The sequence below is a fragment of the Carcharodon carcharias genome (genome assembly GCF_017639515.1).
Source record: "Carcharodon carcharias isolate sCarCar2 chromosome 36 unlocalized genomic scaffold, sCarCar2.pri SUPER_36_unloc_1, whole genome shotgun sequence".
Lineage (NCBI taxonomy): Eukaryota > Metazoa > Chordata > Chondrichthyes > Lamniformes > Lamnidae > Carcharodon > Carcharodon carcharias.
Window position 1 is genome coordinate 805,179 of NW_024470726.1, and position 125,885 is coordinate 931,063.

Genomic DNA, 125,885 nt, shown 5'->3' on the forward strand with positions numbered 1-125,885 from the left:
AACCTCCTCCAGCCCCTACACCCCTCCCTATCTATGTAACCTCCTCCAACCCCTACACCCCTGCCTATCTCTGTAACCTCTTCCAGCCCCTACACCCCTCCCTATCTCTGTAACCTTCTCCAGCCCCTACACCCCTCCCTATCTCTGTAACCTCCTCCAGCCCCTACACCCCTCCCTATCTCTGTAACCTCTGCCAGCCCCTACACCCCTCCTTATCTCTGTAACCTCCTCCAGCCCCTACACCCCTCCCTATCTCTGTAACCTCCTCCAGCCCCTACACCCCTCCCTATCTCTGTAACCTCCTCCAGCCCCTACACCCCTCTCTATCTCTGTAACCTCCTCCAGCCCCTACACCCCTCCCTATCTTCATAACCTCCTCCAGCCCCTACACCCCTCCCTATCTCTGTAACCTCCTCCAGCCCCTACACCTCTCCCTATCTCTGTGACTTCCTCTAGCCCCTACACCCCTCCCTATCTCTGTAACCTCCTCCAGCCCCTACACCTCTCCCTATCTCTGTGACTTCCTCTAGCCCCTACACCCCTCCCTATCTCTGTAACCTCCTCCAGCCCCTACACCCCTCCCTAAGTCTGTGACCTCCTCCAGCCCTTACACCCCTCCCTATCTCTGTGACCTCCTCCAGCCCCTACACCCCTCCCTATCTCTGTCACCTCCTCCAGCACCTACACCCCTCCCTATCTCTGTAACCTCCTCCAGCCCCTACACCCCTCCCTATCTCTGTAACCTCCTCCAGCCCCTACACCCCTCCCTATCTCTGTAACCTCCTCCAGCCCCTACAACCCACCGAGATCTCTGCGTTCCTCCAATTCCGGCCTCTTGCCCATCCCCCGATTCCCATCGCTCCACCATTGGCGGCCGTGCCTTCAGCTGCCTGGGGCCCTGAGCTCTGGAATTCCCTCCCTAAACCTCTTCACCGCTCCCTCTCTCTCCTCCTTTAAGACACCCCTTAAAACTAATTTCTTTGACCAACCTTTTGCTCACATGTCACAGTGCTCAGTGTCAAATTTTGCCTGAATTAGGCTCCTGTGAAGCACTTTGAGACGTTTTGCTATCCTGAGGCGCTATATAAATACAGTTTACAGCTGTAGTTGATAAGCATATAGAGAGGATATAGATTCAAATTTAAGCCCATCTAATCCTCCAGACCTAGTTTGGGAGAAGCACTGACTGCTTCCTTATGGAGCCCCTCCACTGGGAATCTGTGCTCCTACCCTTAAAATTCCTCCCACGGTTGAATTGCCCCACCAGGTTTGACTGATCTGGTTTAACTTCTCCTGCCTGAGTTTCTCCCCACCCTCATCAGCTCTGGCTATTCGCCTGTGGAGGGCATCGCAGAACCCCCAAATCTTGTGATTTCCCAGGAATTTATTTTCCTTGGGTGTGCAGCACTTAAACCTGGCCCCCCCCGCCACACCCCGCAGCTGATTTCCAACCCTGCCACTGTCTCCTCCAAAGTATTATACCATCTCTGCTGGCATGACATCAACCTAGCTCGACATGGGCGCCAAAGGCTGCAACTCCACGCATGGCCGACGGAGCTGCCAGCTCCCACTTGCAGGGGTTCATGCCCTCATCCACCCGGCCGGCAGTTGTGTTTTAATCTGAGTCGTGGCGGGATGTTCAACTGCAAAGGGCGTCATGGACCCGATCCTGTCGAGCGCCCAACAGAGGCAGACTTAGCTGTTCCATGGCAGTCTCTCTCTCTCCCTCTGCCGGTGCCCTGTGGAACCCACAGGTGCCAGAGCCTCCAGGAGCTGTCGGGAGAGGGAGACCAGACTCTCACTGGGGTTCCCGGGCTCCGTAGCAACCTTTGTGGAGGGTTGAAGAACATTGTGAACGTGTTAGTCAGGAGGTGGGAGCAGCTGTCTCCCTCAATGAGAAGGAAAGTGCAAAAAGACAAGTGGAAGAGTGGCATGAAATTAAATAATTCTCAAAAGCATTACAGAAATATCTTTATCTGCAGTACTTTCATATCATAAATATTATATAGTATGATTACTGCACAAATCTGTTTGATAAAGGGTCCTTCAATCAAAAACATTTGGGGGCAACTGAAATAAAGACAGAGAGGGAGGAAGACAGAGAGAGTGGGGAAAAGAGACTGGGTAGACGAGAGGGTGAGGGGAGAGACTGATGAGAGTGGGGAGGCGGAAACTGGGGAGAGAGAGAGACACGGGGAGAAAGTCTGGGGGAGAGAGAGACTGAGGGGGAGAGAGAGACTGGGGGAGAGAGAGACTGAGGGAGAGAGAGACTGGGGGAGAGAGAGACTGAGGGAGAGAGACTGGGGGAGAGAGAGAGACTGAGGGGGAGAGAGACTGGGGAAGAGAGAGAGACATGGGGAGAAAGTCTGGGGGAGAGAGAGAGACTGGGGGAGAGAGACTGAGGGGGAGAGAGAGAGAGACAGGGGGAGAGAGAGAGACTGGGGAAGAGAGAAAGTCTGGGGGAGAGAGAGAGACTGGGGAAGAGAGAGAGACTGGGGAAGAGAGAGAGACTGGGGAAGAGAGGGAGAGACTGGGGAAGAGAGAGAGACTGAGGTGAGAAAGTCTAGAGATTGGGGGCGAGGGAGAGACTTGTGGAGAGAGAGAGACTGAGGAAGAGAGATGAGGGAGAGACACAGGGGAGAGATGAGGGAGAGACACAGGGGAGAGAATGGGGGAAGAGAGACTGGGGTGAGAAAGTATAGAGGAGAGAGATTGAGGGTGAGAGAGACTGAGGGGGAGAGAGAGACTGAGGGGGAGAGAGAGACTGAGGGGGAGAGACTGAGGTGAGAAAGTCCAGAGGAGACTGGGGTGAGAGAGAGACTTGTGGAGAGAGAGAGACTGGGGAAGAGAGATGAGGGAGAGACACAGGGGAGAGAATGGGGGGCGGGCGGGGGGGGTGGCTAGAGAGACTGGGGTGATAAATCCTAGAGGAGAGAGATTGGGGGTGAGAGAGACTGGGGGAGACCGGCGGGGAGAGAGACTGGGGGAGAGACAGACTTGGGGAGATAGAGACACTGGGGGAGAGACAGACTGGCAGGGAGAGAGACTGGGGGAGAGAGAGAGACTGGGGTAGAAAGAGACAGAGAAAGAGACGATTGGGAAGAGAGAGAGAGATGGGAGACAAAATGTTGAGAGAGAGATAGAGAGAGAGGCAGAGAAAAACAGAATAGAGAGGGAGAGAAACAATATGGAGCTAAGAAAGACAGTGAAACTGAGAGAAAGAGATTGAGGAAGAGGGGGAGTGATAAAGAGAGAGGAAGACACACAAAAAGTATCAAGTGAAAGAGGCAGAGAGAAAGAGATGGTGCAACTGGAAGGCAGAGCCAGGGAGGAAGGATAAAGTGAGAGGGAAGTGTAACAGGGAAAAACAAACCAAGAGAGAATGACAGACTAGAGATAACAAAGCAAAGTTGAGAGAGGGTGTCACAGAGACAAGAGACCTAGAGCGGGAAAGAGAGACCCAGAGGCAGAAACGATTACAAGGACAGACAAGGAGAGAGAAAAAGGCACTGGGAGGGAGAAAAATAAAACCACTTGGAAAAGAGTCATGAGGGAGGGAAGATGAAAGGGCATTTCAGATGGAATCCTTTTGTGAGGAGGATTCTGCGGAACGATTAACTCGGCTGACTTGGTGGGTGACCTCTACGCCGTCCTCAATCGCAGGAGCTGCCATCGCCAAAATAATGGATGAATTATGTTCTTGGCTGCGTGTGGGTGAATCAGAGGCCACTGGGAGAGACAGGCGCTGCCACCAACAATTACTCCTGGACTGTCAAGAAAGCGTTACACGGTTAAAAATTACATTAAAAAAAATAAGAGCCTTGCAAGCACCCCTGGAGTTCTGGCAGCGGTGCCGAAGAGTGTGTGTGTGTGTGTGTGTGTGTGTGCACGCAAGAAAATAACTGACATATACAATCTGACAGCAATGGGAGCTCCTTCCATTCCCTACGTTCCCACCTGCCTCTAGACGTCCCGTGAGCCTAGAGAGGGGAGGGGTAGTGCCAGGGCTTGCTGTACACGAGGGCAAGTCCTGGGAGGTGCCGGGGATGGGGAACCAGGGGCGCTGGGGCTGAACTGCGAAGCCCGCCTCAGTTGAGCAGCCGCACTGTCAGCAGTCGGGTGAAGTGGGGCAGTAGCTCTGGGGAGGTGAACTGGATGCCGGAGGTCCTCCTTGGCACCGGACTGGCAAGGATAGGGGCTGTTGAGAGCATTAATGGGGCGGGGGAGAGGGGGGAGCGATGCACACCCTAGTTGAAAAGCACTGCCACCGGAGCTCGGGCAAGGGACGGCCGAATGCGCGGCTGGAAAGGAGGGGTTGGTGGTTGGGGTCTCCTTGGCGCCGGAGTGGGGCGCACCGTCCAGTTCCGGGACATGCAGCGATGGAAGCCGCAAGGCGATCAGCCAGGAGGCCCTCGCTTCGGATGGGCGCTGGGGAGGGACGCGAGAGGTCAGGGAGCCTTTTAGGGGAAAGCCTAAGGCGAATGACGGCCGACAGAAACAAGAGGGCAGTGAAGGATCCACGATGATGCTGGTCAACAGTTCACAAAGGCAGAGCCGGCATTCACTGGTCCAGAGGCTGCATTCCTCAACGCTGAGCGCGGTTAATTACTCCCTTTCCCACCCCGACAGACAAGCCTCAGCCTCATCGGCGTGACATCTTTAAGAGACTGTCTGGCACTCCACTGTTTCCATGGCTACTAATGTATCGCCAGAACGCAGCACACAAGGGACAAAGCCTTAAAAAAAAACTACCAGCGCTGGGAAAACAAAGAACTTAAGCCCAAATCCAGCAAGATTGCTGCCTCTTTAAACAAGCAATTTTATTTACGATGGGAGGGGGGAGGCGGGTTGGTTAAATGGTACTTTGATCCCCTTTGCTAAACCACAGACTCCATAGCATTCATCTCCAGTACACAGTGAAAGCAGAGGATCCTAGGTATTACCAAGTAGGGGTGCAGAGAATGATCAGATCCGAGGGGTGTTTGTCAGTATTTACAAGGGGGGGGTCTCCGGGGAGTGTGTCAGTATTTACAGGGGGTCCCCGGGGAGCGTGTCAGTATTTACAGGGGGTCCCCGGGGTGCGTGTCAGTATTTACAGGGTGTCCCGGGGGAGTGTGTCAGTATTTATAGGGGGTCTCCGGGGAGTGCTTCAGTATTTAAAGGGGGTCCCCGGGGAGTGTGTCAGTATTTACAGGGGGTCCCTGGGGAGTGTGCCAGTATTTACAGAGGGTCACTGGGGAGTGTGTCAGTATTTACAGGGGGACCCCGGGGAGTGTGTCAGTATTTACAGGGGGGTCCCCGGGGAGTGTGTCTGTATTTACAGGGTGTCCCGGGGGAGTGTGTCAGTATTTACAGGGGGGTCCCCGGGGAGTGTGTCTGTATTTACAGGGGGGTCCCCGGGGAGTGTGTCAGTAATTACAGGGTGTCCCGGGGGAGTGTGTCAGTATTTACAGGGGGTCGCCATGGTGTGTGTCAGCAGTTACAGGGGGGTCCCCGGGGAGTGTGTCAGTATTTACAGGGGGTCCCCGGCGAGTGTGTCAGTATTTACAGGGGATCCCCGGGGAGTGTGTCAGTATTTACAGGGGGTCCCAGGGGAGTGTGTCAGTATTTACAGGGGATCCCCGGGGAGTGTGTCAGTATTTACAGGGGGTCCCAGGGGAGTGTGTCAGTATTTACAGGGGATCCCCGGGGAGTGTGTCAGTAATTACAGGGGGGTCCCCGGGGAGTGTGCCAGTATTTACAGGGGGTCACTGGGGAGTGTGTCAGTATTTACAGGGGGACCCCGGGGAGTGTGTCAATATTTACGGGGGGGTCCCCGGAGAGTGTGTCAGTATTTACGGGGGGGGGGTCCCCGGGGAGTGTGTCAGTATTTACAGGGGGTCCCCAGGGAGTGTGTCAGTATTTACAGGGTGTCCGTTGGGTGTGTGGGACCTCCCATTTGATCTCTTGCTGGATGTTACAGAAAGCATACAGCCCAAACACAGGCCATTTGGCCTCTCCAGTCCATGCTGGTATTTGTGCTCCACACTAGCTTCCTCCCACCCCCCCCGTCTCATCTCACCCCAGCCACGTATTCTTTTCTCCTGCATGTGTTTATCCAGCTTCCCCCTCCTGCAATCCATCTCTGCAATTCACCTTGACCACTCCCCGTGGGAGCGAGTCCCACATTCTCCCCACTCCCCGTGGGAGCGAGTCCCACATTCACCCCGTGGGAGCGAGTCCCACATTCTCCCCGCGTGAATGAGTCCCACATTCTCTCTGCTCCCCGCAGGAGCGAGTCCCACATTCTCCCCACTCCCCGTGGGAGTGAGTCCCACATTCTCTCCACTCCCCGTGGGAGCGAGTCCCACATTCTCCCCCACTCTCTGGGTAAAGACGTTTCTCCTGAATTCCCCATCGGGTTTATCAGGGACTGTCTCATATTGATGGGACCCCCCCCTAGTTCTGGTCTCCACCGACAAGTGGAAACATCTTCTCCCCGTCGACCCTATCGAAACCCCTCTCAGAATTTTAACGACCTCGATCAGGTCACACCGCCCCCCACCCCCCCAACTCCCGCAGCCTCCTCTTTCCGAGAGAAAAGAGCCTGGGGCCTGTTCCATCCTTTCCTTCTTGCTGGTAACTGTTCGGTTCCGGTATCGTCCTCCTGAATCTTTCTTTCTTTTTGCACCTTCCCCCAGTGACGCTGTGCGCTTTGTTATAGTTGGGAGACCAGGAGAGGGCATGACAAGAGGGGGGGCTGGACAGTAGAGTGTAAATAAGAGGCGCATATAGGCAGACCCTGAGGGGGGCCAATTCCACGAGAGTCCTTTATTACCAGAGGGAGGCCGCTCGGCCCATTACAGTCATTGTTTTGCAATCCCCCTGCTGTCACGACGACTGTGTCGCAAATATACCAGGTGGTGCCCAAGGCAGGCGGAGTGGTGGAGGTGGGTGGCCTCCCTGATGTGAACACACCGGGGAGGGGGGGCCTTAACCACCAGCCTGTCTTAAAATAGCACCGGAACCTGCCAGCGCTAACTGGAGACCCTCCCCCACCCCGACAGAGGGTTGCCAACGCCTGCCGGACGTATCCCTGGAGATCTAACCACCTGACACCCCAGCCTGGCCGTTGCTCACCCGGCAGGTCCCCCCCCCCCCCAACCCCCGGGCTCCCTGCAACCGATTGGATGATGCCGCCGCCAGTCGAAGTTTCCCTCCTTGGCGCCTTCGCTCCTGTCACATTTATCATCAAAGGGCAAGGGTCTCGCATGGCCCTCCAACCCACAGCTCCGAGGAGGAGGAATCGCTGGCCTGATTCCCGGGATGAAGGGGGGGGTGGGTTGGTCTCGTGAGTAGGTTAGGCCTGCGCTCGCTGTGTGGGGTGGGTGGTGGGGGGGTGGGTTTCGAAGGACGAGAGGCGATCCTAGCTGAGAGGACGTTCCCCCTCGTGAGTTGGGGGGGGTGGGGGAGCGATCTAGAACGAGGTGGGGAGGGGGCAGAGTTTCGAAATAAGGGGTCGCCCATTTAGGACGGAGGGGAGGAGGAGGAGGAGGAGGACGAGGAATTTCATCTCTCATTAGTCTGCGGAGTTCTCTTCCCCAGGGAGCAGCGGAGGCTGGGCCACTGAACATATTCAAAGCTGAGCGAGACCGACCTTTGACACACCGGGAGGTCAAGGGTTATCGGGGACGGACAGGGGAGTGGAGTTACGGCCACAATCGGATTGGCCGTGAATGGCGGAAGCAGGCTCGAGGGGCCAAATGGCCTCCTCCTCCTTATGTTCTTAAGGAAGTGAAAGGAGCCCATTATTATTTTTAAGAATCGTCTGGATTTTTTTCGTTGGGGATGGGTTGGGGGGCGGGGGGTGGAATAGAACAACCTCTCAACTCCTGGGCAATCCTCTTGAGAGTTGGCAACCCTTTTACCCACTTGCTAGAAAATTGATTTTCAAAAGCCCCACCACCCTTGATGACTCGGGTAGGCAGTCACGACACAACAAACACGTATCAAAACGAGGAAAGGAACACGAGGTGACAAGCAAACCCAGAGAGAGAATCTGTCATAGAGGTTGCACCCTCCTGATCGCACTGGCAAGCCTGCAAACAATTTTTCCCCTCAGAAATTATTCCAGCATATTCTCAGCCCCCTCCCCTCCCACCTCGTCAGAGGCACAGTGATGGTTCTTCGTGGAAAAGCAGTCTGCTCAGATCCAGAGTTGACAAGGCCGACATATTTGCAATGCCGATGAATTAAGTACACTTGAGGCAATTGTCTCTGTGTCCCCATTCAAAAAATGCACTCCCTGGACCTACAGTGGTTCACCTCCCACCCCCACCCCCCCCAACCCCCACCCGACACCCCACCCTGCCTTGTGTGTTGTTGGGAGGTCTGCTGCGATCTCAGGGGGTAGCACTCTCTCTCTCGTCCCCGGGTCAGATGTTGCAGGGTTGAGCCCCAGTCCAGAGAGTTGAGTACAAAATCCAGGCTGATGTCCCCAATGCCAGTAGTGAGGCACTGTTGGAGGGTCAGTACTGAGGGAGTGTGGCACTGTTGGAGCGTCAGTACTGAGGACACCGCACTGTCGGAGGGTCAGTGCTGAGGGAGTGCCGCACTGTCGGAGGGTCAGTGCTGAGGGAGTGCCACACTGTCGGAGGGTCAGTGCTGAGGGAGCGCCGCACTGTCAGAGGGTCAGTACTGAGGGAGCGCCGCACTGTCGGAGGGTCAGTACTGAGGGGGTGCCACATTGTCAGCAGGTCAGTACTGAGGGAGTGCTGCACTGTTGGAGGGTCAGTACTGAGGGAGTGTGGCACTGTCGGAGGGTCAGTACTGAGGGAATGCCACACTGTCAGAGGGTCAGTACTGAGAGAGTGCCGCACTGTCGGAGGGTCAGTACTGAGAGAATGCTGCACTGTCGGAGGGTCAGTATTGAGGGAGTGCCGCACTGTCGGAGGATCAGTACTGAGGGAGTGCCGCACTGTCGGAGGGTCAGTACTGAGGGAGCGCCGCACTGACAGAGGTCCTATCTTTTGGAGGTGACTTTAAACTGAGGCCCCATCTGCTCTCTCTCGGAAGGGCCATAAAAGATCCCACACAGCCACTGTTGGAAGAAGAGCAGTGGGGAGTTCTCCCCGGTGTCTAATATTCACACCTCAAGCAAGATCAATAAAAAAATAATTAGTGTTTGGTAGCACGGAGCTTGAGTATTGCTGAAAAAAACGAAACATTTTTGTCAAATCTTTGTGTCTTGCACTCATCAGGACAATTCGCAAGAGAAAACCGATGTCAGGAGTAACAACAATTTATACTGCATGAAAAGAGAGTTCTGATTAGTTGCCAAGCGGACTCTGATTGGTAGAGGTGTTGACATGGAAACGCACCAGTGTTTTTAGAGTCACAGAGTTATAGAGATCTAGAGCACGGAATAAGGCCCTTCGGCCCATCGAGTCTGCGCCAGTCAAACAAGTTCCTAACTATTCTAATCCCATTTTTTTTTAGCCTCATACGCCAAGGCATCGCAAGTGCACCTCCAAAACACTTCAATACTTTTCCGCAATAAAAGAAAAATCGCCCAATACCACGCGGCTGTTCATGGGATCTTGCTGTGTGTAAATCGGCTGCCACGTCTCCTACAGCAGCGACCGCGCTTCAGAAAAAAAAGTACTTCATTGGCCGTGAAGAGCCCTGAGATGTCCTGAGGCGGCGAAGGGCGCTTGAGAAATGCAGGTCCTTTGTTTTCTTTCCCTCTCCTGAGGTGGGGGGGGTGGTGGGGGAGGCTGGTAGGCCTCACTTCGAGGGCCCCTCTCCCTCGCCCTCCCCCCCGAAACCTCCCGGCCTCTCCCGCAGGTCCAGGAGCACGATCGCCTCGCAGGCCAGGAGGCGGGGCCAGGGGACGGGCGGGCTGCGAGCCTCCCACGTCGGGGCCTGCTCCCCGGGCCCGGTGGGGAGGCAGGGGGGGGCGCTGCTGCTCCTGGCCGGGCGCCAGGGGCGGGTGGTGGAAGACACCGAGCTGTCCTGCATGACCAGGGCCAAGCACCGCACCGCCGAGGTGCCGTCCACTCGGTAGAGCCGGCGGGTGCCCCCGGGTGACCCCTCTGGGGCCCCTCCTGCAGGCTCCGGCCCCTCCTCCTGGCCGCCCGCCGCCGCTGTGTCCACTCGCTCCTGCGTGCCGCCGTCGCTGGAGGATTGCCTTCGGGACGAGGGTGGGGAGACCGACTCCCACGAGGAACTGGTGCCCGAGGAGTTGGTCCGTGCGTGCTGAGGCAAGAGATAAAGGGCAATTAAATCCCGGCAATAACCGACCAGCACAAGGCAACATCTGAGTCACAATTGGGCATCAGTCCCGTGACCTTTTCTGCAATCATTTTATTCATGGGATGTGAGCGTCGCTGGGCAAGGTTGGCATTTCTTGCCCGTCCCTAATTGCCCCCTTGAACTGGGAGGGGGGGGGGTGGTGGGGGCAGTTTAAGAGTTGACCACATGGGCTGTAGGCCCGGAGTCACGTGTAGGCCAGACCGGGTAAGGAGGGCAGATTTCCCTTCCCTAAAGTTGGGGGGGGTGGGGGGGGAGATGGTGGTGGTTGGGGGGGCGCATTAGTGAACCAGATGGGGTTTTTTTAACCAGTGCATTTTCCCTAACAGCGCTGTGAGTGCGCCTACACCGCACGGGACTGCAGCGGTTAAAGAAGGCCCCCCCCCCCACCCCCCCACCTCGAGGGACAATTAGGGATGGGCAACAAAAGTGCTGGGTCTAGCCAGCCACGCCCACAACCCATGAACCAGTTTTTTCATACACGACAATCGACAGGAACGGTCACCATTCCATTCCAGATCTATTGACTGGATTTCACGTGCGCCGGCTACCGTGCTGGGATTGGAACCCCCGACCCCAGAACCTGAGCAAGGCGTGGGGCTGTGCGACGGGAGTCCAAAGCGCTCCACGCAAAGAGCCGGCAAGGGTGCGATGGGCCGGACAGCCCACCTCTAAGTTTCGGCTCTTTAAAATGGAATTGGAGAAGCTGGGGTTGTTCTCCTTAGAGCGGAGAAGGCTTCTGGGACCTCCTCAGCCCTCCTCCCAAGAGCAGACCTCGCCGCTTTGAGCGTTGGCGAGCTGTTCAATTGCGATGGCCTCGCGGTCAACCCAAATCCTGGTCCGAAGGCCCTGGGCGGCTCTTCCCCGTGAGGGTCAATCTCGAGCAGCAGGCCTGGTCGATTTTCCACCACCAAACAAGAGGGATACTGAGGCCCAACGCCTGAAATCTAGGCCAGTGGGGTGGGAGTGGGGGGGGGGGGCATCCCAGAGAGCGTGTTAAACGGATCTAGTAACTCGTGTGTCTCAGTCCTGACCCATTGGGGCCACCTACCTTCCTCGCGTTGCATTCAGTCCCTGTAGGCCCGGAGCCTTCAGCGTTCGGCGTTTCTATGGGAACGTGAGGAAACCAAACCTTTAGCATCATTTCCACTTTTAGGAGGGTGCCTAAATAACGCTCCCTGTTTGAAAAGGCGTGGATGGGGGTGGCGGGAGAGAGATAAAAAGCGTATGAATGACAAATATTTTGTATCGCATCACAGGCAGCCAATTTGGCCAGGACAGGCCCATCGAGGACAAGGCCCAGTCCTGCCGAAGGCAACACCACCAAGTTCTTTTGTACCACCACTGCTGGGATCAGCGAGTCCAGTGCAGAACGGCAACTGCAGCTAAGATCTCAGCTCAGCAACCACCCCCCCCCCCACCCCACCCACCACCCCCCCACCGTCCTCAAAGACCGACTATGGCTCCCAGTTCACCCCCAACTCCCGCCATGCTGCCTCAGATTTAAAAGTGGGCAGCACCCTCGTCTCCGAGGCTGAAGGTCGTGGGTTCGAGCCCCCGACTCCAGAGTGACGGGCATCCGAATCCAGGTCGGCACTCCCAGAGCAGCGCCGAGGCAGCCAGTTCGCGCACAGCAAGCTCCTGCCAACTGCAAAACGAGGTGGATGCCCAGCCCGTCTGGTGTTGGTTGAGGGATAAATATTGGCCAGGACACCGGGGTGAACTCCCCTCCCCACCACAACACACCCCCACCCCGCGCCGAGGTGCAACCCCTCCCACCCAACCCAACCCCCACCATTAGTGGGATTTTTAGTATGGAGAAACATCGAGCAGGTTGGGCCTAAACTCATTGGAGTTTAGAAGAATGAGGGGTGATATTATTGAAACATAAGATTCTAAGGGGGCTCGACAGGGCAGAGGCTGACAGGATGTTTCCCCTCGTGGGGGAATCTAGAACGAGGGGGGGGACGGCCACAGTTTAAAGATAAGGGGTCTCCCATCGAAGACGGAGATGAGGAGGAATTTCTTCTCTCAGAGGGTCGTCTGTGGAATTCTCTCCCCCAGAGAGCATTAGAGGCCGGGTCATTGAATATATTCAAGGCTGAATTAGACAGATTTTTGATCGGTAAGGGAGTCTGGGGTTATGGGGGGGGGGGAATGACAGAAACGTGGAGTTCAGGCCACAATCATGATCTTACTAAATTGGCGGAGCAGGCCCGAGGGGCTGAATGGCCTACTCCTGCTCTTATTTCTTATGCTCTCACGCCATATCTGAAAGCTGGCACCGACGACAGTGCAGCACTCCCTCAGTGCTGGCACCGGGGGTGAAAGGCCTGGTTAGCAGCCTAAGGCCGATTCCCTGTTAGCCAGACCCTGTCCGAGCCTGCTCAACACCTCCTCTGGCTCCAGCGCCGCTCCACACAAAACAAAAGTCGCGCCAATTGGCCAGGGCACCTACCCCATTGCCGGCTTCTGCAGGACTCCCACAATCCTCTGGATCCGGTCCATAGCAACGCTCTGCTGGAAACTGCTTAGGCCTGAAAAGGTCAAACAACCACTTCCTGAGCTCAAATCCCACCATCGCAACTTGAGAATTACAGAAGAATGTTCGCAGAAACAGGCCATTCGGCCCCTCTACTCCGTGCTGGTGTTTCTGCCCCACACCGGCCTCTTCTCAACCACCCCTCCTCATCTCTACCACATCAAACGTATTCTTCTTTCCTTTCTCCCTCCTGTGTATCCAGCCTTCCCCCTTAAATGCATCTATAGTTTGAATTCATCTTTAAGAAATTGTTTTGGGCAAGTGATGCCGGGGGGGGAGGGGTGTGGGGAAGAACCTTGTTCAATGGCCTGGAACTCGCTACCTACGAGGGCGGAGGAAGCGGGGACGATGGTTGATTTCGTAAAAGAAATTGGATGGGCAACACGAGGGAAATAAACTAGCAGGGCTACGGGGATAGAGCGGGGACAAATGGGACTGACTCTACAGGGAGCCAGCAGGGACCCGATGGGATGAATGGCCTCCTTCTGTGCAATAACAACCAAGACGCTTATGAAATACGGGAATTGAGTGAAAACCCCAACCTGCTCATTCAAGACCCTTTCAGGGGATGGAGCCTGTCGCCTTTTACAGGTCTGGGCCTGTAAGTGATTTCAGTTGACACAAGAACTAGGGGCACTCAGCCCCTTGAGCCTGCTCCGCCATTCAATAGGATCATGGCGGACCTCGGGCTTCAACTCCACTTCCCCGCCCGCTCCCCACACTCCTTAGCTCCCAAAGAGACCAAAGGTCACTCTATCCCAGCCTTAAATGGGTTCAGCCATGGAGCATCCACAACCCCAAACTCAACGCCGTTGACCCTTAACTGCCCTCTGAAGGGGCCCAGCAAGCCACTCAAGTTTGCGCCGACCAAAGCAACGGTGGCGGCTCACCAACGGGGAAGTGGCGGGCAGTAAATGCCAGCCTTGCCAGCAACTCCCAGATCCCTGGACTGAATTAAAAATTCCACGCAGGATGTTAACACGATCCAAGCCCATTGGTGGTGAAGTCGAAAGCAAGACACAGAGCTTTCCTTTGTTGAGAGAGTTTCTTGACTTATTCAGTCTCACAACTCTCTCCCCCACGCCCAGTGTCCCAGCTGTCCCCTATTTATACGCTCTTTTAAAGAACCCAAAAATAAACAAATTAACAGCCCCTTAAAGGGGCACTATGATGAAAGACAAAGCTTAAAGGACTCTTATATAATGAAATTAAAATGTTGCTTCCAGGGCTGATGAAACACTCCAGCCCCTTGTGGCACCCACTGGTCATGGATGATCCCAAGTGTATCAGTGGAACCCGTACACTCCCTCTCCAGGGACACCTGGGTGTAAACATAGGCACAGAAGAAGGGCAGAGAGTCGGGTCTAATGACCCCCTCCACAGACTGTTGCCTGGACCTGTTAACAGCCACCTTGGCCAGGCCCAGCAGCAGGCCCATGAGGAGGTCCTTCAATGTGCCTGCCACCCCCCCCCCTCGCCCCCTATTTATACGTGCTCAAAGTACTTAGTTAAACAATGCCCGTCACCTATGCATCTTAACAATATAATTAACATACTACTAACCCGGGAGAGTTGCTTTGATTCCCCGCTCCCTTCAGTTGGAGTCAGTAGCTCGGCAAATCTGGTGAGGGACTTGGAGAGGGGGGAGCGATCGTGAGCTTACACCCCACGCTCCGCGTGGAATGTATCCTTATGCCAAACCTCCCCCCCACCAGCACCTCAAAGACAAAACATTTAAATCTCATCCTTACCTCTGTTATACCGTCCAGTCTTCAGGCCGTTGAGGAGGACAGTCAGTGGTCTGATGAATACTTGGAGCTCTTTGCACTGGACATGCACCCCCCCACCCAAAAAAAAGGAAACAGAAGAAGTAAACAGTAGACACGGGATCAAATTTATCAAATGAGAGCAGGAGCAATAGGACTGACTGGATTGCTCTACAGAGAGACGGCATAGACTCAATGGGCCGAGTAGCCTCTTTGTGTGCTGTAACGACGCTTGACAGAAACAGGCCATTCGGCCCCTCTGCTCCGTGCTGGCGCTTCTGCTCCACACGAGCCTCCTCCCACCACCCACCCCATCCCCCCCGCCTTCTTCATCTCCCCCTCATCAACACATCCTTCTATCCCTTTCTCCCTCTTGTGTTTAACCAGCTTCCCCCCTTAAATACACCTTTCGTGCAATGCAACTTTTCTCTCGGCACAGATGCTACGTGACCCGGCTGAGTACGTCCAGCATTTTCTGCTTTTCGTTCCAGATTTCCAGCATCTGCATTTTGCAAAAAAAAAAATCTGTATTTCGCTTTAGCGGAACTACAGTTTCAGTCTGCTTCAATATAGGGGCTCAAGTGAATGCTCAATTACTGCCCACCATTTGCACACAATCAATATACAATTGACACCCACTTCCCAAAAACAAAGAACAACAGAAATGGAGGAAAAATGACAATAAAAAAAGTTTCCAAACCTTTTGTGCAAATAGGAGGTCCCCTCTGCTCTTGACGTGAGGCATCCTTTCACTCAGCGCAGTCCCATGCTGTCTGGACTCCTCCCATTCCCACCTCCTCTTTAGACCCCTGCTGATGAACCTCTTGGAGTGTTGACCAACAAGGTGCCCCCTGAGTGGGAGCTCCCAGTTCCTTCCCGGGTCAGCGCCAGCCGGCAAGGGGCTGCGTTGACTCACAGAGGCCGAGGCGAAGTAAATGTTCTCCAGGGGCTTCTTGAGGTGGGAGGCCGACATGGGATGGGGGATGAAGGCTTGAGGTCCGCTCAGGGACCCCTCACTGGCAAACACCGAGCCCATGCCAGTAAAGGTGGGCTGATCTCGCACAGGGAGCCCTGTTGGTCTGTCCAGGCATGGGCCGCTCTCTTTGATGTGTTTATCAGAGTCGCTGTCGGAAAGGAAAACGTCACAGTCCCTGTCCTCCTCGCTGCTGAACCCTTCAATGGACTCGCGAGAAGCTCTACTGCCAGTCAAATCCATTTGAAGACTTGAAATGGTTTCTGCAAAACCAAACCAGAAATCTCTAGAACCCAGGAGTTGCACACAACCCTTTCACGTTTTTTTTGTTTCAAAAAATCGACCAAGTGGCGGGAGAAAGATTTCAGAAACTCACTCCACAGCCCCACCTGATGGGCAGAGCCTGTAACTACATGTCACATGACTGTTTACTTACAAAATTTCCAATATAACTATTTACACATGCAGTTTTAGTGTTAAACCTTGTTTACTTTTTCTTTGGTTACTCGCGTGACTGTTTACATAGAAAACTTTCAGGGTAACTACTTACATAGGCAATTTTAGTGTTAAGTGTAGTCACCTTTTCTTTGGTTATTTGTGTGACTGTTTACATAGAAAATTTTCAGTATAACTATTTACATAGGCAGTTTTAGTGTTAAACATTGTCACTTTTTTTGGTTAAAAGCAAGAGTTGCACTTATATACTTTCTTTCGTGACTTCAGGATGTCACAACTACGTTTATGGCCAATAAGCTACTTCTCTGAAGTGTAGTTACTGTTGTAATGGAGAGGAACAAAGCCACCGCTTTTTGCACAGCAAGCTCCCACAAACAGCAAAGTTCTAGCACCCAGATGATCCGCTTTTTAAGTGGTGTTTGCCACATGCAGGGGAACATAACACAGCAGGCCATTCAGCCCTTTTAAGATATTCTATCCACCAGGGTGCAAGTAAAGAAAATATTGTCACGTGTGTGGTGGGGGGGGAGGCAAAAGTAGTGGTGGGGGGCGGCATCAATATAAGACAGTTACTAATAAATCCAATAGGGAAGTCAGAGGAAAAAAACATCTTTACTCAGGGCTGCTGACCCCATTGGCTGGCCAACTCAGGAGAGACAGGGGTTCGAATCTGGGACTCAGCTATTGACCAGGGTAAGCGGGCTGAGCAATTTTGAATTATAATGGGCTAACATCGGCCCCCACAAAATGCGAAAATCAGGTCTTAATCCGCTTATAATTTTTGAAAGGGATTCTGATAGCGTGGCTGCTATTTAAATGACAGTGGGCGGGGGCGGGGGCGGGGGCAGAGGGAGGGGACGGACTTTTCCGCCTCAAATTTGGTTTAGGGTAACCAGTGGGTTCGGGCTGGCGTTGATCAGACCCCCTTTCCTAGCCTCCTCCACTTGCGACAAGGGAAGGTTTCCCAATGAAACGAGTTAAGAGAAAGAGAGAGAGAGAGAATAGTGCCTTATTTTTGAAAAGAAAGAGGATCGGGAAGGCTTCTTGTGAGTGAATCCCTTTGTTAAGACTGAAGGTGGCAGACAAAAGAGATTGAGAAAGGCGGAGCTTGCTCTACAACCAGAGAGAGAGAGAGAGGGAGAGGGGGAACAATACTAAGTATCCGTCAAACAATGTTTCACAGGAGCGACGGGGAATGGGGGTGAAATCTGCATAGCCATAGAATAAAACTAGCTATCTTGACCCGATTAAGCGCTACCTCAATGCCTGGGAAAAAAAAACCTCAAAAGGGCATCCCAGGCGATTCTGCAGAACAATAGGAAGATCTGATGCCCTCCCTCCTCTCTGGTCCAAATTCTGTTGAAGCGACTGACCACAAAGCTGGTCAAAAGTGTTTTAATTACCACAACCCAAAATCTTAAAAGGGGCTGTTATTATTCATTTAAAAAAAAACAAAATCCCAATGCATAAGGAGAGAACAGTGAATTAAAATCCCAGAATTGCCCACAATAATAATCATTAAAAAATTAAAATTTCTCCCAAGACAAAATATCCAGGTTGCTCTTAAGAACACAAAAACGCCCGCAATATTGCTTTTAAAATCAATGAATCCGCAGGAATTTATCTTGTAAACTTCCAACAAAGAGATGGTGGTTTTGAAGACCAGTTTATTCAATAAAAAACACACATACACTCTACATACATACACACTGCACACATATACATTAGACACACATATATATATATACATACACACTACACACATAAATATACATACACTACACACCACACACATTCATATACATACACACCACACACCATACACACACATATGCATTCACACTACACACCACAGACACATATACACACTGCACACCACACACATACATATACATTCACACTACACACATACAAATACATACACACTACACACCACACACATACATATACATACACACTACACACCACACCCGTACATATATATATACATACACACTACACATACACATATATACATACACATACATATATACATACTACACACATACACATATATACATACATACTACACACACATACATGTATATACATACACACTACACACACATACCATGCACACACAAAGTGACTTGATTGTGGGATAAAGCTGGGTGTACAATGGAAAGTGTGTTTTATTTTTACCTGGTTGCAGTTGGTGTGTTTCTTTTCTTCCTGATCTTTCTCTCTGTCTGGTTGTCCCACGAATCTCTGTTTCTGGACCTATTGTCGGTATCTCTCTGTATCTGAAACTGGTCAATGTTGCAACACGTGTATCCCTGCATGTAGCAGTTTCAGGCGCCACACGTGTAAGCCCCCTGTGCCCTTGCCAGCCACCCTCTGATTGGCCCGCCGGCGGCCAGCCAATCAGACAGGCTGCTCGGAGGAGAGAAGACACGCCCACCCCCTCCCCCAAATCCTTTCCAGGGTTCCAGACGAGTGTTTTTTTTTGGAGGGGCTGTGGGTGGCATCAGATAAGAGGGGCTGAAAGGCCACAGGGCAGGCTGGAAGGGGCAGTTTATGCGTGTGCTGGGGGGAACAGACAGACTGAAGGATGTGGATGTTTTGCTCAGCGCTGGGAGATGTCACGGAATCTGCAGCCTTCGGTCAGAGAATGGAATTCAAGAAAGACCAGGACAAAACTAAAAGAGAGGGGGGATATGAAGGAGGGAGGGAGGGGGATATGAGAGGGGAATATGAAGGGGAGGGGGATTTGAGGGGTAAGAAGGATATGAGGGGGTGAGGATATGAGGGAGGGGGATATGAGGGAGGGGATGAGGGAAGGGGGACATGAGATAGATGGGGATATGAGGGAGGGGGATATGAGGGAGGGAGGGGGATATGTGGGTGCGGGCTGAGGGGAGGGGCATATGAAGGATATGTGGGGGATATAAGGAGGGAGATTTGGGGAGGGACATATGAGGGAAGGGGATATGAGGGCAGGGAGGGATATGAAGGGGGAGGGATATGAGAGGGATTGGGATTTGAGGGGGAGGGGTATATGAGGTGGGAGGAGGATATGAGAAGGAGGGGGATATGAGGGGCTGGGGTTATGAGGGAGGGAGGGGATGAGGGAAGGGGGAATGAGGGGGAGGGAATATGCGATAGATGGGGATATGAGGGAGGGGGATATGTGGGAGCAGGCTGAGAGGGGTATATGAAGGAAATGTGGGGGGTGGGGGATATAGGGAGGGAGATATGAGTGAAGGGGTAATGAGGGCAGGGAGGGATATGAAGGGGAGGGATATGAGAGGGAGTGGGATTTGAGGGGAAGGGGTATATGAGGTGGGAGGATATGAGAAGGAGGGGGATATGGAGGTGGAGGGGGATGTGTGGGGGAGGGGGATATATGAGGGGGAGAAGGATATGAGGAGAGGATATGAGGAGCATATAAGGGAGAGAGGGATATGAGGGATAGGGGATATGCGGGGGAGAGGAGGAATGCTGGGAAGGGCATTTGAGAGGAGGGGGAAATGCAGGCAAAGGTGATATGTGAAGGAGATATGAACGGGGAGAGCGATATGAGAGAGGGGGATATGAAGGTGAGTAGTTATGGGAGAGGGGGTAATGTAGGGGGAGTGGGTAATGTGGGAGGAGGGGATATATTGGGGAAGGGTATATGGGCTGAAGGGGGATATGGGGTGAGGGGAATATGAGGATGGAATACGAGGGGGGGATCAAGGGTAAAGGGATCCGGGGAAGGGGAGATTGGCAGGGGATCTGAGGGGTGGAGAGGGATCGGGGGGGGTGGAGGGGGATCAGGGGTGAAATTGGATTGGGGGGAGGAAAGGGATATGGTAGAGGGGAATATGGGGGAGGGGGATGGGATGGAGGGAAGGGCGATACAAGGGGAAGGGCGACACAGGAAGGGGATAAAGGGGGGAGGGAGATACGGTGGGATGAGAAATAGCAGGGGGGTTTGGGGGATAATGATACAGGGGAAGGGCGATGCGGGGAGGAAGATACAGGGAAGGGGAAAACTGGGATGCAGGGGATATGAAGGAAAGTGGATATGGGGAGGAATGGTGATATGGGGAGGTGATATGAGAGGAGGGGGTTATGAGGAGCGGAGAACATGGAGGGAGGGGTAACATGGGGGAGAGGAGATAATAGGAGGATATGGTGAGGGGGATATGGGGGAAGGGGATCTGGGGGGGAGGTGGTCATTGGGAGGGGTGAGAGATATGGGGAGGGTGGTTGGAGCTGCAGAGCTGGGGAGGGGGTCTCAGGGAAATTGGAGGGGAGGAGCGGGTAATGAGGAGAGTGCAGGAGGTATGGAGGGGAGATATTGCAAGGATGAGCGGGTGGGAGGTATGGAGCAGGGGACAGCAAAAGTGGGGGGGGGGGAGTGGGGACTGGAAAACCTGGGAGGGAGGTAGGCAGGTGGCAGGGAGGGGTGTGGAAGATTTGCGAAGTGGGGATACCGGGAACAGGGTGGGGGGCTAAGAAACATGACCACTATTTTGGAAACATGCTGGGATGGAGAGCAGACGATGGTTAGATGGCAGAAGCGACCCTCGCGTGAGAGGTGTAAAAGATGGGTACGATGTTGGGGTGAGGGGCTGTGTTGGAACCCCACTGATGGGGCAGGGGTCGTATTCTTGGTGCTTCCCCCTTGTGTCTGAGACAAGACTGCTCTGCACTCTTTCCACCGGCGAAGACAATTGCTGCCATTTCACCACCTCCAGCTCTCCTCCTACGAACGTTACAGGTGTCTGTCTCTGGCTCTCCGCCCTCACTTGGCCAGCCCTGCTCTGTTATGTTTCAAACTTGGCCGTAATGGCTTCCATTCTGAGGAAGGGTCTGAAATCGTCGCCTTGTGCCCTCTCCGTCGATGCTGCTTCACTGCTGGATCGTCCCCAGGGGGAAAGAATTCCCCTCCTCTCCCGTCATCAATCCCGAGGAATCCGTTGTGGCATGGGGGCGGGGGGGCATGAAGAGGTCTCCCAGCTGCCACAAAGCTGTACCCAAGTGGCCGATGGTTATGGGCAGGACTAGGCAGTGAGCAATCAATCAGCGTGCCTTTCGATCGAGGGGTGCCTTGCAGCTACAGGTCACCCCCTGACTCCTTAGTGGGTGTCAGTCGGTGGGTGGGGGAGGGGTCACGGTTGGGATCCTGCGATGCCACGTGTGGTGTCAAAAGGCCTGCCACCTGTCATTGTGAAGCCTCACATGGTGCCTGGTGATGCCTACGGAGCCACAGGACAAGACCCGCTCTCTCTCTCTCTCTCTCACACACGCACACAGACATACACATATACACAGACACACACACACACACACACGTACGCACTCAGACATACACACGTACACAGACACACATGCACACACATATACATGCATGTACACACACAGCACACATACTCACGTACACAGACACACGCACACACATACATACACACACGCATGCACACAGACACACGCACACAGACATGTACACGCACGCACACAGCCACAGACATACACATGCGCACACACACACGTACATGCCCGCACAGGCTCACAATTAATGATTGTCTCTTACTGAAGACACACAGTAATTTTAAAGGAAGCCTTTCGTTTCAAATATGTTTCTGTTGTGCCTTTCGCAGCCTCAGAATGCCCCAAGGCACTTTACAGCGAACAAAGTGCTCCTGAAGTATCATCCCTGCTGTAATGTAGGAAACGCGGCAGCCAATTTGTGCACAGCAAGCTCCCACGAGCAGCAATGTGATAACGCCCCTGATCACGTTTTAGCGATCTTGGCTGTGGGGTGCCTGACGCTAAGGAGAACTCCCTCCCCCTGCTCTTCCTTGGAACATTGGTCACGGGATCTTTTACATCCACCTGAGAGGGCAGACGCTGCGCATGAACCTCACATCCGGACGATGTTCTCTGCTACTGGAGGGTCAAAGGGACAGGGCAGTGGATAATAAAAAAACCCGCAATGCTTGTGTTACAGGGTTCAGATCCATGTGAAGGGATCGCCTGTTCAAATTCACTCCAGTCACTGGCGAGATAAGGCAGCTGTTTCTGGGTCATTCAGTTCAGCTCCCACATGGCCCTGAACCATGCAGCCGTTCCAACCAAGCTTCACGTGAGAGGCACGCCCCCTCCCCCAACCTCCATTCTGGCAGCAATCCAACACAGGAGCAGGGAGGGGAAATCTTATCAGCCGGAGCTCGTGCTTCTGTGTCAGAAGTTCATGGACTTGAGATCTTCTCTGGAGACTGGAGCACCTAATCCAGGCTGATGCTCCCAATGTCAGTACTGAGAGAGCGCTGCACTGTCTGGGGGGGTCATTGCTGAGGGAGTGCGGCACTGTTCTTAGGTCAGTACTGAGGGGAGTGCCACACAGTTGTTGGGTCAGTACTGAGAGAGCGCTGCACTGTCGGAGATCAGTGCTGAGGGAGTGCCACACTGTTGGAGGGTCAGTACTGAGAGGGCGCTGCACTGTTTGGGAGTCAGTGCTGTGGTAGTGCCACACTGTTGGAGAGTCAGTACTGAGGGAGTGCCGCACTGCTGGAGTCAGTACCGTGGGAGGGCTGCACTGCTGGAGAGTCAGTACTGAGGGAGTGCCGCACCGTCGGAGGGTCAGTAATGAGGGAGCACCCCACTGCTGGAGGGTCGGTATTGAGGGAGTGCTGGACTGTCGGAGGGTCAGTACCGAGGGAGCGCCACACTGTCGGAGGGTCAGTACTGAGGAAGTGCTGCACAGTTGGAGGGTCGGTACTGAGTGAGCAGCACACTGTCTGAGGGTCAGTGTTGCAGGATTGCCGCACTGTCGGAGGGGTCACTACTGAGGGGGGGCTGCACTTACGGAGGGTCAGTACTGAGAGGGGGGCCGCACTGTCGGAAGGTCAGTACTGAGAGGGGGGCTGCACTGTTGGAGGGTCAGTACTGAGAGAGCGTCGCACTGTCAGAGGGTTAGTTCTCCCGCCATGTCTCAGGGACAGTATTAATCCCCCATTGGACATCACTGAATATATTCCGTTTGCGGGATCTTGCTGTGTTCAAATTGGCTGCCGCGTTTCCCACACTGCAGCAGTGACCACACTTGGAAGGAATTATTTCATTGGCTGTGAAGTGCTTCGGAGCTTCCTGAGGTTGTCACAGAATCACATAACGTTATGGCGCAGGAGGGTGACATTCGGCCCATCATGTCTGCACCAGCTCTCCGAACGAGCATTACGACTTAGCGCCATTCTCCTGCCTTCTCCCCGTACCTATTGTGAAAGGCACTGGAGAAATGCAAGTCCTTTTTTTTTCTACACGGCCGCAGTTATGAAGCCTTCTCTGAAACTTCTTCACGTCAGAGTCTTGATGCTCAGCTGCCCTTATTTGCCTGTGGGTTGCAATAAGAACCAAGCTCACATTAGCTGTCCGCTACACTTTGCAGTGAGAGTCACAACGACACCTTGCACTTATATAGCCCCTACTGCGTGGTAAAAATGGCACTTCACAGGAATCGGATAACATTTCGCACGGAGCTGCATTTGCACACATAAGGACAGTGACCAAAGAGGTCGGTTTTAAGGAGTGTCTTAAAGGAGGAGAGAGAGAGAGATTTAGGGAGGGAATTCCCTTGACCCTGGGATTCCAGGCAGCTGAAGGCACTGGTGGAATGATGGAAAGCAGGAGCGTGCACGATGCTGGAATTAGAGGAACGCAGAGGGCTGTACAGAGATTTGAGATTGTTCAGAGATACACAGCTTTGGTATGTGGACAGCTCGTTTTTTTCTTTTATTTATTCAGAAGGTCAAACCTGCAGCACTGCCTGGCTAAAGGCCAGGCTGGCCCTGCTGCAGCTTGAGTCCACTGTGCCGAACTCACGGCGAAACGACACGTTGGCGAAGCCAGTGTTCGCTCGTCCCGCCCCTCTCGCGCCCCATCCAAACCACAAGGTCCGGCCGAACGCCGTTTCTCACTAGCAGCCCAGCCAGGGGTCCTGGTGGTTCTTCCTCATGAGGAAGGCCAGCTTCCTGGCCATCTCCATGTTGTAGATGCGCCGGCAGTTCTCATAATTCTCGCGGATGCGTTTCCTGCAGGGCTTCTCGTAGTAGCGCCTGCGCTTTGCCTCTTCAATGATCCCGTCTGCGGTGAGAATCCTAGTTGAGCAAAAGGAGTTAAGGGAAACAATTAGCCTTCCCACACTTGGCATTGAAACCGGGCTTCAACGTTCCAATTTTTCCACTTACCCCTACCCGCCCCGAGCCTCCAAAACTGAGTGGCTCTTCTCACCGCCCCCAGCTTTTCATCCTACTCCATGCCATCGGACGCATAATGCAGGCCGACATTTCCAGTGCCCGTACTGAGGGAGGGCTGTCCTGTCAGAGAGTCAATACTGAGGAAGCACCGCGCCGTTGGAGAGTCAGTACTGAGGGAGCGCCGCACTGTCGGAGGGTCAGTACTGAGGGAGTGCCGCACTGTCGGAGGGTCAGTACTGAGGGAGTGCCGCACTGTCGGAGGGTCAGTACTGAGGGAGTGCCGCACTGTCGGAGGGTCAGTACTGAGGGAGTGCCGCACTGTCGGAGGGTCAGTACTGAGGGAGTGCCGCACTGTCGGAGGGTCAGTACTGAGGGAGTGCCGCACTGTCGGAGGGTCAGTACTGAGGGAGTGCCGCACTGTCGGAGGGTCAGTACTGAGGGAGTGCCGCACTGTCGGAGGGTCAGTACTGAGGAAGCACTGCTCCGTCGGAGGGTCAGTACTGAGGGAGTGCCGCACTGTCGGAGGGTCAGTACTGAGGGAGTGCCGCACTGTCGGAGGGTCAGTACTGAGGAAGCACTGCTCCGTCGGAGGGTCAGTACTGAGGGAGCGCCGCACTGTCGGAGGGTCAGTACTGAGGGAGCGCCGCACTGTCGGAGGGTCAGTACTGAGGGAGAGCCGCACTGTCAGAGGGCCAGTACTGAGGGAGTGCCGCACTGTCGGAGGGTCAGCACTGAGGGAGAGCCGCACTGTCAGAGGGTCAGTACCGAGGGAGTGCCGCACTGTCGGAGGGTCAGTACTGAGGGAGCGCCGCACTGTCGGAGGGTCAGTACTGAGGGAGCGCCGCAATGTCGGAGGCTCAGTACTGAGGGAGCGCCGCACTGTCGGAGGGTCAGTACTGAGGGAGCGCCGCACTGTCGGAGGGTCAGTTCTGAGGGAGTGCCGCGCTGTCGGAGGGTCAGTACTGAGGAAGCACTGCTCCGTCGGAGGGTCAGTACTGAGGGAGCGCCGCACTGTCGGAGGGTCAGTACTGAGGGAGCGCCGCACTGTCGGAGGGTCAGTACTGAGGGAGAGCCGCACTGTCAGAGGGCCAGTACTGAGGGAGTGCCGCACTGTCGGAGGGTCAGCACTGAGGGAGAGCCGCACTGTCAGAGGGTCAGTACCGAGGGAGTGCCGCACTGTCGGAGGGTCAGTACTGAGGGAGCGCCGCACTGTCGGAGGGTCAGTACTGAGGGAGCGCCGCAATGTCGGAGGGTCAGTACTGAGGGAGCGCCGCACTGTCGGAGGGTCAGTACTGAGGGAGCGCCGCACTGTCGGAGGGTCAGTACTGAGGGGGCGCCGCACTGTCGGAGGGTCAGTACTGAGGGAGCGCCGCACTGTCGGAGGGTCAGTACTGAGGGAGCGCCGCACTGTCGGAGGGTCAGTACTGAGGGAGCGCCGCACTGTCGGAGGGTCAGTACTGAGGGAGCGCCGCACTGTCGGAGGGTCAGTACTGAGGGAGCGCCGCACTGTCGGAGGGTCAGTACTGAGGGAGCGCCGCACTGTCGGAGGGTCAGTACTGAGGGAGTGCTGCGCTGTCTGAGGTGCCATCTTTCGGGTGAGACATTAAACTGAGTCACTGGACGTCCTCTTCAGGTAGATAAAACACCTTGTGGCCGCTACTGAGATGGTGGTTGTCTGGGTGGGGTGGGGGAGGGGTGTGCATCTTCTCCCTGGTGTCTGCGCCAACATTCATTCCTCAACCAACATCACTAAAAAGACCACATGATCTGGGTCATGATCTCATTGTTGTTTATAGGAGCTTGTACACAAATTGGCTGCTGTGGTTCCTACATCACGACAGTGACTACACTTCAAAGAAAAGTGCTTCACTGGCTGCAAAGTGAGGTGTTGAATGATGAAACTATTTTCTCTATTGGGCAGGGGGCGGGGAGGAGTGTGGGATTAAAACTAGGGGATGCAGTTTAAAAATTAAGGGGTTTCTCATTTAAGAAGATGAGAAATGTTTTCTCTCTGAGGGTCATTAGCCTGTGGAATTCTCTTCCCCAGAGAGTGGGAGAAAATATACGAGAGAGAGAATGAGCTGATGAACTTGATAATAAAAGCTCAATGGGTGGGTGCACCACTAATTTAAGCGTCTCAGCTGAATTCTGGCCCCTTACAGTGTGGCACTCCCTCAATATGGCATTGGGGGTGTCAGCTAGGATTTTGCGGGAGCGCTGTGCAGACACCCCCCACCCAGAGGTGAGTGTGCTCGCCACTGAGACAACTGACATTCAAACGTCCCACTTGCTGATTGCTGTCGGTGTCTAACTGAGCCCTGGAGTGCTGCAACCCCAGTTCGGCAAGGGTGAGGGAAGTACAGTCAGTGCTCCTGCTGGAATCACAATCTGAGATGTTATCATTTGTGCACCGTACTTAAAGAGACAAACAGATCAAGGGAGGAAGGGGAAGGGGAGAGGAGGTGGTGGGGGGGAAGGGGAGAGGAGGTGGGGGGGAGGAAGGGGAGAGGAGGTGGGGGGGAGGAAGGGGAGCGGAGGTGGGGGGGGGAGAAGGGGAGCGGAGGTGGGGGGGGGAGAAGGGGAGCGGAGGTGGGGGGGGAGAAGGGGAGCGGAGGTGGGGGGGGGAGAAGGGGAGCGGAGGTGGGGGGGGGAGAAGGGGAGCGGAGGTGGGGGGGGGAGAAGGGGAGCGGAGGTGGGGGGGGAGAAGGGGAGCGGAGGTGGGGGGGGAGAAGGGGAGCGGAGGTGGGGGGGGGAGAAGGGGAGCGGAGGTGGGGGGGGGGAGAAGGGGAGCGGAGGTGGGGGGGGGAGAAGGGGAGCGGAGGTGGGGGGGAAGGGGAGCGGAGGTGGGGGGGAGAAGGTGAGCAGAGATGGGGGGAGAAGGGGAGCAGAGATGGGGGTAGAAGGGGAGCGGAGGTGGGGGGGAGGGGGGAGCGGATGTGGGGGGGAGAGGTGAGCGGAGGTGGGGGGGAAGGGGAGCGGAGGTTGGGGGGAGAAGGTGAGCAGAGATGGGGGGAGAAGGGGAGCGGAGGTAGGGGGTAGAAGGGGAGTGGAGGTGGGGGGGAGAGGTGAGCGGAGGTGGGGGGGAGAAGGGGAGCGGAGGTGGGGGGAGGGGGGAGCGGAGGTGGGGGGGAGAAGGGGAGCGGAGGTGGGGGGGAGAAGGGGAGCGGAGGTGGGGGGGAGAAGGGGAGCGGAGGTGGGGGGGGGAAGGGGAGCGGAGGTGGGGGGGGAGAAGGGGAGCGGAGGTGGGGGGGGGGAGGGGAGCGGAGGTGGGGGGGGGGAAGGGGAGCGGAGGTGGGGGGGAAGGGGAGCGGAGGTGGGGGGGAAAGGGGAGCGGAGGTGGGGGGAAAGGGAGCGGAGGTGGGGGGGAAAGGGGAGCGGAGGTGGGGGGGGAAAGGGGAGCGGAGGTGGGGGGGGGAGGGGAGCGGAGGTGGGGGGGAGAAGGGGAGCGGAGGTGGGGGGGAAAGGGGAGCGGAGGTGGGGGGGGAAAGGGGAGCGGAGGTGGGGGGGAAAGGGGAGCGGAGGTGGGGGGGGAAAGGGGAGCGGAGGTGGGGGGGAAAGGGGAGCGGAGGTGGGGGGGGAGGGGAGCGGAGGTGGGGGGGGGAAGGGGAGCGGAGGTGGGGGGGAGAAGGGGAGCGGAGGTGGGGGGGAGAAGGTGAGCAGAGATGGGGGGAGAAGTTGAGCAGAGATGGGGGGGAGAAGGGGAGCGGAGGTAGGGGGTAGAAGGGGAGTGGAGGTGGGGGGGAGAGGTGAGCGGAGGTGGGGGGGAGATGGTGAGCGGAGGTGGGGGGGGGAGAAGGTGAGCGGAGGTGGTGGGGGGGGGAGAAGGGGAGCGGAGGTGGTGGGGGGGAGAAGGTGAGCGGAGGTGGTGGGGGGGGAGAAGGTGAGCGGAGGTGGGGGGGGGGAGAAGGTGAGCGGAGGTGGGGGGGGGGGAGAAGGTGAGCGGAGGTGGGGGGGGGAGAAGGTGAGCGGAGGTGGGGGGGGGGAGAAGGTGAGCGGAGGTGGGGGGGGGAGAAGGTGAGCGGAAGTGGGGGGGGGAGAAGGTGAGCGGAGGTGGGGGGGGGGGAGAAGGTGAGCGGAGGTGGTGGGGGGGGAGAAGGTGAGCGGAGGTGGGGGGGGGAGAAGGGGAGCGGAGGTGGGGGGGGTGAAGGGGAGCGGAGGTGGGGGGGAGAAGGGGAGCGGAGGTGGGGGGGGGAAAGGTGAGCGGAGGTGGGGGGGGGGAGAAGGTGAGCGGAGGTGGGGGGGGGAGAAGGGGAGCGGAGGTAGGGGGGGGGAAGGGGGAGCGGAGGTGGGGGGGAGAAGGGGAGCGGAGGTGGGGGGGGAAGGGGAGCGGAGGTGGGGGGGAAGGGGAGCAGAGATGGGGGGAGAAGGGGAGCAGAGATGGGGGGGAGAAGGGGAGCGGAGGTGGGGGGGGGGAAGGGGAGCGGAGGTGGGGGGGAGAAGGGGAGCGGAGGTGGGGGGGAAGGGGAGCGGAGGTGGGGGGGAAGGGGAGCGGAGGTGGGGGGGGAAAGGGGAGCGGAGGTGGGGGGGGAGAAGGGGAGCGGAGGTGGGGGGGAAGGGGAGCGGAGGTGGGGGGGAGAAGGGGAGCGGAGGTGGGGGGGGAGAAGGGGAGAGGAGGTGGGGGGGGGAAAGGGGAGCGGAGGTGGGGGGGGAGAAGGTGAGCGGAGGTGGGGGGAGAAGGGGAGCGGAGGTGGGGGGGGAGAAGGGGAGCGGAGGTGGGGGGGAGAAGGGGAGCGGAGGTGGGGGGGGAGAAGGGGAGCGGAGGTGGGGGGGGGAAGGGGAGCGGAGGTGGGGGGGAAGGGGAGCGGAGGTGGGGGGGAGAAGGGGAGCGGAGGTGGGGGGAGAAGGGGAGCGGAGGTGGGGGGGAGAAGGGGAGCGGAGGTGGGGGGGGAAAGGGGAGCGGAGGTGGGGGGGAAGGGGAGCGGAGGTGGGGGGGGAAGGGGAGCGGAGGTGGGGGGGGAAGGGGAGCGGAGGTGGGGGGGGAAAGGGGAGCGGAGGTGGGGGGGAAAGGGGAGCGGAGGTGGGGGGGGGAGGGGAGCGGAGGTGGGGGGGGGAGGGGAGCGGAGGTGGGGGGGGGAAGGGGAGCGGAGGTGGGGGGAGGAAGGGGAGCGGAGGTGGGGGGGGAGGGGAGCGGAGGTGGGGGGGGAGGGGAGCGGAGGTCGGGGGGGGAAGGGGAGCGGAGGTGGGGGGGAAAGGGGAGCGGAGGTGGGGGGGGAGAAGGGGAGCGGAGGTGGGGGGGGGAGAAGGGGAGCGGAGGTGGGGGGGAAGGGGAGCGGAGGTGGGGGGAGAAGGTGAGCAGAGATGGGGGGAGAAGGTGAGCAGAGATGGGGGGGAGAAGGGGAGCGGAGGTGGGGGGGGTAGAAGGGGAGTGGAGGTGGGGGGGAGAGGTGAGCGGAGGTCGGGGGGAGAAGGGGAGTGGAGGTGGTGGGGGGGGGGGAGAAGGGGAGCGGAGGTAGAGGGGGGGGAAGGGGAGCGGAGGTGGGGGGGAGAAGGGGAGCGGAGGTGGGGGGGAAGGGGAGCGGAGGTGGGGGGGAAGGGGAGCAGAGATGGGGGGAGAAGGGAGCAGAGATGGGGGGGAGAAGGGGAGCGGAGGTAGGGGGGAGAAGGGGAGCGGAGGTGGGGGGAAGGGGAGCGGAGGTGGGGGGGGAAAGGGGAGCGGAGGTGGGGGGGGAGAAGGGGAGCGGAGGTGGGGGGGAGAAGGGGAGCGGAGGTGGGGGGGGGAGAAGGTGAGCGGAGGTGGGGGGGAGAAGGGGAGCGGAGGTGGGGGGGGAGAAGGGGAGAGGAGGTGGGGGGGGGGAAAGGGGAGCGGAGGTGGGGGGGGAGAAGGTGAGCGGAGGTGGGGGGAGAAGGGGAGCGGAGGTGGGGGGGGAGAAGGGGAGCGGAGGTGGGGGGGGGGGAAGGGGAGCGGAGGTGGGGGGGGCAGAAGGGGAGCGGAGGTGGTGGGGGGGGGGAGAAGGGGAGCGGAGGTGGGGGGGAAGGGGAGCGGAGGTGGGGGGGAGAAGGTGAGCAGAGATGGGGGGAGAAGGGGAGCGGAGGTAGGGGGTAGAAGGGGAGTGGAGGTGGGGGGGAGGGGGGAGCGGATGTGGGGGGGAGAGGTGAGCGGAGGTGGGGGGGAGAGAAGGGGAGCGGAGTGGGGGGAGGGGGGAGTGGAGGTGGGGGGGAGAAGGGGAGCGGAGGTGGGGGGGAGAAGGGGAGCGGAGGTGGGGGGAAGGGGAGAGGAGGTGGGGGGGAGAAGGGGAGCGGAGGTGGGGGGGGAAAGGGGAGCGGAGGTGGGGGGGGAAAGGGGAGCGGAGGTGGGGGGGAGAAGGGGAGCGGAGGTGGGGGGGAAAGGGGAGCGGAGGTGGGGGGGGGAGAAGGGTGAGCGGAGGTGGGGGGGGGGAAGGGGAGCAGAGGTGGGGGGGGGAAGGGGAGCGGAGGTGGGGGGGAAGGGGAGCGGAGGTGGGGGGGAAGGGGAGCGGAGGTGGGGGGGGAAGGGGAGCGGAGGTGGGGGGGAAGGGGAGCGGAGGTGGGGGGGAGGAAGGTGAGCAGAGATGGGGGGGAGAAGGGGAGCGGAGGTAGGGGGTAGAAGGGGAGTGGAGGTGGGGGGGAGAGGTGAGCGGAGGTGGGGGTGGGGAGAAGGGGAGCGGAGGTGGTGGGGGGGGGGAGAAGGGGAGCGGAGGTGGTGGGGGGGAGAAGGTGAGCGGAGGTGGGGGGGAGAGGTGAGCGGAGGTGGGGGGGGGGAGAAGGGGAGCGGAGGTGGTGGGGGTGGGGAGAAGGGGAGCGGAGGTGGTGGGGGGGAGAAGGTGAGCGGAGGTGGTGGGGGGAGAAGGTGAGCGGAGGTGGGGGGGGGAGAAGGTGAGCGGAGGTGGGGGGGGGAGAAGGTGAGCGGAGGTGGGGGGGGGGAGAAGGTGAGCGGAGGTGGTGGGGGGGGAGAAGGGGAGCGGAGGTGGGGGGGGGAGAAGGGGAGCGGAGGTGGGGGTGAAGGGGAGCGGAGGTGGGGGGGAGAAGGGGAGCAGAGATGGGGGGAGAAGGGGAGCAGAGATGGGGGGGAGAAGGGAGTGGAGGTGGGGGGTAGAAGGGGAGTGGAGGTGGGGGGGAGAAGGGGAGCGGAGGTGGGGGGGAAAGGGGAGCGGAGGTGGGGGGGAAAGGGGAGCGGAGGTGGGGGGGGAAAGGGGAGCGGAGGTGGGGGGGGAGGGGAGCGGAGGTGGGGGGGGGAGGGGAGCGGAGGTGGGGGGGGGAGGGGAGCGGAGGTGGGGGGGGAAGGGGAGCGGAGGTGGGGGGGGGAAGGGGAGCGGAGGTGGGGGGGAAGGGGAGCGGAGGTGGGGGGGAGAAGGGGAGCGGAGGTGGGGGGAGAAGGGGAGCGGAGGTGGGGGGGGGAGGGGAGCGGAGGTGGGGGGGGAGGGGAGCGGAGGTGGGGGGGAGAAGGGGAGCGGAGGTGGGGGGAGAAGGGGAGCGGAGGTGGGGGGGAGAAGGGGAGCGGAGGTGGGGGGGAAGGGGAGCGGAGGTGGGGGGGGAGAAGGGGAGCGGAGGTGGGGGGGGAGAAGGGGAGCGGAGGTGGGGGGGAAGGGGAGCGGAGGTGGGGGGGAGAAGGGGAGCGGAGGTGGGGGGGAGAAGGGGAGCGGAGGTGGGGGGGGAGAAGGGGAGCGGAGGTGGGGGGGGAGAAGGGGAGCGGAGGTGGGGGGGAAGGGGAGCGGAGGTGGGGGGGAGAAGGTGAGCAGAGATGGGGGGAGAAGGTGAGCAGAGATGGGGGGAGACGGGGAGCGGAGGTGGGGGGGGAGAAGGGGAGTGGAGGTGGGGGGGAGAAGGTGAGCAGAGATGGGGGGAGAAGGTGAGCAGAGATGGGGGGGAGAAGGGGAGCGGAGGTGGGGGGGGGAAGGGGAGCGGAGGTGGGGGGGGGAGAAGGGGAGCGGAGGTAGGGGGTAGAAGGGGAGTGGAGGTGGGGGGGAGAGGTGAGCGGAGGTGGGGGGGAGAAGGGGAGTGGAGGTGGTGGGGGGGGGGAGAAGGGGGAGCGGAGGTGGGGGGGGGGAGAAGGTGAGCGGAGGTGGGGGGGGGGAGAAGGTGAGCGGAGATGGGGGGGAGAAGGGGAGCGGAGGTGGGGGGGGAGAAGGTGAGCGGAGGTGGGGGGGGAGAAGGTGAGCGGAGGTGGGGGGGGGGAGAAGGTGAGCGGAGGTGGGGGGGGGAGAAGGTGAGCGGAGGTGGGGGGGGGGAGAAGGTGAGCGGAGGTGGGGGGGGGGAGAAGGGGAGCGGAGGTGGGGGGGGGAGAAGGGGAGCGGAGGTGGGGGGAGATGGTGAGCGGAGGTGGGGGGGGAGAAGGTGAGCGGAGGTGGGGGGGGGAGAAGGGGAGCGGTGGTGGGGGGAGATGGTGAGCGGAGGTGGGGGGGGAGATGGTGAGCGGAGGTGGGGGGGGAGAAGGTGAGCGGAGGTGGGGGGGAAGGGGAGCGGAGGTGGGGGGGAGAAGTGAGCAGAGATGGGGGGAGAAGTTGAGCAGAGATGGGGGGGAGAAGGGGAGCGGAGGTAGGGGGTAGAAGGGGAGTGGAGGTGGGGGGGAGAGGTGAGCGGAGGTGGGGGGGAGAAGGGGAGTGGAGGTGGTGGGGGGGGGAGAAGGGGAGCGGAGGTGGGGGGGGGAGAAGGTGAGCGGAGGTGGGGGGGGAGAAGGTGAGCGGAGGTGGGGGGGGGGGAGAAGGTGAGCGGAGGTGGGGGGGGGGAGAAGGTGAGCGGAGGTGGGGGGGGGGAGAAGGTGAGCGGAGGTGGGGGGGGGAGAAGGGGAGCGGAGGTGGGGGGAGATGGTGAGCGGAGGTGGGGGGGGGAGAAGGTGAGCGGAGGTGGGGGGGGGAGAAGGTGAGCGGAGGTGGGGGGAGATGGTGAGCGGAGGTGGGGGGGGAGATGGTGAGCGGAGGTGGGGGGGAGAAGGTGAGCGGAGGTGGGGGGGGGGAGAAGGTGAGCGGAGGTGGGGGGGGAGATGGTGAGCGGAGGTGGGGGGGGAGAAGGTGAGCGGAGGTGGGGGGGGGGGAGAAGGTGAGCGGAGGTGGGGGGGGGAGAAGGGGAGCGGAGGTGGGGGGGGAGGAAGGTGAGCGGAGGTGGTGGGGGGGGAGAAGGTGAGCGGAGGTGGGGGGGGGGGGAGAAGGGGAGCGGAGGTGGGGGGGGGAGAAGGGGAGCGGAGGTGGGGGGGGAGAAGGTGAGCGGAGGTGGTGGGGGGGGAGAAGGTGAGCGGAGGTGGTGGGGGGGGGAGATGGTGAGCGGAGGTGGGGGGTAGAAGGTGAGCGGAGGTGGGGGGTAGAAGGTGAGCGGAGGTGGGGGGGGGGGAAAGGTGAGCGGAGGTGGTGGGGGGGGAGAAGGTGAGCGGAGGTGGGGGGGTAGAAGGTGAGCGGAGGTGGGGGGGGGAAAGGTGAGCGGAGGTGGGGGGGGGAAAGGTGAGCGGAGGTGGGGGGGGGAAAGGTGAGCGGAGGTGGTGGGGGGGAGAAGGTGAGCGGAGGTGGGGGGGGGGAGAAGGTGAGCGGAGGTGGGGGGTAGAAGGTGAGCGGAGGTGGGGGGGGAAAGGTGAGCGGAGGTGGGGGGGGGAAAGGTGAGCGGAGGTGGTGGGGGGGAGAAGGTGAGCGGAGGTGGGGGGGGGGAGAAGGGGAGAGGAGGTGGGGGGTAGAAGGGGAGCGGAGGTGGTGGGGGGGAGAAGGTGAGCGGAGTGGGGGGGGGGAGAAGGTGAGCGGAGGTGGGGGGTAGAAGGTGAGCGGAGGTGGGGGGTAGAAGGTGAGCGGAGGTGGGGGGGGGAAAGGTGAGCGGAGGTGGTGGGGGGGAGAAGGTGAGCGGAGGTGGGGGGGGGAGAAGGTGAGCGGAGGTGGGGGGTAGAAGGTGAGCGGAGGGTGGGGGGTAGAAGGTGAGCGGAGGTGGGGGGGGGAAAGGTGAGCGGAGGTGGTGGGGGGGAGAAGGTGAGCGGAGGTGGGGGGGGGGGGGAGAAGGGGAGCGGACGGTGGGGGGGGGGAGAAGGTGAGCGGAGGTGGGGGGGGGGGAGAAGGGGAGCGGAGGTGGGGGGGAAGGGGAGCGGAGGTGGGGGGGAGAAGGTGAGCAGAGATGGGGGGAGAAGGTGAGCAGAGATGGGGGGGAGAAGGGGAGCGGAGGTAGGGGGTAGAAGGGGAGTGGAGGTGGGGGGGAGGGGTGAGCGGATGTGGGGGGGAGAGGTGAGCGGAGGTGGGGGGGAGAAGGGGAGTGGAGGTGGTGGGGGGGGGAGAAGGGGAGCGGAGGTGGGGGGGGGGAGAAGGGGAGCGGAGGTGGTGGGGGGGAGAAGGGGAGCGGAGGTGGGGGGTAGAAGGTGAGCGGAGGTGGGGGGGGGAAAGGTGAGCGGAGGTGGTGGGGGGGGGAGAAGGGGAGCGGAGGTGGTGGGGGGGGGAGAAGGGGAGCGGAGGTGGGGGGGGGGGAGAAGGGGAGCGGAGGTGGGGGGGGGGAGAAGGTGAGCGGAGGTGGGGGGGGGAGAAGGTGAGCGGAGGTGGGGGGTAGAAGGTGAGCGGAGGTGGGGGGGGGGAAAGGTGAGCGGAGGTGGTGGGGGGGGGAGAAGGGGAGCGGAGGTGGTGGGGGGGGGAGAAGGGGAGCGGAGGTGGGGGGGGGGGGGAGAAGGGGAGCGGAGGTGGGGGGGGGGGAGAAGGTGAGCGGAGGTGGTGGGGGGGGAGATGGTGAGCGGAGATGGGGGGTAGAAGGGGAGCGGAGGTGGTGGGGGGGGAGAAGGTGAGCGGAGGTGGGGGGGGGGAGAAGGTGAGCGGAGGTGGGGGGGGGAGAAGGTGAGCGGAGGTGGTGGGGGGGGAGAAGGGGAGCGGAGGTGGGGGGAGAGGGGGGGAGAAGGTGAGCGGAGGTGGGGGGGGGGAGAAGGTGAGCGGAGGTGGGGGGGGGAGAAGGTGAGCGGAGGTGGGGGGGGGAGAAGGTGAGCGGAGGTGGGGGGGGGGGAAGGGGAGCGGAGGTGGGGGGGGGAGAAGGTGAGCGGAGGTGGGGGGGGGAGAAGGGGAGCGGTGGTGGTGGGGGGGGGAGAAGGGGAGCGGTGGTGGGGGGGGGGGGAGAAGGGGAGCGGAGGTGGGGGGGGGAGAAGGTGAGCGGAGGTGGGGGGAGAGGGGGGGAATTCATGGGAGATGGGGGGAGGGGGGCATGGGGAGGGGTTAGGGGGGCATTGGGGGAGGGGCGGGGGAGGGGGTAGGGGGGAGATGAGGGGAAAGTGTGATGGGGATGGGGGGATCTTTGAGGGGTGGCCTGAGGCCTGCTCCGCGGCCCCTCCCCCCGCCCCGCCCCGCGCTCTCTCTCTCTCTCTCTCTCTCTCACCGGGTCAGGGTCCGGTAAGCCGCCTCCACGTCACCGCCCTGAACCATCACCGTCCGCGACACAAAGCGCGCGTGAGCCGCCATCGCCGTCGGAAGTGGCGTTGGTCGGGCGGAAGTGGGGAAGGGGGAGAGAGAGAGAGAGAGAGAGAGAGACGGACCTGGTGCATCGCCCCTTGGTCCCTCCCCGCGGCCTTGACAACCCCGAGCCGCTCACTAAGGTTCCGGCCGCGCTCGCCTCCTCCCCAAAGAGGCACAACTGAAGGTGGTTGCAGGATCATGGTGAAGTTTCTTGGACATTTTTGATCCTCGGATCCCTGGTTCCACCATACTTGCAGCAATGTGAGTTTTAAGGGTGAAATCAGTTGCTTTACACCGTGTGGCTGTGGTCCACTGGGATCAATGGAGGGTTTAATCTCATGATGGTAAAAGCTCCGCAAGCCCCTGACTCTCGCAGCGATTTATCGATCCCCACCCGCCTGCTGGAAATATGTCTGGATGTTTGGGTTAATGTAAGGTGGCTGCCGATACCCCCCCTGCACATGGGCACCAATCCAATCAGCTCACTCTGCTGTGTCCAGCCTGTCAGTGCCCACTGCACGTGTGTCAATGACGCACCATATTTATCTGCCAACCCCCACCTCCTCACCTCACACCCCTCCTCACAGCCCCATCCCCCACCTCCTCACCTCATACCCCTCCTCACAGCCCCATCCCCCACCTCCTCACCTCATACCCCTCCTCACAGCCCCATCCCCCACCTCCTCACTTCACACCCCTCCTCACAGCCCCATCCCCCACCTCCTCACCTCATACCCCTCCTCACAGCCCCATCCCCCACCTCCTCACCTCATACCCCTCCTCACAGCCCCATCCCCCACCTCCTCACCTCATACCCCTCCTCACAGCCCCATTCCCCACCTCCTCACCTCATACCCCTCCTCACAGCCCCATTCCCCACCTCCTCACCTCATACCCCTCCTCAAAGCCCCACCTCCTCACCTCATACCCCTCCTCAAAGCCCCACCTCCTCACCTCATACCCCTCCTCACAGCCCCATCCCCCACCTCCTCACCTCATACCCCTCCTCACAGCCACATCCCCCACCTCCTCACCTCATACCCCTCCTCACAGCCCCATCCCCCACTTCCTCACCTCATACCCCTCCTCATAGCCCCACCTCCTCACCTCATATCCCTCCTCACAGCCCCATCCCCCACCTCCTCACCTCATACCCCTCCTCACAGCCCCACCTCCTCACCTCATACCCCTCCTCAAAGCCCCATCTCCTCACCTCATAACCCTCCTCAAAGCCCCACCTCCTCACCTCATACCCCTCCTCACAGCCCCATCCCCCACCTCCTCACCTCATACCCCTCCTCACAGCCCCATCCCCCACCTGCTCACCTCATAACGGTCCTCACAGCCCCATCCCCCACCTCCTCACCTCATACCCCTCCTCATAGCCTCACCTCCTTATCTCATACCCCTCCTCACAGCCCCATTCCCCACCTCCTCACCTCATACCCCTCCTCACAGCCCCATCCCCCACCTCCTCACCTCATACCCATCCTCAAAGCCCCACCTCCTCACCTCATACCCCTCCTCATAGCCCCACCTCCTCACCTCATACCCCTCCTCAAAGCCCCACCTCCTCACCTCATACCCCTCCTCAAAGCCCCACCTCCTCACCTCATACCCCTCCTCACAGCCCCATCCCCCACCTCCTCACCTCATACCCCTCCTCACAGCCCCATCCCTCACCTCATACCCCTCCTCACAGCCCCATCCCCCACGTCCTCACCTCATACCCCTCCTCACAGCCCCATCCCCCACCTCCTCACCTCATACCCCTCCTCATAGCCCCACCTCCTTACCTCATACCCCTCCTCACAGCCCCATCCCCCACCTCCTCACCTCATACCCCTCCTCACAGCCCCATCCCCACCGCCTCATCTCATAGCCCTCCTCACAGACCCATCCCCCACCTCCTCACCTCATACCCCTCCTCACAGCCCCATCCCCCACCTCCTCACCTCATACCCCTCCTCACAGCCCCATCCCCCTCCTCCTCACCTCATAACCCTCCTCACCTCCACCCTCCTCCTCACAGCCCCATCCCCACCCCCTGCCTCTCCTCCTCACCTCATCCCCACTCCTCACCTCCTTCCTCCTCACAGCCTCATGCCTCTTCTCCTCACCTCATACCCCTGCTCACAGCCACATCCACCTCCTCCTCACTCTCATCACCCTCCTCTCACCTCCATACCCCTCGTTCTCACATCCACACCCCTTCCTCACCTCCATCCCTCTCCTCCTCACCCCCATCCGTCCTCCTCACCCCCATCCGTCCTCCTCACCCCCATCATTCCTCCTCACCCCCATCCATCCTCCTCAGCCCCATCTTCCTTGTCCTCACCTCCACCCCCTCATCCTCACCCTCATCCCGTCCTCACCTCCATTCCCCTCCTCCTCACCCTCACCCCTGCTCTTCATCTCCATGACCCTCACTGCAATCTCCCCTCCTCACCCCAATCCCCCTCCTTCTCCCACTCACCCCCATCCCACCTCCTCCCCCTCACCCCTATCCCACCTCCTTACCCCATCCCTCCTCCTCAACCCTATCCCCCTCTCAACCCCATCCCCCTCCTCTCCCCATCCCCTTCCTCTTCCCATCCCCTTCCTCTTCCCATCCCCCTCCTCTCCCCATCCTGCTCCTCACCCCCATCCCAACTCCTCACCCCCATTCCCCTCCTCCTCACATCCCACCCCCATCCTCCTCACCCTCGGGCCCTCCTCCTCACTCTCATCCCCCTCCTCACCCCCATCCCCCTCCTCTGTAAGCCCGCCTGCCTGACTCTCCCTTGCACCAAACTCACTGCCCAGTCACTGAGTCTGACTGGGACTCCGAGCCAAAAATCCGTCTCCCTCTCCTTGAGTGACAGGCACGCTGGACAATCCACTTCAATTGGGAATGAAAGGACATTGCCTAAAATGCAGCATGATGATATGAGCAGCACCATCTTTGGTCCTGGCCACTGCCCACTCTGTTGTTCACAATGACAGGCAACACACGCAGCCACCTAACAATAGGTAACCTGGACGCCACAGTCAAATATCCTATCAAACTCAATACCTGGGTTCACATGTAACTATAACTGAGCAGCCAGAGAACCATAGCCCTGCAAGAACCTAATAGAAGGAGGGGAAATTCGTTTTCCAAGTGTCAGTCGTGGCTCACTGCACCTCACTCTCGCGCCTCTCCCCACTCCAGAGACTTGAGCCCAAAATCCAGGCCAACACTCCCCAGTGCCACTGCTGAGGGAACACCACACTGGCAGAGGGTCAGTTCTGAGGGAGCTTTGCACTGTTGGAAGGTCAGTACTGAGGGAGTGCCACACTGTCGGAGGGTCAGTACTGAGGAAGTGCTGCACAGTTGGAGGGTCGGTACTGAGTGAGCAGCACACTGTCTGAGGGTCAGTGTTGCAGGATTGCCGCACTGTCGGAGGGGTCACTACTGAGGGGGGGCTGCACTTACGGAGGGTCAGTACTGAGAGGGGGGCCGCACTGTCGGAAGGTCAGTACTGAGAGGGGGGCTGCACTGTTGGAGGGTCAGTACTGAGAGAGCGTCGCACTGTCAGAGGGTTAGTTCTCCCGCCATGTCTCAGGGACAGTATTAATCCCCCATTGGACATCACTGAATATATTCCGTTTGCGGGATCTTGCTGTGTTCAAATTGGCTGCCGCGTTTCCCACACTACAGCAGTGACCACACTTGGAAGGAATTATTTCATTGGCTGTGAAGTGCTTCGGAGCTTCCTGAGGTTGTCACAGAATCACATAACGTTATGGCGCAGGAGGGTGACATTCGGCCCATCATGTCTGCACCAGCTCTCCGAACGAGCATTACGACTTAGCGCCATTCTCCTGCCTTCTCCCCGTACCTATTGTGAAAGGCACTGGAGAAATGCAAGTCCTTTTTTTTTCTACACGGCCGCAGTTATGAAGCCTTCTCTGAAACTTCTTCACGTCAGAGTCTTGATGCTCAGCTGCCCTTATTTGCCTGTGGGTTGCAATAAGAACCAAGCTCACATTAGCTGTCCGCTACACTTTGCAGTGAGAGTCACAACGACACCTTGCACTTATATAGCCCCTACTGCGTGGTAAAAATGGCACTTCACTGGAATCGGATAACATTTCGCACGGAGCTGCATTTGCACACATAAGGACAGTGACCAAAGAGGTCGGTTTTAAGGAGTGTCTTAAAGGAGGAGAGAGAGAGAGATTTAGGGAGGGAATTCCCTTGACCCTGGGATTCCAGGCAGCTGAAGGCACTGGTGGAATGATGGAAAGCAGGAGCGTGCACGATGCTGGAATTAGAGGAACGCAGAGGGCTGTACAAAGATTTGAGATTGTTCAGAGATACACAGCTTTGGTATGTGGACAGCTCGTTTTTTTCTTTTATTTATTCAGAAGGTCAAACCTGCAGCACTGCCTGGCTAAAGGCCAGGCTGGCCCTGCTGCAGCTTGAGTCCACTGTGCCGAACTCACGGCGAAACGACACGTTGGCGAAGCCAGTGTTCGCTCGTCCCGCCCCTCTCGCGCCCCATCCAAACCACAAGGTCCGGCCGAACGCCGTTTCTCACTAGCAGCCCAGCCAGGGGTCCTGGTGGTTCTTCCTCATGAGGAAGGCCAGCTTCCTGGCCATCTCCATGTTGTAGATGCGCCGGCAGTTCTCATAATTCTCGCGGATGCGTTTCCTGCAGGGCTTCTCGTAGTAGCGCCTGCGCTTTGCCTCTTCAATGATCCCGTCTGCGGTGAGAATCCTAGTTGAGCAAAAGGAGTTAAGGGAAACAATTAGCCTTCCCACACTTGGCATTGAAACCGGGCTTCAACGTTCCAATTTTTCCACTTACCCCTACCCGCCCCGAGCCTCCAAAACTGAGTGGCTCCTCTCACCGCCCCCAGCTTTTCATCCTACTCCATGCCATCGGACGCATAATGCAGGCCGACATTTTCCAGTACTGAGGGAGGGCTGTCCTGTCAGAGAGTCAATACTGAGGAAGCACCGCGCCGTTGGAGAGTCAGTACTGAGGGAGCGCCGCACTGTCGGAGGGTCAGTACTGAGGGAGTGCCGCACTGTCGGAGGGTCAGTACTGAGGGAGTGCCGCACTGTCGGAGGGTCAGTACTGAGGGAGTGCCGCACTGTCGGAGGGTCAGTACTGAGGGAGTGCCGCACTGTCAGAGGGTCAGTACTGAGGGAGTGCCGCACTGTCGGAGGGTCAGTACTGAGGGAGTGCCGCACTGTCGGAGGGTCAGTACTGAGGGAGTGCCGCACTGTCGGAGCGTCAGTACTGAGGGAGTGCCGCACTGTCGGAGGGTCAGTACTGAGGAAGCACTGCTCCGTCGGAGGGTCAGTACTGAGGGAGTGCCGCACTGTCGGAGGGTCAGTACTGAGGGAGTGCCGCACTGTCGGAGGGTCAGTACTGAGGAAGCACTGCTCCGTCGGAGGGTCAGTACTGAGGGAGCGCCGCACTGTCGGAGGGTCAGTACTGAGGGAGCGCCGCACTGTCGGAGGGTCAGTACTGAGGGAGAGCCGCACTGTCAGAGGGCCAGTACTGAGGGAGTGCCGCACTGTCGGAGGGTCAGCACTGAGGGAGAGCCGCACTGTCAGAGGGTCAGTACCGAGGGAGTGCCGCACTGTCGGAGGGTCAGTACTGAGGGAGCGCCGCACTGTCGGAGGGTCTGTACTGAGGGAGCGCCGCAATGTCTGAGGGTCAGTACTGAGGGAGCGCCATACTGTCTGAGGGTCAAAACTGAGGGAGCGCCGCACTGTCGGAGGGTCAGTTCTGAGGGAGTGCAGCACTGTCGGAGGGTCAGTACTGAGGAAGCACTGCTCCGTCGGAGGGTCAGTACTGAGGGAGCGCCGCACTGTCGGAGGGTCAGTACTGAGGGAGCGCCGCACTATCGGAGGGTCAGTACTGAGGGAGAGCCGCACTGTCAGAGGGCCAGTACTGAGGGAGTGCCGCACTGTCGGAGGGTCAGCACTGAGGGAGAGCCGCACTGTCAGAGGGTCAGTACCGAGGGAGTGCCGCACTGTCGGAGGGTCAGTACTGAGGGAGCGCCGCACTGTCGGAGGGTCAGTACTGAGGGAGCGCCGCAATGTCGGAGGGTCAGTACTGAGGGAGCGCCGCACTGTCGGAGGGTCAGTACTGAGGGAGCGCCGCACTGTCGGAGGGTCAGTACTGAGGGGGCGCCGCACTGTCGGAGGGTCAGTACTGAGGGAGCGCCGCACTGTCGGAGGGTCAGTACTGAGGGAGCGCCGCACTGTTGGAGGGTCAGTACTGAGGGAGCGCCGCACTGTCGGAGGGTCAGTACTGAGGGAGCGCCGCACTGTCGGAGGGTCAGTACTGAGGGAGCGTGGCACTGTCGGAGGGTCAGTACTGAGGGAGTGCTGCACTATCGGAGGGTCAGCGCTGAGTGAGTGCTGCGCTGTCTGAGGTGCCATCTTTCGGGTGAGACATTAAACTGAGTCACTGGACGTCCTCTTCAGGTAGATAAAACACCTTGTGGCCGCTACTGAGATGGTGGTTGTCTGGGTGGGGTGGGGGAGGGGTGTGCATCTTCTCCCTGGTGTCTGCGCCAACATTCATTCCTCAACCAACATCACTAAAAAGACCACATGATCTGGGTCATGATCTCATTGTTGTTTATAGGAGCTTGTACACAAATTGGCTGCTGTGGTTCCTACATCACGACAGTGACTACACTTCAAAGAAAAGTGCTTCACTGGCTGCAAAGTGAGGTGTTGAATGATGAAACTATTTTCTCTATTGGGCAGGGGGCGGGGAGGAGTGTGGGATTAAAACTAGGGGATGCAGTTTAAAAATTAAGGGGTTTCTCATTTAAGAAGATGAGAAATGTTTTCTCTCTGAGGGTCATTAGCCTGTGGAATTCTCTTCCCCAGAGAGTGGGAGAAAATATACGAGAGAGAGAATGAGCTGATGAACTTGATAATAAAAGCTCAATGGGTGGGTGCACCACTAATTTAAGCGTCTCAGCTGAATTCTGGCCCCTTACAGTGTGGCACTCCCTCAATATGGCATTGGGGGTGTCAGCTAGGATTTTGCGGGAGCGCTGTGCAGACACCCCCCACCCAGAGGTGAGTGTGCTCGCCACTGAGACAACTGACATTCAAACGTCCCACTTGCTGATTGCTGTCGGTGTCTAACTGAGCCCTGGAGTGCTGCAACCCCAGTTCGGCAAGGGTGAGGGAAGTACAGTCAGTGCTCCTGCTGGAATCACAATCTGAGATGTTATCATTTGTGCACCGTACTTAAAGAGACAAACAGATCAAGGGAGGAAGGGGAAGGGGAGTGGAGGTGGTGGGGGGGAAGGGGAGAGGAGGTGGGGGGGAGGAAGGGGAGCGGAGGTGGGGGGGGGAGAAGGGGAGCGGAGGTGGGAGGGGGAGAAGGGGAGCGGAGGTGGGGGGGGAGAAGGGGAGCGGAGGTGGGGGGGGAGAAGGGGAGCGGAGGTGGGGGGGGGAGAAGGGGAGCGGAGGTGGGGGGGGAGAAGGGGAGCGGAGGTTGGGGGGGGAGAAGGGGAGCGGAGGTGGGGGGGGGAGAAGGGGAGCGGAGGTGGGGGGGGAGAAGGGGAGCGGAGGTGGGGGGGGGGAGAAGGGGAGTGGAGGTGGGGGGGGGAGAAGGGGAGCGGAGGTGGGGGGGGGGAGAAGGGGAGCGGAGGTGGGGGGGGGAGAAGGGGAGCGGAGGTGGGGGGGAAGGGGAGCGGAGGTGTGGGGGAGAAGGTGAGCAGAGATGGTGGGAGAAGGGGAGCAGAGATGGGGGGAGAAGGGGAGCGGAGGTAGGGGGTAGAAGGGGAGTGGAGGTGGGGGGGAGGGGGGAGCGGATGTGGGGGGGAGAGGTGAGCGGAGGTGGGGGGGAGAAGGGGAGCGGAGGTGGGGGGAGAAGGGGAGCGGAGGTGGGGGGAGGGGGGAGCGGAGGTGGGGGGGAGAAGGGGAGCGGAGGTGGGGGGGGGAGAAGGGGAGCGGAGGTGGGGGGGAAGGGGAGCGGAGGTGGGGGGGAGAAGGTGAGCAGAGATGGGGGGGAGAAGGGGAGCGGAGGTAGGGGGTAGAAGGGGAGTGGAGGTGGGGGGGAGGGGGGAGCGGATGTGGGGGGGAGAGGTGAGCGGAGGTGGGGGGGAGAAGGGGAGCGGAGGTGGGGGGGAGGGGGGAGTGGAGGTGGGGGGGAGAAGGGGAGCGGAGGTGGGGGGGGAAGGGGAGCGGAGGTGGGGGGGGAAAGGGGAGCGGAGGTGGGGGGGAAAGGGGAGCGGAGGTGGGGGGGGGAGAAGGGGAGCGGAGGTGGGGGGGGAAAGGGGAGCAGAGGTGGGGGGGGAGGGGAGCGGAGGTGGGGGGGGGAGGGGAGCGGAGGTGGGGGGGGGAAGGGGAGCGGAGGTGGGGGGGAGAAGGGGAGCGGAGGTGGGGGGGAGAAGGTGAGCAGAGATGGGGGGAGAAGGGGAGCAGAGATGGGGGTAGAAGGGGAGTGGAGGTGGGGGGGAGGGGGGAGCGGATGTGGGGGGGAGAGGTGAGCGGAGGTGGGGGGGAGAAGGGGAGCGGAGGTGGGGGGAGGGGGGAGCGGAGGTGGGGGGGAGAAGGGGAGCGGAGGTGGGGGGGAGAAGGGGAGCGGAGGTGGGGGGGAGAAGGGGAGCGGAGGTGGGGGGGGAAAAGGGAGCGGAGGTGGGGGGGGAAAGGGGAGCGGAGGTGGGGGGGAGAAGGGGAGCGGAGGTGGGGGCGGGGAGGGGAGCGGAGGTGGGAAGGGGAGCGGAGGTGGGGGGGAAGGGGAGCGGAGGTGGGGGGGAAAGGGGAGCGGAGGTGGGGGGGAAAAGGGGAGCGGAGGTGGGGGGGGGAAAGGGGAGCGGAGGTGGGGGGGAAAGGGGAGCGGAGGTGGGGGGGGGGAGGGGAGCGGAGGTGGGGGGGGGAGGGGAGCGGAGGTGGGGGGGAGAAGGTGAGCAGAGATGGGGGGAGAAGTTGAGCAGAGATGGGGGGGAGAAGGGGAGCGGAGGTAGGGGGTAGAAGGGGAGTGGAGGTGGGGGGGAGAGGTGAGCGGAGGTGGGGGGGAGATGGTGAGCGGAGGTGGGGGGGGGAGAAGGTGAGCGGAGGTGGTGGGGGGGGGGGAGAAGGGGAGCGGAGGTGATGGGGGGGAGAAGGTGAGCGGAGGTGGTGGGGGGGAGAAGGGGAGCGGAGGTGGTGGGGGGGGGGAGAAGGGGAGCGGAGGTGGTGGGGGGGAGAAGGTGAGCGGAGGTGGTGGGGGGGGAGAAGGTGAGCGGAGGTGGGGGGGGGGAGAAGGTGAGCGGAGGTGGGGGGGGGGGGGGAGAAGGTGAGCGGAGGTGGGGGGGGGAGAAGGTGAGCGGAGGTGGGGGGGGGAGAAGGTGAGCGGAGGTGGGGGGGGGAGAAGGTGAGCGGAGGTGGGGGGGGGAGAAGGTGAGCGGAGGTGGGGGGGGGGAGAAGGTGAGCGGAGGTGGTGGGGGGGGAGAAGGTGAGCGGAGGTGGGGGGGGGAGAAGGGGAGCGGAGGTGGGGGGGAAGGGGAGCGGAGGTGGGGGGGAGAAGGGGAGCAGAGATGGGGGGAGAAGGGGAGCAGAGATGGGGGGGAGAAGGGGAGCGGAGGTGGGGGGGGGGAAGGGGAGCGGAGGTGGGGGGGGAGAAGGGGAGCGGAGGTGGGGGGGAAGGGGAGCGGAGGTGGGGGGGGGAAAGGGGAGCGGAGGTGGGGGGGAAAGGGGAGCGGAGGTGGGGGGGAGAAGGGGAGCGGAGGTGGGGGGGAGAAGGGGAGCGGAGGTGGGGGGGGGGAAGGGGAGCGGAGGTGGGGGGGAAAGGGGAGCGGAGGTGGGGGGGAGAAGGGGAGCGGAGGTGGGGGGGAGAAGGGGAGCGGAGGTGGGGGGGAGAAGGGGAGCGGAGGTGGGGGGGGAAAGGGGAGCGGAGGTGGGGGGGAAGGGGAGCGGAGGTGGGGGGGGAAGGGGAGCGGAGGTGGGGGGGGGAAGGGGAGCGGAGGTGGGGGGGAAAGGGGAGCGGAGGTGGGGGGGGGAGGGGAGCGGAGGTGGGGGGGGGAGGGAGCGGAGGTGGGGGGGGGAAGGGGAGCGGAGGTGGGGGGGAAGGGGAGCGGAGGTGGGGGGGGAGGGGAGCGGAGGTGGGGGGGGGAGGGGAGCGGAGGTGGGGGGGGGAAGGGGAGCGGAGGTGGGGGGGAAAGGGGAGCGGAGGTGGGGGGGGAGAAGGGGAGCGGAGGTGGGGGGGGGAGAAGGGGAGCGGAGGTGGGGGGGAAGGGGAGCGGAGGTGGGGGGGAGAAGGTGAGCAGAGATGGGGGGAGAAGGTGAGCAGAGATGGGGGGGAGAAGGGGAGCGGAGGTGGGGGGGGGAGAAGGGGAGCGGAGGTAGGGGGTAGAAGGGGAGTGGAGGTGGGGGGGAGAGGTGAGCGGAGGTCGGGGGGAGAAGGGGAGTGGAGGTGGTGGGGGGGGGGAGAAGGGGAGCGGAGGTGGGGGGGGGGAGAAGGTGAGCGGAGGTGGGGGGGGGGAGAAGGTGAGCGGAGGTGGGGGGGGGGAGAAGGTGAGCGGAGGTGGGGGGGGGGAGAAGGTGAGCGGAGGTGGGGGGGGGGAGAAGGTGAGCGGAGGTGGGGGGGGGGAGAAGGTGAGCGGAGGTGGGGGGGGGGGAGAAGGTGAGCGGAGGTGGGGGGGGGAGAAGGGGAGCGGAGGTGGGGGGGGGAGAAGGGGAGCGGTGGTGGGGGGAGATGGTGAGCGGAGGTGGGGGGGGAGAAGGTGAGCGGAGGTGGGGGGGGGAGAAGGGGAGCGGAGGTGGGGGGGGAGAAGGTGAGCGGAGGTGGGGGGGGGAGAGGTGAGCGGAGGTGGGGGGGGGGAGAAGGTGAGCGGAGGTGGTGGGGGGGGGAGATGGTGAGCGGAGATGGGGGGTAGAAGGGGAGCGGAGGTGGTGGGGGTGAGAAGGTGAGCGGAGGTGGGGGGGGGGGGAGAAGGTGAGCGGAGGTGGGGGGTAGAAGGTGAGCGGAGGTGGGGGGGGGAAAGGTGAGCGGAGGTGGTGGGGGGGGAGAAGGGGAGCGGAGGTGGTGGGGGGGGGAGAAGGGGAGCGGAGGTGGGGGGGGGGAGAAGGGGAGCGGAGGTGGGGGGGGGGAGAAGGTGAGCGGAGGTGGGGGGGGGAGAAGGTGAGCGGAGGTGGTGGGGGGGGGGAGAAGGTGAGCGGAGATGGGGGGGAGAAGGGGAGCGGAGGTGGGGGGGGGAGAAGGTGAGCGGAGGTGGGGGGGGAAAGGTGAGCGGAGGTGGGGGGGGAAAGGTGAGCGGAGGTGGTGGGGGGGGGAGATGGTGAGCGGAGATGGGGGGGAGAAGGGGAGCGGAGGTGGGGGGGGGAGAAGGTGAGCGGAGGTGGGGGGGGAAAGGTGAGCGGAGGTGGTGGGGGGGGGAGAAGGTGAGCGAAGGTGGGGGGAGATGGTGAGCGGAGGTGGGGGGGGGGAGAAGGGGAGCGGAGGTGGGGGGGGGAGAAGGGGAGCGGAGGTGGGGGGGGAAGGTGAGCGGAGGTGGGGGGGGGAGAAGGTGAGCGGAGGTGGGGGGGGGGAGAAGGGGAGCGGAGGTGGGGGGGGGAGAAGGGGAGCGGAGGTGGGGGGGGGAGAAGGTGAGCGGAGGTGGGGGGGGGGAGAAGGGGAGCGGAGGTGGGGGGGGGAGAAGGTGAGCGGAGGTGGGGGGGGGAGAAGGTGAGCGGAGGTGGGGGGGGGAGAAGGGGAGCGGAGGTGGGGGGGGGGAGAAGGGGAGCGGAGGTGGGGGGGGGAGAAGGTGAGCGGTGGTGGTGGGGGGGAGAAGGGGAGCGGAGGTGGGGGGGGGAGAAGGGGAGCGGAGGTGGGGGGGGGAGAAGGGGAGCGGTGGTGGTGGGGGGGAGGGGAGAAGGGGAGCGGAGGTGGGGGGGGGGAGAAGGTGAGCGGAGGTGGGGGGAGAGGGGGGGAATTCATGGGAGATGGGGGGAGGGGGGCATGGGGAGGGGTTGGGGGGCATTGGGGGAGGGGCGGGGGAGGGGGTAGGGGGGAGATGAGGGGAAAGTGTGATGGGGAGGGGGGGATCTTTGAGGGGTGGCCTGAGGCCTGCTCCGCGGCCCCTCCCCCCGCCCCGCCCCGCGCTCTCTCTCTCTCTCTCTCTCACCGGGTCAGGGTCCGGTAAGCCGCCTCCACGTCACCGCCCTGAACCATCACCGTCCGCGACACAAAGCGCGCGTGAGCCGCCATCGCCGTCGGAAGTGGCGTTGGTCGGGCGGAAGTGGGGAAGGGAGAGAGAGAGAGAGACGGACCTGGTGCATCGCCCCTTGGTCCCTCCCCGCGGCCTTGACAACCCCGAGCCGCTCACTAAGGTTCCGGCCGCGCTCGCCTCCTCCCCAAAGAGGCACAACTGAAGGTGGTTGCAGGATCATGGTGAAGTTTCTTGGACATTTTTGATCCTCGGATCCCTGGTTCCACCATACTTGCAGCAATGTGAGTTTTAAGGGTGAAATCAGTTGCTTTACACCGTGTGGCTGTGGTCCACTGGGATCAATGGAGGGTTTAATCTCATGATGGTAAAAGCTCCGCAAGCCCCTGACTCTCGCAGCGATTTATCGATCCCCACCCGCCTGCTGGAAATATGTCTGGATGTTTGGGTTAATGTAAGGTGGCTGCCGATACCCCCCCTGCACATGGGCACCAATCCAATCAGCTCACTCTGCTGTGTCCAGCCTGTCAGTGCCCACTGCACGTGTGTCAATGACGCACCATATTTATCTGCCAACCCCCACCTCCTCACCTCACACCCCTCCTCACAGCCCCATCCCCCACCTCCTCACCTCATACCCCTCCTCATAGCCCCACCTCCTTACCTCATACCCCTCCTCACAGCCCCATCCCCCACCTCCTCACCTCATACCCCTCCTCATAGCCCCACCTCCTTACCTCATACCCCTCCTCACAGCCCCATTCCCCACCTCCTCACCTCATACCCCTCCTCACAGCCCCATCCCCCACCTCCTCACCTCATACCCATCCTCAAAGCCCCACCTCCTCACCTCATACCCCTCCTCATAGCCTCACCTCATACCCCTCCTCAAAGCCCCACCTCCTCACCTCATACCCCTCCTCAAAGCCCCACCTCCTCACCTCATACCCCTCCTCACAGCCCCATCCCCCACCTCCTCACCTCATACCCCTCCTCACAGCCCCATCCCCCACCTCCTCACCTCATACCCCTCCTCACAGCCCCATCCCCCACCTCCTCACCTCATACCCCTCCTCACAGCCCCATCCCCCACCTCCTCACCTCATACCCTCCTCACAGCCCCATTCCCCACCTCCTCACCTCATTACCCCTCCTCACAGCCCCATTCCCCACCTCCTCACCTCATACCCCTCCTCAAAGCCCCACCTCCTCACCTCATACCCCTCCTCAAAGCCCCACCTCCTCACCTCATACCCCTCCTCACAGCCCCATCCCCCACCTCCTCACCTCATACCCCTCCTCACAGCCACATCCCCCACCTCCTCACCTCATACCCCTCCTCACAGCCCCATCCCCCACTTCCTCACCTCATACCCCTCCTCATAGCCCCACCTCCTCACCTCATATCCCTCCTCACAGCCCCATCCCCCACCTCCTCACCTCATACCCCTCCTCACAGCCCCACCTCCTCACCTCATACCCCTCCTCAAAGCCCCATCTCCTCACCTCATAACCCCTCCTCAAAGCCCCACCTCCTCACCTCATACCCCTCCTCACAGCCCCATCCCCCACCTCCTCACCTCATACCCCTCCTCACAGCCCCATCCCCCACCTCCTCACCTCATACCCCTCCTCATAGCCTCACCTCCTTATCTCATACCCCTCCTCACAGCCCCATTCCCCACCTCCTCACCTCATACCCCTCCTCACAGCCCCATCCCCCACCTCCTCACCTCATACCCATCCTCAAAGCCCCACCTCCTCACCTCATACCCCTCCTCATAGCCCCATCTCCTCACCTCATACCCCTCCTCAAAGCCCCACCTCCTCACCTCATACCCCTCCTCAAAGCCCCACCTCCTCACCTCATACCCCTCCTCACAGCCCCATCCCCCACCTCCTCACCTCATACCCCTCCTCACAGCCCCATCCCTCACCTCATACCCCTCCTCACAGCCCCATCCCCCACGTCCTCACCTCATACCCCTCCTCACAGCCCCATCCCCCACCTCCTCACCTCATACCCCTCCTCATAGCCCCACCTCCTTACCTCATACCCCTCCTCACAGCCCCATCCCCCACCTCCTCACCTCATACCCCTCCTCACAGCCCCATCCCCACCGCCTCATCTCATAGCCCTCCTCACAGACCCATCCCCCACCTCCTCACCTCATACCCCTCCTCACAGCCCCATCCCCCACCTCCTCACCTCATACCCCTCCTCACAGCCCCATCCCCACCGCCTCATCTCATAGCCCTCCTCACAGACCCATCCCCCACCTCCTCACCTCATACCCCTCCTCACAGCCCCATCCCCCACCTCCTCACCTCATACCCCTCCTCACAGCCCCATCCTCCTCCTCACCTCATACCCCTCCTCACAGCCCCATCCCCCACCTCCTCACCTCATACCCCTCCTCACAGCCCCATCCCCCACCTCCTCACCGCATACCCCTCTTCACAGCCCCATCCCCCACCTCCTCACCTCATAACCCCCTTACAGCCCCATCCCCCTCCTCACCTCATACCCCTCCTCAAAGCCCCACCTCCTTACCTCATACCCCTCCTCACAGCCCCATCCCCCACCTCCTCACCTCATACCCCTCCTCAGCCCCACCTCCTTACCTCATATCCCTCCTCACAGCCCCATCCCCACCTCCTCACCTCATACCCCTCCTCATAGCCACACATCCTCACCTCATACCCCTCCTCAAAGCCCCACCTCCTCACCTCATACCCCTCCTCAAAGCCCCACCTCCTCACCTCATACCCCTCCTCACAGCCCCATCCCTCACCTCATACCCCTCCTCACAGCCCCATCCCACACCTCCTCACCTCATACCCCTCCTCACAGCCCCATCCCCCACCTCCTCACCTCATACCCCTCCTCATAGCCCCACCTCCTTACCTCATACCCCTCCTCACAGCCCCATCCCCCACCTCCTCACCTCATACCCCTCCTCACAGCCCCATCCCCACCGCCTCATCTCATAGCCCTCCTCACAGACCCATCCCCCACCTCCTCATCTCATACCCCTCCTCACAGCCCCATCCCCCATCTCCTCACCTCATACCCCTCCTCACAGCCCCATCCCCCACCTCCTCACCTCATACCCCTCCTCATAGCCCCATCTCCTTACCTCATACCCCTCCTCACAGCCCCATCCCCCACCTCCTCACCTCATACCCCTCCTCACAGCCCCATCCCCACCGCCTCATCTCATAGCCCTCCTCACAGACCCATCCCCCACCTCCTCACCTCATACCCCTCCTCACAGCCCCATCCCCCACCTCCTCACCTCATACCCCTCCTCACAGCCCCATCCCCGCCGCCTCATCTCATAGCCCTCCTCACAGACCCATCCCCCACCCCCTCACCTCATACCCCTCCTCACAGCCCCATCCCCCACCTCCTCACTTCATACCCCTCCTCACAGCCCCATCCCCCACCTCCTCACCTCATACGCCTCCTCACAGCCCCATCCCGCACCTCCTCACCGCATACCCCTCTTCACAGCCCCATCCCCCACCTCCTCACCTCATAACCCCCTTACAGCCCCATCCCCCTCCTCACCTCATACCCCTCCTCAAAGCCCCACCTCCTCACCTCATACTCCTCCTCAGCCCCAACCCCCACCTCCTCACCTCATAACCCTCCTCACAGCCCCATCCCCCTCCTCCTCACCTCATACTGCTCCTCACAGCCCCAACTCCTCACCTCATACCCCTCCTCACAGCCCCATCCCCCTCCTCCTCACCTCATACCCCCTCCTTACAGCCCCATACCCCACCTCCTCACCTCATACCCCTCCTCACAGCATCCCCCTCCTCACCTCATACCTCTCCTCACAGCCGCATCCCCCTCCTCACCTCATACCCCTCCTCACAGCCGCATCCCCCTCCTCACCTCATACGCCTCCTCACAGCCTCATCCCCCACCTCATCTTATACCTCTCCTCACAGCCCCATCCCCCTCCTCCTCACCTCATACCCCTCCTCACAGCCCCATCCCCACCTCCTCACCTCACAGCCCTCCTCACAGCCCCATCCCCCACCTCCTCACCTCATACCCCTCCTCACAGCCCCATCCCCCTCCTCCTCACCTCATAAGCCTCCTCACAGCCCCATCCCCCTCCTCACCTCATACCACTCCTCACAGCCCCACCTCCTCACCTCATACCCCTCCTCACAGCCCCATCCTGCACCTCCTCACCTCATACCCCTCACAGCCCCAACCCCACCTCCTCACCTCATACCCCTCCTCCTCACCTCATAGCCCTCCTCACAGCCCCATCCCCCACCTCCTCACCTCATACCCCTCCTCACAGCCCCATCCCCCTCCTCCTCACCTCATAACCCTCCTCACCTCCACCCTCCTCCTCACAGCCCCATCCCCACCCCCTGCCTCTCCTCCTCACCTCATCCCCACTCCTCACCTCCTTCCTCCTCACAGCCTCATGCCTCTTCTCCTCACCTCATACCCCTGCTCACAGCCACATCCACCTCCTCCTCACTCTCATCACCCTCCTCTCACCTCCATACCCCTCGTTCTCACATCCACACCCCTTCCTCACCTCCATCCCTCTCCTCCTCACCCCCATCCGTCCTCCTCACCCCCATCCGTCCTCCTCACCCCCATCATTCCTCCTCACCCCCATCCATCCTCCTCAGCCCCATCTTCCTTGTCCTCACCTCCACCCCCTCATCCTCACCCTCATCCCGTCCTCACCTCCATTCCCCTCCTCCTCACCCTCACCCCTGCTCTTCATCTCCATGACCCTCACTGCAATCTCCCCTCCTCACCCCAATCCCCCTCCTTCTCCCACTCACCCCCATCCCACCTCCTCCCCCTCACCCCTATCCCACCTCCTTACCCCATCCCTCCTCCTCAACCCTATCCCCCTCTCAACCCCATCCCCCTCCTCTCCCCATCCCCTTCCTCTTCCCATCCCCTTCCTCTTCCCATCCCCCTCCTCTCCCCATCCTGCTCCTCACCCCCATCCCAACTCCTCACCCCCATTCCCCTCCTCCTCACATCCCACCCCCATCCTCCTCACCCTCGGGCCCTCCTCCTCACTCTCATCCCCCTCCTCACCCCCATCCCCCTCCTCTGTAAGCCCGCCTGCCTGACTCTCCCTTGCACCAAACTCACTGCCCAGTCACTGAGTCTGACTGGGACTCCGAGCCAAAAATCCGTCTCCCTCTCCTTGAGTGACAGGCACGCTGGACAATCCACTTCAATTGGGAATGAAAGGACATTGCCTAAAATGCAGCATGATGATATGAGCAGCACCATCTTTGGTCCTGGCCACTGCCCACTCTGTTGTTCACAATGACAGGCAACACACGCAGCCACCTAACAATAGGTAACCTGGACGCCACAGTCAAATATCCTATCAAACTCAATACCTGGGTTCACATGTAACTATAACTGAGCAGCCAGAGAACCATAGCCCTGCAAGAACCTAATAGAAGGAGGGGAAATTCGTTTTCCAAGTGTCAGTCGTGGCTCACTGCACCTCACTCTCGCGCCTCTCCCCACTCCAGAGACTTGAGCCCAAAATCCAGGCCAACACTCCCCAGTGCCACTGCTGAGGGAACACCACACTGGCAGAGGGTCAGTTCTGAGGGAGCTTTGCACTGTTGGAAGGTCAGTACTGAGGGAGTGCCACACTGTCGGAGGGTCAGTACTGAGGGAGTGCTGCACTGTCGGAGGGTCAGTACTGGGGGAGCGCTGCACTGTCGGAGGGTCAGTACTGAGGGAGTGCCATACCGTCGGAGGGTCAGTACTGAGGGAGTGCCACACTGTCGGAGGGTCAGTACTGAGGGAGTGCCACAACATCGGAGGATCAGTACTGAGGGAGTGCCGCACTGTCGGAGGGTCTGTAGGATGTCTTGAGGTCATGAAAAGTGATCTAGAAATGCACGTGTTCCTATTTATCCAAAGAAAGATCATTAAAAAGGCCAAATTAAAAACAAAAAAACTGCAGATGCTGGAAATCCAAAACAAAAACAGAATTACCTGGAAAAACTCAGCAGATCTGGCAGCTTCGGCGGAGAAGAAAAGAGTTGACGTTTCAAGTCCTCATGACCCTTCGACAGAATTTGAGTTCGAGTCCAAGAAAAGGCCAGTCAGTTTAACTTCGATGGTGGGAGAAACTTCTAGAAACAATAATTCAGGACAAAATTAATAGCTCCTCGGAAAATGTGGGCTAACTGAGGAAAGTTAGCGCAGATTGCTTAAGGGAAAATCACGTTTGACTAACCTGCTGGAGTTTCTTGAAGAGGTAATAGAAAGGGTTTTTTAATTCTTTCACAGGACGTGAGTGTCACTGGCTAGGCCAACATTTATATTGCCCATCCCTAATTGCCCCTTGTGAAAGTGATGGTGAGCCACCATCTTGAACCGCTGCAGTCCCTGTGGTGTAGGTGCACCGGCAGTGCTGTTGGGGAGGGAGTTCCAGGATTTTGACCCTGCGACAGTGAAGGAATGGCCAATATATTTCCAAGTCAGTATAGTGTGTGTCTTGGATGGGAACTGTACTGATGAGGGTAAGGCTGTTGATGTGGTGTATATGGACTTCCAAAAGGCATTTGATAAAGTGCCACACAAGAGACTTGTGAGCAAAGTTATAGCTCATGGAATGAAAAGGACTGTAGCAACATAGATACAGAATTGGCTGAGCAACAGGAAACAGAGTAGTAGCTGATGGATGTTTTTAGTTAATGGAAGTTTGTAGCGGAGTTCTCTAGGGATCATTGTTGGGACCCTTGCTTTTCCTGATATGTATTAATGACCTGGACCTCAATGTGCTGTTCAAAGTTTGCAGATGATGCAAAACTTGGAAATATTGTGAACTGTAAGGAGGATAGTGCAGAACTTCAAAGGGACATAGACAAGTTGGTGGAGTGGGCAGACAGGTGGTAGATGAAGTTCAATGCGGATAATGTGAGGTGGTTCATTTTGGTAGGAAGAACATGGAGAGACAGTTTAAAATGGGAGTTACAACTCTTAATGAGTGCAGGAGTGGAAGGACTTGGGTGTATATGTGCATAAATCATTGAAGGTGGCAGGACAGGTTGAGAGAGAGGTTAATACAGCATAAGTTACCTGGGCTTTATTAATAGGGGCACAGAGTACAAGAGCAAGGAGGTTATGTTGAACTTGTATAAGACACTAGTTTGGCCTCAGCTGGAGTATTGTGTCCCGTTCTGGAAGGATGTGAAGGCTTTGGGGAGAGTGCAGAAAAGATTCAAGAGACTGGTTCCAGGGATGAGGAACTTTAGTAATGAAAATAGATTGGAGAAGTTGAGACTGTTTATCTTGGAGAAAAGAAGGTTTAGAGGGGAATTGATAGTGGCGTTCAAAATCATGAGGGGTCTGGACAGAGTAAAGAGGAAGAAACTGTTCCCCTTGATGGTAGGATCGGGAATGAGAGGGCACAGATTTAGAGCGATTTGTGAAAGAAGCATAAACGACACGAGAAAAATCTTTTTCACGCGGCGAGTGGTTAGGATGTGGAATGCGCTACCTGAGACTGTTGCGGGGGGGGAGGCAGGTTCAATGGAAGCATTCCAAAGGGAATTAGACTGTTAGGTGAAAAGGATGAATGTGCAGGGTTACGGGGAGAAGGCAGGGGAATAGTACTTGGTGAGTTGCTCATTCGGAGAGCCAGTGCGGACACGATGGGCTGAATGGCCTCCTTCTGTGCCCTAGCAGTTCTGTGATTCTGAAAAAGATTTCTATCATTGGCTGAACCCGAATCGCATCCTTCATCCAAGTTCACCACCAGCGCCTGGATGAACAGGTTAACCCACAGTCTGGTGCTGTGTTTGACTTTTGCCCTGGCATCAGTCCGCGCCCACAGACTGCCCAGCACTCCCATTCATCCACCAACAAGGGCTCATACAGTCGCTGCAGACAGTGTGTGACTCACAGCCAGTCATTCATGGCCAGACAGACTCACATAAACCAATGGGACCGAGCCGCCACCCAAAGTTGAGGAACCAGTCAGACCAGACTCTTTACTTAAACAGCAGTGTGTGGCACCCAGTTTCGACTCCACCCTGCTCCTTCGCTCTCTGAGTGGTAATTCTTTGGGAGAAATGTCAGGAGCTGATGACAGAGTCATAATGTCACTGGGCTAGTAACCCAGAGGCCCAGGCTAATGCTCTGGGGGCACAGGTTCAAATCCCACCACAGCGGCTGGTGGAATCTAAATTCAATTAATCAAATCTGAAATTGAAAGCGAGTCTCAGTGATGGTGACAACCGTCATCGATTGTCATAAAACCCCCATCTGGTTCACTAATGCCCCTTTAGAGAAGGGAATCTGCCGCCCTTACCTGGTCTGGCCTACATGTGACTCCAGACCCACAGCCATGTAGCTGTTTCTTAACTGCCCCTCTGAAATGGTGCGGCAAACCACTCGGGTTCGAGTGGCAATTAGGGAGGGGCAACAAATGTTGGCCTTGCCAGCGATGCCCATATCCTGTGAAAGACTAAAGACAAAAAAAGGAGAGGGAGCTGCTGGCTGATGCTCCCCTCCCGAGGAGAGGGACCCCCATACGATGACTGCTTGGGGTCTGAATCCTGGGGACCATCATGGCCTGTCAGAGAGCATAGCAAAAACAGCCAGCGCATTTCGTTAAAGAGCTCAAGCTGGAAGTCTGGCATGAATGATTCCAAGTTAAAACAAAACATCTTCCCAAATATTATACAGCGTCAGTCCTCACACCCTCGATTCAGAAGGTCATTGGTTCAATTCCCACTCCAGACACTGGAGCACAAAAATCTATCTCACGCTCCCACTGTCGATTCTGACAGAGTGCAGCACTGTCGGAGGGTCAGTACTGAGGGAGTGCCGCACTGTTGGAGGGTCAGTACTGAGGGATCGCCACACTGTTGGAGGGTCAGTACTGAGGGAGTGCAGCACTGTTGGAGAGTCAGTACTGAGGGAGTGCCACACTGTTGGAGGGTCAGTACTGAGGGAGTGCAGCACTGTTGGAGGGTCAGTACTGAGGGAGTGCAGCACTGTCGGAGGGTCAGTACTGAGGGAGCGCTACACTGTCGGAGGGTCAGTACTGAGGGAGTGCTGCACTGTCGGAGGGTCAGTATTGAGGGAGTGCTGCACTGTCAGAGGGTCAGTACTGAGGGAGTGCTGCACTGTCAGAGGGTCAGTACTGAGGGAGTGCTGCACTGTCAGAGGGTCAGTACTGAGGGAGTGCTGCACTGTCAGAGGGTCAGTACTGAGGGAGTGCTGCACTGTCAGAGGGTCAGTACTGAGGGAGTGCTGCACTGTCAGAGGGTCAGTACTGAGGGAGTGCTGCACTGTTGGAGAGTCAGTATTGAGGGAGTGCTGCACTGTTGGAAGGTCAGTGCTGAGGGAGTGCCGCACTGTCAGAGGGTCAGTACTGAGGGAGTGCCGCACTGTCAGAGGGTCAGTACTGAGGGAGTGCTGCACTGTCAGAGGGTCAGTACTGAGGGAGTGCTGCACTGTTGGAGAGTCAGTATTGAGGGAGTGCTGCACTGTTGGAAGGTCAGTGCTGAGGGAGCTCTACACTGTTATGGGTGCCCTCTTTTGAATGAGATGTTAAACTGAGGCCCCATTAGCCCTCCAAATGAGTTAAAAGATCCCACGGCGACAATTAAAAACAGAGCAGTAGGGCAGTTCTCCCCAGAGTCCTCAGTCAACATTTATCCCTCAACCAACATCACTAGAAAACAGATGGTCAGGGTCATTATAAGATTGCTGTTTGTGGGAGCTTGCTGTGTGCAAATTGGCTGCCACGTTTCCTACATTACAACAGTAATTGCACGACAAGAAAAGGTACCTCATTGGCTATGAGGTGCTTTGGGACGTGCTGAGGTGGTGAGAGGCGCTAGAGAAATGCAATTCTTCCTTTCGTTAAGTTTGTCCACCCTCCCCAGGTTCCATGTTTAAGGTTGTGACAGGGGTGATGGTTGTTGGCTTCATCCTGGGAGGGGTGGGGGCAAGCCCTAAAATGATTCACTCGACAACATAGGAGAATTGATCAGCCCTCAGACTGACTGGCTATCACCAAATTGTTGTAAAGATAGGACATGTTGTCAAAATTTTCAATCTTACACTCATCAGGACAAACAGAAGAATGCCAAATTTCATACGGTCACAACAATTTATACTACAGGAGAAAAGGGTGCTGATTGGTTGGCAAGTCAACTCTGATTGGCAGAAGCGTTGCCATGGAGAAAGCAACAGGGAAACTATAGGCTCCCCAAGCTCCCTGGTAATAAGAAAAAGCCACAAGTCTTTATCATATTCCTTTTGTATGTGGAGGTTGAATCCCTTGGTATGAATGTATGTCACTCCAAGCAAGTGTAAATGAGCCAAGTTACAAGTTTGACTGATTATCTTAGATTGGTTGTTAGTGTAGCCACTGAAGGAGGTATTAGGGAATAAAAATTCGGTCAAAGAGGTCAGTTGTGAGGGGTATCTAATAGGAGGAGGGAGAGAGAGAGAGACAGAGGGGTTTAGGGAGGGAATTCCACAGGTCAGGGCCCCAGGCAGCTGAAGGCACAGCCATCAATGGTGGAGCGATGGGAATTGCGGGGTGGTCAAGAGGCCGGAATTGGAGGAGTGCAGAGATCTTGAAGGTTTGTTGTGGCTAGAGGAGGTTACAGAGATAGGGAGGGTTGTAGGGGCTGGAGGAGGTTACAAAGATAGGGAGGGGTGTAGGGGCCAGAGGAGGTTACAGAGATAGAGAGAGGGGTAGCGGCTGTAGGAGGTTAGAGAGATAAGGAGGGGTGTAGGATCTGGAGGAGGTTACATAGATAGGGAGGTGTGTAGGGGCTGGAGGAGGTTACAAAGATAGGGAAGGGTGCAGGGGCTGGAAAAGGTTACAGGGATAAGGAGGGGTGTAGGTTCTGGAGGAGGTTACAGAGATAAGGAGGGGTGTAGGGTCTGGAGGAGGTTACAGAGATAGGGAGGGGTGTAGGGTCTGGAGGAGGTTACAGAGATAGGGAGGGGTGTAGGGGCTGGAGGAGGTTACAGAGATAGGGAGGGGTGTCAGGGCAGGAGCTGAAGGTGGTTACAAGATAGAGAGGGGTGTAGGGGCTGGAGGAGGTTACAGAGATAGCGAGGGGTGCAGGAGCTGGAAGTGGTTACAGAGATAGGGTGGAGTGTCAGGGCTGGAGGTGGTTACAGAGATAGGGAGGGGTATAGGGGGTGGAGGAGGTTGCAGAGATAGGGAGGGGTCTAGGGGCTGGAGGAGGTTACAGAGATAGGGAGGGGTGCAGGAGCTGAAGGTTGTTACAAGATAGGGAGGGGTATAGAGGCTGGAGGAGGTTACAGAGATAGGGAAGCGTGTAGGGGCTGGAAGAGGTTACAGGGATAAGGAGGGGTGTAGGTTCTGGAGGAGGTTACAGAGATAGGGAGGGGTGTAGGGGCTGGAGGAGGTTACAGAGATAGGGAGGTGTGTAGGGTCTAGAGAAGGTTACAGAGATAGGGAGGGGTGTAGGGTCTGGAGGAGGTTACAGAGATAGGGAGGGGTGTAGGGGCTGAAAGTGGTTACAAGTTGGGGAGGGGTGTAGGTTCTGGAGGAGGTTGCAGAGATAGAGAGGGGTGTAGGGGCTGGAGGAGGTTACAGAGATAGGGAGGGGTGTAGGGTCTGGAGGAGGTTACAGAGATAGGGAGGGGTGTAGGGGCTGGAGGAGGTTACAGAGATAGGGAGGGGTGTCAGGGCTGGAGGTGGTTACAGAGATCGGGAGGGGTGTAGGGGCTGGAGGAGGTTACAGAGATAGGGAGGGGTGTAGAGGCTGGAGGTGGTTACAGAGATAGGGAGGGGTGTAGGGGCTGGAGGAGGTAACATAGATAGGGAGGGATGTAGGGGCTGGAGGAGGTTACAGAGTTAGGGAGGGGTGTCAGGGCTGGAGGAGGTTACAAGATGGAGAAGGGTGTAGGAGCTGGAGGTGGTTACAGAGATAGGGAGTGTTGTAGGGGCTGGAGGAGGTTACAAAGATACGGAGGGGTGTAGGGGCTGGAGGAGTTTACAGAGATAGGGAGGGGTGTAGGGACTGGAGGAGGTTACAGAGATAGGGAAGGGTGTAGGGGCTGGAGGTGGTTACAGAGATAGGGAGGGGTGTAAGTGCTGGAGGAGGTTACAGCGATAGGGAGGTTTGTAGTGGCTGGAGAAGGTACAGAAACATGGAGCGGTGTAGGGGATGGTAGAGGTTACAGAGATAGGGAGGGGTGTAGGGGCTGGAGGAGGTTACAGAGATAGGGAGATCTGTAGTGGCTGGAGAAGGTTACAGAGACATGGAGCGGTGTAGGGGATGGTAGAGGTTACAGAGATAGGGAGGGGTGTAGGGGCTGGAGGAGGTTACAGAGATAGGGAGGGGTTGTGGGGGCTGGAAGAGGTTACAGAGTTAGGGAAGAGAGTATGGGCTAGAGGAGGTTACAGCGATAGGGAGGGATGTAGGGGCTGGAGGTGGTTACAGAGTTAGGGAGGAGTGTCAGGGCTGAAGGTGGTTACAGAGATAGGGAGGGGTGTAGGGGCTGGAGGAGGTTACAGAGATAGGGAGGAGGTTACAGACGTAGGGAGGGGGGTAGGTGCTGGGGGAGGTTTCAGAGATAGGGAGGGTTGTAGGGGCTGGAGGAGGTTACAGCGATAGGGAGGGGTGTAGGGGCTGGAGGAGGTTACAGAGTTAGGGAGGGGTGTCGGGGCTGGAAGAGGTTACAGAGATAGGGAGGAGAGTAGGGGCTAGAGGAGGTTACAGCGATAGGGAGGGGAGTAGGGGTTGGAGGAGGTTACAGAGATAGGGAGGGGTGTAAGGGCTGGAGGAGGTTACAGCGATAGGGAGGGTTGTAGGGGCTGGAGAAGGTTACAGAGACAGGGAGCGGTGTAGGTGATGGAGGAGGTTACAGAGATAGGGAGGGGTGTAGGGGCTGGAGGAGGTTACAGAGATCGGGAGGGGTCTAGGAGCTGGAGGAGGTTACAGAGATATGGAGGGGTTGTGGGGACTGGAGGAGGTTACAGAGAAAGGGAAGGGTGCAGGGGCTGGAGGAGGTTACAGAGATAGAGAGGGGTGTAGGGGCTGGTGGAGCTTACAGAGATAGTGAGGGGTGTATGGGCTGGAGGAGGTTACAGAGATAGGGAGGAGTGTCAGGGCTGGAGGTGGTTACTGAGATAGGGAGGGGTGTAGGGGCTGGAGGAGGTTACAGAGATAGGGAGGGGAGTAGGGGATGCAGGAGGTTTACAGAGATAGGGAGGGGTGTAGGGGCTGGAGGAGGTTACAGAGATAGGGAGGAGGTTACAGAGATAGGGAAGGGGGTCGGTGCTGGAGGAGGTTTCAGAGATAGAGAGGGTTGTAGGGGCTGGAGAAGGTTACAGAGATAGGCAGTGGTGTTGGAGCTGGAGGTGGTTACAGAGATAGGGAGGGGTGTCAGGGCTGGAGGAGGTTACTGAGATAGGGAGGGGTGTAGGGGCTGGAGGAGGTTACAGAGATAGGGAGAGGTGTAGGCGCTGGAGGAGGTTACAGAGATAGGGAGGGGTGTGGGGGCTGGAGGAAGTTACAGAGATAGGAGGGGTGTAGTGGCTGGCGGACTTTACAGAGATAGGGAGGGGTGTATGGGATGGAGGAGGATACAGAGATGGGGAGTGGTGTAGGGGCTGGAGGAGGTAACAGAGCTGGTGAGGGTTGTAGGGGATGGAGGAGGTTCCAGAGATAGGGAGATGTGTAGGGACTGGAGGAGGTTACAGAGATAGGGAGGGGGTGTAGGGACTGGAGGAGGTTGCAGAGATAGGGAGGGGTGTCAGGGCTGGAGTTGGTTACCGAAATAGGGAGGGTTGTTGGGGCTCGAGGCGATTACAGAGATAGTGAGTGGTGTAGGGGCTGGAGGAGGTTACAGAGATAGGGAGGTCGTGTAGGGGCTGGAGGAGGTTACAGAGATAGTGAGGGGTGTAGGGGCTGGAGGAGGTTACAGAGATAGGGAGGGGTGTAGGTGCTAGAGGAGTTGGCTGAGATAGGGCGGGGTGTAGGGGCTGGAGGAGGTTACAGAGATAGGGAGGAGTGTCAGGGCTGGAGGTGGTTACAGAGATAGGGAGGGGTGTAGGGGCTGGATTAGGTTACAGATGTAGGGAGGAGGTTAAAGAGGTAGGGAGGGGTGTAGGTGCTGGGGGAGGTTTCAGAGATAAGGAGTGTTGTAGGGGCTGGAGGACTTTGCAGAGATAGGTAGGGGTGTAGGAGCTGGAGTTGGTTACAGGGATAGGGAAGGGTTGTGGTGGCTGGAGGATGTTACAGAGATAGAGAGGGGTGTAGGGGCTGGAGGAAGATACAGAGATGGGGAGTGGTGTGGGGGCTGGAGGAGGTTACAGAGTTAGGGAATGTGTAGGGGATGGAGGAGGTTACAGAGATAGGGTGGTGTGTAGGGACTGGAGGAGGTTACAGAGATAGGGAGGGGTGTCAGGGCTGGAGTAGGTTACCGAGATAGGGAGGGTTGTTGGGGCTGGAGGAGGTTACTGAGATAGTGAGTGGTGTAGGGGCTGGAGGAGGTTACAGAGATAGGGAGGGGTGTAGGGGCTGGAGGAGGTTACAGAGATAGGGAAGGGTGTAGGGGCTAGAGGATGTTACAGAGATAGGGAGGGTGTAGGGGCTGGAGGAGGTTACAGAGATAGGGAGAGGTGTAGGGGCTGGAGGAGGTTACAGAGATAGGAAGGGGTGTAGGGGCTAGAGGAGGTTACAGAGATAGGGTGGGGTGTAGGTGCTGGAGGAGTTTACAGAGATAGGGAGGGGGTGTAGGGACTGGAGGAGGTTGCAGAGATAGAGAGGGGTGTCAGGGCTGGAGTAAGTTGCCGTGATTGGGAGGGTTGTTGGGGCTGGAGGTGTTTACAGAGATAGTGAATGGTGTAGGGGCTGGAGGAGGTTACAGAGATAGGGAGGGGGTGTAGGGGCTGGAGGAGGTTACAGAGATGGGGGCGCTGTAGGGGCTGGCGGAGTTTACAGAGATAGTGAGGGGTGTACGGGCTAGAGGAGGTTACAGAGATAGGGAGGGGTGTAGGGGCTAGAGGAGGTTACAGAGATAGGGAGGGGTGTAGGGGCTGCAGGAGGTTACAGAGATTGGGAGGAGTGTCAGGGCTGGAGGTGGTTACAGAGATAGGGAGGGGTGTAGGGGCTGGAGGAGGTTACAGAGATAGGGAGGTGTTGTGGGGGCTGGAGGAGGTTGCAGAGATAGGGTTGGGTGTAGGGGCTAGAGGATGTTACAGAGATAGGGAGGGGTGTAGGGGCTGGAGGAGGTTACAGAGATAGGGAGGGGTGTAGGGGCTGGAGGAGGTTACCGAGATAGGGAGGGTTGTTGGGGCTGGAGGAGGTTACAGAGATAGTGAGTGGTGTAGGGGCTGGAGGAGGTTACAGAGATAGGGAGGGGGTGTAGGGGCTGGAGGAGGTTACAGAGATGGGGGCGCTGTAGGGGCTGCCGGAGTTTACAGAGATAGTGAGGGGTGTAGGGGCTAGAGGAGGTTACAGAGATAGGGAGGGGTGTAGGGGCTAGAGGAGGTTACAGAGATAGGGAGGGGTGTAGGGGCTGGAGGAGGTTACAGAGATAGGGAGGAGTGTCAGGGCTGGAGGTGGTTACAGAGATATGGAGGTGTGTAGGGGCTGGAGGAGGTTACAGAGATAGGGAGGAGGTTACAGAGGTAGGGAGGGGTGTAGGTGCTGGAGGAGGTTTCAGAGATAATGAGGGTTGTAGGGGCTGGAGGACGTTACAGAGATAGGTAGGGCTGTAGGAGTTGGAGGTGGTTACAGAGATAGGGAGGGGTTGTGGGGGCTGGATGAGGTTACAGAGAAAGGGAAGGGTGTAGGGGATGGAGGAGGTTACAGAGATAGGGGTGTAGTGGCTGGAGGTGGTTACAGAGATAGGGAGGGGTGTAGGGGCTGGAGGAGGTTACAGAGATAGGGAGGAGGTTACAGAGATAGGGAGGGGTGTAGGTGCTGGAGGAGGTTTCAGAGATAGGGATGGTTGTAGGGGCTGGAGGAGGTTACAGAGATAGGGAGGGGTGTAGGAGCTGGAGGTGGTTACAGAGATAGGGAGGGGTGTAGGGGCTGGAGGAGGTTACAGAGATCGGGAGGGGTGTAGGGGATGCAGGAGGTTACAGAGATAGGGAGGGGTGTAGGTGCTGGAGGAGGTTACAGAGATAGGGAGGGGTGTGGGGGCTGGAGGAGGTTACAGAGATAGGGAGGGGTGTAGTGGCTGGAGGAGTTTACAGAGACAGGGAGGGGTGTAGGTGATGGAGGAGGATACAGAGATGGGGAGTGGTGTAGGGGCTGGAGGAGGTTACAGAGATAGGGAATGTGTAGGGGATGGAGGAGGTTACACAGATAGGGAGGTGTGTAGGGACTGGAGGAGGTTACAGAGATAATGACGGGGTGTAGGGACTGGAGGAGGTTACAGAGATAGGGAGGGGTGTCAGGGCTGGAGTAAGTTACAGAGATAGGGAGGGTTGTTGGGGCTGGAGGAGGTTACAGAGATAGTGAGGGGTGTAGGGGTTGAAGGAGGTTACAGAGATAGGGAGGGGTGTAGGGGCTGGTGGAGGTTGCAGAGATTGTGAGGGGTGTAGGGGCTAGAGGAGGTTACAGAGATAGGGAGGGGTGTAGGGGCTAGAGAAGGTTACAGAGATAGGGAGGGGTGTAGGGGCTGGAGGAGGTTACAGAGATAAGGAGGGGTGTAGGGGCTGGAGGAGGTTACTGAGATAGGGAGGGGGTGTATGGGTTGGAAGAGGTTACAGAGTTAGGGAGGGGTGGAGGGGTTGGCGGAGGTTGCAGAGATTGTGAGGGGTGTAGGGGCTAGAGGAGGTTACAGAGATAGGGAGGGGTGTAGGGGCTAGAGGAGGTTACAGAGATAAGGAGGGGTGTAGGGGCTGGGGGAGGTTACAGAGATAGGGAGGGGGTGTACGGGCTGGAGGAGGTTACAGAGATTGGGAGTCCGACGAGTGTTATAGAGGGATTGGAACTGGAGGGGGCGAGTTTTAATATCGAGGCGTTGCCAGACCTGGAGCCAATGTAGTTCAGCGGGCACAGTGTGGGGCAAGGCGGGGTAGGGGTGGGGGTTTTGGGGAGGTGATATGTGAATGGGACTTGGTCCACATCAGGGTACAGGCAGCAGAGTTTTGGCCCAGCTCCTTCAGGGAGTGTGGTCAAAGAGAGCATTGGAATTGTCTGGGGCAAATGGGGGCATCGAAGGCATTGGTGAGCGCAGTGCCCCTAATAGAGCTCGCCTGATGTCCCGGTGCCCGCTGCCCCCATGCCATGCCGGGAGAGGAAGGGGTAGACTCCGACCCTTTAAACGGAGGCTCATGTGGATTCACAAAGTGAAGAAGTGGGTGACAGCTCTCTCCCCTGCGCCCTGTCCGACAGTCGACTCTCAACCCAAAACAAACCACTGCGCTTTCCAACCAGGCGCTGGAATGTGTGAGGCACTCTTCAGACAGGGCTGAGAAGAATGAAAATGTGCACTTTGTGAATGCTTAAGAGTATTAAGCGCAAAACCTCTTATATTAAAATGTTTAAAACTCTGAAGTATTTTAATCGCAAGGACCTTGACCAGTTACTGACCGGACAGCTTTGTAAGATACAGCAGCCGTGTGCATTTCTCTAGCACCTATTTGCATTCCCCCCCCCCCCACCCCACCCCCAAGTGCTTTACCAGCCAATGAAGTGCTAAACCCTGAAGTGTGATCCCCGTTGTAACAAAGTCAATTTGCGCACAGCAAGCTCCCACAAGCAGCAACGTGGGAGCGGCCCAGATCATGAGTGAGGTTGGCTGAGGGATAAATATTGGCCCCAGGACACACGGGGTTGGGGTGGGGGGAGAGCCCCCTACCTGCTCTCCTATGAAATATCGGCCCTGAGATCTTTGCTGCCTCACTGAGAGGGCAGACAGGGGGCCTCGGTTTGACGTCTCTGACGAAAGACGGCGCACAGGACAGTGCAGCACTCACTCAGCACTGGGGTGCTGGGAGCGTCAGCCGGGATTATGGCCGATCCCGGGGATCCTCTGAGACAGAGGTGCGGAATTCTCCTCAATGACCCCCTGGCACCGCATGTCCAGGCACTTTTACGTCAAGGGATGTTTACTGGTGAGCTCTCACTGGCTGTGCATCGGTTAGCGCGATACCGTGAAATTATACTGCGCTCTTCCGCGATTGAAGTTTTAAACCACCTCCATCAAAATGGAGGACCGAGTCAAGTGAGGGCAGCGAAAACTTGGCAAGTGGCTTCCCATGAAATCATGAGCAAGATCCACCTTAACAGGGCTGTTCCACCTTAAGAAGCGATGGATGGATTAAGGAATGGGGGGAGTCTCTGCGAGGGGCTTGAAATGTGATAGGAGGTGACGGAGCCTCCAGTATTTGCACAGAGACCCATAATCTCAGCAGACGCCTGACTCACTCCCTTGCAGCTTGGGCACCGGTCGACTGACAGGGGGATGGAGCCAGCAGTGAGAGCGCTAGCAGTTTGGAGCATGTTTATGCTGCTGTCAGGCATTGGTCAGACGGACACAGGGACGGGGGGTAAGTTTGACTCCAGTCCCTCGTGAACCAAGCATTCGTTTTCCTCCTGCAGGCGCCGGTCAGGGCAAGCTGAGCCCGTGCGGAGTCAACGGAGCGATGCACCGCCCCATGCCCCTTAACCCCCCCCCCGCGCCCTTTAACCATTCCTTCAGACTCTCTCCCTCCTTTCCTCACGGGGAACCGCCACTGCCGGATACCCCTGTGAGCTGGCGAACAGCTATTGAACTGCGGGCGGCATCACTGCCGACCTCCCACCAGTCCCAACCATCAGGCACGGGCTTACGAGTAGATGATTAGAAGTGGAGCTTCAGCTCACCCCATCCCGGCAGCCCCCCAGCACTTACCCACCGCCGCTCCCCACCACCCCCCCCCCCCACCCCCGCCAAACACACCGACACCCCGCCACCAGCACAATTCCCGGTTCGTAAGCCCCTCCGAGGCCCCATACTGCGGCGCCTCAACTATTCATAGTACGCAAGCTCCCCACGCCCCAACCCCACAAACAGATACCGATCATCGCTTGCTCATTCTGCGCGGTGGTTCTGATTGGTGGCCTAAATTTTGCAAGAGTGTTTTTGGGACAGGGCACGAGGATTGAGACAAACAAGGAACCATTGTCCCCTGCCTGCCCCGCTGTGTGTGTGTGGCTTTTTTTTAAAAATTGGAGTCAGTGACGCCTTTAATAATTGGGCATCTTCCAGCCGGTGCAACCAGGTGTAAATGCTCTTACCTAGCCCGTTCCTGCAAGTGCTAATCTTCCAAATGTTTGATGCTCCTGTGGCTGATCCAAGGCATGTCATTATCATGTTCCTTTCTAAACCTCCTCAGTCTCCCGATGGGCCACGCAGGTTCCAGACGCATGCAGCCATGGCTCAGTGGGTACCTCCCTCGCCTCTTCAGTCGGCAGGCTGTGGACGTGGAGCTCCCAGGTCGGACGCTCCCGGCGCCGGTACGGAGGGAGTGCCGCACCGCCAGAGGCGCCGTCTTCCGGACGAGGCGTTGAACTGAGGCGCTGACCAAGTGGCTGTGAAAGATCCCGCGGCCACTAGTGGAGGAAGAGCAAAGGTGGGGGGGGGTTACCAACCCCACCACATTGTCTTGGGACATAATGTTTGTCCCTCAGCTAACATCACTGGGTCGTTATCACCTTGCCGTCATGTGGGAGCTTGCTATGCGTAAATTGGCAGCCGCGTTTCCTGCGGTACAACACTTCAATGAAGCTCTTCGTTGGCTGTGAGATGCCCTGCGGTCATGAAAGGCACCATAGAGTTACAAGTCCTATATTCAAATCATTCCCAGTCTGGCTGGAAACTGTGTAGTTTCAAGTGCCGATGGTCCAGTGCGGGCTTGCACTAGTGGCTGATCAGAACGGCCATCTGGTCCAAATCGTCGGAAAGTGTGAGTGCTTTCCGGAGAGAAGAGTGTGGATGACAAAGGTCATATTACATAGTACAATGACTTACACTTACATAGCGCCTTTATCACAATGAAACATCCCAAGGCGAGGCACAGGAGCATGAGTAACCAAAATATCACCCCGAGCGACATGAGCAGAAATTAGGGACAGGGGACCAAAAGGTGGGACAAAGAGGTTGGTTTGCCTTTAAGGAGCAGAGAGAGGGAAGGAGAGGTTTAGGGAGCGAATTCCAGAGCTGTGGGACCCAAAGAACTGATGGCACGGTCGTAATGGTGGAGCGATGGGAATCTGGACAGTGGGGGTGGGGGTGGGGCAGTGGAAGAGATCTCAGAGGTTACAGAGATAGAAAGGGGTGTAGGGGCTTGAGGAGGTTACAGAGATAGGGTGGGGTGTAGGGGCTGGAGGAGGTTACAGAGATAGGGAGGGGTGTAGGGGCTGGAGGAGGTTACAGAGATAGGGAGGGGTGTAGGGGCTGGAGAAGGTTACAGAGATAGGGAGGGGTGTAGGGGCTGGAAGAGGTTACAGATATAGGGAGGGGTGTAGGGGCTGGAGGAGGTTACAGAGATAGGGAGGGGTATAGGGGCTGGAGGAGGTTACGGAGATAGGGAGGGGTGTAGGGGCTGGAGAAGGTTACAGAGATAGGGAGGGGTGTAGGGGCTGGAAGAGGTTACAGATATAGGGAGGGGTGTAGGGGCTGGAGGAGGTAACAGAGATAGGGAATGGTGTAGGGGCTGGAGGAGGTTACAGAGATAGGGAGGGGTGTAGGGGCTGGAGGAGGTTACAGAGATAGGGAGGGGTGTAGGGGCTGGAGGAGGTTACAGAGATAGGGAGAGGTGTAGGGGCTGGAGGAGGTTACAGAGATAGGTAGGGGTGTAGGGGCTGGAGGAGGTTACAGAGATAGGGAGGGGTGTAGGGGCTGGAGGAGGTTACAGAGATAGGGAGGGGTGTAGGGGCTGGAGGAGGTTACAGAGGTCGGGATGGGTGTAGGGGCTGGGGGAGCTTACAGAGATAGGGAGGGGTGTAGAGGCTGGAGGAAGTTACAGAGGTAGGGAGGGGTGTGGGGCTGGAGGAGGTTACAGAGATAGGGAGGGGTGTAGGGATGGAGGAGGTTACAGAGATAGGGAGGGGGTGTAGGGACTGGAGGAGCATACAGAGATAGGGAGGGGTGTGGGGGCTGGAGGAAGTTACAGAGATAGGGAGGGGTGTAGGGGCTGGAGGAGGTTACAGAGATAGGAAGGGGTGAAGGAGCTGGAGGCGGTTACAGAGATAGGGAGGGGTGTGGGGGTTGGAGGAGGTTACAGAGATAGGGAGGGGTGTAGGGGTTGGAGGAGGTTACAGCGATAGAGAGGGGTGTAGGTGCTGGAGGGGGTTACAGAGATAGGGAGGGCTGAAGGGGCTGGAGGATGTTACAGAGATAGGGAGGGGTGTGGGGGTTGGTGGAGGTTACAGAGATAGGGAGGGGTGTAGTGCTGGGCGGTGATTACAGAGATAGGGAGGGGTGTAGGAGCTGGAGGAGGTTACAGAGATAGGGAGGGGCGTAGGGGCTGGAGGAGGTCACAGAGATATGGAGGGGTATAGGGACTGGAGGAGGTTACAGAGATATGGAGGGGGTGTAGGGACTGGAGGAGGTTACAGAGATAGTGAGGTGTGTAGGGGCTGGAGGAGGTTACAGAGATAGGGAGGGGTGTAGGGGCTGGAGGAGGTTACAGAGAGAGTGAGGGGTGGGGGGGCTGGAGGAGATTGCGGTGATAGCAAGGTGTGTGGGGGCTGGAGGAGGTTACAGAGATAGGGAGGGGTGTAGGGTCTGAAGGAGGTTAGAGATAGGGAGGGGTGTTGGGACTGGAGGTGATTACGGTGATAGGGAGGGGTGTAGGGGCTGGAGGAGATTACAGAGATACAGAGGGGTGTAGGGGCTGGAGGAGGTTACAGAGATAGGGAGGGATGTAGGGGCTGGAGGAGGTTACAGAGGTAGGGTGGGGTGTAGTGCTGGTGGAGGTTACAGAGAAAGGGTGGGCTGTAGGGACTGGAAGATGTCATAGAGATAGGGAGTGATGTGGGTGCTGGAGGACGTTACAGAGATAGGGAGGGGTGTAGGGGCTGGAGGAGGTTACAGAGATAGGTAGGGGTGTAGGGGCTGGAGGAGGTTACAGAGATAGGGAGGGGTGTAGGAGCTGGAGGAGGTTACAGAGATAGGGAGGGGTGTAAGGGCTGGAGGAGGTTACAGAGATAGGGAGAGGTGTAGGGCCTGGAGGAGGTTACAGAGATAGAGAGGGGTGTAGGGGCTGGAGGAGGTTACAGAGATAGGGAGGGGTGTAGGGGCTGGAGGAGGTTACAGAGGTCGGGATGGGTGTAGGGGCTGGAGGAGCTTACAGAGATAGGGAGGGGTGTAGAGGCTGGAGGAAGTTACAGAGGTAGGGAGGGGTGTGGGGCTGGAGGAGGTTACAGAGATAGGGAGGGGTGTAGGGATGGAGGAGGTTACAGAGATAGGGAGGGGGGTGTAGGGACTGGAGGAGCATACAGAGATAGGGAGGGGTGTGGGGGCTGGAGGAAGTTACAGCGATAGAGAGGGGTGTAGGTGCTGGAGGGGGTTACAGAGATAGGGAGGGCTGAAGGGGCTGGAGGATGTTACAGAGATAGGGAGGGGTGTGGGGGTTGGAGGAGGTTACAGAGATAGGGAGGGGTGTAGGGCTGGGTGATGGTTACAGAGATAGGGAGTGGTGTAGGAGCTGGAGGAGGTTACAGAGATAGGGAGGGGCGTAGGGGCTGGAGGAGGTTACAGAGATATGGAGGGGTGTAGGGACTGGAGGAGGTTACAGAGATATGGAGGGGGTGTAGGGACTGGAGGAGGTTACAGAGATAGTGAGGGGTGTAGGTGCTGGAGGAGGTTGCAGAGATAGGGAGGGGTGTAGGGGCTTGAGGAGGTTACAGAGATAGGGAGGGGTGTAGCAGCTGGAGGAGGTTACAGAGATAGGGAGGGGTGTAGGGGCTGGAGGAGGTTACAGAGAGAGTGAGGGGTGGGGGGCTGGAGGAGATTGTGGTGATAGCAAGGTGTGTGGGGGCTGGAGGAGGTTACAGAGATAGGGAGGGGTGTAGGGTCTGAAGGAGGTTAGAGATAGGGAGGGGTGTTGGGGCCGGAGGTGATTACGGTGATAGGGAGGGGTGTAGGGGCTGGAGGAGATTACAGAGATACAGAGGGGTGTAGGGGCTGGAGGAGGTCACAGAGATAGGGAGGGATGTAGGGGCTGGAGGAGGTTACAGAGGTAGGGTGGTGTGTAGGGACTGGAAGATGTCGTAGAGATAGGGAGGGATGTGGGTGCTGGAGGACGTTACAGAGATAGGGAGGGGTGTAGGGGCTGGAGGAGGTTATAGAGATAGGGAGGGGTGTAGGGGCTTGAGGAGGTTACAGAGATAGGGAGGGGTGTAGGAGCTGGAGGAGGTTACAGAGATAGGGAGGGGTGTAGGGGCTGGAGGAGGTTACAGAGATAGGGAGGGGTGTAGGGTCTGAAGGAGGTTAGAGATAGGGTGGGGTGTTGGGGCTGGAGGTGATTACGGTGATAGGGAGGGGTATAGGGGCTGGAGGAGGTTATAGAGATAGGGAGGGGTGTAGGGGCTGGTGGTGGTTACAGAGTTAGGGAAGACTGTAGGAGCTGGAGGAGGTTACAGAGATAGGGAGGGGTGTAGGGGCTGGAGGAGGTTACAGAGATAGGGAGGGGTGTAGAGTCTGAAGGAGGTTAGAGATAGGGAGGGGTGTTGGGGCCGGAGGTGATTACGGTGATAGGGAGGGGTATAGGGGCTGGAGGAGATTACAGAGATACAGAGGGGTGTAGGGGCTGGAGGAGGTTACAGAGATAGGGAGAGGTGTAGGGACTGGAGGAGGTTACAGAGATAGGGAGGGTTGTAGGGGCTGGAGGAGGTTACAATGATAGGGAGGGGTGTAGGGGCTGGAGGAGGTTACAGAGATAGGGAGGGGTGTAGGGGCTGGAGGAGATTACAGAGATAGGGAGGGGTGTAGCGGCTGGAGGAGGTTACAGAGATAGGGAGTGGTGTAGGGGCTGGAGGAGGTTAGAGAGCTGGAGAGGAGTGGAGGGGCTGGAGGAGTTAGAGAGATAGGGAGGGGTGTAGGGGCTGGAGGAGGTTACTGAGATAAGGAGGGTTGTATGGGCTGGAGGTGGTTATAGAGATAGGGAGGGGTGTAGAGGCTGGTGGTGGTTACAGAGATAGGGAAGACTGTAGGAGCTGGAGGAGGTTACAGAGATAGGGAGGGGTGTAGGGGCTGGAGGAGGTTACAGAGATAGGGAGGGGTGTAGAGTCTGAAGGAGGTTAGAGATAGGGAGGGGTGTTGGGGCCGGAGGTGATTACGGTGATAGGGAGGGGTATAGGGGCTGGAGGAGATTACAGAGATACAGAGGGGTGTAGGGGCTGGAGGAGGTTACAGAGATAGGGAGGGGTGTAGCGGCTGGAGGAGGTTACAGAGATAGGGAGGGGTGTAGGGGCTGGAGGAGGTTAGAGAGATAGGGAGGGGTGTAGGGACTGGAAGATGTCATAGAGATAGGGAGGTGTGTAGGGGCTGGAGGAGGTTACAGAGATAGGGAGAGGTGTAGGGACTGGAGGAGGTTACAGAGATAGGGAGGGTTGTAGGGGCTGGAGGAGGTTACAATGATAGGGAGGGGTGTAGGGGCTGGAGGAGGTTACAGAGATAGGGAGGGGTGTAGGGGCTGGAGGAGATTACAGAGATAGGGAGAGGTGTAGGGACTGGAGGAGGTTACAGAGATAGGGAGGGTTGTAGGGGCTGGAGGAGGTTACAATGATAGGGAGGGGTGTAGGGGCTGGAGGAGGTTACAGAGATAGGGAGTGGTGTAGGGGCTGGAGGAGGTTAGAGAGCTGGAGAGGAGTGGAGGGGCTGGAGGAGTTAGAGAGATAGGGAGGGGTGTAGGGGCTGGAGGAGGTTACTGAGATAAGGAGGGTTGTATGGGCTGGAGGAGATTACAGGGATAGGGAGGGGTGTAGGGGCTGGAGGAGGTTACAGAGATCGGGGGTGTTGGGGCTGGTGGAGGTTACAGAGATTGGGAGATGGGTGACATGACAATGAGGGAGCTGAACACATTCTAACTCTTCCAAAATAGATTTGATGCAGCAACATCAAGGCCGAAATAATGGTCGGCTTGAAATGCAGCCTTTAGAGGCAGCTGCCTTTTGCTTAGCGACATTCAGAGAACCTCGATCAGGGGAATCGCTGAGTGCAAGCTTTTAGCTGTAAACACTAATGTGTCTGTCTGTCTTTAGATTGTTCAATATTTAAAGAGCAAATAATCCAATGCCCTTTCCAAATATAGTGCTCTCAAGACAGTAGAAAGATGTGCATTTATTTGGCACCTTTCATGATGTCAGGATGCTGCGGCCAATAGTGGCGCCCCCTAGGAGAGCAGGAGTCAAATATGGGGTTCTTTGTGGCCAGGATAGCTCAGCCCCCCTCTCCATTCCCATGGAGTCATTTAGGCTGAGTCCACTCAAGCTATTGATACAGACACCAATGCAACCAAAGTCCATGCGAGCATGTGTAATGAATGGTCCAATCCATGTTCCCAATCATTCCCGGATAATTCGGGATGGAATCCAGGGGACGCACATTTAAGAAAATTGGCAAGAAAACCAGAGGAGATTTTTTTTTAAAGTAGCAAGTTGCGACCTGGAAGACGCTGCCTGAAAGGGCAGTGGAAGCAAATTCAATAGGTGAATTGGATAAATTCTTGAAGTGGAAGCTGAACTGGACCAGCCATATAAATACCGTGGCTTCAAGAGCAGGTCAGAGGCTGGTAATCCTGCGGAGAATAACTCACCTCCTGACTCCCCAAAGCCTGTCCACCATCTACAAGGCACAAGTCAGGAGTGTGATGGAATACTCCCCACTTGCCTGGATGAGTGCAGCTCCCACAACACTCAAGAAGCTCAACACCATCCAGGACAAAGTAGCCCACTTGACTGACATCCCATCCACAAATGTTCATCCCCTCCATTGTCGACGCACAGTAGCAGCAGTGTGTGTACCATCTACAAGATCCACTGCAGGAACTCACTAGGGCTCCTTTAGACAGCACCTTCCAAACCCATGACTACTATCAACTAGAAGGATAAGGGCAGCAGACACATGCAAACACCAACACCTGGGATTTCCCTTCCAAGCTACTCACCATACTGACTTGGGAATATATTACTGTCCTTCACGGTTGCTGGGTCAAAATCCTGGAACTCCCTCCTGAACAGCACAGTGGCTGAACCTATACCACATGGACGTCAGCTCACCACCACCTTCTCAAGGGGAAATTAGGGATGGACAATAAATGTTGGCCTGGCCAGTGATGCCCACATCCCATAAATTAATAAAAATCCTAAATCTCTCCATATCACTGTGATCTCCTCCAGCCCCTACACCCCTCCCTATCTCTGTAACCTCCTCCAGCGCCTACACCCCTCCCGATCTCTGCAACCTCCCCCAGCCCCTACAATCTTTACTTGCTACTCCCACCCTCTCCCCCAAACCACCCCCCCCCATTCCTCCCCTCCAACCCTCATATTGTCTCCCTCAGCCTGGGGTCCTCTGTCTCCTTCACTCTGGGGTCGTCTGTCTCCCTTGCTCTGGAGTCATCTGGCCACTTTGGTGCTTTATTGGGGATGTGCTAAACCATCTTTTAGGGTCTGCACTCTCCACAACTTGGAGTTTAAAATATTTGTCAAAGGCTTTTAATATCTCACCAAATGTGGTTGAGGATTCATCTATACCTTGGGTTAGGATTAAGTCAGCCGCAAATGCACCAAACAAGTATAAAAATGTATTAACTCGTACTTCTGATTTCTTACTTAGTCCTGCTGCACTCCGACAATTTCAAAATTCCCAGACTCCCAAGTTTGGGTCTGGTGTGTGGCCCTTGCCTTAGCCTAAACTGGTTAGGTAGTTTTAATTTGCTATCCATTGCTGTTTCCCATAAGATGGTCCCACGGCTGCCATTTTTTCTCTCTCTGTGCTTCTTCCCGCACTTCGTCAGTTTCAGCGGGCTCCCGCTGTGATCGGGGGCCCCTTTTTTAAAAAGTTATGAACTGTTAACCCTGCAGAAACTTTTTTCTTAACAACAAGAAGCCAGGGAGTAAACTCTGCAGGTTTTGTTTGAAAACCTTCTCTTCCTTTGGTGCAGCCCGGCCACCTATTGTTCTGGTGCCGGCTGTGGACCCCTTTGTGGAGCTCTCTTGTCGCTGAGCCCTGGATGTGCCGTGCCTATTTGAAGAGGTAAATTCAGCTTTTTTTTTAACTGTGTTTTTTTTTTGCTCACCCTTCTTGTGATTTGGCCAGGCCCGTTGGTTCTGCTTGCATTCAGATCTAGCTTTTCGTCTACACTGCAGAGTCCTCTTTGTTCGTGTTTCACCTTTTTATTCCATTTGTTTTTTTTAAATTTGCTCAGCCTTTTTTATGACCAATGCAGGAACCTTGACTCTGCCCTTTTTGATCAGGTCTGGTGTTGGACTTCCACATGCGCTGGTGCAGTGCTTCAGTCTCCACATCTGCAATGGAGCTTTCTATTTAGGCAGCCTCCAACTGTGTCCTCAATTCTCATTTTTGAGGCATTCTCCAAATGTGTCTTCAGTTTAGGTGCACTTCTCTCAGGTCAGACTTCAGTTTCTTTCGTTTCTCAGCTGCTCCATCTACCCTGAGGTTCTGGGTGCATTAATTTAGCCACCACCAAGTTGTTACCACTCTTGTTATGATCCTTGGCCAGACCCTGGGACGTATGGTGGGGGGAATGGGGAGATATGGTTACGGGCCAAGAACATTTTGTTTATAGTAGATGAAGTTTGAGATTCAAGACAACTGCTTTTGGGATTAAGCCATAAGACTCCACATGTTTTAAACAAACAATAACAAACTTTACTATGCAAGTTCAGAAAGATAAAACAATTCGCAATGTGTATCTTGTCCTCTAACATTCAGAGTAAGTATGAGGTACGTGTGAATTAACAGACCAACTGTGGTCGGACTCACCACTCTATAGAGTAAATGACAGATGCAACCAAGACAGAGTCCATGGATTTTTCAAGAACCCACCCAGATGTCAGTGAACACCAAGTCAAACAATCTCATCGAAAGCCTGCCTCACAGGGCATTCCCAGCTTTACCTTCGAAGATCTCCGCTTTGGAATTTTCTCCAAATGTCGCTCCCACTCAGACGGCTTTAACAATGGCCCACCTCACAGGGTTTCAATCTCGCCTTCCGAGATTCCTTCTCTTTAGATCTGCACTTCAGCCTCTACTTACTGGCCTAGTTCCAGCTCTTTGATAGACAGTTAGCTTCACTGGGCTGGAACTGCCCATGAGTTTCTTCAATCTCCTGTCTCCCGGCTGTATCCAGCTATATATGCCTCCGAGGCCTTCCTCTATCGGTAACCAGGGCCTCCACTGAGCCCTCTTCTCAGCTCCTCAGAACTACACAGCAGTACTTTGGCTGCATAGAGTTTCTACCCCCTACTCCTGACTCTCCTGAAACTGACTGCCTCAAAAAGAACAGTTCATTGACCCTTGAACTGATCTGGAGACCTATCAAAATGCTCCCAGAGGGTCCCACCCTTGTTACTAGGCAGGAATTAATGTAACAAGCATTGAAACATCCTGTACCTTAAATGTTACAATCTCCACAGATTGCTAAGTTAACACCCAGGGACCTGCAGATCAATGGATTTCATAACACTGCATCAAACTGGGGCTGGTACTGTTCAGCAGCTCCACATGAACCCTCGCTCTGCCGAACACCATTAACCTAAAGCTGACAGGGACAGTATTTATTGCCCATCCCTAATTGCCCCTTGAGAATTGATGGTGAGCCGTCTTCTTGAACCACTGTTGTCGGTGTGGTGTGGTTACACCCACCGTGCTGTTAGGGAGGGAGTTCCAGGATTTTGACCCAGCGACAATGAGGGAACGGCCGATATATTTCCAAGTCAGGATGGTGAGTGGCTTGGAGGGGAACTTCCAGGTGGTGGTGTTCCCTTGTGTCTGCTGCCCTTGTCCTTCAAGGTGGTAGAGGTCATGGGTTTGGAAGGTGCTGTCAAAGGAGCCTTGGTGAGTTGCTGCAGTGCATCTTGTAGATGGTACACACACTGCTACTACTGTGTATCAGTGATGGGGGGATGTGAATGTTTGTGGATGGGATGCCAATCGAGCGGGGCTGCTTTGTCCTGGATGGTGTCGAGCTTCTTGAGTGTTGTGGGAGCTGCACTCATCCAGGCAAGTGGGGAGTATTCCATCACACTCCTGACTTGTGCCTTGTAGATGGTGGACAGGCTTTGGGGAGTCACGAGGTGAATTACTCTCTGCAGGATTCCCAGCCTCTGACCTGCTCTTGTAGCCACAGTATTTATATGGCTGGTCCAGTTCAGTCTCTGGCCAATGGTAACCCCCAGGATGTTGATAGTGGGGGTTCAGTGAGGTAATGCCATTGAATGTCAAGGGGAGATAGTTAGATTCTCTCTTGTTGGAGCTGTGAAGCCACAGTCCATTATAAACCTGCAGACCTACAAAATTGCAAAAGGCCAGACCAGTAGATAAAACTAAGAAGCACAAGTAAGAATGAATTACTAGGGATGAGGGATAGGCGTGAGGACTGGTGGAGGGTGGATAGCAATGTGTGTTGTAGCACTTAGTCTACTGAGCACACGCTGGACTGCACTGGCGTGGTACACTCCCTGAGGGATAGGATGAGATGGAGAGGGGTTGGGCAGAGACTCATGTGGAGCAATAATGCTAGCATGGAGCAGAGAGGCCGAATGGCCTGTTTCTGCACTGTAGATTCTCACTCAATCAGTTTATATCTAATCTGTTTTCTTTTCCTCTGCAGGTTCCCAGTGGTCGTACGAGGGTAAGTCTTTTCCAAACAGGGTTTTCACTCCTATTCCCTTTCTATAACCTTCCTGCAATGTGCCCCTGCCTGAGAGGAAATTGAAGCGTCGGCTCCGACCTCTGTCACCGTCCAATCGTGCTCTTGTAGATCACACTCACGTCCATTCTTTTCTCTGTAACTAACCCCCGTGCTGTATCTGTCCTGGGAGTGTTTGATGGGGACAGTGTAGAGGGAGCTTTACTCTGTATCTCACCCCATGCTGTACCTGTCCTGGAAGTGTTTGATGGGGACAGTGTAGAGAGAGCTTTACTCTGTATCTAACCCCGTGCTGTCCCTGTCCTGGGAGTGTTTGATGGGGACAGTGTAGAGGAAGCTTTACTCTGTATCTAACCCCGTGCTGTACCTGTCCTGGGAGTGTTTGATGGGGACAGTGTAGAGGGAGCTTTACTCTGTATCTAAACCCGAGCTGTACCTGTCCTGTGAGTGTTTGATGGGGACAGTGTAGAGGGAGCTTTACTCTGTATCTAACCCCATGCTGTACCTGTCCTGGGAGTGTTTGATGGGGACAGTGTAGAGGGAGCTTTACTCTGTATCTAACCCCGTGCTGTACCTGTCCTGGGAGTGTTTGATGGGGACAGTGTAGAGGGAGCTTTAGTCAGTATCTAACCCTGTGCTGTACCTGTCCTGGGAGTGTTTGATGCGGACAGTGTAGAGGGAGCTTTACTCTGTATCTAGCCCCGTGCTGTACCTGTCCTGGGAGTGTTTGATGCTGACAGTATCGGGGGAGATTTACTCTGTATCTAACCCCGTGCTGTACCTGTCCTGGGAGTGTTTGATTGGTACAATGAGGTTTTTGCCAGTTCTCGTCATGACTCTCTGCGCTGCTCAGAGCTGAGTCCCATCCTGTTCTCACCTGCCTGTGTATTTCAGGAGGGTGGTTACTGGACAGTGATAATGTGTGAGTTCACCCCCTCCACATCCTAGGCCAAATAAGCCTGGCTGGAATTCAGAGACCTTTCAACCAACAAGAACCAGTGGCATTTATATAGCACCTCTAACTTTGTAAAACATATAGAGGTGCTTCACAGGGGAAATATAACAGATAATGCAACCAAGCCACACAATGAGACATTAGGAACAGGCAACTAAAAGCTCGGTCAAAGTGGTCGGTTTTAGGGAACGTCTTAAAGGAGGAGTGAGAGAGAGAGAGAGAGAGAGAGAGAGAGAGAGGCGGAGAGGTTTAGGGAGGGAATTCCAGAGCTCAGGGCCCCAGGCAACAGAAGGCACGGCCGCCAATGGTGGAGCGATGGGAATTGGGAGATGGGCAAGAGGCCAGAATTAGAGGAGTGCAGAGATCTCGGAGGGTTGTCGGGGCTGGAGGAGGTTACAGAGATAGGGAGGGGTGTAGGGGCTGGAGGAGGTTACAGAGATAGAGAGGGGTGTAGGGGCTGGAGGAGGTTATAGAGTTAGGGAGGGGTGTAGGGACTGGAGGAGGTTACAGAGATAGGGAGGGGTGTAGGGGCTGGAGGAGGTTACAGATAGGGAGGGGTGTAGGGGCTGGAGGAGGTTACAGAGAAAGGGAGGGGTGTAGGGGCTGGAGGAGGTTACAGATAGGGAGGGGTGTAGGGGCTGGAGGCGGTTACAGAGATAGAGAGGGGTGTTGGGGCTGGAGGAGGTTACAGAGTTAGGGAGGGGGACGAGGTCAGGGCATGTATTCAAAAGCAGGATGAAGAATTTTAAAATGGATGTGTTGAACGGGAGCCAGTATAGATCAGAGAGCGCAGGGGCTGATGGATGAATGGGACTTGGTGCGAGCTTTAAGATCGAGAGCAGGTGAAAGCAGTCTCCGGGTTTAAATTAACCTGGGATAGATTCCCATAATCCTGACAATGTTATTTATTCCATTTAATCCAGGCCCCCATGGTCCGGAAAACTGGAAGAAGGGACATTTTCACTGTGGGAAAGGATCCCAGTCCCCTATCGATGTTGAGACAGAGGTTGTTAGGTATGACCCCTCCCTGAGACCAATCCAATTAGAGGGATACAGTAAACCCGACAGCAACTTGTTCACACTCTCCAATAATGGTCACACAGGTAAGCATGGTGTCAGAACAGCCTGCCAGATCCCGAAATCATTTCGCTCGTCTTTATTGTTGCCCACGAAGTGCTGACGCTTGGCTGGAGTATGGTCCCTCTGCAATGCTGAGCGTAGGAGCTGCAGGAGGTTACAGAGATAGGGAGGGGTGTAGGGGCTGCAGGATGTTACAGAGATAGGGAGGGGGGTAGGGGCTGGAGAAGTTGCAGAGATAGGGAGGGGTGTAGGGGCTGGAGGAGGTTACAGAGATAGGGAGGGGGGTAGGGGCTGGAGAAATTGCAGAGATAGGGAGGGGTGTAGGGGCTGGAGGAGATTACAGAGATGGGGAGGGGGGTAAGGGCTGGAGAAGTTGCAGAGATAGGGAGGGGTGTAGGGGCTGGAGGAGGTGACAGAGATAGGGAGGTGTGTAGGGGCTGGAGGAGGTTACAGAGATAGGGAGGGGTGTAGGGGCTGGAGGAGGTGACAGAGATAGGGAGGTGTGTAGGGGCTGGAGGAGGTTACAGAGATAGGGAGGGGTGTAGGGGCTGGAGGAGGTTACAGAGATAGGGAGGGGTGTAGGGTCTGGAGGAGGTGACAGAGATAGGGAGGTGTGTAGGGGCTGGGGGAGGTTACAGAGATAGGGAGGGGTGTAGGGGCTGGAGAACGTTGCAGAGATAGGGAGGGGTGTAGGGGCTGGAGGAGGTTACAGAGATAGGGAGGGGTGTAGGGGCTGGAGGAGGTTACAGAGATAGGGAGGGGTGTAGGGACTGGAAGAGGGGGGGGGGGGCGTGGGGGGTGCAGGGTGTCTGAGGAGGCCACGAGGGGATTTGAAAACAAGGATAGGAATTTATTGTAGAATGAGGGAATGTGAGCCAATGCAGCTCAACCAACATCCAGGGGTAATAAAAATGGAAATACTGAGCAGGTCTGGCAGCATCTGAGGAGGGAGAAGGTAGAGATAATGTGAATAGTTATGAAGCAACAATGGGGGCTGGTGCCCAGGAGTCGATGATGGGTAGGATACGGGGCGAGCTGGTTGATGGGAGTGAGGCATGACCTATATAATCACTTGTTCCTCCGATGCTAGTGTTAACAAGCTGTGTGTCTCTGTTCCTCCCCCGCACAGTGCAGCTGACTCTACCCTCCACCATGTCTATAAGCAGCTTGTCCCAACCTTACACAGCCGTGCAACTGCACTTCCACTGGGGGAGCCTCACAGCAACAGAGGGATCAGAACATCAAGTGGACGGACACAGTGCGCATGCTGAGGTAAGAGCCACAGCAAGGAGGGCTAACACAGATTTTGGTTCCTTCGTCCCATTTTGCCCACCATAGTGTCGTCCATCTGTGGCCCTTGCTCAGCACACTGACTGCCAGAACGCTCACCCATGTCTCAGCTACATTCCAGATCTGAATATTCCAACGCTCCCCAGACCGGCCTTCCATCTTCCACCCATCATAAACTTCAGCTTGTCCAAAACCCTGCTCCCCCGCTCTGCTCCGCCACCGAATCCTAACCCGTGCCCCGTCCTGCACACCCTCCACTCGCTGTGTTCGCTGACTTACACTGATTTCCATTCAGCAACAACTCCATTTATAAATTCTCAGCCTCGAGTTCAAATCCCTCCGTGGACTCGCCCATCTCCTCCCTATCTCTGTAACCTCTTACAATCCCTACACCCCTCCCTATCTCTGTAACCTCCTCCAATCCCTACACCCCTCCCTATCTCTGTAACCACCTCCAGCCCCTACACCCCTCCCTATCTCTGTAACCTCCTCCAATCCCTACACCCCTCCCTACCTCTGTAACCTCCTCCAATCCCTACAACCCTCCCTATCTCTGTAACCTCTTCCAATCCCTACAACCCTCCCTATCTTTGTAACCTCCTTCAATCCTTACACCCCTCCCTATCTCTGTAACCTCCTCCAGCCCCTACACCCCACCCTCTCTCTGTAACCTCCTCCAGCCCCTACACCCCTCCCTATCTCTGTAACCCCTCCAGCCCCTACACCCCTCCCTATCTCTGTAACCTCCTCCAGCCCCTACACCCCTCCCTATCTCTGTAACGTCCTCCAGCCCCTACAACCCTCCCTATCTCTGTAATCTCCTCCAGTCTCTACACCCCTCCCTGTCTCTGTAAATTCCTCCAGTCCCTACAACCCTCCCTATCTCTGTAACCTCCTCCAGCCCCTACACCCCTCCCTATCTCTGTAACCTCCTCCAGACCCTACACCCCTCCCTATCTCTGTAACCTCCTCCAGCCCCTACACCCCTCCCTATCTCTGTAACCTCCTCCAGCCCCTACACCCCTCCCTATCTCTGTAACCTCCTCCAGTCCCTACACCCCTCCCTATCTCTGTAACCTCCTCCAGTCCCTACAACCCTCCCTATCTCTGTAACCTCCTCCAGCCCCTACACCCCTCCCTATCTTTGTAACCTCCTCCAGACCCTACACCCCTCCCTATCTCTGTAACCTACTCCAACCCCTACACCCCTCCCTATCTCTGTAACCTCCTCCAGTCCCTACAACCCTCCCTATCTCTGTAATCTCCTCCAGCCCCTACATCCCTCGCTATCTCTGTAACCTCCTCCAGCCCCTACACCCCTCCCTATCTCTGTAACCTCCTCTAGCCCCTACACCCCTCCCAATCTCTGTAACCTCCTCCAGCCCCTACACCCCTTTCTATCTCTGTAACCTCCTCCAGCCCCTACACCCCTCCCTATCTCTGTAGCCTCCCCCAGCCCCTACACTCCTCCCTATCTCTGTAACCTCCTCCAGCCCCTACACCCCTCCCTATCTCTGTGACCTTCCTCCAGCCCCTACAACTCTCCAAGATCTCTGCACTCCTCTAATTCCAGCCTCTAGTCCATCCCGGTTTCCATCGTTCCAGCAATGGTGGCCGTTCCATCAGCTGCCTGTGCCCTAATCTCTGAAATTCCTTCCATAAACCCTCTCCTTCAGTCCCTCCTCTCCTCTTTAAGATGCTCCTTTAAACCAATCTTTTGGGCCATGTGTTTGTCTTAATATTGCATAAGATGAATCAGTGTCAAATATTACTGATTAGAACACAAGAATTAGGAGAAAAAGGAGGCTATTCAGCCCCTCGAAGCCTGCTGTACCATTCAATAACAACATGGACGACCTTCTAACTCAACTCCATTTCCCTTCCCTGTCTCCATATCCCTTGATCCCTTAGTGTCCAAAAATCTATCCATTTCCATCTTGAATCTACTCAACAACTGAGCATCCACAACCCTCTGGGATAGAGAATTCCAAAGATTCACAATACTCTGAGTTAAGAATTTCTCCGCATCTCAGGCCAAAATCGCCGACCCCTTATCCTGAGAGTGTGACCCTAGTTTGACACTCTACAGCCAGGGAAAACAGCTTCTGACCACTCCCCTGTGAAGTTCCTTCTTAAAACGATATTAAATCAGACAAAATGTGATGTTGAGCTGCAAAAGGAGATTTAAGTGACAGGAGATGAGGGAACCAACAAAGGGGAAGAATCTACTTGACCTTGTCCTCACCAGCCTGCCTGCTGCAGATGTATCTGTCCATGACAGTATCGGTAGGAGTGACCACTGCATAGTCCTTGCGGAGACGAAGTCCCACCTTCACAATGAGGATACCCTCCATCGTGTTGTGTGGCGCTACCACCGTGCTAGATAGGATAGATTTCAAACAGATCTAGCAACTCAAGACTGGGCATCCATGAGGCGCTGTGGGTCACCAGCAGCAGCCAAATTGTACTCAAACACAATCTGTAACCTCAAGGCCTGGCATATCCCCCACTCTACCATTACCATCAAGCCAGGGGGTCAACCCCCTGGTTCAATGAAGAGTGCAGGAGAGCATGTCAGGAACAACACTGGGCAAACCTAAAAATGAGGTGTCAACCTGGTGAAGTTACAACAAATGCCTACTTGCGTGCCAAACAGTGGAGGCGGAGCTAAGCGATCCCACCGCCAATAGATGAGATCTAAACTCTGCATTCTTGCCTCATCCAGTCACGAATAGTGTATAAAAACAGAAAATGCTGGAAAAACTCAGCAGGTCTGGCCGCATCTGTGGAGAGAGAAACAGAGTTAACGTTTCGAGTCTGCCTGACTCTTCTGCAGAGCGCTGAGTGGCCAGAGTCTGAGTAATGTAGAGATCTTGAAAAGTTAAGGTGTGATATAAATGCAAGCACCAAATTTACTCTGAGCCATCCAAATCAACCCGCATTTCTGCCTCCCGGCGTTAACTTTGACCTTGGTGACCCTGGGTTAGGGAGGTGCCCAGCCCGATAGCTAACTGCCCCTTGTGCAGCTGTTGAGGTCAGACTCGGTTGTGATGCCCTCCTTAGTCGAATATCCAGGTACTCAAGTGCTAGGCTGTGGTGCCATGAAGCCCCTAGTGATAGGCACTGCATCCAATGTTGGACCAACACCAGCCACCGACACGAGCGACAGCCACAGTGGGGCAGTGTGAGTTAATGGCCGGTTTGATATTTTCCAGCTTCACGTCGTTCACTACAACTCGGAGAAATACCTGAATGTGAAGGAGGCCATGAGCAAGGAAGATGGATTGGTGGTTCTGGGAATTCTGATGGAGGTGAGGCATTTGGGAAAGTCTTGATCCAGCTCATGTCCAACTTTTTTTGTCAGGATCTTTGCTCATCTTCAACATTGAGCCTTGGCTATGCCTAGAATGGAAATCCTGTATGTAAACAGGTGTGTGTAACAACGTAGCTCCAACCTCTGGCCAGTCGTTGGTACTACTTTCTGAAGTTTGGTTCCCCCTAGCTCCATCGCTATCTTGTATATGGAGTGACCCCAGTATGCCAATCATTTACTTGGATGCAAACAGTGTCTATTTTCTAGCAGAGTCTATTTACTGAACAAACAGCAAACAGAGTCTATTATATTGCAAACAATCTATTTTATAACAAACAGCAAACAGAGTCTATTTACTGAGCAGGCAGCATACAGTCTATTTTATAGCAAACAGCAAACAATCTATTTTATAACAAACAGCAGAGTCTATTTACTGAGCAGACAGCAAACAGTCTATTTTATAGCAAACAGCAAACAATCTATTTTATAACAAACAGCAAACAGAGTCTATTTACTGAGCAGACAGCAAACAGTCTATTTTATAGCAAACAGCAAACAATCTATTTTATAACAAACAGCAAACAGGGTCTATTTACTGAGCAGACAGCAAACAGTTTATTTTATAGCAAACAGAAAACAGTCTATTTTATAGCAAAAACAGAGTCTATTTCCTGAGCAGAGTCTCTTGATGAAAGCAGGCTTATTTATCCAACAGAGAGTGTGGAATAGTTTCATAACACAAACAGAGGACAGAGTCTATTTACTCAGTAATGCCACTTATGTCATTATCAGCACCTTCTTTAGTCTTTACCATTACCGTTAACACTCCCTTCATCTTGTGTCCATGACATCTGAGCTCCCACTTATCACTGACCTTCTATTTTGTTCCACCTGCTCTGCTTCCTCTTAAACAGTATAATATCCATCACATTTCTATTTCTCTTTAGCTCTGAAGAAGTCATATGGATTTGAAACCTTAACTCTGTTTTCTGATCGCAAATGCTGCAGAGCTGCTGAGTCTTTCCAGCATTTTCTGTTTTTATTTCAGATTGCCAGCATCCAGTGTTTTGCTTTTATCTTAAGAAAACAGAGTGTATTTGTTAGCAAACAGCAGACTATTTACTGAGCAAACAACAAACAGAGTCTATTTTATAGCAACCAGAAAACAGAGTCTATTTACTGAGTGAACAGCAATCAGAGTCTATTTTATAGCAAAGAGCAAACAGAGTCTGTTTTATAGCTGAATTGGACCAGCCATATAAATACTGTGGCTACAAGAGCAAGTCAGAGGCTCGGAATCCTGCGATGAGTAACGCAACTCCTGACTCCCCAAAGCCTGTCCACTATCTACAAGGCACAAGTCAGGAGTGTGATGGAATACTCTCCGCTTGCCTGGATAGGTGCAGCTCCCACAACACTCAAGAAACTTGACGCCATTCAGGACAAAGCAGCCCCGCTTGATTGGCACCCCATTCACAAACATTCGCTCCCTCCACCACCGATGCACAGTAGCAGCAGTGTGTACTATTTAGAAAATGTACTGCAGGAATTCACCAAGGCTCCTTTGACAGCACCTTCCAAACCCACTACAATACCATCTAGAAGGACAAGGGCAGCAGATAGATGGGAACACCACCACCTGGAAGTTCCCCTCCAAGTCACTTACCATCCTGACTTGGAAATATATCAGCTGTTCCTTCATTGTCGCTGGGTCAAGATCCTGGAACTCCTTCCTTAACAGCACTGTGGGTGTACCTACACCACATGGACTGCAGTGGTTCAAGAAGGTAGCTCACCGCCACCTTCTCAAGGGTAACTAGGGATGTGCAATAAATGCTGGCCCAGCCAGTGATGCCCACATCCCGTGAATAATAATTAAAAAAATGAAAACAGAGTCTATTTTATAGCAAAGAGCAGAGTGTGTTTTATAACAAACAGAAAACAGAGTCTATTTTATAGCAAAGAGCAAACAGAGTGTGTTTTATAACAAACAGAAAACAGTCTATTTTATAGCAAAGAGCAGAGTGTGTTTTATAACAAACAGAAAACAGAGTCTACTTTATAGCAAAGAGCAGAGTGTGTTTTATAACAAACAGAAAACAGAGTCTATTTTATAGCAAAGAGCAAACAGAATGTGTTTTATAACAAACAGAAAACAGAGTCAATTTTATAGCAAAGAGCAAACAGGGTCTGTTTTATAACAAACAGAAAACAGTCTATTTTATAGCAAGGAGCAAACAGAGTCTGGCTTATAACAAACAGAAAACAGTCTATTTTATAGTAAAGAGCAAACAGAGTCTGTTTTGTAGCAAACAGAAAACAGTCTATTTTATAGCAAAGGGCAGAGTCTGGCTTATAACAAACAGAAAACAGTCTATTTTATAGTAAAGAGCAAACAGAGTCTGTTTTGTAGCAAACAGAAAACATAGTCTATTTGATAGCAAAAACAGAGTCCATTTACTGAGCAAACAGAGTTTCCTGATAAAAGCTTATTTATCCAGCAGAGTGTGTCGGATAGTTACATAACACAAAATCAATCACAGTCATTTACAGCAGTCTCCAGGATGATTCAAGGGAGCGTTACCCAATCTTCACCATTCTGGCTGGAACTTGTGGCATCACTATTCACAGCCATTAAGAAAAAACTGCGTCAAAACACCGTGGGATAGCTAATATTAATATGTATGAATTTTTTTATTCAATAAAGGTCGGGGAATTAAAAAACCCAGCTTACGAAAATATACTGAGTCACCTGGAATCTGTAAAATTTGCAGGTAAGGCGTTAGAAAAAAAATCATGATTAACAGAGTGAATCAAACCCCAACATTAATCCTATGGGCTATATTTAATAATTACACTTTGTCTCACTACCAATGTTCTTTCTCCTCCTTCACCTAGCTTGAAGACATCGGCAGCAGGGCTATACATGCAGTGTTTTGCTCACAGGCCAAAGTGAAACTGAGACTGGATGACATGACACACTTCCCTTTGAGTGATGGCATGCTGCTATCCCTTAACGGCATATTACAACATGGACAGCTTCATTGAGTTGTATCAGCCGTGACTCGCCGCGTAGTACTCTTATCGCTGAGTCAGAAAGTTATGGGTTCAAATTTGACTGCATAGGCTTGAGCAAAAATCTAGGCTGGCGCTCCAGTGCTAGTCCATGTTGTAATATGCCGTTAAGGGATAGCAGCATGCCATCACTCAAAGGGAAGTGTGTCATGTCATCCAGTCTCAGTTTCACTTTGGCCTGTGAGCAAAACATTGCACGCATAGCCCTGCTGCCGATGTCTTCAAGCTTTCTACCTTTGCATAAATGTTCCCATGTGCCTCATCTAAATAGATGAACTGACAACATGTTTACCCAATCCCTTGAGTGATTGGTGGTTCCACATCATTATGAAAACATGACATGGTGTTCAGCGGTGGTCAAACAGCCTGGCAGCCAGATTAAGTACTGATGCAACTTGGTGAACCCTCTTAGATTGTGCTACATACATGGTGTGATACGACCCTCGTCGTTTTGGTCAGACTGCAACGAGTTCACAGCATGTGTTGAGAATGCAGCACGCTGACTGCATGGAATAGCTTTGAAGGCACAGTGCCCAAGATAGAGCTGGTCAGCAGACAGGTCTCCTTGTGGCGAGTGGGACATTGTGTCGAGAGGATCAGCACCCGGTCAGCTCATTCGGGACTGGCGAGTAACCAGGGTGTGGGCCAGATCGATAGCGACCGAGGGAGAGTCAAGCAAAAAAAAAAACCCACTCAAAACTCTTATAAAATCGAGTCAGAGGAAGTTGCGATTATAATGGGTGGAGCTTTGGAAAAATGTGCAAAAGTGGCTACAGCGATACTTATGTCAGGTACTATCACAGCAGGAAGGTTAAAGAGATATTGTCAAAATGTCTACAAAATTCCCCAGTTTGAGTTGGGATGCAGCTGACCCACTATCCAAATGCAAAATGTTTACAAAGCGTACGGAGGTTTCTTGATTCAGGAGTGTCTGAACCAGACAAGCAGGCCACAAAAATTCGCCTAGTGATTGGGAATGAAGGTCTACACAGGCTGAACACACCAGGACTAACAGCAGAAGAGCTAAAGGATCCACAAAAGACATGGAGGGCACTGGAAGACCGGTTCAGAATAAGGTTAAACTTCCATATTCATCAACGGAGTTCATATCATTTCAACAACAGCTGACAGAATCCGTAGACCCCCTTCGTCAGCAGATGCAGAGAAAAAGGGAGGTGGCTGTGATTTTACAAACAACAGAGCTAGCGGACAGAATTGTTGAGTTGGGGATCGCACCCACCCTAGTGGAAGCTTTCCAGAAAGACCTGCTAGATAACCCCAAAAAGTATAACATCGAAGAGCCACTCGAGGATGGACGTAAGTGTGAAGTGATCCTTGCAGGTGCAGGGAGCTTACAGGGCCTGAGTGCCACCCCAATTGTTGACACACTCACTAGAACACCCAAAGCTATCGAGACATGTGGAAGGTGTGAGCCTTCTGCACGCACCAAGGAAATGCTTAGTTTTTCAACAATTCTGCAAAGCATGTGGCAGGAAAGGGCCATTGGCGGCAGCAGTGCCCTAGATCAAAGGCTGATGCAGCTACAGACAGCCATGCACTGATCCAAACAGGCCGTACATTCAAGCAATAAGGATGACCACCCCGTATCCCATCAGAAACATGCACATGAGCCGACTGACAAACCAGGAATGACGGTGACGTGTAGGATGAGATGAAGAGCAATGAACACATTTCAAACGGTCAATCTCGTGGAATATATAAATACCGTCCCAGCATCCGAAGTGTTTGCCAAGATTCAAGTTATCTGCCCTAAGAACATTGGTGACTACTCATTATTGGTCAAGATTGACACAAGGGCCAAATACTACCTCTGCAGATTCTAAAAGGCATGTATCCACAGATGTGGAAGGCCATGGAGAAGCCTACCACTGCGCAACTTTTGGCATGCAGCGGTTCACTCATTCCATTATAGCAATCATAGTCCTGGAGTGCAAGTACAATCGATTATCCTGGGTGTCACAGATGCTCTACATTGTGGAGACTAAAGGCCCAGTGATTGTAGGTCCACCAGCACGCCGTGACTTCACACTAGTGACAATCCACGGAATCAGTCAGACCTCTGTTAAGATTCCCAGCTGCTGTTAATGCTGCACAAGTCAGATCCCAGAGTGAAACCTGACTTGATAGATCCTTAATGCTTTCTATCCTGAATTAGCACATTCATTTAGATAATATCACCACCTTCAACCCCTCTTTGTCCTTTTGTCTGTGATATCTTTTGGCAATCTCCACCTATCCACATTCCACATTCCTTAGATAATATCACCACCTTCAACACCTCTTTGTCCTTTTGTCTGTGACATCTTTTGGTTATCTCCAGCTGGATATGGCCCTATATCCAGCTTTACCTGTCCCACCACCCCCCCTCCCTTAAACCAGCTTATATTTCACCTCTTTTCTATTTTTTCTTAGTTCTGTTGAAGAGTCATACAGACTCGAAACGTTAACTGTGTCCCTCTCCGCAGATGCTGCCAGACCTGCTGAGTTTTTCCAGGTATTTTTGTTTTTGTTTTGGATTTCCAGCAGCCGCAGTTTTTTGCTTTTATCCCAGAGTGAAACCTGGCTTGATAGTTCCTAACTTCTGTTTTTTTTTAGAAACCATGGAAGAAAGTTACTGAACAAATTCACAGGAGTCTGCTGAGGAACTTTTAACACAAATATTTATGAAACAAGAGAAAAGAACTATATTACGCCAGGCAAAAAGGCTGGGGAGATCTCAGTGCAAAAACAAGAAAATGATTCAAACTCACACTATTCCTTCCATCCCAGCAATATATTTCCAGACATATACAAATTCAGAAAGATAAAACAATTTTTAATATCTATCTTATACTCTAGTATTTAGGGTAAGTATGAGGTACACATGAACTAACATACGAGCTATTGTCAGACATACCACACTCCAAAGTAAATTACAGGTGCAACCAAAGCAGATTCCATGGATTTCTCAACAACCCACCCAGATGTTTGTCCCATTGTGAGCCAACCAGCCTTGCTGAAACACTTGTCTTTCTCAAGAAGGTTTCCAATTTCCACGTCTGAAGATCTCACCTTGGAATTCTCTCCACGTGTTGCTCCCACTTGGACAGCTTCAACAATGCCCACCTCACAAGGTTTCAAACTCATCTTCCGAGATTCCTTTTCCCTGGATTTCTGGGTGGACTCCAACAATAGCTTACAAGCACACTTTCAGATCTTTGGCTGTGCCAAGCAGAACACCACTGCTCCAAAGAGGTACCTTTGCCCCAACGGCCCACAGCAGAGCCACCAACCTTCAGCTGCCTTCGTGGATCTTCAGGGCTTCTCTCGGGCCCAGTGTGCTTCAGGTCTGCTCCTTGCAGCTCCCTCTTTAACTCGGAGGCTATTGCTCTGCTCCTTGCTTTTAACTTGATGTCTGGGAACCACGCTCTGATTCCTGTCTTTGTACCTGGGACCTCTCCCTGTGCCCCTCCTTGTGTCATGCTCCCTGGGACATCTTCCTTGGTAACGGTGCTCTGGTTCAGGTCACCCGATCTGCATTTCATGCTGTCTGTCCTTCGTTGTTTCTCCTGCTCAGGTGCACAAGGCTGTTTCCCAGCCTGAAGAAGTGAAAACCCTGAACTGCGCATGTGCAGCCATTTCCCGGCTGGCACATGCACAAAAGGCCCGAGACACATCAGGAACTGGAGTTCCTGACCTCGGAAGGTAAGTATTTGAGTATCATCACACCTCATGCAGATCAGCCTCAGAAACTACCCCTAATGCCTCAGTTCACAACTTAACATCAAGATTTCCAGAATGTTTCGTCCAAATTGGCGGTTTCAAAGGAGCAGCGACATTACATTTGCAAGAGAATGCAAGTGCGCCAATTGATCCACCACACAAGTGCAGCATCTACATACAAGACAAAGTGTAGGTAGATCTAGACAAAATGGAGAAAGGCGGAGTCATTAGAAGAGCACACAGATTGGTGCCGCTCAATCACGTGTTATAAACAACGACAGATCATTGTGAGAAAGCCTCAATCTGTGACATTTAAAGACAGCTTTGAAATTGTGGCCTTTCATAATACCCGCATTAGAAGAGATTTTGCAGGGGCAAAATTCTTCTTGAATCTTGATGCCGAGCATGGCTGCCGGTCGGTACATCTTGCGGAGAAGTCCAAAGAGCTTACTACGCTTCACACCCCATTCGGATGATACTGTTTTCAATGACTTCCTTCCGGGCTATCTGTTAGCCAGGATCTCTTTTCAAGCTTGCACGGACTGCGTGACATGCACTGTGCCAGATTGCATCTGTATCGCCGACAAACATTGCTGCTGTGGGAAGAACAAAGCAAGAACCTGACCACAATCTGCACCGATTGATGCGAGTGGCAGGTAACGAAGGATTGTCGCTCACCAGTCTGAAATGTGACCTCAATGTGCAGCAGATCAATTTCTTCAGTTCTATTTATTCCAGTGGTGGCATGTATCCCGATCCAAGTAAAATAGAGCGTATTAAAGGCATGCCAACGCCTCACAATAAGGACGAACTTTGATGATGTCCAGATCTCTTTAATTTCTTGTCTCCGTACATTCCTAATGTTGCTTAAAGGTCCTCATCGCTGAGGGGATGGTTGAGAAAGGATGTGCATTTCGTGTGGCAGGAAACCACCAATACCTCTTCGAAGCACTGAAACAATCATTATCAGGAGCATCAACATTGCAATTTTATGATCTTAGGGAGACAACTACCCTGGAGATAGATGCTTCACGGAAAGCTCTGGGAGCATGCACACTACAAAAAGGTAAACCAATTGCACTTGCTTCAAAATCTCTGTATGTAACGCAGTCCAACTACTCCAACATTGAGTGGAAACCATTAGCTTTAGTGTTTGGGATCATGCATTTTCACACCTATCTATTTAGCAAAAGATCTGCGATAGAGACCAACCCCAAGTCACTGGAGATGATTTGGCACGAACCATTGACCAGTGCACCGCCAAGATCGCAACATCCCTCGATAAACATTCAAGGTTATGACTGTGAGATTAGGTACAAGCCAGGTAACTTGATGGTCACATCGGAGACGGACAGCAGGAAACTATAGGCCAGTGAGCCTAACATCGATCATTGGGAGAATGCTGCAATCCATAATTAAGGAAGTAGAAGCAGGACATTTAGAAAATCATAATACCATCAGGCAGATTCAGCATGGTTTTGTGAAAGGGAAATCATGTTTGACTAATTTATTGGGGTTTTTTGGGGCTGTACAAACCGGGTGGATAAAGGGGAACAAGTAGATGTGGTGTATTTGGATTTCCAAAAGGTATTCGGTGAGGTGCCACATAACAGGTTACTGCACAAGATATGAGCTCATGGTGTTGGGGGTAATATATTTGCGTGAATAGAGGATTGGCTAACTAACAGGAAACAGAAAATCAGGTCATTTTCCAGGTTGGCAAACTGTAACAAGTGGAGTGCCACAGGGATCAGTGCTGGGGTCTCAACCATTTACAATCTATATTAATGACTTGGATGAAGGGACCGAGTGTACTGTAGCCAAATTTGCTGATAATGCAAAGATAGGTGAGAAAGCAAGTTGTGAGGAGGACACAAAGAGCCTTGAAGTTCCATTGTTCAAAATAGCAGCTATGGGCTGCGATCTTGTACGTCAACCTGCGAGGGGCAGACTTGGTTTGATATCTCATCTGAAAGACAGCACTGCTGACAGCGCAGCACCCCCTTAGTACTGAAACCGGCAGTAGTCAGCCTGGATTATGGGCTTAAGTGGAATCTCTAACTCAGAGGTGGGAGAAAGTTATGCCCACTGACATTGGATAAACCATGCTGGCAAGCAGCGCGAATTGCCCTTTCTGTTGTTCAATTTCCAGGTCAGGAGGTCACGATTCCCTCTTTCGATGTCCAGTCACTGCTTCCTAAACAGCTGGATAAATACTTCACCTACAATGGCTCGCTGACCACACCACCCTGCTTCCAGAGTGTTCAATGGATTGTTTTTCACCAGCGAGTGCTGCTCTCCCTTTCCCAGGTATGTGTGGATCATTGGCAGTGTCTCTGGGTGACCAAGTCTCTGAATGCTAACGGTAACTGTGTCTGCCCTCCTTCAGGACCCTTTAAAAGCTCCCACTAGTGGCATTCATGGAACAAACTCCCTGCTATGGCAAATAGCTCAGGAGAGATGATGGCTAAGGGAGCAAACCATGACAGAAAATCTCGAGGGGAGTCCAAAGCCAGACAGAGGCCTAATGGCATACGGTGCCATAGTGATAACGTCACTGGACTAGTAATCCAGAAGCCCAGCCCGGTGGGACGAGGGTTCAAACCCCACCACGGCAGCTGGTGGAATTTAAATTCAATTAATAAATCTGGAATTGAAAGCTAGTCTCGGTGATGGTGACCATGGCAACCATCATCTGGGTCACTAATGCTCCCTTTAGGGAGGGAAATCTGCCGTCCTTACCCGGTCTGGCCTACACGTGACTCCAGACCCACAGCCACATTTGGTTGACCCTTAACCGCCCCTCTGAAATGGCCGAGCGAGACCACTCAGTTCAAGGGGCAATTAGGGATGGGCAACAAGGGCTGACCTTGCCAGTGACACCCCCACCCCATGAAAGAATAAATCTTTCTGGGAACTCCTACAACGGAGCCAGTGCCAAACATAGCGCTCTATATTCCTTCAGGCCCGACCAGGGACAACAAAAAGCGAGGGCCCCCCCCGACATCTGCAGTCCAGGGACTCTGTAAAATTTACGCCCTGGAGAGGACACAAGAGTCTTGATGAGCAAAGAGTCGACCGCCATTATCCTCTGAGACGAATGTTTGCCCGAGTTATGGGAGAGGGCAGGGTCCAGTCTTCTTTGGCTGTAATAAACCACTCTGACACAGGCTGGAGTTGTGAAAGGCACTATGGAAATGCTAGTCTTTCTCTCTTCCTCCGAGCACTAACCATCTCCTCTTCCTGCAGCTTACAGCCTTGAAGACCAAACTATTTAGCACAGCTGCTGACACTGCTTCAGCACAACCACTGATCAATAACTTTCGAGAAACGCAGCCCCTCAACAACCGAGTGGTCAAAGCTTCCTTCCCATTGGGTGAGTTCCCTCGGTGGACAAGTCAGTGGCTTCTTCCTCTGATAAAATATTATGGTGTCAGCTGTAGCTCAGTGGGTAGTGCTCTCGCCAGGAGGCAGAAGGTCATGAATTCAGATCCCACTTCAGATGCTTGAGAACCTAATCCAGGCCGACACTCCCATTGCAGTACTGAGGGAGTGCTGCACTGTCAGAGGGTCATTTTTGAGGGAGTGCTGCACCCTTGGAGGGTCAGTACTGAGGGAGCGCTGCACTGTCAGAGGATCAGTAATGAGGGAGTGTTGCACTGTCGGAGGGTTAGTACTGAAGGAGTGTTACACTGTCGGAGGGTCAGTACTGAGGGAGTGCCGCACTGTCGGAGGGTTAGTACTGAGGGAGTGCCGCACTGTCGGAGGGTTAGTACTGAAGGAGTGTTACACTGTCGGAGGGTCAGTGCAGAGGGAGTGCAGCACTGTCAGAGGGTCAGTACTGAAGGAGTGCCGCACTGTCGGAGGGTCAGTACTGAGGGAGTGCCGCATTGTCGGAGGGTCAGTACTGAGGGAGTGCTGCACTGTCGGAGGGTCAGTACTGAGGGAGTGCCGCATTGTCGGAGGGTCAGTACTGAGGGAGCACCGCACTGTCGGAGGGTCAGTACTAAGGGAGTGCTGCACTGTTGGAGGGTCAGTACTGAGGGAGTGCCGCACTGTCAGAGGGTCAGTACTGAGGGAGTGCCGCACTGTCAGAGGGTCAGTACTGAGGGAACGCTGCACTGTGGGAGGGTCAGTACTGAGGGAGTGCCGCACTGTCGGAGGGTCAGTACTGAGGGAGTGCCGCACTGTCGGAGTGTCAGTGCTGAGGGAGTGCCACACTGTCAGAGGGTCAGTGCTGAGGGAGTGCCGCACTGTCGGAGGGTCAGTACTGAGGGAGTGCCGCACTGTTGGAGGGTCAGTGCTGAGGGAGTGCCGCACTGTCGGAGGGTCAGTACTGAGGGAGTGCCGCACTGTCAGAGGGTCAGTGCTGAGGGAGTGCCGCACTGTCGGAGGGTCAGTACTGAGGGAGTGCCGCACTGTCAGAGGGTCAGTGCTGAGGGAGTGCCGCACTGTCGGAGGGTCAGTACTGAGGGAGCGCCGCACTGTCAGTACTGAGAGTGCTGCAACGTCGGAGGTGCCTTGTCTCAGCTGAGACAGTTAACTAACACCTTACCTTCCTTCTCAGGTGGGCGTAGAAGATCCCACAATTGAAAGAGAATGGTGCATTTTTCTCGGGCTAATATTCAGCCATTAACCAACACCATTAAAAAAATAATCAGATTATCAGGTTATTACCAAAATGCTGATGCTGGGATCTTGCTCTGCCTGAGCTGGTCTCACGTTGTAAAAGCACCTCATTGGCTAGAAGGAGCTTTGGGGCTTGTTGAGGATGTGAAAGAAATGCAAGTCTTTACGACAGGGACTGATTCATGTTTCTTCTTTGCTCTTGTAGGTTGGGCCATTAATTTCCGAAAAGCAATGCTGGCTCTTATGAAAATACTGTCAACAAAATTCCACCAGTAAACACTCACACTTACTTCTCTGTGAGCATTCTCCTGCGCACTTCTCAGTAGTAGGTTCATCATTCTAAGATAGCCATGGACGAGGAAATGCAAATTGCCCCCACTCCATCGATCAGCCACCTACAGGGACCTATGGGAGCTCCCGACTCTCTCACGGATCCGATCCCTTTGAAGGAGATTTGTGTAGAATTGGACCATCATCTTCAGGAGTTTCCGATGAAGTTCAAATCCCTGTTCCCATTCATCTGGACAAGCCCCCGCCAGCTGCTAGTTTCTTTGAGGATTTATCCACAATGTAAAAGACGGAGATGAGGGGAATTTTGCTTTCTCACAGAGGGTCGTTAGCCTGCGGAATTCTTTTCCTCGGGGAGGAGCGGAGGCCGGTTCATTGAATTTATTCAAGGCTGAGTTAGACAGATTTTTGATAGATAAGGGAGTCAAGGGTTATCGGGGAACAGACAAGAAATTGGAGTTGCGACCACAACCAGATCAGCCATAACTGTATCGATTGTTGGAGCAGGCCGTATGGTCTACTCCTGCTCCTATTTCTTGAGTTGCTGAAGAAAGACATTCTGTCAAAGCTTTTCATCTTGCACTCATCAGGACAATCGCAAGAATTAACTGGTGCATTCCCCATGGCAACACCTCTCCCAATCAGTGTCCACTTGCCAACCAATCAGCACTCTCTCTTCATACAGTTTAAAGTTGTTGTTTCCCCTGACATTGGTATTCTTGCGATTGTCCTGATGAGTGCAAGATGAAAAGCTTCTACAAAATGTCTTTTTATCAGCGATATTCAAGTTCTGTGCTATCAAACGACTATTTCTTGTGTTCGTGTTCTTGTGAGGTGCCTAGTCAGTTACCGAGACATGCTAAGGCCTGGTTGGTATCCAGGAGCCATTATGTTCATCAAAAGGGGAGAGGGTAGGGGTTGCCAACTCTCCAGAGCAGCCCTGGAGTCTCCAGGAATTAAGATTAATCTCATGGATTCCGCTGCAAGCAACACCCAAATAAAAATGATTTTCTTGGAACACCTTTTGGTTAAGAAGACTGGAGGTTAAACAAATGCTGTTTGACTGAGCGGGCTGGTTAGGAGGATTCTTGGAAGCGCCAGGAATATATCCAACAAGAGTTGCCAACCCTAGGAAAGTGCCTCCATCCTTGCTGGTCCTGGATGCTCTCCAGTGATCCATGCAAGAGCTCAGATGAGGCAGAACTGACTCAACCACGAGAAGTGGCCCTCTGGGAAAGAGAGGACGAATTCTAACCCCAGTGTTACGCAACTATTTTATACCCTCCCTCCTACTTCTTGCTTTCTTTCTATCCTGTAGCTCCTCCAAGTCCTGTTGCCCCGTATCCTAACTCTTACCGAGTCCCGTTCGCCCATCACCCCCACTGTGCTCTCCTACATTGGGCTCCCGGTCCAGCAATTCCTCAATTTTAAAATTCTCATCTTTTGTGTTCAAATTCCTCTACCACCTCACACTTCCCTCTCTCTGCAACCCTCCTCCAGCCCTAAAACCCTCTGAAATCTTGGCATTCCTCCAATTTCTGGCCTCTTACGCATCTCTCCCCTCCACCCCCCACCCCCCCCCCCACCCCCACCATTTCCATCTCTCAGTCATTGGTGGACCTACCTATGAGCTGCCTGGGCCCTAAGCTCCGGAATCCCCTCGCTAAACCTCAGTGCCCTCTCTCCTCCTTGAAAACACACCTTCAAACCTACCTCTTTGACAGAATTAGGAGGAGTAGGCCACTCGGCCCCTCGAGCCTGCTACCCCATTCAATAAGATCACGGCTGATCCGATTGTGGCCTTAAGTCCACTTTCCTGTCTGCTGCGCCAACCCTCCCCCCCCACCCCCACCCCCCCCGACCCCCCACCAATAACTCTCGACTCCCTTGTAGATCAAAAACCTAACTCAGCCTTGAATACATTCAATGACCCGGCCTCCACTGCTCTCTGTAGTAGAGAATTCCACAGACTGACGACCCTTTGAGGAAATTCCTCCTCATCTTGATCTTAAATGGGACAACCCTTGTTCTGAAACTGTGTACCCAGTTCTAGGTTCACCCACAAGTGGAAGCATCCTCTCAGTATCTCACCCATCAAGCCCCTCAGAATCTTACATGTTTCGACAAGACCCCCCTCTCATTCTTCTAAACTCCAATGAGTATAGGCCCAACATGCTCAACCTGTCCTGATAAGACAAACCCCCTTCAACCCAGGAATTAACTGAGCTTTTGGTCTGTCCTAATGTCTCCTTATGAGGCTCAGTGTCAAATTCTCTGATAACACTCCAGTGAAACACCTTGGAACTTTTTTTTACTACCTTATAAGGTGCTAAATAAACTTAAGTTGTTGGATAGATTATACTTGTATTCTTCCTGATCCAGATTGAACTTCCATTGGTTCCCCAGCTCCTACAAACATACGAAATAGGAACAGAAGTAGGCCATTCGGCCCCTCGAACCTGCTCCGCCATTAAGTAAAATCATGGCTGGTCTGTTTGTGTTTCAATTTCCGCATTCCCACCTCCCCCCCCCCCCGATAACCTTTGATTCCCTTGCCTAACAAGAATCTATCTACCCCTGCCTTCAAAATATTCAGTGACCCCCCCACCTCCACCACCTTCTGAGGCAGGGAGTTCCAAAGTTGCACAATCCTCAGAGAAAAAAATTCTCCCCATCCCGGTCCTCATAAGACAACCCGCTCATTCCAGGTACCAATCAATAAACCTCCTCTGAACCATCTCCAAAGCATTTACATCTTTCCTTGAAAAAGGAGACCAAAACTGCACACAGTATTTGAGATGCGGTCTTACCAATGCCCTGATAACTGAAATATAACATCCTTACTTTTATGTTCAATCCCTCTCGTAATAAAGGATAGCATTCATTAGCCTCCTTAATTACACGCTTAACCTGCCTACTAACTTTTTGTGACTCATGCAGAAGAACACCTAGATCCCTCTGAAGTCGTTCTCCATTACGTACGATTATATGAAATAGGAACAGGAGTAGGCCATTCAGCCCCTCAAGCCTGCTCCGCCATTCAATAAGATCACAGCTGATCTGTTTGTGTTTCGAGTTCCACATTCCCATCTACCCCCAATAACCTTTGATTCCCATGCCTAATAAGAATTTATCTACCTCTGCCTTAAAAAATGTTCACTGACCCCACCTCCAGAGTTTCAAAGTTTCACAACCCTCTGAGAAAAAATTTCTCCTCATCTCTGTCCTAAAAGGGTGACCCCTAATTTTAAAACAGAGGCCCCTAGTTCTGGACTCACCCACAAGTGGAAACATCCTTTCTACGTTCACCTTGTCAAGACGGTTCAGGATCTTATATATGCTTCAGTCAAATCACCCCTCACTCTTCTAAACTCCAGTGGAAACAAGCCCAGTCTGTCCAACCTACCCGCATAAGACAACCCACTCATTCCAGGTGTTAATCTAGTAAACCTCCTCTGAACCGCCTCCAACGCATTTACATACTTCCTCAAATAAGGAGACCAAAACTGCACACGGTATTTGAAGTGTGGTCTCACCAGTGCTCTATATGACTGAAACATAAGTAATACTCTACCTATTCTTCCTAACAAAGTGAACAACTTCACATTTTCCCACATTATACTCCATCTGCCTGATTTTTGCCCACTCACTCAACCTATCTATATCCATCTGCAACCTCCTTATGTCTTCTTCACAATATACTTTCCTACCTTTGTGTCTTCTGCAAATTTAGCTACCATGCCTTCACTCCCCTCATCTAATGCATTGATGTAAATTGTAGAAAGTTGAGGCCCCAGCACAGACCCCTGCAGGACTCCCCTTGCCAAATCCCACCTATCAGACAGAGACCCATTTATTCATAGTCTCTGCGTTCTGCCAGCCAATCTTCTATCCAGGCTAGTATGTTACCCCCTACACCATGAGCTTTTATTTTCCACAATAATCTTTGATGTGGCACCTTTTCAAAAGCTTTCTGGAAATCCAAGTACAGTATGTCTACATCAGCTCCTCTGTACTGAAACGCTCATCCACCAATCCCTCCACTGCTTCAGCACTCCAGGTTGCCTTCCAACTTTAGGAGTCTCCACATTTAGGTAAACTTTAAATGAAAATGCTTTTAACTAAAAAAAATGTTGTTGTAAAAAACCTGAGTTGCAGTAAATGTTTAACATCTTTCTCTGTGTCAGTCCCTTTTTGAACGTTACGAAGGACTTGCAGCACAGAAACTGGAGTTTATGTTTCACACGAGCCTCCTCCCATCACCTCTTCTATTCCTTTCTCTCCTGTGTTTATCCAGCTTCCCCCTTAAATGCATTTCCGCTATTCGCCTCAACCGCTCCCTGTGGGATTGAGTTCCACACTCTCTGGGTAAAGAAGTTTCTCCTAAATTCCCCATGGGATTTGTTTGTGACTGTCTTATATTGATGGCCCCTTAGTTTTGGCGTGTCCCACGTTCGTAGCCTTCACAAAGATCTCTCAGGTCTTTTTGCCTTCTTCACAACATATTTTCCTACCTATCTTCTGCAAATTTAGCTACCATACCTTCACTCCCCTCATCTAAGTCATTGATGTAAATTGTAAAAAATGTTGAGGCCTCAGCACAGACCCCTGCAGGACTCCTCTTGCCAGAACTGTGCAGTTCTGGTCACCACATTACAGGAAGGATGTAATAGCTCTGGAGAAAGTGCAGAGGAAGTTTACAAGAATGTTGCCAGGGTTAGAAAAGTGTAGCTATGAGGAGAGATTGGCTAGGTTGTGGTTATTTTCTTTAGAACAAAGAAGGCTGAGAGGTGACTTGATTGAGGTGTACAAAATGATGAGGGGAATAAAAAGAGTGGACAGGATAAAATTGTTTCCCTTGGTGGAGAATTCTAGAACCAGGGGACATAGATTCAAGATAAGTGGCAGAAGGTGTAGAGGGGACATGAGGAAGAGCTTTTTTACGCAGAGGGTAGTGGGTGTCTGGAATTCGCTGCCCAAGTTGGTGGTAGAGGCAGAAACTCTAAACTCTTTTAAAAAGTACCTGGATCTGCACCTTAAGTGCTGTAAGCTGCAGGGCTATGGGCCGGGTGCAGGAAGGTGGGATTAGAAAGGGCACCTGGGTGTCCTGGGGCTGGCATGGGCAAGGAGGGCCGAATGGCCTCCATCTGTGCTGTAACTTTCCCATGGTTCTATAGGTCGCATCTCAGCCTCCTCTTTTCTACACAAGAGAGCCTGTTCAGCCTTTCCTGATAGTTTGAACTTCTCGGTTCTGGTTTCATCCTTGTGAATCTTTTTTTTCCTCTTTCACACCTTCTCCAGGGTCTATATTTTTATAATACGGAGGCCAGAACTGTGCACCGCACTGAGCTCGAGAAATAAGCACACAATCTAGGTTTTCAGATCACCGAGATCTGTCCTGCCTGTTATATTGAGGTGGGTGGCCCTACTTAAAGGTGAGCAAGACCGTCACATTAAGTGGCCTTAGGTCTCATTGCTAATGCAACACTTCACAAAGCACCTTGCTGCCCTCTACTGGCAACAGGAACACAGATGAAAAGGTTATGTGAATCTGCGTGGAGTCGTGATTCGCAAGTTATTTTCTCCCTCCGTCTCCCCATCCAAATCTCTAGACCAGGTTTTTCGTATTTAGAATCGACCTCTGCCTAGAGTGATCAAGAAGGGCTTTGCAGTCCTTTGGCACCTTTCACAGCCTCAGGACGACACCTTGAAGCGCTTTGTAGCCACTGTGCACCACGGGGAAGGTGGCAAGGGAGTGGCTTTCGAAGAACTGAACTGTCAGAGAGCCAGTACAGATACAACAGGTCAAATGGCTTCCTTCTGTGCAGTGCTTTTGAAGTGTAGTAACTGTGCAGGAAAAAATGCAGCCAGTTAGCTCACAGCAAACCCCTGCTCACCATCTGCGCTCGGGTGGGGACGTCACACCTGTGGAATTGTACTTCAGTCGCTTGGTAGTACAGAACTCAGATATTGCTGACAAGAGAGACGAGCTGCTGAAGCTTTTTGTCTTGCACCCATCAAGCCAAATGCAAGAATGCCAAATTTCAAACAAACAATCACAACTATTTGTACGACAGGACAACAAGGTGTGGATTGGTTGGCAAGTTGACGCTGATTAGCCGAGGTATCGCTAGAGAGAAAGCAAGGGGGCTGCCGGGTAATTCAAAAAAGGCAGACGGCTTGAACATATTCCTTTTGTTTGCAGAGAATGGGTCCCTGTGTATTAATGTATTTGGTTTCCAGCAAGCGTAAATGAGCCACGTTACAGGCTTGACTGTTGCCTCCTCCATGGCAACTCCTCCTCCAATCAGAGTCAACTTGCCAACCAATCAACACTCTTTTCAGCTGTCCTATAAATTGCTGTGACCCTTTGAAATTTGGTATTCTTGTGTTTGTCCTGTTGGGGAAAAAAAAAAAAGGCCTCGGCAACACATCTCTCTCTTCAGCAATATTCAAACCAGCGAGAGATCCGAGCAGGAAAACCGAACGCAGGAGCGAGTCTGTAAATAAAAAAGAAAAAATCCTTCAAATAAAAAAAAAGCAAAATGCTGCGGATGCTGGAAATGCAGAATAAAAAAACCCCAGAAAACGGCAGAAACACTCATCAGGTCAGGCGGCACCTGCGAACCTTCGACCCCGAAACGTTTAAGTCTGTTTCACTTTCCACAGATGGTGCCTGTGCTGCTCAGTATTTCTAGCACTTCGTGTTTATTTCATTAAAGCCTTGTTTTTATTTCATTAAAGCCTTTCCGTCTTCCTTGCAACGCTCCAGGGAGCCACCACGCTGGGAGTGCGGCACCCGCATCAGCAACACGGTCCATAGACAAAGAGACAAAGGACAATTCTGATAAAATAACTAAAATATTGTATTTTAGATCAAATATTAATGCTATTTTAAGAATATACGTGCACCGTCTCTCACAGAATCAAATCACCTTGTTACAAGTCCCACGTTATTCAGGCAAATACGCAGACGCCTCTTCTGCCATTTTGATCGTGTTAAGGCAATTCGTCAGTGCAGCCCATAAGGACCCTTTTTTTAATTAAAAAAAATGCTCAGTTTGCTGTGTTTTGAAATTTATTATTTTTTTTTTATATATACAGGCCTCAGAGATTTCCTTTGACCTGACTGATGGGATACTCAGTCCACAGGCTGGTCAGCCATCTTGCATTTAGGGCCTTCATTGCCAGGTTGGGAACAGGCTGCTTACGCCAAGCCTGCCACAAGCCTTGTTGGATCCGGAAGAGGGAAAAAAAAAAATATATTGGGAGGGGAATCCGTGAGAACTATGGACGACATCCCGACCCGAAGGAGGGCGTTTAAGAAACGCCGCGTTCAAGCGACGAGGGATCTGCAGCTGCTTGAGACGTGCTTTACGGTGACCTTTCACCTCCCCGGCCTTGGGCCTAAATGTCAGCTCGCGCTGACGGGAAGCGAAGCTTTCCGCTCCCCTCCCCGAGCTGTTTGGGCCAGCCTTACTCTGAAGGCGAGCCCCATTGTGGGGGCCAACGAGGGCGTGGACACTGGCAGCCTCACACTCGGAGAGCTCCACACAATAAGCAGGGTATCGAAAGGCTGCCAAGTTGCCTGAGGTCTGGCGTGGCGTGGGGAGACACAGTCATGGGGATGGGGGCAAGAGCAGAAGGATCTTTATGCTCTGTGCCTAAAGCTAGGCTACAGAGCGTGTAAGGGGAGAGAAACAGTGGCCACAGGTTCCAATGCAGTGGAACCTCTGGCTCTTATATTCCATCAAGGATTCTGTAGCACACCACTGTCCAAAAACAAGGGGACACTTTGAAGAGGTGAAAAAACGTAGCCTCCTAACAAGGTAGGGAGGAGTGGAAATTCCCATCCCTTTTCCTTTTTAAATCCCAGAGATTGGCTGACTGCAAACAGAGGCCCTCTCTGCCAAGTGCGGAGCAGCAGTTCGTCATAAGAGAGGTGCGTTTAAGTAAATTACATAGGTTTAGTGGAATGCTATCGAAGTGCTGTGGGAAAACACGGAGTAGAGCAGCTCTAGACACACAGTCCATCCCCTCACCTGTCGCTTAAAGTCCCGCTGAGAGGTTAGAAATAATGGGAGGACAATATATATATATATATATATATATATATTAAAAAAATCTCACATACGCTTCCACTCTAATATAGTATTGCACCGTGATGGGAGTTCAAAATCAAAAGTTCCATAATGCGTTCAGTAGTCAGCTTTTTTCCTTGAGAAGTCAGATCTCTTCTTCCAGTGGACAGACCAGGTCGTCGTTTGAGGTAATCAATGTTCAGCCCCTCCACTATGCCCAACACATGCCACAGATAACTGCGGGCCGAGTCCAGCGCTCGCTTGGCGTTCCGAAGGGAGCTGGGCACCAGTGCCCGAGAGGAGGTGGGTGGGTGGGTCGAGCGGAAGGGACGGGAACGCTGGGACTGATTCTCAGTCCTCAGCCGGAGGCTGGAGAGCTGAATAGACCAGAACGTGGGGGTCAGGTTCTTGCTTGCCTAGAACACAAATAAACCAGGGGTCAACCGAAAAAAAAGAGAGAGAGAGACAAGACACAGCGACAGAGAGCCAGCGCAGTTAACCTTTCTAGGGACCTTGAGACACCTCTGCATCAACCCCTTTCCCAACACGTCAAAAATAAAAACACCAGCAGTACTCCAGTTTCTATCTTACAAAGAGTGTCTCACCCCATCAGGGCAACATTGACTGAGATGGACCATGACCAGCAAGACTCCCATCTTTCCTGAATGGCTTGTAACTGGGGAGAAGAACAGGAGGAGGCCATTTAGCCCCGAGCCTGTTCTGTCAGTCAGTCAGATCATGGCTGACCTGTTCCTTAACTCCATCTCTCCTCCTTAGTTACCTAAACTTTAATCCACTTACCCAACAATAATCTAGAGATCTCAGTTGTGAAATTTTCTATTGCACCGCCCGCAGCCCGCCCGCCCCCCCCCCCCCCCCCCCCCCCCCCCCCCCCCCCCCCCCCCCCGCCACCCACCCACCCACCCACCAAGCCTTTTGGGGGAAGGGAGTTTCAGATTTCCACTCCTTGTGTGAAGAAATGCTTCCCGACACAGCCTGGGTCTAATTTTAAGGCCCTGGCCCCTTGTTCTGGACTCCCACCAGTCTCTCTATTTACCCTATTGAATCCTTTAATCATTTTTTAAAAATATTCAATCATGGGATGTCGGTGTCGCTGGCTAGGGCAGCATTTATTGCCCATCCCCAATTGCCCCTTGAGAAGGTGGTGGTGAGCTGCCTTCTTGAGCCGCTGCAGTCCATTTGGTGTAGGTAAATCCACAGCGCTGTTAGCGAGGGAGTTCCAGGATTGTGACCCAGCGACAGTGAAGGAACGGCCGATATATTTCCAAGTCAGGATGGTGAGCGGCTCAGAGGGGAACTTCCAGGTAGTGGTGTTCCCCATGTGTCTGCTGCCCTTGTCCTTCTAGGTGGTAGAGGTCGTGGGTTTGGAAGGTGCTGTTGAAGGAGCCTTGGTGAGTTGCTGCAGTGCATCTTGTAGATGGTACACACACTGCTGCTACTGTGGTTTGGTGGTGGAGGGAGTGGACATTCAAGGTGGTGGATGGGGTGCCAATCAAACTGGGCTACTTTGACCTGGATGATGTTGAGCTTCTTGAACATTGTAGGAGCTACTCTTCGATTAAATCACCCCTTCGATGAAATACAAACATAAATTATGCAACCTCAATTTAACCCTGGTATCATCCTGGTGAATCTGCGCTGCGTATACCCTCCAAAACCTCCCTGAGCTGCGGTGCCCAGAATTGAACAGGATGCCCACCAGTGTGTGTGAGTTGGGCAGTCGTTGTGTATTTGCAGACCCAGCCAGTGAGCATCAGCCTATTCGGCCACGGCGGGGGGCGCACGCGGGGAGAATGACAGCTGAGCTCCAAGGTGCTCCTCGGCTGAGAGCCGCAGAGACACAACCTTCCACACCAAGCCGGTGGCAACGGGCTCGCCCAGGGGCCCTGACTGAAGGTGCCTTTAAACGGAGCCAGTGTCGCTTCTACCGGGTTACAATCGGAACCTTAAGGCGAAGGTTGGGAGGTTGCAGCCCTGTGCTGGGTCTATGGCCAGGGGGATCAGGCAACACGCGCAGAGCACAAACGCTCTGCGTAAGGGAAAAAACATGGGGCGGGGCGGGAGAAACAGGCAGCTCATTTTGTCTAGGAGTGGCTGGCTCCTACAGCACCCGGATGTTTATCATCCCCCAGCTCTTCCTGCAGCCCTCTGCGATCTGAGCCAGCCAACTCCGTACTCTTCACCTGGACCAGGCGTAACCTTCTGGGGGGGGTGGAGGGTGGGGGGGGGAGTGTGGTGTGGACACTATAGGTCAAGCAGGGCAGGATATCTAGCGAGTGTGACAGGGGACTTTGGTTCCCGAAGCCCTTCACCACCGTGGGAAGAGTGTGAGGCTTTTCCTCGCTTCCCGCCTGGGGATTGGTTGTTAGGCTAAACCGAAAAAAAAGAGACTGACCCGACAACACCATCGTTGTGCCAGGTGACGACCAGGATGTTGGAAGGCCAACAGCCCTGGGCTGGGCAGGACTGGGCTGGGGAAGCCTCCACTCTTGATCTCCACGCAGCCGACGTCAGGGGAGAGTGGGGGATTGCCCGCGATGCCCTTCACAGGTCGGGCAGCTGGCTTCTTGGGAGTGGGATTGGCAGGAAACCACCGACTGCCGGGGAGCGGGGTGGGCAATGCATTCGGGAAAGAATGGAAGTCACTATTTTTTTTTTTTAAAAATCCAGTCCTTGGGGACACGAGGGGCAGGAAAGGAGGGCATGGACACCCAAGCGTACTTACATGTGACACAGCGCCAGATGTTCTGCACCGAACCTCCTGCTGTCAAATAGGCCCACGCTCCCGTGCCAACCGTGATGCCATAAATCAGAACAAGGCTCCCCTCATACCACGGATTTAAGAACGTCTGGGGAGGGATGTTGTTTGGGGTGCGGGGGGGGGGGGCAAAAAAGAGAAATCGAAAAGGTTAGTTGCAGGGCAGCAGCAGCACCAGACAGAAGAACAGTTCATCTATTTTGAAAGCTCATTGCCTTTCTCACACAGGATAGTTGCCCGCTGGGTCACTGGCCCTTCCCTGCCCAAGGAAAGAGTCACCGAGTACCAGCCTGTGGACGGCTGGAAAGGACAGTAGCGATTAAGGACCCCAATCAACGCACGACGTAATAAAAAAGGAGAAAAAAACAAAATCACGAGAGCACAAGAGAAAGGACTCGTGTTTCTACACGACCTACAGGCCTCAGAGCGTCCCAAATCGCTTCACAGTCAACGAAGTACGTTCTGAAGCGCCAACGCTGTTGTCATGTAGGGAACCTGGCAGCCGATTTGCGCACGGCAAGCTCCCACAAACAGCAACACAATCACGTCCCAGGTCATCTGCTTTACGTATAGGCTGAGGGATAAATATCAGCCCCAAGAGAGATCTCTCTCTCTCTCTTGTGCTTTTCTTTGAAATAGTGGCCGTGGGAATTTTTTTTTTTAGGTCCACCTTGAGGGAGACGATGGGGGTGTGGGAAGGGAGGGGGAGGGGGAGGGAGGTGAAAGAAGAGTCGGCCGGGGAGTGGGGGGGGTGCCTTGGTTTAACATCTCATCTGCAGTGAGCGAATGACACCATATCAGGTCGGAATGTCTCAAAGCTCTTCCCACAATGGAATGCTTTTTGAAGGGTGATAACGTAGCTGCCCTGCTGTACTGTTCATGTTCCCTCAAACCCCGGTGATGATTATGGAGGGGCCCGGACACCAGATCTCACTTTTGAGATCTTTAATCACCCAGACGCACTCACCAAGGCTATTCAATGTCTCCTCCAGGGTATCTCCCTGCAGTATTCATGTTGCTTCCGCACCCCAAATGGTGAGGGGTAGCAAAACGTCGCCGAATCCCTATAACTGTGTCCCGACCCACATCCAACAAATTTCCAACCCTTCCTTCTCCCATGGTAGATTTCCGCTTGCTGGGGCGTGCTGACCAGGGGTAAGCCTCAGCGAAAGGACATCTTTCACGTCCAAGGCTAGGCAGTAAGGAGATGGCAGGTTATTTGACCGAGGAATGCATCACAATTCCAGACTCAGGATGACAAGGCCCGGCTCGGCTGCTCCTTGCGGCTGAGTGGCCTGACAGACTCTCACTGTTTAGGCTCACGGGTGGCCAAGGTAAGGATGGCAGTGGTAGTAATCGGGGGATTTTGGGAGGGTGGGGTGGGGGGGGGGGGGGGGGGGGGGGGGGGGGTGGAGGGGGGGGGACTCACCAGGCCCGACGTCAGTGCGTGGCTAAGAACGACCGTCGCCACCACCAGCCACTTCCTCCTCTCGCAGGCGTCGAAGAACACCACCCCCCAGAACGTGTGCAAGAGAACGAGAGCCATGGTCAGGAAAGCTGCAGGGGGGACAGGAATCAACCAGTTACTGCGTGCGTGTGTGCGCACACGCGTGCTTGTTATCAACTCCCTCCGAGGTAGATTTTCCACCCCCCCCCACCATTCACCCTCCCAGGCATGGAGTGGGAGCCCGTAATGCAAATTCAGAACTTGACTCACTCTTGGAACGTGGCTCGTCCCTCAATGCTGCTGAGAAATTGGTGGCAAGCCGCCCCCTTCAACCACTCAGAGGTGGTTCTTTATTATTCATTCGTGGGATGTGGCATCACTGACTAGGCCAGCAGCATTTATTGCCTAGTCCCTAACTGCCCTTGTTCAGAGGGCATTTTTAAGAGTCAACCACATACATGGCGGTGGGTCTGGAGTCACCTGTAGGGCCAGACCGGGTGAGGAGGGCGGATTTCCCTTCCCTAAAGGGACGTTGGTGAACCAGATGGGGTTTTTACGACAGTGGTTTTGTGGTCATCATCCCAATCTTAATTCCAGATATTTACTGGAATTCAAATTTCGCCATCTGCCTTGCTGGGATTCGAACCCAGGACCCGACGGCATTACCCTGGGTCTCCGGGTTACTGGTCCGGCGACAATACCGCTATGCCCAGCACCTCACCCCTCAAAACACAACAAAAAAGTCTTGCTCAGCCATGCTGCAGGGCAGTTAAGAGGCAGCTACGTTCGTGTGGGCACGGAGAGTTATATCCAGGCCAGACTGGGTGAGGATGGCAGATTTCCTCCCTCAAGAGGCTGGATTTTACAACAGCCACCAGCTTCATGGAGTCACTTTTACCAAGACCAGACTTTTATTTCCAAAAATAAAAAAAAAAACCCTCGGATTCAAATTCTTACAACGATAATGCTAAGATGTGAGAAGTAGGAGCAGGAGTTGGCCATTCGGCCCCTCGAGCCTGCTCTGCCATTTAACACGATCGTGGCTGATCTGATTGCGGCCTCAAATCCACTTTCCCTCCTACCCACCCCTATAACCCTCAACTCCCTTGTCAATCAAAACTCTGTCTAACTCAGCCCTGGATATATTCAGCGATCCGGCCTCCACTGCTCTCTGGGGTGGTGGGGGGGGAAGAGAATTCCACAGATTGACGACTATCTGAGAGAAGAAATTCTTCCTCACTGTCATCTTCAAGGGAAGACCCCCTCATCTTTAAACTGTGCCCCCCTCATTCTCGATTCTCCCATGAGGGGGAAAACATACTCTTAGCGTACACTTTGGATGGGAACTCATTTTCGCTGGATTACCTGTCCATTAGCATAACCACTCATGTCCCCCTCCCGACTCATGGTACGCTGACCATTCTGTTGATAAATGCTCTTTTTTTAAAAAAGAGAGGAATCCTGCCGCATTGTCTTGGTAAATAGTTGCAGTGTGCTGCGTGATTCAGCGAGAGGCACTGAGTCAGAAGGCCTTGGATTCAAGATCCGCTCCACAGACCTGAGCCCATTATCTAGGCCGGCCACAGTGCAGTGCCGAGGGAGTGCTGCACTGTCAGAGGGAGGGAGCAAAAGGAAAGAGCAAACGTGCATTTCTATAGCACCTTTCGAGACGACTGGATGTCCCAAAGCGCCTTATACGCAATGAAGTGCTTATCCGAGTGTAGTCACTGCTGTAATGTAGGAAACGCAGTGGCCAATTTGCGCACAGCAAGCTCCCACAAAGAGCGCTGATGTAATGATCAGATCATCTGATTTTAGTTATGTTGGTTAAAGGGATAAATAATGGCCCCAGGAAACTGGGACGAACTACCCTCCCCCCCTCCCAATAGGATCTTTTACATCCACCCAAGAGGGCAGGTGAGGTCCCTCATCTGAAAGGTGGCACCACTGACAGTGCAGCACTCCCTGTTGCAGTGCTGAAATGGCCGGAGTGGAACTAGAATCCACACACTTTGGACTCAGGAGGCAAGGAGGTTACCCACTGAGCCAACAGTCGAGACCTCAAGGTAAACCCAGGCTCATTCCTTCAAGACAGGAAGCAGGATCAGTTACTTTGGTGGAAGGACACGGAGCATACAACCAGACCCATTCCCCTAGTGAGGGCACCGCACAGATCTCGCATTATCACACTGCTTTAAATCGGACCCTGGCGTGCGATCGATGCGCGTGTAGTTACCGGGCCCCTCGTTTCCTCAACCCACCTGAGGTCAGGAAGAAGTAGGGCGAGCCACCATGAATCCCCACCACCCCCGGCCCCAGCGAGTCCGACAGGATGTTGATGACTGAGAAGGCACCGCTGATGACTCCGAAGGCGAGACCCGAAACTGCGAAGGGGGGAGAAAAAGGGGCAACGTGAGGATTCGGCAGACGCCTCTCTTGGGGGGGGCGCCCGGCGAGTTCGGCAGTAAAAACGGCTACGCGCAAGAGGCGGGAACGGGAGGAGCAGAGCAGAGAGATCTGGGCAGGTCACGTTGGATTTACAGCACAGAGACAGGCCTTTTGGCCCAACCAGTCCAGGCTGGTGTTTACGTTCCACTTGACCCTCTTCCCATCTTGTCCCCGCCATGTAACTAAATCCACGATTGTAACACTCTATTCCCTTTTCCCTCTTGTGCCTGTCCACCTCCCCCCCACCACCCCCCAACCCCGGGAAAATACATTGATACAATTCGCTTCTACCACTCCCTGTGGGAGCAAGTTCCACATTCTCCCCCCACCCCCTGGTTAAAGAGGTTCCCCCCCCCCCCGGAAATCCCTTTTGGATTTATTGGCGGGTTACCTCATATCAACGGCCTCTAGTTCTGCTCTTTCCCCCGCGAGAGGAAACATTCTCTCCGCATCCGCTCAATCAAAACCTTTCATCGTTTTAAAGACCTCTATTAGGTCAGCGGTCCCCCCCTCCCCCCTCCCCCAGGCTTCTCTTTCCTAGGGGGGGAAAAAAAAAAAAAGAGCCCCGGCCTATCCAATCCTTTCCTGAGATGTGTATCCACGCATCTCTGATTTCCTTTCTGCACTCTCTCCGGAGTCTCTACGTCCTTTTTGTACACAGCACTCCAAGAGGTTACAGAGACGGGGCTGGGGTTGGAAAGAGACGGTGGGGTGGTGGGTACGGAGAACGAAAACACAGATGAGAACTTTAAAACGGAACCTTTGCTAGACTGGGACCCCACCCACCCCCCCACAAGGCGGGTCAGCGAGCAACAATCGCAATTACATTCACAATGAGGCAGAACGAGGTGACCCCCATTTCTGTGCTGTAACTCCTGCCTAAGGGGCTGTAGGTTTTTCCTTTACCGTATGCCATCTGTCCAGTCGAGATGGGCGATCTCCCATCCTCGCTTATCGCTGCCAGACCTTGGTCCGCTTTCCTGCAGGCATGAGAGAGAAAGACGGAAGATTATCGAGCACGTGCGCCACCAGCTAAAGCAGCTGAAACACAACAGATGCCCCCCACCACCCCCCACCCCCCACCACCACCACCACCACCACCACCGAGCCACTAAATTCTCCCTTGGACGAGAAGAAAAGCACACCAAATCCTCCCTGTTTTCCCGCAGTGCTGCACTGTTGGAGGCGCCTTCTTTCCGACAAGGTCCCGCCTGTCCTGTCAGGTGGGCGCAGAAGATCCCACGGCCGCTGCTTCAAAGAATAGCAGGTGGGGGGTGCGGGGTGCTGCCTAGTGGGGTGGGCCAATATTTATCCCCTAACCAAACTAAATCGGGCAGCTCTTTCAGAAGAGCCGGCGCATGCAGGATGGGCCGAATGGCTGTGTGGAGGAGTTCTAGGATTCCATAGCCAACATCACCAAAAACATGGCATTGCTGCACAGCTGGTGTGTGGGAGCTTGCTGCACGCAAATTGGCTGCTGAGTACTCGACAACAGTGACCATGCCTCGAACAGTACTTCACTGGCTCTGAAGCACTTTGGGCCGCCCTCAGGATTTGAAAAGTGCTAAATAAATGTAAGTCCCCTTTTTAAAAACAACACCTGAAACGAGTCAGTCGAGATTTCAGCCCCCAACCTACATTCTGCTAACATAGGAGCGAGCCAGAGACCTATCTTGGTAAGGTGTGGGCAAGAAAGGGCAGAGCAGAGCAGAACAGCCTCCATTTTAAAATCACTGTTTGCATCCCTGTGGTTTTCCTGTCCATGATGACACACTGGATTGCTCGGTTGACCCGATGTCAAGTAGGGTCAGAGGCGCAGTGGTAATATCACTGGACTAGTAATCCAGAGGTCCAGGTGAAGGTTCTGGGGACATGGGTTCAAATCCCACCACAGCAGCTGGTGGAATTTAAATTCAATGAATAAAATCTGGAATTGAAAGCGAGTCTCAGTGATGGTGACTGTGACAACCATCATGGATTGTCATAAAAACCCCATCTGGATCACTAATGCCCCTTTAGGGAAGGAAATCTGCCCTCCTTACCTGGCCTACATGTGACTCCAGACCCACAGCCACGTGGTTGACTCTTAACTGTCCCTCTGGCCGAGCGAGGCCACTCAGGGATAGGCAACAAATGCTGGACTTGCCAGCGATGCCCACAAACAGCAAAGGAAATGTCTTCTTGCATAAACTAGAACCCCTTTCATGACCTCGGGGTGCCCCCACCCCCCGCAATAGCTTACAAATGCAGCCAATTTGTGCACAGCAGGATCCCACAAAACGGCACTGCTGTAATCTGTCGCACAAGGCTGGGAATCTGCAACGGGAGATTGAAAATGCCCAGCACATCGGGCTGCATCTGCAGAGAGTGCAAAACACGAGAGTTAACGTTGCAGGTCGACAATCTGTTTCAGTGATGTTGGTCAGGACACCGGAATGAACTCTTCTCCCCCCAACCACCCCAACCCTTCTTCCCCATCCCACCCCAACTCTTCTTCCCCGCCACCGCCCCTCCCACCCCAACTCTTCTTCCCCCCCACCGCCCCTCCCACCCCAACTCTTCTTCCCCCCCACCGCCCCATCCCACCCCAACTTTTCTTCCCCCCCACCGCCCCTCCCACCCCAACTCTTCTTCCCCCCCACCGCCCCATCCCACCCCAACTCTTCGTCCCCCCCCCCACCGCCCCATCCCACCCCAACTCTTCGTCTCCCCCCCACCGCCCCAACTCTTCTTCCCCCCCACCGCCCCATCCCACCCCAACTCTTCTTCCCCCCCACCGCCCCATCCCACCCCAACTCTTCTTCACCCCCACCGCACCATCCCACCCCAACTCTTCTTCCCCCCCACCGCCCCATCCCACCCCAAATCTTCGTCCCCCCCCCACCGCCCCATCCCACCCCAACTCTTCTCCCCACCAACGCCCCAACTCTTCTTCCCCCCCACCACCCTATCCCACCCCAACTCTTCTTCCCCCCCACCGCCCCATCCCGCCCCAACTCTTCTTTCCCCCACACCGCCCCAACTCTTCTCCCCCCCCACACCGCCCCAACTCTTCTCCCCCCCACACCGCCCCATCCCGCCCCAACTCTTCTCCCCCCCACACCGCCCCATCCCGCCCCAACTCTTCTCCCCCCCACACCGCCCCATCCCGCCCCAACTCTTCTCCCCCCCACACCGCCCCATCCCGCCCCAACTCTTCTCCCCCCCACACCGCCCCATCCGCCCCAACTCTTCTCCCCCCCACACCGCCCCATCCCGCCCCAACTCTTCTCCCCCCCACACCGCCCCATCCCGCCCCAACTCTTCTCCCCCCCACACCGCCCCATCCCGCCCCAACTCTTCTCCCCCCCACACCGCCCCATCCCGCCCAACTCTTCTCCCCCCCACACCGCCCCATCCCGCCCCAACTCTTCTCCCCCCCACACCGCCCCATCCCGCCCCAACTCTTCTCCCCCCCACACCGCCCCATCCCGCCCCAACTCTTCTCCCCCCCACACCGCCCCATCCCGCCCCAACTCTTCTCCCCCCCACACCGCCCCATCCCGCCCCAACTCTTCTCCCCCCCACACCGCCCATCCCGCCCCAACTCTTCTCCCCCCCCACACCGCCCCATCCCGCCCCAACTCTTCTCCCCCCCACACCGCCCCATCCCGCCCCAACTCTTCTCCCCCCCACACCGCCCCATCCCACTCCAACTCTTCATCCAAACAGTGGGCCAAGGGATCATTTGCACACAACTGCGAGCTCAGACAGTGGCAGTGCTGCACTGGGAGAACCAGCCTGGCCACTGTGCTCAAGCCTCGGAGCAGCACACGATGTGTGAAGAGGGACATATAGCTTTTTGTCTTTTTTCCTCCCCCCCCACCACCTCCCCAGCCGTTCTTCGGTCAGCACCACGTCGGAGATTCGAGCTTACTTCAGCAGCTTGTAATATGCAAAGCGAAAGGCCTCTTGGAGCAACACGGAGATCCCAGCCCCCATCATCAGCAGCCCATGCTGCACGCTGGCGTTCTCCTTGTTGCTGAGCTGGACTGCGACGAACCAGAGCAGCGAGGAGAGGAGCAGTGACACCAGCCAGAAGAAGGAGCTGCGGGAAAGAAGAGGTAGCCATTAGCAAGAGAAGCCACGTGGCCTTGGGGATGGAGTGGGGGGGTGGGGGAGGTGCAGAATAGCCCAACGCTTTTACATACACTTGTTGCAAGGTAAAACAAGAGGGGGAGATCAAAATAAAAATTAGACAAGGTTCCTGCTCCTGATTAGAAGTACATGTACTTCCAGCCCAAGGATCAGGCTGGAAAGCGACACCCCGCATGGTCAAATAGCCTGCCATTGTTTCCTCTGAACTGTGGAAGTGTAGCCTACCAGAGAGAGACTTGCATTTCTCCAGCACCTTTCACACCCCCAGGACGTACCTAAACGCTTTACAGCCAACTAAGTACTTGCTTTGAAGTGTAGCCCCTGTTGTTGCAGTCTCTGTTGTAATGTAGCCAATTTGCGCACAGCAAGCACCCCTAAGCAGCAACAACGACCCAGGTCATCTTTAAGCAACAGTGGTGGTGGGATAAGTATTGGCCCCGGAACACCGGGGAGAGGCACCCCACCCACTCCTGCTCTTTTTCGAAATAGGGGCCGCAGGACCCTTCAACCCCATTAGAGGGCAGACGGGGGCTTTGGTTTGAAACGTCTGGTCTGAAAGCTGTCTGGTCTGCCAGGTTGACACTGCTGCAGCACTGGCACTGGGAGCGTCAGGCAAATCGAGGTTTAAACCCACGACCTTCCGACCACCCCCCCCCCCCCCCCCCCCCCCCCCACCCGGCTGGCACTTTGTTTAAAAAGAAAATCAATGGCGAGGCAGGGGTGGGGTAAAAAAAAGAGCGACATTGCTTTTTATCAATAGCGAGGCCAGGCTGGAAGTCACGAACGCTTCCGTGATTGAGAAGCTGGTTTACCATAGCAAAGGTCAAAGGGATTGTGAATCAAACCAGGATGTAGCCAGACAGAAAACGACAAACCACGACCCACAATAGTTGGTGCGGCCCCAGAATCATTTGCATGTCCGCGGTCGAGACGAGGAACAGAAATCCTAATTGATTCGTTGCGGCTTGGCCCTGGAACTGAAGGTCAGCTACCTCACGCTAGGGTGGGGAATCAAACGCTCGGTACTCCAGCGGGCAATGTGTTAGTGAGTTTTGACAGCGGTACAGTGGTATTGTCACTGGAGTAATAACCCAGGGCCATGCTCTGGGGATCTGGGTTCGAATCCCACCGCGGGAGATGGTGAAATTTGAATCAATAAATATTGGAATTAAAAATCTGATGACGACCACGAAGCCATTACCGATTGTTGTAAAAAAAATCTGGGTCACTAATCCCCCTTTAGGGGAGGGAAATCTGCCGTCCTTACCCGGTCTGGCCTACACGTGACTCCAGACCCACAGCCATGTGGTTGACTCTTAACTGCCCCTCTGAACAAGGGCCATTAGGGATGGGCAATAAATGCTGGCCTAGCCAGCGACACCCACACCCTTTGAACCAATAATAAAAAAAAGAGAGCAGGGGGCAGGAGTTCTCACCGGTGTCCTGGTGAGCAATCACTAAAACAGGTTAATTGGTTATCGCATTGGGAGCTTGTTGCGTGCAAGTCAGCTGCCATGTTCACCTACAGAACAACAGTGTGGTCTTATAGCTGACCTGACTTAGGGGCTGTGCTTGTTTCATCCCTTATCTTGTTCATTTAGTCTTAATTCTTTTAACTCCGAAAGAGTTACAGAACAACAGTGACTGCACTTTAAAAATTACTTCATTGGCTGTGAAGCGCTTTGAGACGCCCTGAGACTGTGAAAGGCGCTAGAGAAATGCAAGTTCTTCCTTTCACACGTTCAGCCAAGCTCAGTCACTCATGTCAATTCTGCTCCTGTTCCAAAGGAGGATACAGCGTTCAAGTTATTAAGATAGATAAACAGCAGGGAACGTACCTTAAAGACAGAACATTGGCAGGCGGGTGGGACCGATTCAAGGAGGGAGCACATTAAAATTGCACAAGAGAGAGGTTTAAACGTGTGACAGTTTAACCTTGGCAGCAGCAATGAGGCTTTGTCCAGGTCTCCCAGTTTTAACCCACGCCTCAAATTCCCCGTGTTTACCTCGTGCAACTAGTTTCATTCTCTCTCGCACTCTCCCTGGTCAAACTGTCAAAAACGAAGGACTGACAATAGGAACTCCTTCACGTGAAGAATGGTCAAAATGCAGAATGAGCTCTGGGCAGAGTGGCGCCTTATTAGGGGAAACATTTGAACGCTAGTTGCTGAGCTGAATAATCTCACTCATCAGTATTTACCGCGCTGATCTGGTCCTCAGAATGCTCTCTCTCTTACTCAGGACTTGAAGTTAAATATCCACCAAAAGTGTACCTTTGCACCTGGTTTCTCGCACTTCAGACCTTATTCAGATAGACGTTGATCTCCCACTGAGTACAAACCAAGGACCAGACAGCACCAACACAAACATCACTTTGTCGATAGAGTATTTGTACATATACGCTCAGGGGACTATGAAGATTCAGAGGGGCTAACTGGATACCTCTCCCCCAAGAGCTGGCACTGACACTGTGGGCTGAATGGCCTGCTTCCGTGCTGGACGATTCACACCTCTCACACGGTAAGTTGCTCTGAAGTGCAGCAACTGCTGTTATGGAGATGGTTGTCATGCACAGCAAGATCTCACAAAGGCAATTAGAGGAAAATTTTTTTAAAAAATTGAGGGAGGAATGTTGTCCCAGGGCTGCCTTTCCCTTCAAACCCCCTTCTGAGCAGGAGAGAACGGGGGTGTCGCACAGCCTTGGGTAAACATTAAGCCCCTCGAACCTGTCCTGCCATTCAAAGAGATCATGGCTGATCCGTGATCACCTTTGCCTCGTATCCCTTAACATCTTTGGATAACGAAAGTCTTTCTCAGATTTTAAATTAACAATTTGATTTAGCATCAGTTGCCGATGAGAGTTCCAAACTTCTACCACCTCTTGCATTTCCTCTTTTCACTCCTGATAAGATCCGGCTGTAATTTTTAGACTCAGGGCCCAGAGTCCTAAACTCTCCAACGGCTACTGACCCTCTGTTCCCCTTAATACCTTGAAAATGTGGATCAAATTCCACCTTAACTGTCTAAATTCCAGGGAACACTACCCTAGTTTGGGTACTCCTGCCTCATAATTTCACACTCGGACTCCAGGGATCAGTCCGAATATACACGACACTCCCCTCCGAGGCCAACACCTCCTTACTACGATGAGCCTAGAACTGCTCGCAGTAACTCCAGGTGTGGTCTAACCAGGGCCACGTACAGCTGAAGCACAACTTCTACCCCGTTAGTATTCTAAACCGGGAACCTGGCTGAATCGGTAACAGCAAGCGGTACAGTTGAAAAGTGGGGAAGCTAGGCCAAAGCTGTGTCAAACCTCAGTTGGACCACACTGTGCGCCATAGTACAGAAAGGATGTAAAGGCGCTGCAGGGATTGTTGTACAAGGACAATACCAAAAATGTACGGGTATTCGTATCAGGAAAGGACCACAGAATTGTTACAGTGCAGGAGGCCATTCGGCCCATCGTGTCTGCACCAGCTCTCGGAATGAGCAATTCACTTAGTGCCATTCTCCCGCCTTCTCCTTCTAACCCTGTACGTTCTTCCTTTTCAGATAAGAGTCACATTCCTTTCTGGCCTTCACATCCTTCCTGAAACCTGGCACCCAGGACTGGACGCAATATCCCAGCTGAGGTGGAACCAGTGTCGTGTACAAGTTCAACACAGACTGGCTGGGTCTCTTTTCTCGTGAAAAGTGAAGGCTGAGGGGGGGGGATGGGTGACCTAATCGAGGTCTTTAAAATGAAAGACCTGACTAGAAATAAAAACAGAAAATGCTGGAAAAACTCAGCAGGTCTGGCAGCATCTGTGGAGAGAGAGAAACCGAGTTAACGTTTCGAGTCCTTATGACCCTTCTTCAGAGCACCAAGATTTTGATAGTCCCTCCCTGTCTAATCTGTTTCGGTAATCTCTTGTCGGTAAGAGCATAACTAGAGGCTGTCGACATAAGAGTCACCGAGAAAACCAATGGGGAATTCAGGAGAAACTGCTTCACCCAGAATGTGGAACGCGTTACCAAAAGGAGTGGTTGAGGTGATTTTTTTCTTATTTATTCACGGGATGTGGACTTTGCTAGCTGGGCCAGCGTTTATTGTCCATCCCTCATTGCCCCTTGAGAAGGCGGTGGTGAGCTGCCTTCTTGAACCGCTGCAGTCCATGTGATGTAGGCACACCCACAGTGCTGTTAGGGAGGGAGTTCCAGGATTTTGACCCAGTGACAGTGAAGGAATGGCAATATATTTCCAAGTCAGGGTGGTGACTTGGAAGGGAAGGGAACTTCCAGGTGGTGGTGTTCCCACCTATCTGCTGCTGTTGTCCTTCTTGTTGATATTGGTCATGGGTTGGGAGGGATGCCGGGATGCATTTAAGAGGAAGCTAGACAAGCATTTGAGGGAGAAGGCGACAGAGAGTTTTGATGCTAAAAGAAAAGATGGAAGTAGGCGCAAGTGGAACATAAACGCCAGCATGGACTGGTTGGGCCAAATGGCCTTTTTCTGTACATCCATACAAAATGGGGCAGGGGAAAGTAGCCCAATTGCTTTTCAACGGCCCACCTCCACTGACTTCCCACTGGAACATCAGGTACCAAAGACCCGGAGAAGCACGAGTAGACCACGTGGCCCGTCAAACCTGCCCCGCCAGTCGATACGATAGCGGCTGATCTTGGGGGCTTCGACCCCATTTTCCCCGCCTGCTCCCCAAAGCCCCTCAGACTCCCCTCCCCACGAGATGAACCACGGCGTAACTGAACAGCAGGGTGGGGCTGCTACGTCTCAGCAATGCCCCACGCAGCCGAATTGCCTGTGGGCACTCAGACCCGGTGTAGGGGTAGGGGTGGGGGCACAATGCCAGGAGAACAGTTAGCACCCCATTTTAAACCCCAGGTAGGGGTGGTGTTGGGGGCGGGGAAAGAGGTGGTACTTTAAGAGGAGGATTTTTATTTTGTCGGCCAAGCCCTTGGCCCCGCCCCCTCAGCGGGGAGGTGACCATCCCTTTAAATCCGGGGATTAAGGGGCTGCAGGGGGACTTTAATGATTGACAGCCGCCACTTCGGGCGGACAGATACGGGGGAGGACGGCGAAGGAAGGGAGAGAGGGATGTGGTGGGGGGAAGGGAGGAAAAATTAGGGAATTAATGACCGGCGAAAAGGAGAAAAGACTCACCCGGCGACCAGGATGATGACCCGCAGTGGGTCACCGGCCACGGTGAAAAGCAGCAACGCGAAAGCCGGCCCGAAGGCGATGAAGGTGCAGCCGAAGAAAACGGCCGCGCTCATGGTCCCCGGCAAGAGGACGACCCTTTTATTCGACGGCGCTTCGATTTAAAAGTCCCACCGCCACCGCCATCGCCCTCACCACACCCCCCCACCCCCCCTCCCAACTGATTTGAGGGCGGGGTTCAAGGGAGAGGGTGGGGGGGGGTGGGTGTGATTGACAACTTCGTCGGCCAGTTGGTGGGCAGTCTCTCCCACGGCCTGACCAATCGGCGTCGGGAGGGGCAGGTGGGCGGGAGGTAGGGGCATGATTGACAGTCTGGTCAGCCAGTCGGTTGGCGGCTCTCAACCGCCTGACCAATCGGCGTCGACGGGTGGGCGGGAGCTTGGGTAATTAGCTCGTCGGCCGGTCGGATGCCCGCCTTCCCAACCAGCGCCATGGGCGGGGGGGGGGGGGGGGGGGGGGGGGAGGGAGGAAGAGTGGGTAATGATTGACAGATTCATTGGCCAGTCGTCGGTTGGTGGCCTTCTCGACTGCCTGACCAATCGGCGTCGAAGGATGCGCGGGTGGTTGGGAAATGATTGATGGTCTCGTTAACCAGTGGGATGGCGGCCTCCGCCACCTCCTGACCAATCGCCGCGGAGATCGACGAATGATTGACAGGAGCCCTTATCACCTCTTGATCAATCAACGTCGAGGGTGGAAAGGGGTTTGGGGCTGTCAATGATTGACGGGCACGCCAGCCGGTGGGCTGCGGGAACGCCCCCTCCCTTTGGCCAATCGGATGTGGGGCAAGGTAAGCTAAGGGGCGTGTGGGGCTCGAAACCGTCCGGTTGATTCTCCTGTGCGGGCGGTCAAATGCATGTGCATGCTGCAATGCACTCTGGGAGTTGTAGTCTTTTTCCACTGGTGGCTGATTTCCAAAATCTGTTACTTGTTCCATATGTCCTTTGTTCTGCTACTCATTCTGCTTTCTTACCTTTATGCCACTGTCAGCACATTCTTCAGCCCTTACCACTACTATTAACACTCACTATGGCTTGTGTCCATGACATCTTTGTCAATCTCACCTTAGACCCCAAAACAAAAACAGAATTACCTGGAAAAACTCAGCAGGTCTGGCAGCATCGGCGGAGAAGCAAAGAGTTGACGTTTCGAGTCCTCATGACCCTTCGACAGAACAACTTGTTCTGTCGAAGGGTCATGAGGACTCGAAACGTCAACTCTTTGCTTCTCCGCCGGTGCTGCCAGACCTGCTGAGTTTTTGCAGGTAATTCTGTTTTTGTTTTGGATTTCCAGCATCCGCAGTTTTTTTGTTTTTATCACCTTAGACCCCACCTATTGTTGACCTTCTATCCAGCTTCACTTGCTCCACCTCCCATCCCCTTAAACAATATTAATTTAATCACATTTCTACATTTCTAGCTCTGAAGAAGTCATACGGACTCAAAACGTTAACCCCGTTTCTCTCTCTCCACAGATCTGTCAGACCTGCTGAGTTTTTCCATCATTTTTTTAAAAAATTTCAGATTTCCAGCATCGGCAGTATTTTGCTTTTTATCCAAATTCTCTGCCCCATTACCTCTCTTGACTCTGGTCCCCTGCTCTGTTGCAACGAAGCTCAACAAAAACACGAGGAACACCGTTTGATTAGGCACTTCTTGGCCTTCCAGACGCAACATTGAGTTCAACAATTTGAGACCATAACCTTTACCTGCAATACTTTGGCTGGTAAGTGTTGAAGATTCTGCTCATGCCCTCCTCTTTTTACTTGTTCCAACAGCGATTTGCCTTGCACCACCCTCTTTCTGTCATTTAATCACTTTTTTGTTCTTTCCCCAATACCTTGTAACTTTTTCCAGTTCTGACTGAAGGTCATCAACCTGAAACTTAAACTCTCTCTCTCTACATAGTTGCTATAGGACCCTCTGCTTTTACTCAAAATTGGGGTGACCAACTTAAGGGACACTTTGACTGGGGGATCGGTGGGAGTGGTTTTCAAAGTGACAGGGTTTTTCAAAATTTATTCTACCACAGGTTGTGGGTATCGTTGGCTGGGCCTGTCCATAATTGCCCCTTGAGAAGGTGGTGGTGAGCTACCTTCTTGAACCACTGCAGTCCCTGTGGGGTAGGTACACCCACTGTGCTGTTAGGGACGGAGTTCCAGGATTTTGACCCAGCGACAATGAAGGAACGGCCGATATATTTCCAAGTCAGGATGGTGAGCAGCTTGGAGGGGAACTTGCAGGTGGTGGTGTAAATCGAATGGCTAGAAAAGATGTATCACTGAATGATAAATACAGAGTACCTGTAATAAGTCAATGTAGTTCAAAAAAGTGGGCTTTTATATGTGTTCAGTTTTTGGATTTACAGATGAACGATACTTGACCTGTATGCAAAAAATAAAGTCTCCTCGTCTCCTCTTCTGGTTCTTTGGCCATTAGCCTTAAACTTGTGTTTTCCGGTTACCAACCCTCCTGCTACATAAGGAAGTCCGCCATCCTTACCTGTTCCAGGCCGCTAGTGACTCCAGTTCCACACCAACACACAAGTGCCGCAAGTGGCAAAGCCAGCCACAGAATCACTGCAGCACAGAAGGAGTCCATTCGGCCCATCGCCAAATGAGCAATTCACCTAGTGCCATTCCCCTGCCTTCCCATCACCACACCCCCCCCGTAACCCTGCACGTTCTTCCTTTTCCGATAACAATCCAACTCCCTCTTGAATGCTCAATTGACTCTGCCTCCACCACACTCTAAGGCAGCACATTCCAGACCCTAACCACTCGCTGTGTGAAAAGGTTTCTCCTCTTGTCGCTTTTGCTCCTTCTGCCAATTACTTTAAATCTGTGCCCTCTCGTTCTCAGTCCGTTTAGAAGTGGGAACAGTTTCTCCCTATCTACTCTGCCCTGACCCCCTAATGATTTTCAATACCTGTATCAAATTTCCTCTCAACCAAGGAAACTTGACTCAAAGGGTTGCGAGTCTTTAGAATTCTCTACCCCAGAGGGTTGTGGATGCAACGTTTAAGGCTGGGATAGACAGATGCTTGCCCTCCCAGGGAATTAAGAGATATGGGGAGCAGGCAGGAAAATGGAGTTGAAGTACAAGGTCAGCCATGATGGTATTGAATGGTGGGGGAGATGGCGGTAACATCATTGGACTAGTAATCCAGAGTCCCAGGCTAAAATCTGGGGACACGGGTTCAAATCCCACCACGGCAGCTGGTGGAATTAAAATTCAGTTAATAAAATCTGGAATTGGAAGCTAGTCTCAGTAATGGTGACCAAGGCAACCATCATGGATTGTTGTAAAAACCCATCTGGTTCACCATAATGTCCCTTTATGGAAGGAAAACTGCCGTTCTTACCCCGGTCTGGCCTACACGTGACTCCAGATCCACAACAATGTGGTTGACTCTTAACTGCCCTCTCTGAAATGGTCAAGCAGTTCAAGGGGCAACGAAGGATGGGTAACAAATGTTGGCCTTCCCGGCAACGCCCACATCCCACGAAAAGAATGGCGGAGCAGGCTTGATGGAGCGTGCAGTCCGCTCCTGCTCACGTTTCTTGGGTTTGTGAAAACAGTCCCAACCTCTGCTCGCCGCTGGTATCAGAGACACCAGCTCCGCCGTTGGCAGCAGCCCGCGAATGAATTTTTTTTTTAAAAATAAAAGAAAGAGCACAGGCAGAGCCACAGCGATACCAAGAGTCGCGTGGTTGAAAGTCCGCAGCAACTGCAAATCTTTATTACGTCAGCGTTGTACAGAGGCGCTAATGCAGCTACAACACCGCCAAGCCGCAACTGGACGAGATGACCCGAGGCTGGTTTTCTGGAGGCTTCGGGCTTGCAAAAACCGGGGAGGGAGGGGCAGTGGATCGGCACAACGGAGCAGAGCCGGGAGTTGCGAGGTGACTTGCTCAAGGGCGTTGACTCAAGCAGAGGCTGATCCCAGCGACTGGGTGGTGCTTGGTCCAGGCAAGCTGGTTAATCGTCTTTCCCACCCCCCACTCCCCAATTTTACCTTACAATACACAAGTAGGAAAAGAATAATGGACAGCCCGACATGTGTAGAGCAGTGTGATATCACAGAGGCAGCAGGATGTAGGCCTGGTGCTCATGGGTGAGATGCCCTTCAACCCCAACCCTGTCACCAATTTGTTCCCCCCCCCTCTCTTCTGAACCTGGGGCGCCAAGGGACCACTTCTCGGCCTTGTAGAGAGTCACTGCTGAGGCCCAATGTCACGTGAGCCCTTTTCAGAGAAGAAGGGCTCACAACAGCTGATCCTCCCCTTCCCTGTCCCCAGGGGGACACCTAACCCAATGAAGGCCCCGCTATGCTCCCTCCCCCAGGTTAATCGGTCTCCTCAGTGCAGACTGGGGGTGGAACCTGGCACCTCCCCTGGTCAGTCTGGCTGGCTCGCGTAATGGCCAGTGTAGTTCTGCCCCATACACCCCCCCCTCCCTGCCCTCAGCCATTGGAAGACCTTACTCTGTTGACCAATAGGCCCCTACCTGCCTCACTCACACTCCCTGTATTCACTAGATCTCTCCGGGGAATCTCCCGGCCTCTCGGATTGTCAGTCGGAGTACATTTAGATTTGAAACGGAATGCCCTGTCACCAAGAATGTTTTGCCAGTACCTCCCTTGACCAGGAGGGGCATTAAAGAGCACCCAACGTTCTGAAGACCCCATCGTCTCCATGGTCCCCTCCCAGGTCTCTCGCTATCCATCAGTGACATAAGTCAGCTTGTGCCCCTTGTCGAAGCTGGGTTAAAACGCCGGGCTTGCCAACCCAAAGTCATCGCAGGAGTGCCCTTTGACCGGGGGGGGGGTGGGGGGGCAACTAGGAATGGGCAATAAAGCTGGCCTTCCCAGCACTCCCCACGTTCCCAAATGGGTCGACCTGAGATGATATCAGCATCCGCAATAACCCCAAGTGGGATGGACGCAAAGAGGGTGAATCACGGCCCTTGAGGCCCGTCACATAATCCTGCACCGTGATGGGGCATTTTCCGCTTGCTGCCCCTCCCCCACCCCCGATACTGAGAAAGCCCCATGACCGTCAATCTTCCTCCGGTGCGGCTATTCCCACCACCCCCACCCCCACCCCCACCCCCTCAGCACCTTCCCCACAAACGCCTCCCTTTTTTTTCATCACAATTGTCATTATCTGAGGCGGGGTCATTGGCAGTGCAAGCAACCAATCCCCTGCCCCAATGACCCATCAATCAAAGACTTGAACACAGCAAGCCAGCCAGTGACAGAAGAGCGTCTGAGGGCAAAGGGCATCACTGGTTTCCAAAGTGCCTGTAGGCAGGGTGGGGGGATGCAAAACGTGAGGGACCCTTACTCGTCATCCTTTACATATGGGTGGATTGCAATCCAGAGATGCTCAAAGAGCGTGTAGAGAGAACCACCTCGCTTCAGAAAACCTTTGCAATCCTCCTGACACCGTGGCACCTCGATTGCCAGTCCCCAGCAGCCACTGCTGCTTCTTGCCCTCTCTTCCCCTACTCAAACCACATGCACTTATCCTGCCCGACATTATTCCTAATCCGCATCTTCCCCAAAGTGCCCCTGTCCCTGTCTCGCCAACTGCAAATGGGCGCTCGAGCACTTTGCCTGAACGAGCTTGGACTGTGAAGGTATCAGCTAGCTATTCAACTGCAGGGGGAACCACAGCCAGACCTGTCTTCACCCGTGGTCGAGGCAGCACCATCCACTGGACAGTTCCTCTCTCCCCCCCCAACACCACCCTACCTCTAACCAAAGGATAATGATACCCCACCTCGAGGTCAGTTAAAATTAGCA

The 125,885-nt window shown here is 55.0% G+C and overlaps 5 protein-coding genes across 6 annotated transcripts; 1 reads left to right on the forward strand and 4 right to left on the reverse strand.

The window, feature by feature from the left end:
• Positions 1-9,765: 9,765 nt before the first annotated feature.
• Positions 9,766-15,870, reverse strand: LOC121274314 (circadian-associated transcriptional repressor-like). Its single transcript, XM_041181557.1, has 5 exons — positions 15,299-15,870; positions 14,584-14,659; positions 12,749-12,827; positions 11,342-11,468; positions 9,766-10,236 (listed from the first exon to the last, which is right to left on the reverse strand). The coding sequence occupies exons 1-5, from the start codon at positions 15,812-15,814 to the stop codon at positions 9,766-9,768; spliced, it is 1,269 nt and encodes a 422-aa protein (XP_041037491.1). The 5' UTR covers positions 15,815-15,870.
• Positions 15,871-23,760: 7,890 nt separating this feature from the next.
• LOC121274358 (28S ribosomal protein S21, mitochondrial-like) lies at positions 23,761-35,631 on the reverse strand. Its single transcript, XM_041181636.1, has 2 exons — positions 35,518-35,631; positions 23,761-24,150 (listed from the first exon to the last, which is right to left on the reverse strand). Exons 1-2 carry the CDS (start codon positions 35,598-35,600, stop codon positions 23,970-23,972), a joined length of 264 nt encoding a protein of 87 aa, XP_041037570.1. The 5' UTR covers positions 35,601-35,631; the 3' UTR covers positions 23,761-23,969.
• Positions 35,632-39,949: 4,318 nt separating this feature from the next.
• LOC121274359 (28S ribosomal protein S21, mitochondrial-like) lies at positions 39,950-47,804 on the reverse strand. The gene is made up of 2 exons (XM_041181637.1): positions 47,691-47,804; positions 39,950-40,339 (listed from the first exon to the last, which is right to left on the reverse strand). The coding sequence occupies exons 1-2, from the start codon at positions 47,771-47,773 to the stop codon at positions 40,159-40,161; spliced, it is 264 nt and encodes an 87-aa protein (XP_041037571.1). The 5' UTR covers positions 47,774-47,804; the 3' UTR covers positions 39,950-40,158.
• Positions 47,805-47,943: 139 nt separating this feature from the next.
• LOC121274315 (carbonic anhydrase 14-like) lies at positions 47,944-102,812 on the forward strand (the record flags this gene model as incomplete). Its single annotated transcript, XM_041181558.1, has 11 exons — positions 47,944-48,016; positions 77,573-77,593; positions 79,490-79,669; positions 80,776-80,918; positions 84,152-84,247; positions 86,957-87,023; positions 93,200-93,357; positions 94,297-94,423; positions 95,882-95,948; positions 101,614-101,753; positions 102,709-102,812. Coding segments are annotated over 11 exons (1,176 nt in total), but the record flags the coding sequence as incomplete, so codon positions are not given.
• On the reverse strand, positions 102,813-120,205 carry LOC121274296 (gamma-secretase subunit APH-1A-like). 2 transcript variants are annotated; one of them, XM_041181531.1, is made up of 7 exons: positions 120,021-120,205; positions 114,636-114,806; positions 111,626-111,699; positions 110,533-110,655; positions 108,254-108,381; positions 106,792-106,915; positions 102,813-104,461 (listed from the first exon to the last, which is right to left on the reverse strand). In XM_041181531.1, exons 1-7 carry the CDS (start codon positions 120,131-120,133, stop codon positions 104,397-104,399), a joined length of 798 nt encoding a protein of 265 aa, XP_041037465.1. In that variant the 5' UTR covers positions 120,134-120,205; the 3' UTR covers positions 102,813-104,396. The 2 variants fall into 2 exon arrangements, with proteins under 2 accessions (XP_041037465.1, XP_041037466.1); XM_041181532.1 differs by lacking the exon at positions 110,533-110,655.
• Between the last annotated feature and the right edge of the window lie 5,680 nt (positions 120,206-125,885).

Bases quoted from the DNA above. Each gene is read 5' to 3' on its own strand.
- LOC121274314 (XM_041181557.1), bottom strand. From the start codon at position 15,814: ATGGATTTGACTGGCAGTAGAGCTTCTCGCGAGTCCATTGAAGGGTTC. The intron at 14,660-15,298 runs GTTTGGAAACTT...GTGCATGTCCAG, and splicing joins ACCTCCTATTTGCACAAAAG to TGCAAAGAGCTCCAAGTATT. The intron at 12,828-14,583 runs GTAAGGATGAGA...TGACCTTTTCAG, and splicing joins GACTGGACGGTATAACAGAG to GCCTAAGCAGTTTCCAGCAG.
- LOC121274358 (XM_041181636.1), bottom strand. From the start codon at position 35,600: ATGGCGGCTCACGCGCGCTTTGTGTCGCGGACGGTGATGGTTCAGGGC. The intron at 24,151-35,517 runs GTGAGAGAGAGA...TTGCTCAACTAG, and splicing joins GCTTACCGGACCCTGACCCG to GATTCTCACCGCAGACGGGA.
- LOC121274359 (XM_041181637.1), bottom strand. From the start codon at position 47,773: ATGGCGGCTCACGCGCGCTTTGTGTCGCGGACGGTGATGGTTCAGGGC. The intron at 40,340-47,690 runs GTGAGAGAGAGA...TTGCTCAACTAG, and splicing joins GCTTACCGGACCCTGACCCG to GATTCTCACCGCAGACGGGA.
- LOC121274296 (XM_041181531.1), bottom strand. From the start codon at position 120,133: ATGAGCGCGGCCGTTTTCTTCGGCTGCACCTTCATCGCCTTCGGGCCG. The intron at 108,382-110,532 runs GTGGGTTGAGGA...TCCCCCCTGCAG, and splicing joins CTACTTCTTCCTGACCTCAG to CTTTCCTGACCATGGCTCTC. The intron at 104,462-106,791 runs GTAAGTACGCTT...TTTGTGTTCTAG, and splicing joins CATCTGGCGCTGTGTCACAT to GCAAGCAAGAACCTGACCCC.